This window comes from Odocoileus virginianus, chromosome 25 (assembly GCF_023699985.2).
Source record: "Odocoileus virginianus isolate 20LAN1187 ecotype Illinois chromosome 25, Ovbor_1.2, whole genome shotgun sequence".
NCBI classification, from domain to species: Eukaryota; Metazoa; Chordata; class Mammalia; order Artiodactyla; family Cervidae; genus Odocoileus; species Odocoileus virginianus.
In genome coordinates, this window is record NC_069698.1 from 2,583,333 (window position 1) to 2,727,511 (window position 144,179).

The following is a 144,179-nucleotide window of genomic DNA, read 5'->3' on the forward strand; positions in this document are numbered from 1 at the left end:
CTGCCATCCTCTGCAGCAAATTATCATATGTTCCATATAGATGTTAAGCCTTCGGGTTTTTTAACTTAACTTAAAGCAATTTGCTGGTCAAATGCATCATCTTCAACCATATCACCTAAAGTAATTACGTAGAAAACACTGCTGCTGTCTGCCACATTCAACTTGGATGTAAATGAAGATGACTCCATCCTGATATTACTGGGTTGGCTCTTGGATAAATAGGAACATATGTGGCATGTCCAAAGTAAATGGATGACTTACTCTCCCAGATAACTTGATTTGGCAAAAATAAAACAAGGTTTCCTGGCTCTTTTTCCCATTGTCCAATAAAAATAAACCTTTGAGACAGCTTTTCTCCCATTGACACTGCATTAACTGCCAATATCGCTGGAGCAGCACTGTCATAAATATGCAAAGTGTAATATATGCAGGCCTGTTTCGCATGCCATGCCTGTGTCCCCAGCTGCCTGCTATTTTTGTTCAAGTCCAACATGTTTTGATGTGCTTATTTTGTTGTTTTTGTTTTGAATTCTGTGATACTGAATGATTAAAAACAGTTTCTAAAGAATCATCAGATATCCCAGTGTTACTGAAACATGTCCAAGATCTAAGCTTCTGTGTGGATATAAATATCTTTGCTAACATGACAGTAACCCAGAAATGTGTGTCTCATACAATTCTTCACACAGGGTTTAGATGACACTAAAGGACAGACAACGTGCATATAAACTCAACAACGCTAGTGTGTGTGACTGAGCTATGTAACGCCGGAGCAGAATGGAAATTCAGAGATATTTGGATTCAGCCTTTTCATTTACGAAGAACTTGAAGCCGAGGTATATTACGGTATCTGTTCATGGCTGCACAGCCAACCTACTGACAAACGACACCAAGCCGCGCTTCCAGTGACTCTGGGCTCAGAGTTCTTTCCTACAAAAATCAGATGTCGCAGTTGTGTCACCCAGAAGAGGGCTGCTGCTGCTGCTGAGTCGCTCAGTCGTGTCCGACTCTGTGCGACCCCACAGACCGCAGCCCACCAGGCTCCCCCGTCCCTGGGATTCTCCAGGCAAGAACACTGGAGTGGTTGCCATTTCCTTCTCCAATGCACGAAAGTGGAAAGTGAAAGTGAAGTTGCTCAGTCGTCTCCGACTCTTCGCGACCCCATGGACTGCAGCCCACCGGGCTCCTCCATCCATGGGATTCTCCAGGCAAGAGCACTGGAGCGGGGTGCCATCGCCTTCTCTACCAGAAGAGGACAGGGAGGCCTTTATCCCAGAGTGCCCTATTTTCCATGTGCTGGGATGAGCTGCCCTGCTGAGACACGTCAGCCTTGCTCTTTCAATATGCCCAGGTGTGACTAAGTCCCTAGAGGCAGAATCTCACTACATGAAAGGTATTTAACACTGAGGTAGTCACAAGAATGAAATTTTATAATTAACATTGAGAAATAGCAAATTCTATAAACTGTAAGATTCAGGAAGGCATTATATCACAGCCAAAGCTAGATATGCATCACTTTATTCACTACCACAGGTATCAATTCATTCTTAAATCACCAGAGAACTTCCCTCTAGGTTCAGAAGATACAAACTCAAAAACCTATTGGGGCTGGCAGTTAAGTTGCTGAAACAGCTGTGTGTGATACCACAGGGAATGGTAACGAGTCTGGTAAAATAGAATATAAATATCCTACTTAAAGGCAGCAGCTGCTCCTCTTCTCTAGACAGTACCTATCAACTAAAAATTTGAACTTATTATAAAAACTTTCTATTTTTGGAGAGGAAGCAAAATCAATTAAAAACTACATTCCCACATTTCTCTAAAGAAGGCATACACATATACAACAGGCACATGAAAAGATGTGCAGTATTGCTCATTGTTAGAGAAATTCAAACTGAAACTATTACATACAATGCAGTATCACTTCACACCAGCTGAACGGCCATCCTTACAAAGTTTACAAACAACAAATGCTGGAGGGGGTTTGGAGAAAAAGGAATCCTCCCATACTGTTGGTGGGAATGTAAATTCACGCAACCACTATGGAGAACATTATGAAAGTATCTTTAAAAACTAAAAATAGAGTTACCATATGATGATCCAGCAATTCCACTCCTAGGCATGGATCAGAAAGGATGAAAATTCTAATTCGGAAAAATACATTCACTCAATTTTCATAGCAGCACCATTTACATTAGCCAGGATATGGAAGCAACTTACGTGTCCATCAACAACAGGTGGATAAAGAAGATGTGGTATATGTACACAGTGGAATATTACCCGGCCACTAAAAAGAATGAAATAATGTCATTTATAGCAACACAGATGGGCCTAAAGGTTTTCATACTAAATGAAGTAAATCAGACAGAAAAAGACAAATATCATATGATAGAACTTATATGTGAAATCTAAAAAAGATATAAATGAATTTATTTACAAAACAGAAATATACTCACAGACATAGAAAACAAACTTATGATTAACAAAGGGAATAGCAGGCATAGCAGGGTGTAAAGGTGGGGGAGATAAATTAGGAGTTTGGGATTAACATAAATGCACTACTATGTAAAAAACAAACTACAAGGACTCACTGTATAGCACAGGGAACTATATTCAACATCTTGCAATAACGTAAATGGAAAAGAATCTGAAAAAGAATATATATATGTGCATATGTGTGTGTGTATATATATATGTATAATATATAACTTAATCACTTTGCTGTATACCTGAGGCCAACATAACATTGTAACTTACCTATACTTCAATAAAAATGGTTTTAAAAAAACAACTTTCCCATTTTTTATATGCTTACAACTACTTATGAATCTCTATTTTAATTACATGAGACAAAAAGTTCTGGTCTAGCAAAAGACACACGGATGTATAGAACAGTCTTTTGGACTCTGTGGGAGAAGGCGAGGGTGGGATGATTTGAGAGAATAGCATTGAAACGTGTATATTATCACATGTGAAACAGATCTCCAGTCCAGGTTTGATTCATGAGACAGGGGCTCAGGGCTGGGGCACTGGGATGACCCTGAGGGAAGGGATGGGGAGGGAGGTGGGAGGGTGATTCAGGATGGGAACACACATACACCCATGGCTGATTCATGTCGATGTATGGCAAAACCACTACAATATTGTAAAGCAATTAGCCTGCAATTAAAATAAATATATTAAATTTCTTTAAAAGTTTTGGTCTAAATTTACCTCTGGGTCTTCACTTTAGATTTCCTGTGCAGAATTACATAGGAAGTGAAGTCATAACCAGATGTTTGCTTACCTATAATAGGGTCAGAACAAGAAGAGCTATGATCATTTAATGTCTCCAGTCTAATAAAGTCCCATATAGAGTATCCATTAGGGATAACATTACCAATGAGAAACAGAAATACTATAAATTCACTCTCTCCGTTCCTTGCACCTATGTCCAAACCAAGGATGAACTTGTCCTTGACCTAGATATATTCTTGCTCTAATAGTTGAGACTCTTTTTCTCTTGTATTGTACATTTGGCTATATCCAACTTTACCTCAACAGCTCTCCACTTTTTCTGTGTTTCTGAATGGCCAACCCTCTTCTGTTTAAAATAAAATTCTTCTATCAATTCAGTTCAGTTCAGTCACTCAGTCATGTCCAGCTCTTTGTGGCCCCACGGACTGCAGCACGGCAGGCCTCCCTGTCCATCACCAACTCCCGGAGTTCACTCAAGCTCCTGTCCATTGAGTCGGTGATGCCATCCAGCCATCTCATCCTCTGTCATCCCCTTCTCCTCCCGCCTTCAATCTTTTCCAGCATTACGGTCTTTTCAAATGAGTCAGCTCTTCACATCAGATGGCCAAAGTATTGGAGTTTCAGCTTCAGCATCAGCCCTTCCAATGAACACCCAGGACTGATCTCCTTTAGGATGGACTAGTTGGATCTCCTTGCAGTCCAAGGGACTCTCAAGAGTCTTCTCCAACACCACAGTTCAAAAGCATCAATTCTTCGGTGCTCAACTTTCTTTATCGTCCAACTCTCACACCCATGCTATTGGAAAAACCATAGCCTTGACTAGATGGACCTTTGTTGGCAAAGTAATGTCTCTGCTTTTTAATGGGCTGTCTATGTTGATCATAACTTTTCTTCCAAGGAGTAAGCATCTTTTAATTTCATGGCTCCAGTCAGTCAACATCTGCAGTGATTTTGGAGCCCCAAAAAATAAAGTTAGCCTCTGTTTCCACTGTTTCCCCATCTATTTGCCATGAAGTGATGGGATCAGATGCCATGATCTTTGTTTTCTGAATCTTGAGTTTTAAGCCAACTTTTTCACTTTCTTTCACTTTCACCAAGAGGCTCTTTAGTTCTTCTTCACTTTCTGCCATAAGGGTGGGGTCATCTGCGTATCAGAAGTTACTGATGTTTCTCCTGGCAATCTTGATCCCAGCTTGTGCTTCATCCAGCCCAGTGTTTCTCACAATGTACTCTGCATATAAGTTAAACAAGCAGGGTGACAATATATAGCCTTGATGTACTCCTTTCCCTATCTGGAAACAGTTTGTTGTTCCGTGTCCAGTTCTGACTGTTGCTTCTTGACCTGCATACAGATTTCTCAAGAGGCAGGTTAGGTGGTCTGGTATTCCCATCTCTTGAAGAATTTTCCACAGTTTATTGTGATCCAGTCAAAGGATTTGGTGTTATTCAATAAAGAAGAAGTAGATGTTTTTCTGGAACTCTCTTGCTTTTTTGATGATCCACAGATGTTGGCAGTTTGATCTCTGGTTCCTCTGCCTTTTCTAAAACCAGCTTGAACATCTGGAAGTTCACAGTTCACGTCCTGTTGAAGCCTGACTTGGAGATTTTTGAGCATCACTATACTAGTGTGTGCGATGAGTGCAATTATACAGTAGTTTGAGCATTCTTTGGCATTTTCTTTCTTTGGGATTGGAATGAAAACTGACCTTTTCCAGTCCTGTGGTCACTGCTGAGTTTTCCAAATTTGCTGGCATATTGAGTGCAGCACTTTCACAGCATCACCTTTTAAGATTTGAAATAGCTCAACTGGAATTCCAACACCTCTACTAGCTTTGTTTGTAGTGATGCTTCCTAAGGCCCACTTGACTTTGCATTCCAGGATGTCTGGCTCTAGGTTGGTGATCACACCATCATGATTATCTGGGTCATGAAGATCTTCTTTGTAGAGTTCTTTTGTGAATTCTTGCCACCACTTCTTAATATCTTCTGCTTCTGTTAAGTCCATACCATTTCTGTCCTTTACTTTGCTCCTCTTTGCATGAAATGTTCCCTTGGTATCTCTAATTTTCTTGAAGAGATCTCTAGACTTTCCCATTCTATTGTTTTCCTCTACTTGTTTGCAGTGATGACCTATTGCCTCCTGTACAATGTTACGAATCTCTGTCCATAGTTCTTCAGGCACTCTATCAGATCTAATCCCTTGAATCTATTTCTCACTTCCACTGTATGGTCATAAAGGATTTGATTTAGGTCATACCTGAATGGTCTAGTGGTTTTCCCTACTTTCTTCCATTTAAATCTGAATTTTGCAATAAAGATCTCATGATCTGAGCCACAGTCAGCTCCAGGTCTTGTTTTTGCTGACTGTATAGAGCTTCTCCATCCTTGGCTACAAGGAATATAATCTATCTGATTTCGGTGTTGACCATCTGATGATGCCCATGTGTAGAGTCTTCTCTTATGTTGTTGGAAGAGGGTGTTTGCTATGACCAGTGCGTTCTCTTGAAAAAACTCTATTCACTTTCCTTCTGCTTCATTCTGTACTCCAAGGCCAAATTTGCCTGTTATTCCAGGTATCTCTTAACTTCCTACTTTTGCATTCCAGTCCCCTGTGATGAAAAGGACATCTTTTTTGGGTGTTAGTTCTTGAAGGTCTTGAAGGTTTTCAGAGAACCGTTCAACTTCAGCATTACTGTTTGGGGCATAGATTTGGATTAGTGTGATATTGAATGGCTTGCCTTGGAAACGAACAGAGATCATTCCGTAGTTTTTGAAATTGCATCCAAGTCCTGCATTTTTCACTCTTGTTGACTATGATGGCTACTCCATGTCTTCTAAGGGATTATTGCCCACAGTTAGATATAATGGTCATCTGAGTAAATTCACCCATTCTGGTCCATCTTAGTTTGCTGATTTCTAAAATGCTGATGTTCACTCTTGCCATCTCTTGTTTGACCACTTCCAATTTGCCTTGATTCATGGACCTAACATTCCAGGTTCCTATGCAATATTGTTCTTTACAGCATCGGACTTTGCTTCCATCACCAGTCACATTGATCACATTGATCTGGCACCCAAATTACTGCCTCAATTTTTCCTCATTCTTTGTGCATTTAACAGAGGGAACAAATCATTTGATTTTCAAGCAAGAGAAACCATGTTCCGTGTGAGATGCTGAGCTGTAGAGTCATGAGCTAGCAGGTCAGGGGAAGTGACGATGCTATCCCGTTCTCCTTGCTTAGGCGCCAAGAGTGTCTCACAGGCACCCTTTTCAGAGAGCAGCAGCTCTAGGTTTCCTCCCAGTGTCTCCGGAGATGAGGGTCAGATAGGCAGGAGGTGTCTCTGTTGCCTTTAATAAAGCTCCAAAAACCTTTTCCCTATAATCAGCTTATATCAGCTCCGATTACTCTGTCCCATTAATTAAGAACTATATAGCCTTCCCCCACTTTGCACTTAACCATGAAAACTATGCTTAGACCCAGTATAATACAATGATATGGATTCCAAAATAAAACTGTCTTCACAGTTTGTTCTGGCACCTAAAAGTCCTATGCCTTAGTTTCTTCATTTCTCAAAAACATATTAACATAGGATCTATGTCATAGAGGGTTTTTAATTATTAAATGAGTTAATTCTGATATTTAGGATAGTACCTGGTATATGATAAGGACTATAGTCATTTTATTTAACTATTTTTAATTATCACCTACATTACCGTCTCTGCAGCTGTGTTTTGTAATTGTTTCCTGATGATTCTATCCCATTGCCTCCGTAATTTTACACATATTTGTCAAGCAGATGTCCGAATTTCTGGTTCAGAAAATATGCTCATCATAACTAAAGAATATTTATTTCTAAAATAGTACTGCCGTTCAATTTTCCTATCCTTAAATGCCAGCTGCGAAGGCCCCCAGCAGGAAGTATCTCTTGATGTCTTAGTCCCAGTACTCTGCCCCTCCTCTGTGTCTTGGTCCATGAAGAGGTAATTTCTTTAGACACTTTTGCTCCAAATCAAATCTCAAATGTCAAACAATGAGTACATTTTTTTTTTAAGTCACAAAAGGATATTCAGCAAGCTGATCCAAGTTCCTTTGATTCTAGAGTGTGTACTTATTCCAAATTAATGAGATATTTTAAATTCCACTGTCATTTTCATTTTTTGTTTCCTCTTTGGGATAACTAGATTTCTGGTCATTAAAAATAATTTTCAGAAAAACTCCACTGTGTCAGAAATCATTGTTACTTTAATAAGCTAGTCTATCCAGTAAGTTACATGGGATTTATTACTTTTCACATATTGCTTTCATTTTTCAAAATATTTAAGGACGATATAATGTTACCTCTTGTTATAGAGGTAACAATTTCAGCTATCCATTGCTATGTAATAAATCACCTCAAAATTTAGTGGCTTATGATAGTAGCCGTATTTCCATCTCTCAGTTTCCTTAAGCGCTAGTAGGATGGTCCTTCTGTGCTATAGGATATTGGCTGGGTCTATAGTTGTCTACAGGCTCAACCGCACCGAGACACGCAAGAAGGCTGACTCTCAGGCCGGCAGTTGCTACTGGACGCCCACCAGCAACATACCTTGGGCTGTGGATCAAGGCACTGCTGGTCTCCTGGGGCTTCTGGCATGACAGCTGGAGATTTTGAAGGAATATCACAAGAGTGAGTGTCCCGAGAGGAAAGGAAGAGACGCTATTAGTCCTTTTAAGACCTGAACTCAGAGAATCCAGGCCACTCTATTGCCCAAAACTGTCAGAGTGTAGCCCAGATTCAAAGGGACGGATACAGCCTTTTCCTGTGAAAAGTGACATAGAGTGCAGGGCAGGGAGCAACTGCCAGGGCCCACCTTTGGAGGCTGGCTACCATGGAAACCAAACCCTCCTCTTCCCCACACATTTCTTCTGTCTGTTGATAGACAACAAATGGAATAAGACTTGAGAAAGTAGTTCAATAGGTCACTGTTGTTTATTTTATATAAAGTAGCGCATCTGTTAATCCAAGACTCCTAATTTACCCTTCCGTATAGCACAGGGAACTATATTCAGTATCTTGTAATAACCTATAATGGAACAGAATTTGAAAAAGAATAAATATGCATGTATAACTGAATCACTTCTTTGCTGCATACATGAGACAGATACAGCATTGTAAATCAACTATACTTCAGTTTTTGAAAAATTAAAAAGATAGTAGCTCAAAATACAAAATAAGTTACAAACAATGTCTTTAAATCGCACTGAAATTAAATAGAAATAATATGGTCTTGGAATCAGAATACTGGGGTTCGAGTCCAGGCTCTATAGTTTGTAAGCTAAATGTGACCTAGAACAATTCATCTAAACTGGATATCTTAGATTATTCTCCTATGAGAACAGATGGAGAGAAAATGTGTAAGAAACTGATCCTGGGAAGGAAAGGAAAATAACTGATAAATGGCCAACATGTAACTTTCAAAGAGATCGTCAGACTGAGGGAGACAAACTCAGTGCCTCAACATAGTCTCAGGGTACTGTCAGGCTCCTCTGATCATTGTCATAACCACAAAACATAAAAGCCACATGGATGGGTCAGATCCCAGGGAAGGTCAACGACAAAAGGCAAAAAGTTACCCGAATGGACCACGGAGCAGGGGTGCAGGCCGAGGTCAGACAACAGGCAGAGATGCAGAGATTAGCATAGCCCTGGTCTCTCTGCTCTTTTATCCAGATATTTTGAATTAATAAGCAATTCTAAATTTAAAAATTTCAGCTCTAGTTCTACACCAGAACTGTCTGTGAAACTTAAAAAAGCCTAAGTCCACACTGTGTACACTACTTCTCCACCTGGAGTACACTTTTCTCCTGGTTAATTACGATCCATTTCTTCAGTCTCACTGAGTAGTCCCATCTCCCAAAGCGCTCCCCAGAGACCCCCTCAGCTCAGGTTAGAGTCTGTATATTCCCTTGTTTTCCCAAAGATTATAGCATTTAGCATGTCCTGTTTTCTTGCTTCTCTTCTTCAGCCTACTCTAAAGCTAGTGAATTTACAAGGCCTAACACAATGCCACTACCTTCCACCTCCAAGACAGATGATAGCTAGATAATGTGAGAGAGTCAATTCCTAGGCAGATTGATAAGAAGTCCAGGGTCCCCAGGGAGAAGAAAGGGATCTGGGGCTCTCGAAATGGAGATGGGGGGTCTGGAATTCTCAAGGAGGATAAAAGGACAGACTTTTTTCTGCTCTACATTCCTTAGTCTTAGTAAATTACACAACTCAGTTTAAACTCTGTACTAGGGATTATACAACAACAGTGTATCATGCTAGAGGAGAGTTTCTCCCTCCTGAAAACCTTCTGACTAATCCAGATATCTTAGAATGTATATTATGGGAGTGGATATGGTAGGGCCTTTCTATTGTTAAATTCTAATCTTGTTATCCTAAAATGTAAACTGTGGGAGTGGGTCTGATAAAATTTTCACAAACTTGAGACATTCTTTTGATCCATTGTAATAACTAATTAAAAGGTATATAACTCCATTGCTAACACTAGCCGGGGGGCACTCTTTCTGCCCCCTTCCGAAGTCTATGTCAGAAGCCTGCTCTATCCCTTTTATACTTTAATAAAACTCTATTGCATAAAAGCCCTGAGCCATCAAGCCTCATCTCTGGCCCCGGATTGAATTCTCCTCCAGAGGCCAAGAATCTCGGCGTCTTTCATGGTTCAGCAGCAACCTTTCAAACTGATGGAAGAAATGAAGGGAGGAAGGGAGGAAGGAGGAAAAGATGGAAGGAGGGAGAGAGGAGTAAAAGCAGGAAGGAAGGAAGGAAGGGAGGGAGGAAGATCACACACTCTGTTTTTTTCTACCAAGAAAAAATATATATTCTAAATCAATGGATATATATTTTTTATAGGTTTTATTCTTGATGTATAGTCAGGGTTGATATTTATTGATTTATGTTTGATATGCAAAAAGTCAGCTTTTACTGGCATATTGATCCAAATGTTGAGGTCTGACATATATACACACTACTGATACTATGTGAAAAACAGGTAACAATGAGACACTACTGTGAGCTCAGAGAACTCTCCTCAACACTCTGTAGTGACCTAAATGGGAAGGGAATCCAGGAGAGAGGGGAATCTCTGGATATATAGGTGTGCATATGTATGTATTTGTGTGTATATCTATATCTCTGATTCAGTTTGCAGAACAGCAGAAACTGACACAACTTTGTAAGCAGATATGCTCCAATGAGAAGATTTTTAAAAATTAAATTAGGAGAAGGAAATGGCAGCCCACTCTAGTATTTTTGCCTGGAAAGATCCATGGACAGAGGAGCCTGTCGGCTCTGGTCCACGGGGTTACATGGCTGAGCATGTGCACGAGGGTGGAGGGAGATGGGTTGGTAGCAATAAACGGTAGAACTAAAAATAAATAAATAAATTAAATTAAATTTTTTAAATGTTGGGCATGAAATCCAAGGGTAGGAATACCATATGTTTCTCCTGGTCCAGATATAGAAACCAAGGGAACCAGTTAATGCTTTTTTTTTTTTTTTTAGCATTCATTACCTGTCACGCAGTGTTCCAATGTCCTCAATATACCTTATTCTCACTGTAATGACAACAATAGTATCTTACTGTCTCCACTTTTACTGATAAAGAAGTTGGGGGATGATACAGAAAGAATAAGTAATTCAGGGAGCAGATAGAGCCTGGTACCCTAAAAACAACCACAGCAGCTTAGGGAGTGTGTCCCGTTAGACTCTCTGTATCCTTCTATAAGCAAAACTGTGCACAGGCTAATGTTCAATACATATTTATTAGTAAACACTGATGAATGGGGTTTACCTTGCCGCCTTTCATAGTCAGAAAACATATAAACACGAAAACAAGTAGCAAGGTAATAAGTATATGAATATTCAGCTACAGTGCTACCTCTGGGCGTAGCAAGATGGCAAAAGATGGAACACGAAGTAATACAGCAGAAAAAGTAATAATTGAATTGAGTAAAAAGTTTTCTAAGGAACAGGGGAGACCCTTTCGAGGGGCATTCAGATGCATGCTCTTCCCTTCTCACAAAATCCAATACCAGGGCCAACTTGCGGGGCACAAGTTGTGGACGTGCACAGGACCCACGGGTAGAAGGCAAGCTCTTCTGCTGTCACTATTCTGAAAGTTTTAATCAATTTGGAACAACAATCCACCCATTTTCAACTTACACGTAGCCCCATCAGCTTTGTAGCCAGTCCTGTCCAGGAGAAGGGGGCAGCAGATGATGAGATGGGTAGAGAGCATCACTGACTCAATGGACGTGAATCTGCACAAACTCCAGGACCCAGTGGAGGACAGGGAAGCCGGGCACGCTGCAGGCCACGGGGTTACAGAGTCAAGACATGACTCGGCAACTGAATAACGGCAACCGATCCATGGAGTCCTACAACGCCCTCACTGCACAGCAACATGTAAGGGAGGTATTTTGTAATAGATGGCTACCATCAACATGTTTACAAAAACGCCAGAAATCAGGCAAATATCTGTAATAATAAACCAGAAGAGAATTGTTAGACTAACAGAAACACAGACAGAGTCTTAAAAATCCTGTAATCAGCATATCAACCTTAAATCAAAGAAGTGACAAGGCTGACATGAGCCAGCTTAGATCAGCGGGTATCAGCCCAGCATGGACTACAGAAATGGGTCAATGGAGAACAACCAGCCAAGGACAGTGAAAAAACAGACATGGGTGGAAATTAGAAGGATAATATCCTTAGCAGTAGTGGCAGAGTGTTTTTTCAAAACCTCTTGAAAAATAAACTGGTAATAAATATGGGGGAGGGCATTCATTTATCTGGATACCATTTTCAACTGTGTTATGCTTAAGTGAACTGCTTAGTAATCTGTATATAATTTAATTTCATGATGTGAATTCAGTCATTTCAATTAATCATATTTGATGTCTTTGTAAACCACTGAGTTATAAGAACCTCTTCCAGAATTATTAATCACAGGAAAATAACTGGATATTTGTGCTGACATTCTTACTACTCAGAAGGAACAAATGAAGCAAGAACAGAGTGGCTCTAGTGGTAAAGAATCTGCCTGCCAATCCACGAGATGCAAGAAATGCAAGCTCCATCCCTGGGTCAGGAAGATCCCCTGGAGAAGGAAACGACAACCCACTTCAGGACTCTTGCCTGGAAAATTCCATGGGCTGAGGAGCCTGGTGAGCTACAGTCCAAAGGGTTGCAAGAGTTCATGACTGAGCAGAGCAGACACATGAAAACTCAAGGCTTTCTGTTTAAGAAAGTTAGTTGCTTAGGACATTCACTGGGAAGGAACAGGTACTCATAAAAATGTCCAATATTTGCAGATTTTTTGTGGATTATTCTTTCAACACCTTGTAGACACTATTTCGATCCTCATATTTTTAGCATTCATTCTATTTCATTTTATTTATTTATTTTTATTTAAGTATAGTTGATTTATAATGTTTCAAGTGTAGAGCACAGTGACTCAGTCATATGTACAAAATAAACAATGTATATAATTTTCAGATTCTTTTCCATTATGTGTATGTGTGCTTAGTCACTCAGTTAGGTCTGACTCTCTGCAACTCCATGGACTGTGGCCTGCCAGGCTCCACTGTCCATGGGATTTTCCAGGCAATAATACTGCAGTGGATTACTATTTCCTCTTCAAGGGGATCTTCCCAACCCAGAAATCAAACCCACATCTCCTGTGTTTCCTGCATTGGCAGGCAGATTCTTTATCACTGAACCACCTTGGAAGCCCTTCTTTTCCGTTATAGCTTATTACAAAATATTGAATAGAGTTCTCTGCGCCATTCTCTCTAGAGTTCTCTTGTTGTTTATCTATTTTATACATTGTATCTATTAATCTCAAATCCCCAGTGTATCCCTATCTCCTTTCCCCTTTGGCAACCATAAGTTTCTTTTCTGTGTCTATGAGTCTGTTTGTCTTGTAAATAAATTCATTTATACCATTTTTTAGATTCCTCATATAAGTGATATCAAATGTTACTTGTCTTTGTCTGATTTACTTCACTCAGTATGATAATCTCTTGATCCATCCCTGTTGCTGCAAATTGCATTATTTCACTCTTTTTAATGGCTGAGTAGTATTCCATTGTGTATGTATAACACATCTTTTTAAAAATTAATTTATTTATTTTAATTGGAGGCTAATTACTTTACAACATTGTAGTGGTTTCTGGCATATATTGACATGAATCAGCCATGGGTGTACATGTGTTCCCCATCCTGATCCCCCCTCCCACCTCCCTCTCCGCCCCATCCCTCTGGGTCATCCCAGTCAGCACCAGCCCTGAGCACCCTGTCTCATGCATCGAACCTGGGCTGGTGATCTGTTTCACATATGATAATATACATGTTTCGATGCTGTTCTCTCAAATCATCCCACCCTCGCCTTCTCCCACAGAGTCCAAAAGTCTGTTCTTTATATCTGTGTCTCTTTTGCTGTCTCACATATAGGGTCATCGTTACCATCTTTCTAAATTCCATATATATGCGTTAGTATAGTGTATTGGTGTTTTTCTTTCTGACTTACTAGACTCTGTATAATAGGCTCCAGTTTCATCCACCTCATTAGAACTGATTCAAATGCATTCTTTTTAATGGCTGAGTAACATTCCATGGTGTATATGTACCACAGCTTCCTTATCCATTCATCTGCTGATGGGCATCTAGGTTGCTTCCATGTCCTGGCTATTATAAACAGTGCTGCGAAAAATAAATAAATAAATAAAATAAACAGTGCTGCGATGAACATTGGGGTGCACATGTCTCTTTCAGTTCTGGTCTCCTCGGTGTGTATGCCCAGAAGTGGGATTGTTGGGTCATATGGCAGTTCTATTTCCAGTTTTTTGAAGAATCTCCACGCTGTTCTCCATAGCGGCTGTACTAGTTTGCATTCCCATGAACAGTCTAAGAGGGTTCCCTTTTCTCCACACCCTCTCCAGCATTTACTGCTTGTAGACTTTTGGATAGCAGCATTCTGACTGGCGTGAGATGGTACCTCGTTATGGTTTTGATTTGCATTTCTCTGATAATGAGTGATGTTGAGCATCTTTTCATGTGTTTGTTAGCCATCTGTATGTCTTCTTTGGAGAAATGTCTGTTTCGTTCTTTGGCCCATTTTTTTATTGGGTCGTTTATTTTTCTGGAATTAAGCTGCAGAAGCTGCTTGTATTTTTTGAGATTGATTCTTTGTCAGTTGCTTTGTTTGCTATTATTTTCTCCCATTCTGAAGGCTGTCTTTTCACCTTACTTATCGTTTCCTTCATTGATAACACATCTTTATACATCTTTCTATGGACACTTAGGTTGCTTCCATGTCTTGGTTATTATAAATAGTGCTGCTTTGAACATTTGGTGCATGCATCTTTTTGAATTGGAGTTCTTATCCTATTTGGATTTATGTTGAGGAATGGGATTTCTGGGTCTTATGGTAACTCTTTTTAGTTTTTTAAGGAACCTCCATACTGTTCTCTATAGTGGCTATACCAATTTACATTCTCACCAAGAGTGCAGGAGGGTTAGCTTTTCTTCACACGTTCTCTAGCATCTGTTTGTAGACTTTGATTATGGCCATTCTGACCAGTGTGAGGTCCTTTCTTTAGTGAAATGTCAGGTCTAATATTTTGCCCATTATTTTTTGATGATCTATTTATCTTCTAATTAGCTTAGAAGCTTAAGAGCTTAAGAGCTCTTAAGAGCTTTTTACATATACAAAAAATGTGAAGCTAAAACTTTACCTTATATCATACACAAAAATAAGCTCAAGATGTGTAATGATTTACATGCAACATCTTAAACTATGAAACTTCTAAGAAAAAAAAAACCGGGTAGGCCCTTGGGTTAGACAAAGATTTCTTAAAGAAGAAAAATGTCTTAAATAGCGCAACCTCTAAAAGACAGACATTTGATAAACTGAATTTTATCAAAAATGTCTTACTCTTTAAAAGACATTGATAAAAAAATGAAGACAAGCCACAGACTAGGAGAAAATATAAATATGTATATTTTAAAGGGCTTTGGGTCTACAGTATATAAAGAATTCGTAAGCTCAATAATTAGAGGATAACAGATCATCAAAAAATAATGGGCAAAATATTAGAACTGACACTTCACCAAAGAAAAGATATAAATGGTAAGTGAGCACATGAAGGATGACCAATATCATTAGCACCTGGCAGATAGAAATTAAAACTTAAATGAAAAACCACCAGACCCTCTCTAGAATGGCCAAGACTGTCCAATATCAAGTTTTGGTGAGGATGTAGAGCAACTGGAATTCTTACATATCGCCACTGGGAAAGCAAAATAGACATCTTTCCTTTTAGTCATTTTAGAAAATGGTTTAGCAGTTGCTTGGTTGCATTAAGCATATGCTTATTATATGACTCAGCAATTCTACTTCTAGAAATGTACCCAAGAGAAACAAAGATATGTGTACACACAAAAACTAATTCATAACAGATTTATTTATAATTACCAAAAACTGGAAAGAACTGAAATATCCATCAACTTGTGAATGCATAAACATGGTACATCCATACAAAGGAGTATTACTCAGCAATAAAAATAAACCACTAATACAGACACAAGCACAGCTTAATCTCAAAAGCATTATTAAATGAAAGAAGCCGTATACAAAAGACTTTATACTCTTATTTACATAAAATGTCTTAAGAGGCAGACTGTAGATATGGAAAGTAGGTGAGTGATGTCCAGAGGCTGAAGGACGGGACTGACTGAAATGGATCTTAAAAGTATTCTTTGGGACAATGGAAATGTTCTAATTATGACTGTGGCGACTACACACTGAACATATTTGCTAAAAATCATTAAATTGGACACTTAAATGTTAACTTATGCAAATTATGCCTCAATAAAACTGACCAAAAAAAGGTTTTTTAGTCAATCATAGCATAGCAGATCTGTTAAACATTTACACCATACAAAGCTGTGAACATAAATAAAATTATATTTGCATTGTCTTCATTTATCTGTAATTTTGACAGGGTAATTTCTTGTCCATTGTTTCCAGTTCCACTGAAACCAATGCAATACTGTAAAGCAATTATCCTTTAAGTAAAAAACAAATGAATTTTAAACATTAAAAAGTAAAAACACAAATTACATAGCAAGTGCGTTCTGATTAAACACTTCTGCTTTGAAACACATTGCTGTTGTTAGTCACTACATCATCCCAGGCTCTTCCGCAACACCATGGACTGCAGCCCACCAGCCTCCTCTGTCTGTGGGATTTTCCAGGCAAGAATACTGGAGTGCATGGCCATTTCATTCTCCAGGGCATCTTCCCAACCCAGGGATTAAATTTGCATCTCTTGTATTGGCAGGGAGATTCTTTATCACTGAGTCACCAGGGAAGCCCTTGAAACAAATATGTCTCATTAAATCACAGATACTAGATTTTATAAAGATGAAATGTTGTTTTTGCACTGCCAGCATTTAATCAGTTTATTGAGTCCAAGAGCTTCTTGATTTCCATGTATAAGATATTGAAGTCACTCCATCCTTTCAGGACCTCCACTTGTGATGACTGTTTATCCAAGGGGCTGCTGCCCAGATGAATTTTGTAAAATCTTTTTTTTTTCTTAACAACAAAAACATTTTAGCAAAATCTTAAATGCTTATGATTCATCTTGAATCACTGTTTAATGTTTATGAATAAAATTTTGCCTGTTAAATTCCTTTCTTCCAACACTCACATTTCAGATGAGGGAAGGTCTGAAAGCCCAGATACTTGTTTCCCGCTGCTTCTTGTTTCTTGTTCCCTCATTCAGGTCCACACATATGTAGATGTCAACAGTAGTCCGAGCCTCCAGCCTCTCTTAAAAACGGACTTTCAGGGAACTGATTGAAGCCCAAACTTAAACAAAACAGCTCTCATTACCTTTTCCAAATGTAGCTTTTTAAAGTAACATAGATTAAAAAAAAAATGTTTCAAAGTTCAGCACAGAAAATAATAAATGTAAGAAAAATTTTAAATTTGTGTTGTGTTCTCTGCCTTGTTGCTCAGCCACCCAGCAGTGTCCAACCCTTTGTGACCCCATGGACGCAGCACCCCAGGCTTCCCTGTCCATCACTGTCTCCCCGAGTTTGCTCAGACTCATGTCCATCAAGCCAGTGACACCACCCAACCATCTCAAACTCTCTTGCCCCCTTCTCCTCTTGCCCTGAATCTTTCCCAGCATCAGAGTCTTTTCCAATGAATCAGCTCTTTGCATCAGGTGGCCAAAGTATTGGAGCTTCAGCTTCAGCATCAGTCCTGCCAATGAATATTCATTTCCTTTAGGATTGATTGGGTTTGATCTCCTTGCTGTCCAAGGAACTCTCAAGAGTCTTCTCCAGCTTAAAAATGCCTTTTTCTGCATTATCTCAAATCAAACCAAAGCTTCAGTGGATCAGCCATGATTTCATAGTAACTCCTCAGAAATATTTTGTCTTTGAATACAGAACATCTCTAGGAAGTTTCCTAACACCAGACTGCCCTGAGACAGCTCAGTACAATACACTCTTCACTGGATGACACACGCCCTCCATTTATAAGCTGCGCACCCCACCTCCAGAGGCTCCCCTGGTGGCTCAGACGGTAATGGATCTTCCTGCAATGTGGGAGACCCGGTTCAGTCCCGGGCTCAGGAAGATCCCCTGGAGAAGGAACGGGCAACCCACTCCATGTTCTTGTCCGGAGAATTCCATGGAGCCTGGCGGGCTACACTCCATGGAGTCACAAAGAGTCAGACACAACTGAGCATCTAACACCCTTACCACTTCCACACACGAACTGCAAGGAAAAGGACCAGACCTCTGTGGCTGTTAGTGAGAATACACTTAAAAGGGAGTTTTTAAAAATCAATTAAACTCATGTCATTTCCTAATACAACCAAGTTCCTGCTGTTCCCCAACAGCTAATATCTCAAAGTGAAACATATTTGGCACAGCTAAACCTAGACTACACTTTCAGGCCCCACTCCCTGGACTTCTTCCAGGAGGAGAGTCAATTCGCCTGACTAACAGTGATGAGGTGCCACTTGGCACACAGACTTTGGAAAAAGTCAGCTCTAGGGTCACTGATGGAGTAGGAAATGTTCCCACTGAGGGCGCACCAGTGGAGATCTTGGGGTGTGCTTCAAGACCTTCAAAATAAGGTGAATTTTAAATAATTAAATGAATATAACTCACATTTTCATATGGAGCAGTAAAGCCAAAGATTACCTGCTACAGATGAAGAATTGAGACACATTAGAACTCTAATCAGGGTGATCTACTTATTTTATTCATTTTTCCTCCTTAAAAAGGAATTTAAGGTGGCACACAGAAATATATACAATATAATAAGAGGGTTATAGATAAATATAAATGTTGATACCTCTAGGTATTAGAGTGGAGACTTGAGCACACAAATCTACTGCTGCTTTCTTCTCAAACCCCACAAAAATAATAGAATAGAGACTTTAAGGCATAAGAGCAAAAGATGGGAGAATAGGAGACAAGAGCAGCAAATTTCTGAAAGAGATGGGCTGGTGGTAATAACATAAACTACATGAGAAACTGAATCCTAAAGCAGTAGGGGAGGAAAACGCCAAAAATAAACATTATTTATTCAACAGAATCCTCAAAAGGCTCAAACGCTGATAGCACCATTTCACTGTGGAAATGATGATAAAGAGAATCCTAAAATGAGAAGGATGACTTGAAGGAGCAGTTCTTCAGATCCTCTCTCCTAACTCAGCAAATCACTGAGATTTTATGTATTAGAGAAGTTTAAAAAAACAGACCAAAAAAAAAGAGCTTCTGGATTTAAGAGAGGGTGATACAGGTGAGGGTAGAAATAGGACGCCAAATCCAGAGAGATGGAGTATCACATCCTCATGGATTCTTAGACCTCAGTCTTCTTTCCCTACTCAGATCTCAGAACGCTGGCAGCTGACGGACCCTTACATCCAGTAGATGTCTTCTTCAGAGACCCTTACTAGTTAAGAGGAAAGACCTAAAAGATACCAACATTAGAGGTTGACCCCCCAAAAAAGGCCTAGCCATATCATCCTGTAGTAAAACTCATGGTATACCAGCCCTAACTTCACCCTCAGACCTTTGAAATGGCTTTTCAGACTTCTACTATTAAATGGGAAGAGCAAACAAAAATTATCAACATCTGAATAAAGCCTCTGAGGAAAAAAAAACAACAATTTGGAGGAAATAAGGACTATACAAACAGAAGAAGAAAAGTCATTAATATACTCAAAGAGATAAGATAAACTGTTGCACAGAGACAGAAAGAGTGCTGTCAGGCGCATTCCCAAAACAAGCTCCTGAAAAGAGCTCTGTGAAATCAAACATATGATCATAGACATGAAAAACTCAGTCAAAGTACTGAAAGATAAAATTCAGTAAACTTCTCAGAAAGAAGAACAGAAATATTAAGAGAAGAGAAATTACAGAAATGACAAAAATAACTGGTTCGGGAGGTCTAATCTCTGAAAAAATTGCAGAGAAAAAAATAACATAGAAAATAAAGAGGAAAAAATAATTAAGAAAGTTTTCAAGAAAATGTCCCAAACTACAGGATTTGCTTTTTCAGATCGAAACACCGAGAATGGTGGATTAAAATATACCTACACTAAGGTATTTTATCACAAAAATTTCAGCTCCCCAGTGACAAAGAGAACAGCGAAAATCAGGTCACACCCAAACAATATCAACACACTTCAAGAGCCACAATTAGAACCTTAAATATATAGAGCAGTAACTTTACCCAGCCAGGCTCAAAATTAAGACAGAAAATAAAAACCATTTTGAATAAGTAGGATTTTTGAAGTTTACCCCTCAACCCCGTCTCCTATCTCAGGAATCTACAAGAGAATGCTCTTCACTAAAATAAAGGAGTAAGCCAAGAAAGAGGAAAACCAGAAACTAAGGAAGAAGTACACTCTCACTAGAGTCAAAAGGAATTCTCAAGTGATGGGAAAGGAAGTTTCTATAGCAACCGCTGTCCCCCAGCAAAGAAGGAAAACAATCCAGATTGGAACAGGGCAGAAAGTTCTTCAGGGAGAGACTTCCTTAAGATGATGAAACTGATAGAACACCTGACATAGGTCAACATCTTGAGAGGCTACTCAGACAATAGGACCGCGAGAGAATACAGACAGCTGTGCAAGGAAAGCAAAATTACCAAGATTCACGACATGGCTCAATTGTCAACAGTATTTATCAAGAGGACATGGTCTGGGAAGTGGCATTTGTGCTGTGGAGACCAGGAGTGGTTAAAAAGAGCTAAAGCTGCAAAGTTCCTAGTTGGAAGTCAGTAAGTCATGCCTGAAATTAAAACCAAGAAGTGGCAATAAAGTGTGATATTTAGTGACATAGAAATACATCCTGAAATAATCCACATAAAGCAAGGCAAAGTACACTACTGGTTTTCATAACAAACCTTGTAGGAACTAATGGTCTCTTTAAACTTTGTGTACATATAACTTTGACAGAAATTAAAACTAAAAGCAACATAGCAAGTGATTACTCATGGAGATTATGAATGTACACCAACAGAACATATAAGAGCACCAACTTCCTAGTGTGATGCGAGTACCTATAGGGAGGATGAATTTTCACTGACATCATATATAGAGTCAGCTATATATATAATTATATATATTATATATAATATATAAAATTAGCAAGTGTGTATCTCACAAAATTTAGACAGAACTGAAGAGGATGTTGTCGAATCACCAGCAGCCCACCAGTTAAAGTGAACTCTGTTACCCTCCACTCCTTTGACATAATAACATGAAACTGATCAGAAGTAAACCTTTTTCAAAATACTTGTATTTATAATAGAATTACACAACACAACAGAAAAGATTCCGTTTTAAAACTACCCAGTCATGTCCTGGCTACTGTTAAGAAGTGCTGCAATGAACACTGGAGTGCATGTATCTTTTTCAATTATAGTTTTCTCCAAGTATATGCCCAGTAGTGGGATTGTTGGGTCAACTCTTATTTTCAGTTTTTAAGGAATAGCCACACTGTTCTTTGGAGTGGAGTGGAGTGTTTCAATTCACACTCTCACCAATAGTGTAGCAGGGTCCCCTTTTCTCCACACCATCTCCAGCATTTTTTTTTTGTAGATTTTTTTTTTTTTTTTGGATAATTTTGCCATTTTGACTGGTGTGAGGTGATACCTCATTGTAGTTTTTACTTGCGTTTCTCTAATAATTAGTGATGTTAGCCATCTTTTCATGTGTTTTTTTAACCATGTGTATGTCTTCTGTATGTTTTTCCAATAGTCATGTACAGATGTGAGAGATGGACCATAAAGAAAGCTGAGCACCAAAGGATTGATGCTTCTGAACTGTGGTGTTGGAGAAGACTCTTGAGAGTCCCTTGGACTGCAAGGAGATCCAACCAGTCCATCCTAAAGGAGATCAACCCTGAATATTCATTGGAAGGACTGATGCTAAAGTTAAAACTCCAATACTTTGGCCACCTGATGCGAAGAGCTGACTCATTTGAAAAGACCCTGATGCTGGGAAAGATTGAAGGCAGGAGGAGAAGGGGACGACAGAGGATGAGATAGTTGGATGGCATCACTGACTGAATGGACATGAGTTTGAGCAAACTCTGGGAGACGGAGATGGACAGAGAAGCCTGGCTTGCTGCAGTTCATGGCATCGCAAAGAGTCAGATATGACTTAGTCACTGAACAACAACATCTTCTTTGGAGAAAACTCTATTTAGATCTTCTGCTTATTTTTTTATTGGGTTGTTTGGTTTGTTTGTTTTTTTACATTGAGCTGCATGAGCTGTTTGCATATTTTGGAGATCAATCCCTTGTCAGTTGCTTCATTTGCAAATACCTTCTCCTATTCTGAGAATTTCCTTTCATTTTGTTTATGGTTTTCTTCACCGTGCAAAAGCTTTTGAGTTTAATTAGATCCAATTTGTTTATTTTTGTTCTTATTTTCATTACTGTAGGATGTAGATCAGGGTTTCCCTCATAGTTCAGTCGGTAAAGAAACTCCCTGCAATGTAGGAGATCTGGGTTCGATTCCTGGGTCAGGAAGATCCCCTGGAGAAGCAAATGGCAACCCACTCCAGGATTTTTGCCTGGAGAATCCCAAGAACAGAGGAACCTGGCAAGATACAGTCCATGGTGTTGCAAGAGTCAGACATAACTTAACAACTAAAGAACGTGGATTGAACAGAGGAATGGAAAAGAAGATGTGGTACATTTATACAACGGAATACTACTCAGCCATAAAAAAGAACAAATAATGCCATTTGCAGCAACGTGGACAAACCTAGAGGTTGTCAAACTGAGTGAAGTCAGTCAGACTCAGAAAGACAAGTATATGATATTGCTTATACGTGGAATCTAAAAAAGGTACAAATGAATGTTTTTACAAAGCAGAAGTAGAGTCACAGATATAGAAAACAAACTTATGGTTATAAGCAGATAGATGGGGGAGAGAAAGATTGGGATTGACATATACAAACCACTATATATAAAATAGATAACTAATAAAAACCTGTATAGCGTGGACAGCTCTACTCAATTCTCTGCAATGGCCTAAAAAGGAAAAGAATACAAAACAAACAACGAAAGACTGGATATATGTATATGTATAACTGACCCACTTTGCCGTATACTTGAAACTAACACAGTACTGTAAATCAGTTGTATTCCAATAAAATTTTTAAAAACTACCCAATCAATCTAAAGTAAACTTTCCCACTGATGAACTCGCCACAGTCACACATGCTTCTTTAAGTGGGAGTGTGAGGCCACAGGTGGGATCTCTGATGGACTCACACATGCTTCTTTAAGTGGGAGTGTGAGGCCACAGGTGGGATCTCTGATGGACTCACACATACTCCTTTAAGTGGGAGTGTGAGGCCACAGGTGGGATCTCTGATGGACTATTGTGGGAATAAGTGATTTTGCTTTTCTAAGGGGTTCCTAGTGATTCTTGTGCATTGCGTCTGGTATAAAGTTCTCCAAGGATTATTCCAGAAGCTCTGGATAGATTCTCAACCCCCAGGTATCAGGAGAATGAAGAAAGAGCATACATGTCTTCCATAAGGACAACCACTGACACTGCTTCAAAGCTCAGGATGCTTATGCTTGGTGAACTTTCTTCTGTATGATGGTCTTAAATATTATTTCTGCATATTTCATCTCTTCCACCTTCACCAATCTGTCTTTGATGCTCTTATAAATTAAGAGACTGCTACGTTGATCCTGAGAAGATGATGCACCAAGTATTGCCTGATCTGTAGGTTGAAAAAGATACTGTGCTGTGATTAGAAGTGGATTAGGGTCATAATTCATACTTACATTCTATGGACACTTTCTGGAAAACTGTCTTTTGATTATAAAGGTATTGATGGCAAAGACGCATGTGAATACTTTGAACTAAATTTCTTCTTAAAGCATGTAAAATCTAAAAAATAAAACAACTGAAGAAACCAAAAGCTTTAGTGGAATAAATGATATTTCTAAATTAATAAACTATATATTTCTTTATATATGTAAACAGAAACAAATGAATTACTTACATATATAAAAAAAAGAATATCTGGAAAAATAAAGGAAGCCAGAAAAAAGGCCAGGGGCACCTAAATGCAATTCATCAGATTCTTTAAGATCTCTGCTGGCCCTCCTCAAGGAAACTTTTTGTGATTCTAAGAACAAAACTTTATGTGAAACTCCTACAACAAATACAACAGTGAATTTCAATGAGATATTCGATAGCAAATACCAAAGGACGGGTTAGTGCAGGTAACAGTATGAAGAGCCAATCTCCCTCTCACCATTCTTTGATGGTCTTTCATAAGACGAAGAATGTGTGGTGAAAAGTGCTTAGGAATAAGATTTTTTAAATCCAGGTTCTCATCCTAGATCTGCCAGTTATAAAGTACATGACTCCTGGGCAGTTATCCAGAAAAGAAGAAAACTTTAACTTGAAAAGATACAGGCACCCTAATTTTTTTTAAGTTTGGCTGTGCTAACTCTTCACGGTGGCGCGTGGCCTTCTCTAGCTGGGCATGCTTCCGTTGCAGACATGGACCCTACAGCACATGGGCTCCGTAGCTGCGGCTCATCGACTTCTCCAGTTGTGGCATACGGGCTTAGTTGCCCAGCAGCACATGGGATCTTAGTCTCCTGATGATGATGGAACCTGCGTCCTTTACACCGGAGGGTGGATTCTCAGTCACTGGACCACCAAGGAAGCCCGCATGCACCCTAATGTAGCACCGTTTACAACAGCCAAGACCCGGAAACAGCCTATATGTCCATTAATAGATGAATGAGTAAAGATGTGGGGTATTTATACAAGGGAATATCACTCAACCAGAGAAAGAGAATGAAATAATACCATCTGCAGCAACACGGATGGGACACAGAAACCAGCCTTCGCCTCTCAACCTTTCAGCCCTTCTATAGCACACATCACGGGAGAGGTCTTTTTCCTACCAGCCCCATAAGCCGGCTGTGGGGATCCTCCAGGGCTGTGCATGGAGAGAAACTGTTCGGGAGGTCACGATGACAGTGCTGGGCTCACCCGTAGGCCCGCAGATTCCGGACACATCACTGCTCTCACCTGTTCAGCCTGTAGGGCAAATATCACCCCTTAATTTTCACCAAGAACTCTTCAGAAATTCCATTGCTTTGCATTCTAACTTAGTAAAAGAGTTGAAATATGCACTTCTACTGATGGCAGGAAAGACATTAGCTAAATTATACAGCAAAAATAAATACGTACCACACACTCTGACACCTATGCATTCATAGCATTTGCTGAATTTCAGTGTACCAAGATATTTCCCTTGGAAAAGTTTGCCACCTTCTGCTATCCTGTGATATTCATATCAGTTAACATGGAATGGTTATAACACCTTAAAATTACCAGTAGCCATTTTTTTTCTGTAAAAAAAAATGTATGGGAGTATAGTTTTTCTAATTACAGCAATTTTTCACTAACATTTTAAATTATAAAATGTATAAAAACCAAACATTGAAGAAAATACATCTCTGACACATGTAAATGTTGTGATTGGTTTTTCAAAGTGATTGTTAATCTGTGGCAGCATAATTAGACATGGGCACAGCTGGTGCCCAAGTAGGTGAATTGTCTGACTTCTAATTAATATTTTTGTGCCCAATACTTTTAGTACTAAACTGTTCATTTTTTAAGAGTAACATTTATCTTCTGTCTCTGTTTTACACAATTTGTGTCTGACTGCAGAGAGTTTTCCATTGCAAGGTATTTACACAGTGATTTACAGATGCAACAAACTGAACAATCTGGGTCCAGCAGCCACCATATTTCACTGCCACCTTACACGGTTGTTTTTACACCTCAGAAAATATTCAGCAGAAATTCTCAATGAGCTCCCTAACCTATGGCCAAATGCAAGTGACTGGATTCAGCCGTCAAATATATTCCTGATTCTCTCTCTGTCCTAATTTTTACTCTCATTGCCATACACTCAATTTAGGTGTACATTAGCCTGTTCTTAAATCATTGCAGCACCTTCCTCTTTAACACTCAATTCTGTGTTTATTTATTTGGCCGCACTGGGTCTTAGTTGCGGCATGTGGAATCTCGTTCCTGCAAAGTAAAAGTGTTAGTCTCTCAGTCGCGTCCGGCTCTGCGACCCCATGGACTGTAGCCCGCCAGGCTTCTCTGTCCATGGAATTCTCCAGGCAAAAATACTGGAATGGGTTGCCATTCCCTTCTCCAGGGGATCTTCCAGACCCAGGAGTCAAACCCGTGTCTCCCGCATCGTAGGCAGTTTCTTTACCATCTGAATCACTGGGGCCAGAAATCAAACATGGGGCTCCTACGTTAGAAGGGCAGAATCCTAGCCACTGGGCCGCCGGGGGAGTCCCAGAAACACCGTCCTAACACATTTCCTCAGTTAAGGTGTACTCAATCTCCGTACTGCTCTCTTGTCCAACAGTACGTGGACCCTGCGACAGCACTGCGGCCGCCCTGCTACTCCCTACCCTCTGCTCCTGTGTTTCCTCAAAGACACAGTTTCAAAATAGAGCACAGACTCTATAACCTGTGTCAAAGGCCTTCTATTAGGGGCTGCATGTTTGTGTTCCCTTTTAAAACTTCAAATCTTGAAGCCTATGTTCCATTGCATACTATGGATGTGGACTCTGCAGGTAATTCGGTCTTGAGAGTGGATCCCTTATAAGTAGGATTAGTGACTTTATAAGAGAAGACCCAAGAAAAGTCCCTTCCCTCTCTGTTCTGTGCCGTGTGAGGATACAATGAAAAAACAGCTCTCTGCAAGCCAGAAAGCAGGCTCTAAGCAGATCTCAGCACGCCAGCAACATTGCTGGGCTCCGCAGGCTCCGGAACCGCGTGAGACGACGTCCTGTTCACCCATCAGGCTGTGGCATGCTGCTGCAGCGTCCTGGACGGACTGAGACACGCCAAGAGTGTCTCATCGCTCCAATCCAGTTTTGCAGTTGCCCAACCCAAACTCCAACTTCATACCCATTTCTACATCGACCCTTGCATGTATGGTGTTCATAAATCCATGTCTCTCTTCGTTTTTCTACCAACCTAGAAAATTCTCTTATCCTTATTACCTAGCAGCCAAATTAGTCCTTGGATGACAGTACTGGAAGCTGAAAAAGAAACAAGTGAAAGTGTCAGTCCTGTCCAGCTCTGCGACCCTGGGGACTATAGCCCACCAGGCCCCTCTGTCCATGGGATTCTCTAGGCAAAAACACTGGAGTGGGTAGCCATTCCCTTCTCCAAGGGATCTTCCCGACCCAGGGATCAAACCTGGGTCTCCCACATTGCAGGCAGATTCTTTACCACCAGGGAAGCCCCACTGGAAGCTGGGGAACCTGAATTATAAAACTAGAATCCGGGGGGCATGAATTATAAACAGGGCTCTTTGGTGAAAGTTTTACCTTTAGTACTAAAAATGTGTCATCCCTGGGTATCTACACCTCTGCATGTCCCAGTTCTTCTTCAGTTCACGCTCTTTATCTTTGTCATCTCTACTATTTTCCTTCCTCCTCCCAAGACCCCAACGTTTGTGCCTCAAACTCAGTTCAAAGACTTTGAGATATTCTTGGCCCATATTTCTTCTGTCCCCTAGAATCAGGCTTCAAATCCTGTCCATTTAAAATAGTTCCTTTCCATTTCCATGAGTACTATTCTTGTCTCAGAGCTTGTGCCATGCTACTTACATTCTGACAGCAGTGTCTGAAGTCAAATGAAGAACCATATGCTAAGCACATCCCACAATAACCAGAACAGAGCAGATATTTAATAAATGTCATTCCCTTCCTTTCTCATCTCTAACTGGTCTCCTTGATTTCAACAGGCTCTCAGAAATGGATTCCAAACGTTTAACACATTTTTTTTCTCATACTTTCAATCTTACTTTCAATCTTACTCTGCTTTCAATCTTTCAAACTGCCCTCTATCCGAATGGATACATGCATATGTATGGCCAAGTCTCTTGGCTGTTCACCTAAAACTATCACAACACTGTTAACTGGCTATACTCTACTGTAAAATAAAAGTTTAAAAACTTTCCCTCTCTCTATCTCTCCCAGTCTGTGATACATTAAACATCTAAAGACACACCACACTTAATCCTACCAAGTTTGCTTTTTTTTTTTTCTTTTTCTGCTGCCGTGTTCAACCCTTTGCAATCCCATGGACTGTAAGCCACCAGGCTCCTCTGTCCATGGAATTCTCCAGGCAAGAATACTGGGGTGGGTTGCCATTCCCTTCTCCAGGGGATCTTCCCAATGCGGGGAACAAACATGTGTCTCCTGCATTGCAGACAGATTCTTTACTTTCTCAGCCACCAATCCCCAAACAGCCATTCACATTTTTAATCTCTCATTTCCTGTTCACTCCATTTTCCTGCTGTCTACTAATACGTCTCTTCCATTAAAGTCTATCTAAGACCCATATTCTCCAACTGGTTCAGTCTTTGGTATTTGTTTCTGAATTATTTTGACCTTTGTAATACTTACAATTAGGTTATGAAAGGCTGTTTGAAATCCCTACTATTTATGAGTCCAAACTGAAAAATAAGAGGCCATCAACACCATCTGCTGTTGGCATCCTGGGCTAGCATTCTTTTGCTCTGGCCAATAGCATAGATCTTATCAATGATGTTTCCTACTTTGAAAGTTTGTAAGAGGAGGTGTTTCTGTAACATGAGCTTCACTTAATATATTTAGTGTATATTCTGCATTATTATTTAACTTTTACTGAGTAAGTCTTCTCTGTTCCATCCAGCATATAATTGAGAGGCTTATCCAGCCTTAAACATCTTTGCTTCCTACTTCCCTAGCATAATAAAACCCCAAACAATATTTGTTGATGATAATATAAAGAATATTAAAATATTTTCCCATTTACATCACAGGAATATAGTTGTGAAAATATAGTATCTTTAAAGCAACACAAATTCCTCTGAGACACATAACTTATAGTAGAGGGGAAAAAATATTTATTTTTTAAAAAACTCTTCATGCAGTATTAGATTTTGAGGAGAAAGTATAGCAATATGAAGCTGCCATTGTCTCAAAGGCAAAATTTGGGGTCTTTAAAATTTGTTAACTCAGTATAATTTGTATAATTATTTGGAGAAGACAAATCATAGGGTTTCCCTGGTGGCTCAGACGGTAAAGCATCTGTCTGCAATGCAGGAGACCCGGGTTCAATCCCTGGGCTGGGAAAATCCCCTGGAGAAGGAAATGACAACCCACTCCAGCATTCTTGCCTGGAAAATCCCGTGGACAGAGGAGCCTGGTAGGCTACAGTCCATGGGGTCGCAAAGAGTCGGACACGACTGAGCGACTTCACTTTCACTTTGGAGAAGGCAAATCATATTCATTAGCTTAAAAAAACAGAAATACTAGGACCAGGTAGTTTCACAAGTGGAGTTTGAAATACTTACTGATGACTCTGCATTTAGAATAAACAACAATATCTGCTTCGAGTTCAAAGCAAACAGTAAATTGTCAACTAAGCTGGCATGTGACACTCTCTAGGAGCAAGATAAAGGAGAGATTTACAACATTCAAACAGAAATGCTGGAAATGAAATACTCAGAGTCTAAGATAGAACTGCTGCACTGAATTTCATGCTGTGTGAATCCATGTTTCTTGTGAACCCCAAGATGCATTCATGCTAGACAAAATACTAAATTCAAGATTCAGATGAGTAAGACATTTAGATAAGGAAAAGCACTTTTCAAGTGATTTCAATAATAAGAAATCCATAGAGTCCAAAAGTCTGTTCTATACATCTGTGTCTCTTTTTCTGTCTTGCATATAGGGTTATTGTTACCATCTTTCTAAATTCCATATACGTGAGGGTGGGATGTTTTGAGAGAACAGCATCGAAACATGTATACTATCAAGGGTGAAACAGATCACCAGCCCAGGTTGGATGCATGAGACAAGTGCTCGGGGCTGGTGCACTGGGATGACCCAGAGGGATCGGGTGGAGAGGGAGGTGGGAGGGGGGTTCAGGATGGGGAATACATGTAAATCCATGGCTGATTCATGTCAATGTATGGCAAAAACCACTACAATATTGCAAAGTAATTAGCCTCCAACTAATAAAAATAATCGGGAAAAAAAAGAGTTGCTAAGAATGAAATAGTTGGTGAAAATATAGTTCAGACTAAACCAGTTCAAAATCGATAAAAATAAAAAAAAAGAAATCCAAATGGAAAGCACATATATAAGGTGTTATCAGATTACTAACATGTAAAGGATAGGATATATAATCAGAGATCCATATTTTAAATTTTATATAGACTGAAAGAACAGTCTAGGCCAGAGACTTACAGTTTAGAAGCAATTTGGTCATCTTTTACTATGTCACCTTCTCACAGCAACTCAATCTCTTCTATAAAGTGTTGGTACAAAACTTCCTTTCTTCTGACACACTGTTAAAAAGGAAAAACCAAATTAATTTTTTTAATTTTAAGTTTTTTAATGTAGTTTGTTCTCTCTGAAAAATCTGCACATATAACTACAACACATTCCAATAGGCACAGGAAAAGATGCTCAACATGCTAATTATTCAAGAAATACAAATCAAAGCTACAGTGAAGTACCACTTCATGCCAGTAATAACAGCCATTATTAAGAAGTCTACGAATACCAAATGCTGGAGAAAGTGTGGAGGAAAGGAAACCCTTCCATATTGTTGGGGGGAATGTAAGTTGGTACAGCCACTGTGGAAAACAGTGGGGAGGTTCCTCAGAACTAAAAATAGAATTACTATATGATCCGGCAATCTCATTCCTGGGCATATATCCAGACAGACAGAAATCACACCATTTATATGTGGAATCTAAAAGATGACACAAATGAACCTGTCTATGAAATGGGAACAAAGTCAGAGAGAGAGAATAAACTGGTGTGCCAAGGGGGAGGTGAGCGAGAGGGAGGTGGATGGGAGTTTGGGACTGGCAGATGCAAACTGGTATGTATAGAACAGATAAGCAACAAAGCCCTGCTGTATCACAGAGAAAATGATATCCAATATCCTGTGATAGACATAATGGAAAAGAAGATAAAGAATGTGTGTGTGTGTGTGTGTGTGTGTGTGTGTGTATAACTGAGTCATTCTGCTGCACAGCCGTAATTAAAACATTGTAAATCAACGACACTTCAATAAAAACAAAATTTTTAATTAAGATATACAAGGTATTCGATGATATGCAGTTGCGAATTTATTTCCCTTTCCCTCAAGCTACTAATAGTTTAAAAACAGCTAAGCAAATCTGTTCAGTTAGGAAACAGATGACTTTTTGGCTTTATTTATCTGTTTCTGGTCTGAATTGAATGAAGAAGTTACGTTCCTGTTGTTAAGGGCACATTTTAACAGACTTTATTTAGCTAACTAAATCAAAAGCCCATTAATTCCCAATTTTACTTGAAAATAACTTCTGGAACAGGGATGCTGGAGAGTTTGGACAGCACCTGGGCATCTGCACTAGCTTGAATAAAAGATACTAAGTTACTAAATGAACCAAACCTATCCAATTTGTACCGCTAAATCATCACAAAGCCCGTTTCCTATTATTTCTCAGTGTGGAAAAATCAGAACATCTGCGCTGAATTTAAACTGGACTTCTTTCTGTGCAGTGTCACCTGCAAATGTCTATTTGTGTCTGTGGATGTGAGGGAGGGGTTTTAACTTTTTGACTGAAGGAGAAAGGGGGAGATTTCATTGTTGTTTATGGTGATGGTGCTAGGAAGACAAAGATCCATGGAGAAAGTCTTGACAAGCACCATGAAAGTATAGACATTGTGTTCTCCCCTTACCTGAACTGACTAAACAGCTCCAAATCCCTGTATAAGTTTCTAAAAGTAGAAACTTACAGTTAAGTTCATAAATGATTTTATGAGACTCAGCTTATTCAGTGCTGTTTTGAGGTCCAGTTGAGAATTAAAGGAGGAAATAACAAGTATTTGCATGTAGAAGACTTCAATATATGGGAGTAGATTGAGGCCCCACAAGATGGTTCAGGTATTAGAACGACTGAGATTTAAATGTTAACCTGGATGGCGTTGTAACTCTTCTCCGAGGATAGTGAAACCCGCTACACACACCCAACATACGTACATACACAAACGGCATCTGTCCCAATCTCCTCCTATTTACCCAGCATGTGTGTGAGCTCAGTCACGCAGTCCTGTTGACTCTGTGGGACCCTGTGGACTGCAGCCTGCCATGCTCCTCTGTCCATCAGATTTTCCAGGCAAGAATATTGGAGTGGGTTGCCATTTCCTCCTCCAGGGGATCTCCCCGACCAAGGGATCGAAACTTTGTCTCCTGAATTGCAGGCAGAATTTTTACCATGAGTCATCATTTCAGTTCAGTTCAGTCACTCAGTCATGTCTGACTCTTTGCGACCCCATGAACCTCGGCACGCCAGGCCTCCCTGTCCATCATCAACTCCCGGAGTCCACCCAAACCCAGGTCCATCGAGTCGGTGATGCCATCCAACCATCTCATCTTCTGTCGTCCCCTTCTCCTCCTGCCCTCATTCTTTCCCAGCATCAGGGTCTTTTCCAATGAGTCAGCTCTCCGCATCAGATGGAGTTTCAGCTTCAGCATCAGTCCTTCCAGTGAACACCCAGGACTGATCCCCTTTAGGATGGACTGGTTGGATCTCCTTGCAGTCCAAGGGACTCTCAAGAGTCTTCTCCAACACCACAGTTCAAAAGCATCAATTCTTCAGTGCTCAGCTTTCTTTATAGTCCAACTCTCACATCCATACATGGATTCATCAAGGAAGCCCTATTTATTCAGCAACAGACCAGTAATCTATTTCAATGATAAACTGCACATCACCAACCGTATGTATAATCTAAATCTCTTTAGCTGAAGTGAAATTCTTGTTATATCACATCAGACCCCATTTAGATCATCTGAGTATTGAACTTTATGCAAACATAGTGATTACTCTGAGTATTATTTTAAATAAACAGGTCATCTTTATAAATACCAAAGCAATATTGACCACTTTGAGCCTGGGGACAATATAAGAAAAGAAGATTATTGTTAAAGGGTTTGACTTGCTGGAGACCCTGGTGCAGTAGTATCTGCAGCCCCTTATGAGTCCTCAGCAAGCAAAGCCCCTCCTGTGTTAAGGGAGCCCCTCATCACCGAAGCTGAAAATGCCCACCATTCTCCAGCCTGCATCTTTGTAATGGGGCTTCCCTGGCGGCTCAGATGGTACCAAGTCCGTCTGCAATGCAGGAGACCTGGGTTTGACCCCTGGTTTGGAAAGATCCACTGGAGAAGGGAATAGCTTTGTAATGAAGACCAGAGCATACCAACTAGACTTTGCTAATCAGATTTGGCGGTTCTGTGTTTCCACTAGCGAGATGATACGAAGAAGTGGAGACCAGAGCCTGTTCTCTGCTGGCTGAAACAGCTGCCGCAGAAGGTCAGGTTCCCGATTCAACACGGTCAGGAGTTCAGCCATTCGGGTTCCAGTTCTCACTGACAGCACTTTTTCATCTGATCTGTCCATACAAGTCTACACCAAATTCTCCATCCCTCTTTGAGCATCTGTAGATCATCCAATTTGCTTTAACTAAATTACATTTTTGTCACTTGCAACAAGGAACTCCAATTAGTAAACTTGGGAGTGAAGAAGCCTCACTGAAATTGTTGAACTATTATTTACTGTTTATTAAGCTGTACATGCCTTTCCACCAGACATCAATGTAACTCTCTTAGTCTCTTTATTAAAATATCTGCCAAAAGTCACCATATCAGACTTCTCTAAAAAAGTATTTCCATCAATTCCACCCCTTCAAGCTCTGCTGAATTTTTCTTGCTACCCCTTATCTCTGACCCCACATTATACTGTTTATTGCCATATTCCCCCACCAGTATATAAGATCCATGAGAACGTAGGTTTGATATGAGTTCTCTATCACTTCTTTACTGCAGCCCTTTTTTATACTTTAAAATTAGAGTAATGATGATGTACTGCTAGAATACCGAATGTTTATATATAGACTTAATCCATGTTTCTTTAGAAAAGGACAATATAAATGCTTGTATTTACCCTCCATTATTCTGGAGTCATTTGTAATATACGTACATAATTTAAAGTATTATTAAGCTGAGTTACCACAGCGAAAACACTACTGTTGGCATCTTACATCAAAGTGTTTAATTTTACCCATTAAAGGATATTAGTAGCAGCTCAATAGTTTTAGTGATGAGATGTTTCTGTCCAGTGTAAACTCAGGCTGTATGTTGCAATTCTACACGCTCATTATTAGATTAGCTTCTTTTTTTCTTTTTTTTAATAGAAGCATGGACTTACTTGAAGAAAATACATGTTCCCCCATAAAGTAGCTTTGCTGGTCATTTAAGAAACCAGAGTTGATGGGAAAGTGATATGGAAACAAAACAAAAAAATTCTTTTCTTTTGTGATGCATCATCCTTCATGTTTTAACTTCTTGCTCTCTTTCACAGTTTGAAGAAAACTTTCTTGATAATTGGGCTGAGTAATACTTCGCTGGTTCCCTAAATTGAATCCTTTCGAGGTTGAATAACATGGCTCTGAGCCACCATGTTGATGGTGTGTGAAAAATGAACGGGTGGTGGAAAGAGAGATGAACCCACTGCGTGTCAGGAATCCCATCACCTCCATTGCCTGACAGCCTGAGGCTCTTTTTTGTGTTTTAATTTATTTTTAAATGAAGGGCAATTGCTTTACAATGTTTTGTTGGTTTCTGCTGCAGTACAATGTGAATCAGCCATAAGTATACATATATCCCCTTCCTCTTGATCATCCTAGATCTGCTTCTTATGTAACCGTACCAACCTCATATTTTTCTGAAGAGCTCAGATATTTTACCAAAAAAAAAAAAATCTTAATTGCAAAATTTTAAAGTGAAAAAGGCAACCCCCCGCCCCCAAACCCAGGAAAGGTGTCACGGCATCACCTCATTCCCTGAGCTCGGCTGCTCACCAGCCAGAGTCACTCAGTCAGGTGAGTGCGCTGAAACAGCGCAGGCAGCCCAGGCGGGGTGGTTCTTAAAGGGGTGACCTTGCTGGAAGAAGTGCTTGGTGGGGGTTCGGAGACCTCAGCTTCAACTCTGGCTCCCCCACTAGCCAGCTGGGTGATTCTGGGCCTCAGTTTTCTCACCCCAAAAATAGGAAAGCTGCATTTCTTCTTCTTCTGAAATCCTACGAGTTTTTCAGAGTCTAGAGAAAAGATCAGATGTCTGCTTTCAGAATAATACTACAATGTATCCCTGGACAGGAAATTCACTCTAGTGTACAGAGGTCCTTTTCCAGGTTTAGCGGTTCAGGAGCCCTTGCACTTCAGTCACTGTGGTCAAACACAGAACCCTTCCAGGGAGCCAGACAGGGGTGTGCCGTCCCGTCTGCGCATCCTTGCCAGTCACCTGACTGTCTCTTGAATAAAAGATAACAGCGCTGCAGACAAAATGGAGAGAGAAGATACCCTTGACCTGGCAAAATCCTGAACAACTCTAGAGCACCTGAGACACGAAGTATTCTCCGTGGGTTCACCTCGCTTCCTTCCCAAAGACTCAGGATCTGTGGCAGCTTGTAGCCCATGCTTTCTTGTCACTTACCATTCAGTTCTCCAGGGTGAGGAGGCATCATACCTCTTGTTCATTGACCTGAATTGAGGATGACAGGTGAAAAATCAAGCATTTGTCTTGCTCATATAAAGTTAGTAAGTGCGAAAGCTTTCCTGTCCTCAGGCAAAGAACTAAATTGTGCATCAACAGGGTGATAAATAGATATAAGTACAGAAACCTCAGAAAGCTTTTATATGCCTCAAACGTCCAAGTCTGCAGGCAGCTTCCAGCATCAAGTATCCAAGTGGTGGCTGGGGCTGGGATCACAAATCATTTTTTTTAAGTAACATAGTGGTCCTCAGAGCTATCAACTAGGTATCCAAATAAACTGATGCCTACCTTTTAACTTTAGGCATTACCTTACTTGGGCATCATTGAAATAAACACTTCTGCCATAAGTTGTGGTTCGTCAAAAAGCTGTTGAAACATGTACTAAGGAAGGAAAAGGAGCTGATTCTGGCTTTCCCGTCCCACAGAGCAGTGGTATACAAATATCAGTGCACACTGGAATCACCTGAAGAGTTATTTTTAAAACCCCCAATGCTTGACTTCCCTGGTGGTCCAGTGGTTGAGAATCTGCTTGCAATTCAGGAGACACAAGTTCAATCCCTGCTCTGGGAAGATCCCACAGGCCGCGGAGCAGCTAAGCCTGGGTGCCAGGACTGCTGAGCGTGTGCTCTGGAGCCTGAGAGCTACAGGTACTGAGCCCTGCCCCCTGGAGCCTCGTTCCGAGACGAGAGAGGCCCCTGCAAAGAGAAGCCCACGTACTGCAGCTAGAGAGTAGCCCCCATCTTCCTCAACTAGAGACATCCCAAGAGCAGCAATAGAGACCCAGAACAGCCAGAAAAAAATAATGCCTAGTCCCTGCTCCTGGAGACCCGACGTCATTGGCCTGGGTGCTGTCTGGGTACTCGCATTTACAGAGCTCTTTGGGGATAGCCAGGGTGAAGAGGCCACCCGTAAGGGAGCCAGTTGGTCCTTCAGTGATTGTTAGCTTGGATGCAGGATGCCTGTTTACTAAGAAATTGGGTTGAGGCAGCAATTCATTCTGTTCAAAGCACAAAATCACAATCAGCTGTTAATGGCTCTTTTTGCTGCACTGACCTATTCTGGATTCAAACCAGCAGTGACCTTCGCTTTCCATTGCCTGTAATTAAGGATGTCTGCCACCACCACGATCTAGTTTGGGGCTTGATTAATTCTCATAATTACCAAGTGCATTTGTGCAGCTGTAGGAAAAGAAGGTCTAGGCCACCGAAATGACAGAGTCACGATGGCAAAAAATAATAACAATAATGCTTAGCATTTATTTCATGTTCAATCATTATTTTTTACACTCTTGACATTTATTGACTAGTTATTCCATATGATGTCCTGGGGAAGTAATGCAGAATTATTATTTGTATTTTATGTCAGTCATTGGGCAGAAAAGTATTTTGTCGGGTCTTAGGAGTTGTAATTTTTAAATCCTTTGGTACATGATGAAGCCTGTAGCTTCCTTTTACAGAAGGGACTTGGAAACAGTGAAACTTGCACTGATTTCAATAAATAACCTCTATCAAAGTGGACAAATTAATGATGGGTTTTATGACTAGTTCATCAGTATGGTCTACTTCCCCTTTCAGGGTCCACTACCTGAGTCTTAAATCTCTAAGGGATTTCAGAAGTCTCCATGATCAGGGTAAAAAGCCAAAATCTTTCCACCTAAGCAATAATTTGAATGTTACACTCAAAAAAGCAGATGGTGTAATTTTTAAAGCTCCAGACCTTGATAGGACAGTCCCTCAGTTTTTCCCACTTCCTACTCAATTTCAACATTCTCCAATACTCACTTCTAACCACAAGGGGCTGACATGGATTATTTTTATCATATTCCAATTACTAGGTACTTTCCACATCTGACACTGTTATACACCCTCATATACTGTAACAGATGTGTGTGTGCATTCTAAGTCACTTCAGACGTGTCCGACTCTTTGCCACGCTATGGACTGTAGCCCACCAGGCTCCTTCGTCCACGGGATTTTCCAGGCAAGGATACTGGAGTGGGTTTCCATGCTCTCCTCCAGGGGATCTTCCTGAGCCGGAGATCAAACCCACTTCTCTTGCATCTCCCGCATTGACAGGTGGATTCTTTACCACAAGCACCTGGGAAGCCCACCCCAACCCAGGGATTGAACCCAGGTCTCCCGCATTGCAGGCAGATTCTTCAGCTGAGCCACAAGGGAAGCCCACACTGTAACACATTCACTCTCAAATTGTGGTTTGTGGTTATGAGGGCAGGAGGAGAAGGAGACGACAGAGGATGAGATGGCTGGATGGCATCACCGACTCAATGCGCGTGAGTTTGAGCAAACTCAGGGAGACAGTGAAGGACAGGGAAGCCGGGCGTGCTGCAGTCCTTGGGCCACAAAGAGTCAGATACTACTTAGCAACCGAGCAACAACGAGAGGTTATGATCCTCTCCCAGGTTATGGATAAGAAAACTAAGGCTCTAAGAAACGTGGGGACCAGTACAAGCTACAACAGACAAGAACAGGATTAAAGCCCACGTCTGTCCGACTCCAGAAACCTAAAAGCAAAATGAAAATCCTGTAGAAGTTGTTGAACTTTACCTTTGGGCTTTCTTATATCTTTCTAAATATTCCTTCAGTGAATTCTCTCTACTGCAGTGAACCATCCTGTGTCTGAAACTCAGCCTCCTCTCCCTCCAAAGAAGCTCCTTTGGGACAGTTAGCGAGTTTGGGATGGGCACGTACACACTGCTATATTTAAAATGGATAACCATCAAAGACCTACTGCACAGCACAGGGAACTCTGCTCAATGTTATGGGGCAGCCTGGACGGGAGGAGAGTTCTGGGGAGAGTGGATACATGTACACGTACGGCTGAGTCCCTTCACTGTTCGCCTGAAAACATTACATCACAACGCTGTCTCAATCAGCTATACCCCGATACAAAATAAAAAGTCTTAAAGAAAAGAAGCTCCTTTAATAGTCTCTTCTCTCAGACCCTTACAAACTGGCTAAATCCAACCCGTTACAGCCTAGAAAGGAACCATGTTGCAATCCTTCAAATCCCTGGATTCCAGCTGATCACAATTCCTGTCCATCATTTCCTTTTGCTATTGATTCCATTTCTTCCATTACTGCTTTTAGTCCAGGCTCTAGAACAGCTGGGCTTCCCTGATAGCTTAGTTGGTAAAGAATCTGCCTGCAATGCAGGAGATCCTGGTTTGATTCCAGAGTCAGGAAGATCCACTGGAGAAGGGATAGGTTACCCACTTCAGTATTCTTGGGCTTCCTTTGTGGCTCAGCTGGTAAAGAATCTGCCTGCAATGTGGGGGACCTGGGTTCAATCCCTGGATTGGGAAGATCCTCTGGAGAAGGGAAAGCCTACTCACTCCAGTATTCTGGCCTGGAGAATTCCATGGACTATACAGTCCATGGGGTCACAAAAGAGTCGGACACGACTGAGCGACTTTCACTAGGACAGCTTCCCCTAACTCTCACCATCTCCTGCCCACTCAATCATTGCCACTGGACCAGAAATCCCCAAATGCTGCCTTCTGACTCAAAAACCCTCCGTGGATCCTCATTTCCTACCCCAGCAATGCTAAACCTTTGAATCTGGCTTTCAGTGCATCTCATATTATTTCTCCACATTAACATGATTTACATTTCATATTCAATTTAATTTCAATTTTATTAAACTCTTACAAGTTGTCATTAGATGTATTAATTGGCCATTGTTAGATATGCTCATTAGTAAATTACCAGTTATTAGATCTTACTAATTTCAGTTCAGTTTATTCACTCAGTGATGTCTGACTCTTTGCAATCCCATGCACTGCAGCACGCCAGGCTTCCCTGTCTATCACCAACTCCCGGAGCTTACTCAAACTCAAGTCCATTGAGTCAGTGATGCCATCCAACCATCTCATCCTCTGTCACACCCTTTTCCTCTTGCCCCCAATCTTTTCGAGCATCAGGGTTTTTCTAAGGAGTCAGTTCACATCAGGTGGCCAAGGTATTGGAGCTCCAGCTTCAGCATCAGACATTCCAATGAACACCCAGGACCGATTTCCTTTAGGATTGAATGGTTTGTTCTCCTTGCCGTCCCAGGGACTCTCACTTTACTAGGTACTAACTTTAGATGTCATAATTAACTGCTTGTGGGTGGCACACAGGATTGTCCATCAAGCGGTCACAGGTGATCCTGAGCTTCCTGGCAGTGAGTGAGACAGGACCAACGCTCCTAATCCCAGTGAGCTCTGCTTCCCCCAAGGCTTCCAGAGCTGGACAGCAGGCGTTTCTAGAATCTCTGGGAGCAATCTCACTCAAGCTCAAGAGGCTTCACACTCAGACTCAGGCTATCTGCCTTTCAGGTTCCTCCCACAGTTGCCCTGTAAGAAAAGAGCAACATGAAGGTGGCTGCTCTCCTAGAGAGTAGACTTGGTGCCACTGCTGCTCCTGAATCAAACTCACGTCTAGGCAGGATGCTGCGTAAATGAAGAGTGCTGGTCTTGGTAGGGTTTTTAGCAGCGAGGCGGGCATGGTCTTGTTACACAATTCAATATGTGATAGAGAAGAACCGTTGTATTCTCTTACAGCCTAACTGCTAAAGGAATGTTGTCTATAAGCTTAAATTATACATGATGGTCCTTTCCTGGAAACCTGCCTCCTAGGTGATGGGTCTTAGGCTAAAATATCAGTGTTTAGCTCACAGGAAACATCCTGATCAGTGTTATCCGTGATTGGCAGCAGGAAGGAAGAAATTAACACAGACCCTTCAGAGTCTGGTCAGAATCAGAACTCTATTAATATAAAAGAGTATTAGTATTAATATAACTTTAGTTTTAGTATTAATATAAAAGAGCCTGAATTCTAACTGGGGAAGATGATTCTTTGGGACATGAGTCTACAATCATCTTGGTTTGCTGGCTTTCCAAACAAAGTTACTATTCCTTTCCCCAGAAAGTAATCTGTTGGTTTATTGGCCGGTCGTGCAACGAGCAGTGTGAGCTTGGATTCAGAATCAAAACCATTAGATTAATAGTTTAAGACCTCAGAATCTGTGTGATCCAAGAACCATCCAAAATAAGTTTAAATTAGAACAGAAAGGAGAACTCTGCTGATTTACATCCCTGTGTATTTTCTGTAGTTATTGATGGAGTTTCACACAGATGGCGCTTTCTGAATTATAGCAGAATTACTTTCCATCAAATTCAAATATTCAGTTTCCAATTCAGAAAATCAAAAAGAAAGGACACTGTGAGTAGTGAACAAAAAGATAGGCAAAGCAATAAGGAAACTGGGGCCCAGATGAGCTTAACCCCAAAACTCCCGGTACCTACAAGAACAAGAACAACAAGAAGGGAAAGAAGGACAGAAAGGAAGTGAGGGAGATTCACTTCAGATCATATTGGGGTGAATGAGGCAGAAGAATAGATATTGGTACTGAGTTTAAAACAGTCATGAAGACATATAAAGAGCCATGCAATGGATTATAAAGAACCATATAAACAGCCATACAACGGGCTTCCCTGGGGGCTCACCTGGTAACGGATCTGCCTGCAATATGGGAGACCTGGGTTTGATCCCTGGGTTGGGAAGATCCCTGAAGAAGGGAAAGGCTGCCCACTCCAGTGCTCTGCCCTGGAGAATTACAGTCCATGGGGTCATAAGGCGTCGGACACGACTGAGTGACTTTCACTCACTCACTTCACAATGGACTATAACACAAAAATGACATAGGTAGAAACAACAGCACATTAATTTGTTTAATCTTTAAAACAAATCTATATGATAGATGCTGCTCTTTTTCTGAAGTTAATGTTTTAAATTTTATGTACATTTTAAAGGATACACTCCATTTACAGTGATTACAAAGTGTTGGCTATATTCTCTGCATACAACACGTCCATGTAGCCCAACCTATCCTGAGTAGTTTGCACCACCCACCCTCGCACCCCCGCGTTACACCGCCTTCTCTCCCCACTGGTGACCACCAGCTTGTCCTCTATATCTGTGGGTCTGCTTGGTTTTGATTCTATTCACTAGTTTGTTCTATTTTTTTAGATTCCACATATAAGTGCTATTACGCAGTATTTGTCTTTGTCTGATTTATTTCACCTAGCACAATGCCCTCCAAGTCCAACTGTGTTGCTGCAAATGGCAAATTTTTCATCATTATATATGGATGAGTAGTATACCATACTTACAAAAAAACTAAACCCATGAGCTTCCTCTATTAGCAGCCTCTGAGGGAGCTCAGAGCACCTGTCTAAGTCAGCTGGTGACCCGCTCATTTTGGTTGGAACTTCGAGGGCTGGGAGGGGCAGCTGACTATAACGATGCTGACATTTACCTATAAATTAAGAAAAGAGTTTTTATTACAAATTTTCTCTGCTGCTCTTATTCCTCCTCCTCTGTCCCTTTCGTCATCCTTTTTCTCTTCTGTGCAAACTGCATGATGTCTAATGCCACATGTAGTCCTGGCTGATCCCAATAATAAAAGAAACCGAAGTGTCAACAGATGGACATTCAGATTTCTTCCATATTTTGGCAATGGTAAATGATGCTGCTGTGGACACTGGGGTGCCCGTATCTTTTCAAACTACTGTTTTTGCTTTTGTTTTTGATATATACCCACAAGTGGAATTGCTAGGTCATATGGGAGATCTTTTTATAGTTTTATTGAGAAATCTCCACACTGTTTTCCAAGTGGCTGCACCAATTCACACTCCTACCATCAGTGTTCAAGGATTCCCTTTTCTCCATATCATCACCTACATCTGTTATTTGCGTCCTTCTTGATGCCAGTCATCTGACAGGTGTGAGGTGGTGTCTCAGTGTGGTTCTGATTTGCATTTCCCTGATTAGCGATGTTGAGCACCTTGTCACATGCCTGTTGGCCATCTGCATTTTTTTTTTTGTCAGTAAATAAACAGAAGTTCAGGAGTTTAAGCATTTTGTGCAAGTTTTTCAACCAAGAAAAATGATTAAAGAGAGGAGGGACGAACAGATAAGGCATTTCCCCATGGTCACACGAAACAGCAAAAGGCAGAGGCAGAATTCAAATCCAGCTCTCTCGATTGCCAGTCACATGTTTCCAGCCAACTATATAAAACACACGCTACCTTAAGAGCCCCACGCTGCACCTATTGCCCCCGAGATGTATTTTCCCCTCTGCTGTGGAGCCCCGCCAGGAGCTGTCCTGATCCTCTGGTTTGCAAGTTCTATGAGGAAGAGTAAATGAGTGGATTTGACAGGAGAGGCAACGCGGCCGCAGCCCTTCACCTGCGCTTAATTAGGAGCGACACGCAGGACACAAAGATAGTCAAGGGATTGGAAGGAAATCAGATTAACTGCTCGGAGCTAGAGAACGCCCTGCTGTGAAGATGGGCTTCGACACGGGCGCCGTGGAGGGCGGAGCCGCAGCGTTCGTGGGGCTCACTGATGGAACATCACAGGCAGCTTCTAAATCAAGACGCTTTCTTCCCGAACCATGGATAAAGGAAAGCCAGAAAACAGAAAATGAGAGCTGTAAAATGTCTGCAAATTAGGTTTTATTTAATGTATTCAGCCAAGCAGGCAGGCTGGTGGTTAACAAATATTTATGAAGAGTTTGCTGTCTGTGAGGATCACTGAAAGCTATGAAGAACATAAAAATACATAAAACACAGTCTGTCCTCAAGGAGCTTATGGCTAAGGAACTATTATGTGGCCCAATGCACCAAACTGTGCATACTATAAACAGCTAACAATCTGACAACGTCCATGAATCCATCTGATCCATTTGATTCCCCAGTGTCTAGTATCATACTTAAGGCAAACATACCTGCCCAGCTTCATTTAGTAATATTTACTGAACACGCTAAGCTGAGTAGGCCTCTTTGCTTCCCAGGAATAACCAATGATAAGAGCATAAACTAGAATCGAATTTTCCTTCCTTTCCTTGTTTTATTTAAAGTGCCAGAGTTAAAGAAAGATCATCTTAAGCGAAGCTTGGATCAGTCTTGCAATTAGTTTAATTAAAACCATCAAGGCCACTGATGTCTCTTCTCAAGTCATCTATCAGCTCTATACATCACTATTTCTCCAGTCAACTCACTTCCTTTTTATACTTCTTCAATCATAAACAGAATGTTTGGCCAGAAAAAGAATAGTCATACACTGGAAATACTCATATCTTCTTTCCTGTCGCTAAAAAATTGAAATATCAAAACTTTTTAAAATCCAAAAGGGAAAGGGCTGCTTGGCCTTCATTTAGCTTGTGTGTATTTGGGGTTTCCCTGGTGGCCCAGACATACTGCAGGTAAAGAATTCACCCGCAAAGCAAGAAACCCGGGTTCGATCCCTGGCTGGGGAAGATCTCCTGGATAAGGAATGGCTACCCACCCCCGTATTCTTGCCTGGGGCATCCCATGGAGAGAGGAGCCTGGTGGGCTACAGTCCACGGGGTCTCAGCAAAGAGTTGGGCACGACTGGGTATTTGAATGGGTATTTGAAAGAAGACATGATTTCAGAAGAAAGCAAATGATTTAGCTAAGAACTAAAACTACCAAGTAAATTTTCATGAGTCTACGGGGTCAAACCATGGAAGAAAGAGGTTACAAGGCAGACTTCACTATAGTACCAGTGCACTGATGAAAACAAATGAGCCAAAAATTACAAAAAAATAAATCATAAGGGAAACTTTAAGTGATTAATAAAGGATCCCATTCACTAAGTGCCTACGCTATGACAGATACTGTGTTAATTGCTTTGCTCTGTGTTTTAGTACATTGCAGTTTCTAAGTATTGGTTAATTTAACATCATATTTTACCTTCACCAAAAAATCTGCATGTAGCTTTTATTATCTCCATTTTCCATGTGAGTGAATCAGGTCAAACAGCTAACAAATAGTGGCTAGGCGTTTTCCTCTGTGCTGAGCTGCCCCTCACCAGGCAAAAAAATCTGATGATTCTGCATTGAACACAGTGCATAAAAAATTGACTTGTTTTTTGTAATTTGAATGTCTTTAAACTGGGCATTTGAAAGGCTCTTCTGAATTGCAAGCATAGAGATAATACAAATGCATCATTCTACATGCATAACTGAGTAGTTAAACATGCAGTTACTTGACCTTCTGTTGTTGTGGATTTGCACACACGCAATTGTGAGGTCCTCTGAAGGAGACAGAGTAAGACACTAAAAATATTACTTAACTTGATAATTATTATCATAGCGAGCTCAGTGGTAAATAATGTATGTGTACTGAATTAACTTTTAATTATGGAAAATTATGGAGAGAAGACATAAGTATATAAGAGGAGAGATTATATATGCACACACATGTATGAAGACGTAAGTATATAGGAGGAGAGATTATATATGTACACACATGTATGAAGACGTAAGTATATAAGAGGAGAGATTAAATATGCACACACATGTATGAAGAGACAGGGAACACTGACATTTGGCCTCCACAGTCTCTTCTACCTCAAAAATTTTAGAATGTAAATTACCAATAATGTACAATTATACCCACTTTATTTTCTTTTATTGGAAATAAACTTGACATATTTTCTTCTTTCATTTCTATAGCTATACCTATATAGTACACTATCCTCCCTCAAAATTATACTGTCATCAGCTCTAAGAATCAGTTTAATTGGTGACAAATAATAATTGATATTTTCATACTGGAGCTGGAGAAATTACAATAGGGAAAACTTGTGATTGACCAAGATGTTGGATCAAATGAGGAAAACATAAACAGAAAGCAACTTGCTTCAATACCAGGATACAGTTCCTAAAAACTGAAAATTGTATTGATTACTCCTATTTTTAATGTACTGTCACACTGTGAGCTGATAGCCATATATCATGATATATAGATATTTATAATGTAAAACAAATCATACGTGCACTTTATTTCTACAGAAGTTTGATTTTTAAATATTTATATTAAATCTAAGCAGAGACAAATCAAATATTAAGCATGATATAGTACTAGATTATCTATATTTGAATTATATTTACCAGTAATTGAGGCACAAAGAATATGAGTCAATAAAATCTATTTATATTCCCTCTGCATTATCTGTGGGATTTGGACTGACCTTAATAAATTAAATATTACGAATATATCAGCCCTCAAAAACAAGAATAAAGAGGATATAGACATTCTCTTGAAAATCTATGACCTTGCTTGCTTGAAAGATTCAGTGACTGTCATGGCCATGCCAGTCTTAATGATGGATCATTTAAAATGTCCCAGGGAACACACAACAGAATCCTTCATTGAAATAAACAAAGGTTTTCCATAAAATCTGCCCAATGCAGACAGAGTTTCTGAAATTTAGCAAATGGCCAGCAATACGGGGAGATAGACAGGATGCTCAAGAGAGTCATGGGTTTGAAGTTCTCCCTACAACTTAGTGAACATAGGACCTTGGGCAAATTATTTCCTTGCTCAAAGTCTCAATTTCCTCATTGGCAAATAAGGCTAATAATGCCAAACCTGAAAAGTTATGATGGGAAAAAACACCTGGACAGCATGCCAATTTCATTCATAGAGCAGCTAAGCCTTCAACATAGGAATTTGCAAACTGCAGCTTTACTTTCTGCACAGGCTTCACACATGTGCTTTGTCAAAGGGTCTCTTGACAGTCTCTCCATCCGACACATATCACCTCCCTTTTAAGTATAAGGGGAGAATTTCTTGGAATCATAAATTTGTAGAGGATTTATATTTCATATTACAATATTTACTTTTCTTATTATTTATCATTGTGAAGGAAAACTACAGTTTTCCTATAGGAGTTTAGTTAGGCAAAATAGAGTTCCATGGGCTTTGCAAGTTTGGATGTGTAACTGAGTGACAGGAAGAAACAAATAGTCCAAAACATACCAAGTGACCTTTATTAAGTAGCTAGAACTGGGGGACTTCCCAGGCAGTTATTAAGACTTCACCTCCCAATCCAGGGGACTTGAGTTTGATCCCTGGTCAGGGAACTAAGATACCACATGCCTCACAGTCAAAAAACCAAAACATAAAGAAGAAGCAATATTGTAACAAGTTCAATAAAGACTTTTAAAGAAATGGTCCACATATAAGGTGAAGGCTGTCTGCCCAGAGAAATACATAATTTATATGAAAAAATAAATTTCATAAGTTAAAAAAAAATCTTTTAAAAAAGTACCCAGGGCTACTGAATTAAGTGCTTTCAGTAGGATGTGGAAGCCTCTGCTAATTCGCCCAATGCTTTTAGACAGTCCCTTGAAAGTTTAAGTCCCTGTGATAAATAAAACGACTTTTATCTCAAAATCTGAAAAAGGTAAGCCACATCTAATTATGATTTACCAACACATTGGTCAACTAGTATCTCTAATCTACGTGTTGAGCAAAACTTACCTTTTGTAAATGCAATAATTATTAATAAATGTAATCATTAAACTGCATTTACTTATTAATCTCTTTGTTTACATAGTTCTGTATTGTTTCCTTCCTACCTAAGAATCAAAACTGCCAGCTCATTAAAGCTGGGAAGTCAGAGGCTCTAAATGAAACAAGAAGAAAAAAGGAACAATTACCCACAGTAAACAGGGGGAAAAAAAAAATTTGCTCTGAGAGCTACATTAAGCAGCATACATTTGATAGCTTTTATGCTCTGTCGACTTCCAGGCAGGCCGTTAGAGGAAGAGGGAGGAGAAAGAAGGCAAAAAGACCTCAGAGCACTTGGCTGGTTTTCCATAATGAGCTTCCTGTCTAAGTCTACAATAAACAATAAAGGCCTGCTCCAGAACAGTCCCTGGTGGATTTGGCATTCCTAATCCGCACCTGTCGCTCAGCCCAGCTGCATGAAGAAGAGAGGGAACGAGCCATGCCCCACCTTTCATGAGCTCCTTAACAGCAAGGCCCTCGGCTTGACTTATTGCTGTATCCCCAGCTCCCCAGGATTAGGTATTTGTAGAATCAACTTGAACACAGTTATGTGTTTTTGAGCATGTTAGATTAAATGATCCTTTAAATGACTTATTTATGAAGCATATTTTTCCCCTGATCAAACTACGTCAATTCCAGTGACTGTGTTAATCCTTGTTGATCCATGAAACTCCTACATCAGATACACATGTATTTGCTATAATCTAGTCCTGTTGCTCAGCTGCTTATCCTTACATTTAGCTAATCATTCACTTGCAGACTTCCTTGCCAGTCCAGACACTTTGATTAGTTTCAACCTTACCTAGGATATTCCAGTAATCAGTCTCTAAGATTATCCTTGATCCTCTCTTCCTAAATGGTACCAGGAAATGAACCTAAGAACATTCTCCCAGTCAACTGGAGGCTGGGTCTATTCCCTCTAGCCAGCCTGCTACCTCCAACCGGCTTTTTAAAGGCCTCACCAACAGCAGGAATTCTGACATTCTCACCAGAAGCCTTCTCTCCAGTCTCACCCATCCCCCTTTCACCCATCCCCCACTAAAGCAATGGGAGACTTTTTGTCCTCCACACTTGGAATCCACTTGGGGTTGAGTGTCTTTATTTGCAGCGGTTTGGCTTGTGAACAGTGAGTGCCATCAGTCATGGAGACAACAGCCTCCCAACAGCATGGTCTGACCAGCAGCAGAGCAAGCCCGGGCATTGGAGACAGAGAGACATGTCTTCTGGTGAAGGTGCTGAAGGTGGTCTCCGGCAGTGCCTGGGAGCTGCCCATCACTCTGCCATGAGACAGGTGGAGTTGCAGAAGGCTGAGGCCTCTGACAGCTACCAAGAGGACCTGAGTCAGCGATGACTGACTGAACTGCATGTCAACAAATTCTCTCAGCAAGCAGAGAAGCGCCTGCTACCATCACAAATGCCACTGCAATGAAGCAATGCCATGGCCAAGACCCAGATAAAGCTCCCCTGATTTAAGACATATGGCTTAGAGCAGTTTTAAGTTCAGAGCAAAATTTAGAGGAAGGTACTTGGGTACAGAGATTTCCCACATAACCCCTGCTCCTACAGATGCATAATCTTACCAATTTTCAACATCTCCACCAGAGAGGTAGAGTTTGTTTTAACTGACGAACCTACATGGACATTATAAGCACCCAAAGTCCACAGCTGATCTTAGGGCTCACTCTTGGTGTTGTACAGTCTATGGGTTTGAACAAATATAAAATGACATATATCCAGAGGCAATGGCACCCCACTCCAGTCCTCTTTCCTGGAAAATCCCATGGACGGAGGAGCCTGGTGGGCTGCAGTCCATGGCGTCGCGAAGAGTCAGACATGACTGAGCGACTTCACTTTCACTTTTCACTTTTATGCACTGGAGAAGGAAATGGCAACCCACTCCAGTGTTCTTGCCTGGAGAATCCCAGGGATGGGGTCGCACAGAGTCGGACACGACTGAAGTGACTTAGCAGTAGCAGCATAGTATTATACAAATTATTTTCATGGCCCTAAAAACATCCTCTGTACTATGCCTATGCCCTACTCCCCAACTCCTGGCAACCACTAATCTTTCCACTGTCTGCATAGCTTCTGCCTTTTTCAGAATGTCTACTTGGAATCCTACACGGTACAGCCTTTTCAGATTAGCTTATTTTACTTAGGAATATGCATTTAAGTATTTTTTATGTCTTTTTATGGCTTGATAGCTCTTTTCTTTTTAGCACTAATATCCCATTGCCTGCTTATACCATGATTTATTTATCCATTCACCTATGATGAACATATTGGTTGTTTCCAAGTTTTGGCAATGGTGAATAAACCTGCTGTTAGCATCCATATGCAGGTTTTTGTATAAATTTTTAACTCCTTTGAGTAAAAACCAAGGAGCACAACTGCTTAATCTTATATTGGGAGTATATTTAGTTTTGCAGGAAATTGCCAAACTGTCCCCCAAAGGGGCTAGACCATTTTGCAGCCCCACCAGTGATAAGCCAGAGTAGCTCCTGCTGGGAATCCTCACCAGCATTTAGTGTTGTCAGTAATCTGGATTTAGGCCACTTTAATTGTTGTGTGTCTCATATTGCATAGATTTAATAGGCATTTCCCTGATGACCTATGATATACACCGTCTTTTAAAATGCTTATTTGTCAACTGTATATCTTCCTCGGCTAAGTGTCTGTTATAAAGTGACATTCTAATTAAGCTTAAAATAGTTAATGCAATATTTAATATGCAATGCAGTAAGTGAAATCCTTCCTTTGCCACCTATCCATAAAGTCATCTCCCCAAGCTAAAACAACTCTGGAAAGGGAGGACAAGTTTAGAGAGTGGACACATTCTGATTTCAAGACTTATTATAAGGGTATAGTAGTCATGACAGTGTGGTATTGGCATAAAAATAGACAGAGGGAGAAAAAGAGTCTATTCAACAAACAGTGGTAGAATAACTGATATTCATAAGCCAAAAAAATCCCACTTTGGTGTATATATTGTATAATAAATAGGTAAAATATAGTACATACTATATAATTCCATTTATATAAATCTAGTAATTTCAATAGTAAGTGAAATGTGAACTTCCAGATGTTCAAGTTGGATTTAGAAAAGGCAGAGGAACCAGAGATCAAGTTGCCAACATCTGTTGGATCATTGAAAAAGCAGGAGAGTTCCAGAGAAACATCTACTTCTGCTTTATTGACTACACCAAAGCCTTTGACTGTGTGGATCACAATAAACTGTGGAAAATTCTTCAAGAGATGGGAATACCAGACCACCTGACCTGCCTCCTGAGAAATCTGTATGCAGGTCAGGAAGCAACAGTTAGAACTGGACATGGAACAACAGACTGGTTCCAAATAGGAAAAGGAGTACATCAAGGCTGTATATTGTCACCTGCTTATTTAACTTATATGCAGAGTTCATCATGCGAAATGCCAAGCTATATGAAGCACAAGCTGGAATCAAGGTTGCCAGAAGAAATAAAAATAACTCAGATATACAGATGACACCACCCTTATGGCAGAAGCAAAGAAGAACTAAAGAGCCTCTTGATGAAAGTGAAAGAGGAGAGTGAAAAAGTTGACTTAAAACTCAACATTCAGAAAACTAACATCATGGCATCTGGTCCCATCACTTCATGGCAAATAGATGGGGAAACAGTGGAAACAGTGAGAGACTTTATTTTTGGAGGTTCCAAAATCACTGCAGATAGGGACTGCAGCCATGAAATTAAAAGATGCTTCCTCCTTGGAAGGAAAGTTATGAGCAACATAGACAGCATATTAAAAAGCAGAGATATTACTTTGCCAACAAAGGTCCATCTAGTCAAAGACCTGGTTTTTCCAGTAGTCATGTATGGATGTGAGAGTTGGATTATAAAGAAAGCTGAGCACTGAAGAATTGATGCTTTTGAACTGTGGTGTTGGAGAAGACTCTTGAGAGTCCCTTGGACTGCAAGGAGATCCAACCAGTCCATCGTAAAGGAGATCAGTCCTGGTGTTCACTGGAAGGACTGATGCTGAAGCTGAAACTCCAGTACTTTGGCCACCTCAAGGAAGAGCTGACTCATTGGAAAAGACCCTGATGCTAGGAGGGATTGGGGGCAGGAGGAGAAGGGAACGACAGAGGATGAGATGGTTGGATGGCATCAGCGACTCGATAGACATGAATTTGAGTAAGCTCCGGGAGTTGGTGATGGGCAGGGAGACCTGGCGTGCTGCGGTTCACGGGGTCACAAAGAGTCAGACACGACTGAGCAACTGAACTGAACTGATAACTGAATTACTTTGCTATACATATGAAACACAACATTGTAAATTAACTATGCTTTAATTAAAAAATGGTTTTAACAACTCAGACAAAAAATCATTATTCTATTTGAGAAAAGTACCTGTTTCCTTTCCTTAATAAAAAGAAGTAGATGAGGAAGATGGGAAGATGTCCACAGTATATTGCTAAGTGTGAAAGCAAGGTTTCAGAGCTATATACTGCTAGTAACAGCAAGCTCATAAAACACTTATTTGTGGCACATATTCTTCTAAATACTTGATGTGTAATAATTCATTTATTCTTACTAATATTCATAAGAGGTAGCATTATTACTTCATGCTTTTGCAAATGAAGGAGCTGAGGCCGGTGCAAATCATATAGCCAATAATTTGTGAATGAAGACTGCTTCATCCAGTGGGCAGGTCCTGGTCTGTGCTCTTAACTGCCACACTTCACTACAAGATCTTACTGTGTGAAATAACTGGGCATGTAAATGCAGAGGTATGGCGTTTAGGGACGGAGAGTGAAATATGGAAAAACGCTGTTGGAAGGGAATTTTATTCTTTAATGTAAATACTATTATCTTGTTTGAATTTTTAGAGCAATCAGTCCTATGTCCGTTGGGAAGCAGATGCTGAGAAGTTAGAAACGCAAATGGTTTACCAGGAGGTAACACCCGTGAAAGATAAAAGAGAAACAAGATTGGGCAGGGAAAGCCTCAAACTATCAAACAGGTCAGCCTAAATCTAAGCCAGCCCAGTGGAAAGCTCTGAAGCAAAGACTTCCCTTTAGAGGTGCCTCATCTCATGTTGAGCAGAAATAGCCAGGCCCTGGGAGTCCCAGCATGTTCCATCACGGACTGTGGACCTCCTGGAAAAGTGGGCCCTCAGCTCCAGCAAGAGTGCCCCAGGTGGCTCAGCGGTAAAGAATTCGCTTGCCAGTGCAGGAGACTCAGGAGACCCAGGTTCAATCCCTGGGTCAGGAAGATCCCCTGTGCGAGGAAATGGCAACCCACTCCAGAATTCTTGCCTGGGAAATCCCATGGACGGAGGAGCCTGGCGGGCTGCAGTCCATGGAGTTGCAAAGAGTCGGACGTGACTGAGCGTCTGAGCATCCACGCACGCAGCTAGAACTTAAGCCCAAGAGGGTCCCGACGGCCCTGCACAGACAGGCTGTCAGCTGCCTGCTCTGCGCATCAGAAAGCGTTCTCTCTGTAAAGAGACCTGAGCAGCCCCCCTCCTTGGCCCCCACTCCACCAAATGGGGAGAACACATTTTCCGACAAAGTCCTTAGGTACACAGCGTGTCCCAGGACTGCTTGGGAGACAACTCATGAAATGATGATAAAGCATCACAGACCTCAGTGAACTAGAATTGAGCCAAGATACCCCTTGGGCAAACTACTCCAACTAATAATAAGAGGGTTTGGAGAAAATTCACTGCTTTAGTATGCTTTCTCCCACTTTGTGGAGAAGAAAAACCAAATGTCCAAGTATTACTGAGTGAGTCAGCGATAGTCGTCAGTCATGTCCGACTCTTTGTGACCCCATGGCCTGTAGCCTGCCAGGCTCCTCTGTCCATGGGATTCTCCAGGCAAGAATACTGGAGCGGGTTGCCATTTTCTTCTCCAAAGTATTACTGAGTCTTTTCCAAAAGAAACTGCTTCTTTATACCTGTCCACAGTGTGGAAGACAATGCAACCACTTCCTCTAAATCAATTCTCCTTGAGAAGGTTACACTTTGTTTGATAACACTATGTCAGATAGAACTCCTCTACTAGGATTCATGTATTATTATAGCTATTGCTGTTGTTGTCGTTACAGCATTTAGCAGTTTCCATGCAAGGCAGAACAAGTCAAGGTGGAATCTAAAGTCATCAGTGCAAAAGATTCCGCTTTTATTTTCAAATTCAATGGAGTCAGTAGCAAGTAAACATGCTCAAAAGGGAAATAGACCTGCTATCTCTAATACTTTCCCAAGCAAGGAAAAGGGAATAAATCTCCAGAATATTGAGTGAAAAGGACAGGGTGAAATATCTTGGCAGGTCTCTCCTATTTGAAAACTGGTTGCATTACTGAGCCATATAAATAATTAAGCAAGCACTTGCCGCCTGCAGGAAACAGAAAGTGAAGAATAATATCAAGCACCTCTCAACTCTAACTGCAAAAAAACCATTTTCCCTGGAAATCTTTGGAAAGTGGTTCCAAATGGTTAAACTGGCTCAAAATTAATTCCCTTTTTTACAAGTTGAGACATAGCACTTTTCAAAATTTTATGTACCCACCTTTAATGGTTATACATTCTTCCCTAGGTTCTCCATATTCTTTTTCAATCAACTTCTATCTCCTCAACACACACTATATTTTAACTTGCAGTATGATTATGGAAGCAGACCGTGAATCGGAAGACCCAGGTTTGATACTCACACTGCTACTGAATAGGCTGCCTTCTGTGCATGCACACTGTCGCTTCAATCCTGTCTGACTCTTTGTGACCCTGTGGACTTAGCCCACCGGGTTCCTCTGTCCAAGGGATTTTCCAGGCAATAACCCTGGAAGTGGGTGGCCATGCCCTCCTCCAGGGGATTCCTGACCTAGGGGTCAAAGCCGCATCTCTTATGTCTCCTGCATGGGCAGGAGGTTTCTTTGCCACTAGTGCCACCTGGGACGCCCATTCTGCCTCAGGTTAGCTAATCTTTTATATGTAATTTTATTTATTTACGGCTGTGCTGGCCTCGGTTGCTGCGCCAGCTTTTCCCTGGTTGTGGGGGCCAGGGCTACCCTTCCTTGCAGCGAGTGAGCGTCTCACTGCGGCGCCTTTTCTGAGGAGCTCAGGCTCTGAGCTCAGACCTAGTGGCCGTGGTGCAGGTGGGGCTACTGGGAAAGAACCCACTTAATGCAGGAGATGTGGGTTCAATCCCTGAGATGGGAAGTTCCCCCGGCATAGGAAATGGCACCCTATTCTAGTGTTCTTGCCTGGAAAATCCCATGGGCAGAGAGCCTGGTGGGCTACAGTCCTGGGGTCACAAAGAGCCAGACACGACTGATGACTAAGCATACACACTCACAGCCCCTTCATTGGTGACAGGCTTCCCGTGTGACACAGTGGTAAAGAATCCACCCGCCAATGCCGGAGGTGCAGGAGAGGCAAGGTCAATCCCTGGGGGGAACGAGCCCCTGGAGTAGGAAATAGCAACTCACTCCAAGATTCCTGCCTGGGAAACCCCACGGACAGAGAAGCCATGGGGTCACAAAGAGTTGGACACAGCTAAGCCATTGGGCACACATACACCCTTCACCGAGCTTTTCGTTACGTCCTAGATTCTGTACTAAGACTTTACTGACATTATTCCATTTAAATCTCACAACAAGGTGAAGATGTAGATGTTTAAATCCTCATTCTAGAGATGAGAAAAATTAAAACGTGGAGGATTAAATACCTTACACAGTAAAAGTCCCAGAAGTCAAAAGCAGCTTTGTTTTACTCCTAAATCCGTACTATGCTGACTCAACACAAAGCAGAGGAACCGTGCTATTGGCCCTTAAACATTAACGTGCATCCGAGTCACCTGAAAATGTTAAAACAGATTGCTGAGCCCATCTAAACCAGGGGATTCCGGGCTTTTAGATCTAAGGCAGTAAAAACAAAAAATTTAATAAAGTTTGACAGATCACCAAATTTTATTATACTGAGTTGTTACATAAATACACACACCAAAACAAACAAAACATATTCTAGTATCTGAATAATTCAGGTGTTTTTTTTTTTTAATTAAGACATAATTTACATATTAGAAAATTAACACTGCAAGTTTTGACAAATACATATATTCATGTAACCAGCACTGCAATCAAAATACAGAATAGTCACTTCATTCCAAAGAATGCCCCAGTGCTTCATTGTAATAAACCCCTCCACCACCACTAGCCCCAGCTATCACAAGTTTGTTTTCTATTTCTACAGTTTTACCTTTTACAGAATGTAATGTATGTGGAATCATACAGTCCATAGCCATTTAAGTTTGGCTTCTCTTGCTTAGTAAAATGAATTTGAGATTCATCTAGTTTATTTTGTGTAATTTGTATACAGGTATACAATCTAGACCGAGAAGGCGATGGCACCCCACTCCAGTGCTCTTGCCTGGAAAATCCCATGGACGGAGGAGCCTGGTGGGCTGCAGTCCATGGGGTCGCAAAGAGTCGGACAGGTCTGAGCGACTTCACTTTCACTTTTCACTTTCATGCACTGGAGAAGGAAAGGGCAACCCACTCCAGTGTTCTTGCCTGGAGACTCCCAGGGACGGGGGAGCCTGGTGGGCTGCCGTCTGTGGGTCGCACAGAGTCGGACACGACTGAGCGACTCAGCAGCAGCAGCAGCCGCCCACAATCTAGAAATATAGGTATCCCCCATAATCTCAAAGTTTGCTTTATATTTCTTCCCTCTTACAAAAAAACCTATACTAGCATCTGTTTTCACTAATCAAAAGAAATTCAAAACAGAATTTTGCTTTTATGAAAAAAATGTGAAAAGTAAATAGTTTTCAGCGTTTGTTTTGTAGCAAGATGGTATAGAGGCAGCGTGTACCCAGAGCTGGGAGCGGCCCCACCAAACTCCTTCCCCTGAACTAGACACAGGATCTCTGCATCAAGCTGTTGGAGCTTTGAACCATGACTCTGAGTCTCTAGACTTTATCTCAATTTATTTTGTGCATTTATTTTGCATCTGTTAGTAACATGTGTCTTGAGGTAATTGCTACCACTCTTTACACCACGTTGACTAGTTTACAGAGGGTCCCATAGGAACTCTCAAAGAGCAGGGAGACCTGGATTCCATGGCATGGATACATCACAGTCGGTTTCACTAGGCCCCACTGAAGAACATTTGGGTTGTGTCTTCCTGCTACTGCTGCTAAGTCACTTCAGTTGTGTCTCACTCTTTGCAACCCTGTGACAACCCCGCCAGGCTCCTCTATCCACGGGCTTCTCCAGGCAAGAATACTGGAGCGGGCTGCTGTGCCCTCTTCCAAAGGATCTTCCCAACCCAGGGATGGAATTTGAGTCCTTCAAGTCTCCTGCATTGACAGCTGGGCTCTTTACCCTAGCACCACCTGGGAAGTCCTTGGGTTGTTTCCATGTTGGAGTTTTTAAGAGCTGATATAAATATTCACATACATGTTTTTGAGCATGCAGTTAGGAGTGGGATTGCTTAATGATACGGTAAGGGTATGTTGAACTAACTATACAAGAAACTCCCCAGTTGTTATTCAAGATGGCGGCATCAATTCGCATTCCCACCGGCAACAATTGTTCCACACTCACCAAGACTTAAGACTGCCTGTTGCTGTGTTTGTTTTTAACCTTAGCCATTCTACTAAGTGCATAATAAGACCTGATCGCAGTTATTAGTTGTACTTCACTGATGAATAATGATGCTGAGCATCTTCTTGTATCTTAAAAACATGTTCTTTTTCAAAATTGTCCATTCTCATTTCTTTGTTTTTCTAAAATCAGCTTGTTAACTTCTATAAAAAGTCCTGCAGGTATTCTGAATGTCATTATACTGATTCTAAGATTGCTGGGAGAAATATCAATAACCTCAGATATGCAGATGACACCACCCTTATGGCAGAAAGTGAAGAAGAAATAAAGAGCCTCTTGATGAAAGTGAAAGAGGAGAGTGAAAAAGTTGGCTTAAAGCTCAACATTCAGAAAACTAAGATCATGGCATCCAGTCCCATCACTTCATGGTGAATAGATGGGGAAACAGTGGAAACAGTGGTTGACTTTATTTTGGGGGGCTCCAAAATCACTGCAGATGGTGACTGCAGCCATGAAATGAAAAGACGCTTACTCCTTGGAAGGAAAGTTATGAGCAACATAGACAGCATATTAAAAAACAGAGACATTACTTTGACAACAAAAGTTTGTCTAGTCAAGGCTATGGTTTTTCCAGTGGTCATGTATGGATGTGAGAGTTGGACTGTGAAGAAAGCTGAGCGCCGAAGAATTGATGCTTTTGAACTGTGGTGTTGGAGAAGACTCTTGAGAGTCCCTTGGACTGCAAGGAGTTCCAACCAGTCCATCGTAAAGGAGATCAGTCCTGGGTGTTCACTGGAAGGACTGATGCTGAAGCTGAAACTCCAACACTTTGGCCACCTGATGCAAAGAACTGACTCACTGGAAAAGACCCTGATGCTGGGAGAGACTGAAGGCTGGAGGAGAAGGGGACAACAGAGGATGAGATGGTTGGATGGCATCACTGACTCGATGGACATGAATTTGAGGAAGCTCTGGGAATTGGTGGTCGATGGGGAAGCCTGGCATGCTACAGTCCATGGGGTCACAAATATTTGGACACCACCTAGCAACTGAACCGAATTGAGTAATTAACAAAGTGTAAAAATTACTAACACATATATGTGGAATCTAAAAAAGGTATAGATGACCTTATTTGCAAAGCAGTAACAGAGCACAGACATAGAGAAGAAATGAATGGATAGCAAGGGGGAAGGGGGAGGGTGGGATGACCTGCGAGGTTGGAACTGACATGTATACGTTACTGTTTATAAAACTGATGACTAGCGAGAACCTCCCGTATACCACAGAAAACTTTACTGGGTGGCTTCTGGTATCCTAAATGGGAAGGAAATCCAAAAAAGAAGGGACCCATGTATCCATATGGCTGATCCACTTTGTTGACTGACAGCAGTGTAAAGTAATCTTCCTCAAAAAAAAAAGAAAGGCGGGGGTGGTGGGGCAAGACATGGGATCTTTCTAATACTCCAGGCACAAAAATGCATGTCCAGGGAGCAGAGCCACCAGCCAGATTTACAGTCCATGCCCCTCATCAATCCCCATGTCCTCACCCTTGCTCTCTGCTGGTTTGGGATGGCCCCTTGGATTTGACTCACTTTGATTTCTTAACTCCTACCCTGGATTCATGCCTGTTGCCATGACACTGTGGACAACGGGTGCATTCATCCTGACTTTCAGATTCCCCCTGCCTCCTGCCACCTTTCCTGGTCAATTAACTTTACCCGCACCCTCAATCCCAACCCCCACCTCACCACCATTCCCCAGCTGGCTTCCCAATTATAATCTTCACCCAGTCTGACTCCTAGATCCTTGTAAATTGTCACATGCATGGCTGTGTGGCCCAAGAAGGACGAACTATATGTACTTTCCAATCCACAAGGTGAAATACAAAATCAATTAACAGAAAAAGACTCCTTTTTATATTATGGGAATTAAGCTATTACTGAAAAAATTGAATAAAGCTGAACTAAAATTTTGAGGGAAAAAAAGGAATTTCACCTGCTATTAAATTAATACAAATTTTAAAAGGGATGCTGAGATACAGAATTTCTACTGATTACTTTATCAGCACCTAATGCTAACACATTTATGAAAGGCAATCATGTACAGCAAGTATATCACTCACCACAAAACTGAATAAAGAAAAGCATCTATATTCAAAGGAGGATTTTTTTTTCCCCTCTCATTTGGCCCTGCCAAATGCTTTTCTAAAGCTTCCTGTAAATTTGAGAAAAACAAGCTAACTCTGCCTTTTCTACCATCAGAGGAAATCCCTGGTTTTCTGAAATGCAGCAGCATCTCCATCTTAACAAAACAAAGCTCTTATATGTGAAATTTAAGTTAGGTCAGTGAAAACTGACATGGTTAGCATACTCATTACTACCCATGTCTGGAAACAACACAGTAAAAAAGAACATTTGCTGAGGCCAACTGACCCTCTCAGCAGTCACTTTACACATTTCCTATCTTCCCCAAAGCATTAATAATCTCATTTCTCAGTTATTAGACATTTATTTCTGGCAGATTACTTTCTAATTAAATTAACCTTATCAAACCAGTAGTAGTTTTAAGAAATGCAAGCAATATAATGAGTCGAGTTACAAAGATAGTGTCCAGAGAAATTTATTTTCCAGTGTTAATTTTTGGCTTGACATAAATTGCTAGAACAAGCCCTATAATAGTGCCACACCTCAGCATGCTGGGTGCTTTATGATGCCTTATTTGTGATGTCCTGAATACATTCTAGAGCTTATCATATTTTCCCTATTTCTGTCCCATGAAAGATGGAATTTTAAATATTTTCCACTTTGGACTGTTTCATTTGCTTGATATTATCAACAGAAAATGCGTTCTATAGGTCATGGTTTCCTTTATTTCTTATAATCTATTCAAGACAGATAGCCCACACATCTTCAATTAATAATGCCAGAATCACAGGACAAGAGGGAACATTGTTTATAAAGCAACCAGGCTGGGAATACTAACAAGCTCGGCACATCAATCATGGCAACATCCTGTAATTCCAAAGTTCACCTTGAAGTTTGCATTGCATTTTACCATTCCTTTTAAATGTGTGTCTTTGCCAAAGTAAGCAGCACAACTTTTTAGTTCATTCTACTATAGTGAAGTGAAAGTCGCTCAGTCGAGTGACTTTTGGTGACCCATGGACTGACTATACAGTCCACGGAATTGTCTAGGCCAGAACACTGGAGTGGGTAGCCTTTCCCTTCTCCAGGGGATCTTCCCCACCCAGGGATCAAACCCAGGTCTCCCGCATTGCGGGTGGATTCTTTACCAGCTGAGCCACAAGGGGAGCCCAAGAATACCAGAGTGGGTAGCCTATCCCTTCTCCAGAGGATCTTCCTGACTCAGGAATCAAATTGGGTTCTCCTGCATTCCAGGTGGATTCTTGACCAACTGAGCTATCAGGGAAGCCCAAAGTGAATTGAAAGTCGCTCAGTTGTGTCCAATTGTTTGCGACTCCATGGACAGTTCATGGCATTCTCCAAGCCAGAACACTGGAGTGGGTAGCCTATCCCTTCTCCAGGGGATCTTCCCAACCCAGCAATCAAACTGGGTCTCCCGCATTGCAGGTGGATTCTTTACCAACTGAGCTATCAGGGAAGCCATCAAACCATGGCTTTATCAATATGCTAAATTTTCCAGTGACATACATATTTTGGCTCAAAACATTTTTATTTCTTTTTTTTTTTAATTTTAGTGGTTTTTGTCATACATTGTAATGAATTAGCCATGGATTTACATGTATTCCCCATCCCGGTCCCCCCTCCCACCTCCCTCTCCACCCCATCCCTCTGGGTCTTCCCAGTGCACCAGGCCTGAGCACTTGTCTCATGCATCCAACCTGGGCTGGTGATCTGTTTCACCCTAGATATACATGTTTCGATGCTGTTCTCTTGAAACATCCCGCCCTCGCCTTCTCCCACAGAGTCCACAAGTCTGTTCTATACATCTGAGTCTCTTTTTCTTTTTTTGCATATAAGGTTATCGTTACCATCTTTCTAAATTCCATATATATGTGTTAGTATACTGTAATGGTCTTTATCTTTCTGGCTTACTTCACTCTGTATAATGGGCTCCAGTTTCACCCATCTCATTAGAACTGATTCAAATGAATTCTTTTTTTTTTTTTTTTATGGCTGAGTAATATTCCATGGTGTATATGTACCACAGCTTCCTCATCCATTCGTCTGTTGATGGGCATCTAGGTTGCTTCCATGACCTGGCTATTATAAACAGTGCTGCGATGAACATTGGGGTGCACGTGTCTCTTTCGGATCTGGTTTCCTCAGTGTGTATGCCTAGAAGTGGTATTGCTGGGTCATATGGCAGATCTATTTCCAGCTTTTTAAGGAATCTCCACACTGTTTTGCATAGTGGCTGTACTAATTTACATTCCCACCAATTTATTTGTTTTTATTAATGAATCCTAAAATTGCATGCAGGTACACTTTCTTTAAAACTAGTCTCCCAGATAGCATAGAACAATATTTTTTTCTTTTTTTATTGAAATCACATTGACTAAATAACCACGGAAGTTCCAAATTGTGATGGTGATGAATAAGGCAATTGTCTATAAGATTTTTAGATATTACTCAAACTTGGCAATATGACACAGATTTACTATCACAAATATATTATTTTCGATGCAATTTAACTTCCGTCTTATAAAGACCATGCCTTAGCAGAGATTAAATTAGCAACTTGGTACAAAGTCTCATTGTTTTTAGAACTTAAAGTTACATATATTTTTTCATTTATATTAAGCAGATCAAAATTTTACAGTTATGGAGATACTGATATAAGATTACTACATCCATAGTGAAATATGTGTTATGCCCAGCCCTAGGTACTGGAGCACACCACTTATAAACTAGACAAAAATCCTTCTTCTGAGTCATTATAGTTTGCTTGAATGTGGACAGAAAATAAATAAGTAACATTTAACATATATTGTTGTCATGTTACAGGCTTCTCCGATAGCTCAGTTGGTAAAGAATCTGCCTGCAATGCTGTTATATGCATAGGGCTAAGTGCACTTCCCGGGTTGCAAAGTGGGTAAAGAATCCGCCTACAATGCAAGATACATGGGTTCAGTCCCTGGGTCAGAAAGTTCCTCTGGAGAAGGGAATGGCTCAGTATCCTTGCCTGGGAAATCCCATGGACAGAGAAGCCTGGCAGGCTATAGTCTCTGGGGTTGCAGAGTCAGACATGTCTAAAGCAACAGAGCACGCACACATAGGGTGAAGTGCTATGAAAACGTAAAGCAGGAAAGAGGTGAGGGTCTGCAAGAAGCAGGACTCTTGATGCATTTTTAAAAAGGGCAGAGTAAGAATTCACGGAGACAACACTTTTACATCAAAACCCGTTGAATGCGTGGAAGAAGCCGTGCATCGCTCTGAAAAGGAAGCCAGAGAACTACAGGGCAATGGCTGTGAAGAGTACTTGGCAAGTTTGAGTGCTAGCAAGTATGCCGAGAGGACCAGACGGAATAAATGAAAAGAGAAGCAATAAAAAGTAAAGTCCAGCGAGATAAAAGGAGGATGCGGTGGGCTTATGTTACAACGCAACCTGTTCTCTACGGTGACACCCTCTGGAGTCCTGCGGTTGTCCATGGCAGCTAACTCCAAGTGAGCTGGATTACCTAGGACTTGGTGGGGTCCCAAAATGACTTTGACTTTTACTCGGAGAAAAATGAAAAGACACTGGAAGTTTTGAGCCACACAGCAAAATGTTCAGACTTAAAATTTAGTAAGATTACACTTGCTGCCTAACTTTGTTCCTTAAAAACAGACAAAAAAGGGACTATAGAGGAAAGTGGGAACCCTAATAGGAGGCTATTGAAATAATCCAGCAAGAGATGGTGATAGCTTAGATGGGAGGGTTAGAAGTGGAGATTGTGAGAAAATATTGGAACCTGATTATATTTTTTAAAAATCTGCTATTAGATTGACTAGAAGATGAGAGATAAATAGAAGAGGCAAAGACTGCTCCAGAGTCCTTAGTCTGAGAACTGGAAGAGTAAGACTGTCATTGATTGAAGTTGGCCAGATTGCCAGAAGAGTGAGTTTCAAGGAGGAAAGCTCTGAACCCTTTATAGACATACTAAGATGACAGCTGGAATTAGGGAGAAGTCTAGAGTGAAAACAGACATTTGAGAGAATACAAAGTCTGGGGTGAAAATATACATATGAGAGAATATATTAACAAGAGAGAAGGTATTTAAGCCATTAGACTAGATAAAATTACCAAACATGTACTGAACTCACTGGTATAGAATCCAGAGGACCTGATTTTTGGTTTCAGCTATGTGGGTTTGGACATCACTTAATTTTACTGTGGCTCTCACTGCTATATTCAAAATGGATAACCAACAAGGTCCTACGGAAAAGAACGTGAAGGTCTGTTCAATATTACGTGGCAGCCTGGATGAGGGGGGAGCTTGGTGGAGAATGGATATGTGTGTATGTATGGCTGAGTTCCTTTGCCGTCCGCCTGCAGCTGTCACATTGTTAACTGACTATACTTCAAAATAAACGTTTAAAAAGAATTTCACTGTGGCTCTAACTTCATATAGGTAAAATAAGAAAAACTTTACCTCTTCTGTATCATACATGTACTGTGAAAAACAAATAAGAGACTATCTTTGAGTAAAACGAATTAGAAAACATAAGCAATTATGTGAAGAATTCAGGAATGTAAATACTTTAAGATAAAAATAAAGATAACTCTATTCACTTTTAAGCTAAGTTCAAATCCAACTTCCATACTTTGCTCTCTCATTCTAGGGCAGAGTGGAAACGCTGCAAATCATACTTCCGGAAAGTTCTGCAAATAGGAGATATTAGAGGAAGACCTCAAAGACGGAGGATGAACAAGGGGCCTCCCTTTCCTCATCTGCTCACTTTTGGCTTCTCGTGTGCATCTGTTTCTCTCAGCATCGCCCAAGGCTTGCTTCCTCAGCCAAGCCACCATGATTTGTTTCAACTGAATCTACTTTGCAGCGTTACCACACTTGTACAACATGCCTTATTATGTGCCCTCAATGACTCAGGAGGAGCCAGCCGTAATTCTCCTCCTCTGTGGGCTGAGTCCCAGCCTCACCTTGACATCTCTAGTGTGGAGACATCCAGGCCATCTGACAAGCACCTCCAGTTGCGAGGCCCAGATTTAAGCTTCACAGAGCCCCTTCTGTAAGCATCCAAGTTTTAATCAGTCTATCTCCTTTCCTTTCTTCTTCCAAACCTACAAATGGTAGCTACTTCTTACAATTGCTATTTCCATGTCACGATTATGTTTCTCTTTGTTTTTCTCAGTTCTAAATATCTAGCCAACACTTCTTTATGTTGCATTCCCTCTCTTAAAGTAACTTGTACGGTTTCTAACTTCTAATGAACCTTTACTGACACAATGTTATGGAGCCACTGGCATAGAGATAATGGATCTAAAATATTTTCAATAAAAGACTTGCACAAAATAATACTTTTGAAAAATTGCAATTTATAATAGATCCTTAAAAATGCACAGTGTTCATGGAAATCTAATAAAATAAAATACATTTTAGAAATAAATCCACAAGGACAGAATAATCAGGAGATGCTAAACAGAAAAATATGAAAAATTGGAAGCAGATGGAAAAATGACAACTGACCTAGAAAACCTGAGAATGCTAAAACTTAAGCCCGAGGGGAAAAAAGCACAGAAGCAAGCCAATTTGCACATTAGAACCAAAGAAATATTTCAGCAACTAGAGGCACGGGCACTTCTGAGCAACGAGTTCGCTGTGTTTTTTCCCTCTCCTCGTGTATCCCAGACTGGGTGCCGAAACCACAGGCAGCCTAGAAACAACAACAGGCACAGATAATTTCCCCAAGAAAATGCCTGCCTAATCCAGCCGAAGACCCAGAAAAGGGGTAAACTACCAAGATGATTTTTTGAATTACACAATTACACAATAACCATTTTACTCCAGCCAGACATTAAAAAAAAAAAGATTGACCCCATCCATAGCTCTGCCGTCAAAAGCCAAGTGAGGAAACTAGAATTGTAGCCTCCCCAGGCTATAGGAAGCCTCCCCAGTTCTACCAGGGAGGTTCCAGTGAAAGCTAAGAAAGGATAAGGGACTCCTGCCCCATGAATGGTCAGGGCCCTTCCCTGTGGAATCACTGGGGACCATGTGGGAAACCTGGTCTTCACACCCACCCAGAGGCATCGATGCCTCTGTGGCTGCCTGATGAGCCGACATCAGACGAGGCCTAGTGGAGAATCAGGCCTTCTGCCAACACTCAATAGTAACCTGGTACCGCTGCACAACAGTGTCAGAGAGGCCATGCCGGGAATGAGAACTACCATGCCACTCCCAGCAAGACCGCTGTGAGTGACTGCATTAGTGGAGAGTAATAGTAATAATCAGCTATTAACGGAGAGCCTCGCTCCCGCCCTCCCCCAGAAGCAGCAAAGAGCACCCTTTACCACCAATGTCAATGGAATTCAAGTGAGGAATCTGGACTTTTACCCCACCTGACACAAACAGACTTCAGCAGTAAATTTTTAAAAGTATGTACCATGACCGTATGGATGTCACTCTAAGGAGGCTAGAATAGTTCAGTATTTAAAAAATAAATCAATGTAATACACCATATTAATAGGCTAAGAAAAATTACATAACCACTATTATCTGATGCAGAAAAAGCAGTTGGACACACCCACTACCCATTTAAACTACAAACTCTCAAACTAGACATAGAGAGGAACTTTCTCGTCTTGATGAAAATCCTCTATAAGAAGCCTCCAGATGACATCATATTTGGGCTTCCCTGGTGGCTCAGTGGTAAACATCTGCATGCCAATGCAGGAGACATGGGTTTGATCCCCACCCCGGGTGGGAACATCCCCTGGAGAAGGAAATGGCAACCCACTCCAGTATTCTTGCCTGGAGAATCCCATGGATGGAGGAGGCTGCCAGGCCATAGTTCATGGGGTCATAAAAGAGTCAGATACAAAGCAGCAACTGAATAACAATGGCGGCACCATATTTACGGTGAAAGACTAGAAGCCTCCCTGAGATCACAAGGCAAGGATGTCTGCTCTCATCACTCTACTCACCGTCGTTCTGGAAGTTTTAGCCAGCGCATTATGGCAAGTAACAGCAGAAAAAGGCATCCGGAGAAAGGGACCGAACCCACATCTGCTGCATCTCTCCTGCACTTGCAAGCACAGATCAGAAAGCAAGAAGTAAAACTGTCCCTGTTTGCAGATGACATGACCATCTATAAAGGAAATTCAAATAAAGTTATTAAGCCATTTAGGGAGTTCAGCAAGATCACAGGATAATATAAGGTCAACATACAAAGATCAGTCATATTTTTATATATTAGCAATGAACATACAGACACCAAAAATCATAGATTGGAAGGCAACATATAGAGATGACCAGAATGATTAAGCTTTATCATAGTCACTATCAAAATTCCAGCAAAACTTTTTGAAATGTCTAGTAGACAAGACTATTCTAAAAGATGTCGAATGGTGATGGAACTTGGATATATAAAATGATTTAAAAAAATAGAATGAGAAGAATTCTTCTACCTGATTTCAAAGTTTATTTTATAGCAATCAAGACTGTGTGGTACTAACAGATGGATAGACATGTACATCAATGGAATGTCATAGAGAACCCAGAAATAGCCCAACGCAAGTATGGCTGATTAATTTGCTACAAAGGTACAAAAGAAATTTAATGGAATATGTATGACACCTTTCATAAATGGTACTGGAGTAAATGGACTTCCATCAGTAAAAGAATGAACCTTAATGCAGACCTCAAATCTTATATAAAACCTGAAAGGTCACAGCTTTAAATGTAAAACATAAAACTATAAAAAATAGATAACATAGGAGAAGACCTTGAGGATCCAAGGCTTGGTAAAGAGTCCTCAGAAATAATATTAAAAATCTGATCCACAAAAGAAAAACTTAATAAACTGGACTTCATCAAAGTTCAAAAGGAAAGTTTTCTCTGTGAGAGGTTCTGTTAAAAGGATGAAAAGACAAGCTGTATAATAGGAGAAAATATGTGACAAAGGACTTAGGTTTGGAGGATACAAAGAATTCTCAAAAATCACCAGTTAAAAAACTCAATTAAGGGACTTTCCTGTGGTCCAGTGGTTAAGACCCTATGCTTCCAGTGCAGGAGCCACAGATTCAGTCCCTGGTTGGGGAACTAGGATCCTGCGTGTTGTGCAGTGCAGCCAAAAAAATTGTTTTAATTCAATTAAAACCTGGGGAAGAAACATAAAGGGACAGTTTATTAAAGAAGATTCATAGTGGCAAACGTGATACTACTTTAATTAAACTCCTTTTTATGGGACATAGGGAGAAAAGTGAGATACAAGCTGTTTCCTACCACTATTCAACTCCCAAACATGGGCAGTACAAATTAAAAGAGCAGCAATATAATTTCTGTGTATTTACATCCCTCAGCATCCTTCCAACCTCAGAACATAGTCTTAATAAATTGTACTCCAGTTTTAATGCATCAAACTTGGGAAAGTGAATTAAACATTTTTATGCCTACTACAAGTAAGACATACATAGATGTTTTCTCATTTATTCTTCATTTAAACTTTCTAACAAATTTGTGAGACTGATATTATTATCCTCCTCATACAAATGAGAAAATCAAAATTCTGGAAGTCTATGATAACTTGATAAGTCCATAAAGTTAGTTAAATAATGAATTCTGAATATATTAAATTCTATTTTTGTTGTTATTTTTTCTTGTTTAATTGCTAAGTCATGTCTGACTCTTTACGACCCCATGGACTGTACCCCACCAGGTTTCTCTGTCCATGAAATTCTCCAGGCAAGAGTACTGAATTGCATTGCCATTTCCTTCTCCAGGGGATCTTTCTAACCCGGGGATCAAACCTGTGTCACCTGCTGGGCAGGCGTATTCTTTACCGCTGAGCTGCAAGGGAGGGATGCCCTGTCGAATTCTACATGAATAACCTATCTCATTTCTATTTATAACGGCAGATGATAGCACCATCTAATTTCAAAACACAATGCTAGAGACTTCCGCACTTGGCCAGGAGGAAATAATAAGGACTGAATTTCTCTCACCAGAAATAAATTTAAAATTGTACCTAAAATGTGAAATGATACCCACTAAGATCCTGGGTATTGGTCAATGAAGAGGCCATGAGACAAACAGAACTCAGAACCAGGTGGTCTCCCGGGCTAGGAGAGATGAGGCTGGGAGGAAAGGAAACCAAGGTAACTAGAGTTTGCAAGAGAAACTGGGGGAGCAAAGAGAGTTGAACAAAGAAAACCTCTGAAAATCTACACAGTCTTTCTCAGTTACTGAGTTATGTGCTAATTAGCACATGCATGTGAAGAAACTACCCAAGGCTGAGGAAAGGGCACCCAAGGGACTAGAGAAGGACTCAGCAAACTGCAGCAGCGGGTCAGCCATCTGTTGTTGTAAATAAAATTCTATTGGAGTCATACATATCATTCATATGCTGTAATGACTACTTCATGCTAAACTAGCAGACTTGAGTGGATGCAAGAGAATCTGTATGTCTCACCAAGCCTAAAATATTTACTATCTACATCCTTAAAAAATTTGCTGATACTTGCATTTGAATGACCACTCATCAAACCAAAACTAGGACTATGTAAAGTAAACATGGTGTCTAGGACACAACATTTTAGCAGGCGCTCAAGCTCCGGTGCAGACCCTGCACTTGGATGAGTCTCAGAGAGAGTACCGCCTTAGATTTTCCACCCTTGACCAGCGCACCGCCCAGAGCCAACACTCAAAAAGGTCCTGGACGACAGGAGAAAACTTGTGGCAATACAAACGTCCTGTATCTTAACTGCATCCATGTCAATATGCTGGTTGTCATTTTGTCCTATTGTTCATAAACTATTATTGGGTTGGCCAAATCTTTCCACAAGGTGTTATGGAAAAACTCGAAGGAAATTTTCGCTAACCCAGTACTATCATGTTCAATAAAGGCATGTGGGCTTTCTTTGTACTGTTTCCTACACCTGAATTTATTATTACTTCAAAAGTTTAATTAAAGTTTTAAATGTTCTTCAATTAATAATATAATTAATAATTAATTATAACAATGAATAATTCAATTAAATGTTCTTCAAATAATAATGTGATTTTTTTTTTAATTCACTCAATAATTTGCTCACCTCACTCTAGTTCTAGGTTTTTCCATACAAACCCAGGAAGATAGCAGTTCACACCAGCTACAGACCAAAAGCTCATAATTCACATGGCATTGGATAGAGCAGTCAGAGCACTTTGGCCTCAGTACTGGAAAAAGGAATCTGTCAGTAAAGAATATGCAATGCAGGAGACCACCTGCAGCGCGGGAGACCCAGGTTTGATCCCTGGGTCGGGAACATCCCTTGGAGAAGGAAATGGAAACCCACTCCAGTATCCTTGCCTGGAAAATCCCATGGCCAGAGGAGCCTGGCAGGCGACAGTCCACGGGGTCACAAGGGTTGGACACAGCTGAGGGACTAAGCCGCCACCACTGGAAGGAATTAGCCACAGACAAGGAGCTTCTCTGGTCCCAGCGAACAGAACCTAAAGGTGAGACCAAAACGGACCACACCATCTTCAGGTAACTTAACCAAGTCCCAGAACAAAGCTCAAGAGTATGTACAGGAATATAAACATATCTAGCACCCAAAAAGGTAAAAATTTAAATGTCTGGCATCTATTAAAAAATTACCAGGCATGCAAAGAAGGAAAAAAAAAAGGTTCATGATGAGGAGAGGACTCAATCAACTGAAATTGCCCCAGCTCTTGCACACTATTGGTAGAAAGGTAAATTGGTAAAGTCACTGTGGAAAACAGGATGGAGGTTTCTCAAAAACTAAAATTAGAAATACCATATGACCCAGCGGTTCCACTCCTGGATATATATCAAAAATAAAATACACACACTCGCACACAATGGAATACTACTCAGCCATAAAAAAGAGCAAAATATTGCTGTGTGCAGCAACGTGGATGGACTTGGAGGGAAATATACTAAGTGAAGTAAGTCAGAGAAAGAAACATACTGTATGATATCACTTATATGTGGGATCTAAAAAGTACAAAAATTATTAAATATAATAAAAAAGAAGCAATCTCACAGATATAGAGAATAAGCTAGTTGTTACTAGTGGGGAGAGGGAAGGGGGGGAGGCAGAATAGGAGGTAGAGGATTAAAAGGTAGAAGCTATTAGGTATAAAATAAGCTACAAGGATGCACCATACAAAAGAGGAAATATAGCCAATAGTTTATAAAAATATAAACAAATATAACCTTAAAATATTGTGCATCACTGTACTGTACACCTAACAAAATATTTTATAGCAATTATGCATCAATAAAAAAGAAACTGTCCCAGAAATGACACAGAAGAGAGTTAGTAGAAAAAGAATGTTAAGTTATTTTAGTTGCATTTTGTAAATATAAGAATCTAGAGGAAAGACTGAATATGTGAAGTAGAGGCATAGAAAGCCTTAAAAAATGAGCATAAATCAGATCTCTAGAGATGAAAAGACAATGTCTGAGAGGAAAACTATACTGGATGTGTCATGGGAGAAAACACATTACAAAAGAAAATGATTAGTGAACTCAAACACACTGCAATCAAAACTATCCATAATAAAACTGTGAGTATGTACTAAAAAAAAAAAAAAGCGGAGAATTGATAAGTTGTGGGGGAATTTCAAGTAATCTGAAATACATGCAATTAGAAACCCAATTATAAGAAAAGAGAAAAGAAAAAAAACAAAGGAATTATAAATGCATAGATCCAAAAAGCTAAAAGCACCAAAAAAATGTGGAAAACTACATGAAAATACATCAAATCAAATGCTCTGATAAAGAATCTGCCTGCAACGCAGGAGACCCCAGTTCAATTCTTGGATCAGGAAGATCCCCTGCAGAAGGAACAGGCTGCCCACTCCAGTATTCTTGGGCTTTCCTGAGGGCTCAGCTGGCAAAGAATCCACCTGCAATGCAGGCGACCTGGGTTCGATCCCTTGGTTGCGAAGATAAAGGGAATAGCTACCCACTCTGGTATTCTGGCCTGGAGAATTCCATGGACAGAAGAGCCTGGCAGGCTACAGTCCATGGGGTCATAGAGTCAGACATGACTGAATAACCCTCATTTTCACTTTATTAATAAAAGAAAAGCATTAAAAACAGAAAAAAAATACATGTTATATACAGGGGCACACAAGTTCTGTTGACATCATGTTTGAATGGCAGCATATTTCACACTGAAAACAATACAAAAAAGACAAGAAAGCAATATCTTAAAACCCCTGAAAGAAAAAACAAAAACAAGGAAACTGTGTTTTTCAAAACAATTATTCCTAATGAAGAAAGTCAGACTTCTTTATCAAAGAAAAAAGGAGCATATTTGTATGCATGTATGATTCTGTTTATATAACAGCCTGGAAAATGTGCAATCTAACCTACAGTGACAGAAAGCAGATCAGGGGTTGCCTGAAGATGCAGAGGACAGAGAGAAGCAGAAGGGAGAGATTACAGGGAGCCGAAGTAAACTACTGGGATGACGATGTGTCCACTCTCTTTAGAGTGGTTGTGATTTTACCAAATGTAGGCATATGTCACAGCCACCAAAATGCTAAGTGTCTGAAGTTAGCTATAACTCAATCAAGTTATTTAAAACTGCATGACTTTATGGTACTGATGAACCCGTTTGTAGGGCGGTAATACAGACAGAGACACAGAGAACAGACGTGTGGACACGGCATGGGGAGAAGGGGGGGGACGCAGTAAGAGAGGAGCCCTCAGACACACACGCCCGTCGGAAGTGTCCGTCACTCATCGCTCAGCTGTGTCTGACTCTCTGCAAGCCCACGGGCCGTAGCTCACCAGTCGGGGGGACTTGCTATGTGACTTAGGGAGCTCGAGGGTGGTCTGTGACAACCTAGAGCGGTGGGATGGGGTGGGGGGTGGGAGGGAGGTGCATGAGGGAGAGGACATATGTATACCCACGGCTGATTCATGCTGATGTATATGGCAGAAGTACAATGCAACGTTGCAACATTGTAAAGCAATTATCCTCCAATTAAAAATAAACAAATTTTATACCACATAATTTTAGTATAAAAATATACGTGACATATAAGCTGTGAAGTACAAAAATAAAGCAAACATCTCTGAACCCTATCCAAGTTGGACTTCTCAAACCCATAACTTCTCCTTCCCTCCTCCAAGAAAGTAAATATTATTTTGCTTTTATTATGTAATTATTATGTAGTATACATATAAGCATGCATTATCCAAGAAATTATCATGCTTTTGATAAAAATAAACAAATAATTTTTCTCCTCACATGTCGAAAGAATATAACATAGGAATGTTTCAAATCCAAATTAATGAAAGTTATGTCTTTCCAAACATTTTTCAATACACACTAGTAACATGAAAAAAAGAACTTATGTATTAATATCATTAGTAAGTCACCTGTTATTTTTATGAAATTTTAACCATATTGTTAGATTTTACTTAATCGCATTTACCAATAGTTCCACTTGCAGCCGTTTTGATTACTAACTGGATTTGAAGTTCTTCACTGTACATGATGCTCTTGCTCAACCAGCATATATCGTCTCATTTAGCACAAACTTAATATGGTTTTTGCCATGAGGACTTCTGAAAACTTGGAAATAAGTAATGCATTCTATGAATTAAATATTAGAAATGCCAGAGAGACACGTGAGGAAGGAAACCAAGAGCTCACTTGCAAAATTTTTCTTAAAGAGCAGACAGATTCAAAATTTTAAACAAGTTGCCTTGTTTCTAATCTTAGAAAGAGAGATGTGTGTAAAGTAAAATAAATTAATTAATTAAAAAATAAAAAATAAAATCACTGGAAAACAAAAAAAAAAAGAGAGAGAGATGTAAGCAATCACCAACAATTAGTAAAGTGGAAACCTGTTCTTCACTGTGTCTTTGCAAAGAAGGGGAATGGTTAACCTGGGGTTAATTTTACTTGTTAACCTGGCTGAGCCATGAGACATCCAGACATTGGGTCAAATGTTATTCTTGGTGTTTCTCTGATAATATTTTTAGATTAAATTGATATTTAAATTGGTGGACTAAGTGAAGCAGATTGCCCTCCTTAGTATCAGTAGGCCTCAACCAACTAGTTAAAGTTTGAATAGAACAAAAAGGCTGACCTTCTCCAAGCGAGGGAAAATTCTCCTACTTGACTGCTTTCAAACTGGGACATTGACTTTTCCCTGTCTTTGGATTTGAACCGAATCTTTGGCTCATCCTGGGTCTTGAACCTGCCAGCCTTCCAAATGGAACTACACCATAGGTTCTCCTACACATCAGGTCTTTGGACTCAAATTGGAACAAAACCATTGGTTCTCCTGGGTCCTTACATTGCCAACTCACCCTGCATATCTTGAGACTGTGTCAGTTCAGTTCATTTCAGTCGCTCAGTCATGTCCAACTGTTTGCGACCCCACGAACCACAGCACACCAGGCCTCCCTGTCCATCACCAATTCTGGGGGTTTACCCAAACTCATGTCTTTTAAGTCAGAGATACCATCCAACCATCTCATCCTCTATTGTCCTCTTCTCCTCCTGCCCTCAATCTTTCCCAGCATCAGGGCCTTTTCAAATGAGTCAGTTCTTCACATCAATGGCCAAAATACTGGAGTTTCAGCTTCAGCATCAGTCCTTCCAATGAACACCCAGGACTGATCTTCTTTAGGATGGACTGGTTGGATCTCCTTGCAGGCCAAGGGACTCTCAAGAGCCTTCTCCAACACCCTTTTAATCTTAGGGAGTCATAATTCAGTAAATACTTGTTTTTATTAATTTGGGGCTTGGTATTTTTGGGGGAGCTTTTTGGTCAGAATCAACAAGATATGAGAATATTTTTATCATTTTTGGTTTGGGACCCCTCTATTCTCCTTGTATAAAAAAAGAAAATATTCAAGTCCTTCCATATGATGAAAGGAGTTCATCTATAAATAGAAAAACTGAAACTGAAAATAAAATATCAAAAAAGAAAAAAAATGTCACCCTGTCCTCTGGCTATTTTAAAGTTATAATTCATCCAACTTTAGTCAGTCTGAGAAACCACATAATATCCTAAGCCTTCAAAACTCAGCAGCTAGTCATGAACAATGATGAAAGCTCAGTCAAAACCCTTCTGTGGCCTCCCTGAACTCAGGAACTCTAACGACTTTTCTGGCTCTTTTTTCGTACAGTTCAACTTGGAACAAAGGCAACAGCTTTCAGAAAGCAGTGGTTCAATCACTAACCAGAGTGTGGATCTTATGAGAACAGGGCTCTAGTTTCAACCAACTGGCTCCGTAGACAAGTTGGCCTCAAGGAACAAATTATCAAACTCCATAACTATGATCAGCACTGCTACCTCAAAAGCCATTCTTCCAAATACTTGTCCGTAATTGTAGCAGCAACCTGGTAAGAGAATATGGGTGTCTCAAAATAACCCACCACAACTGTGAGGAGAAACAATTCTAGCACAAGACCAACAATTTCCTGCCTACCTGCTTCCGTCAGCTCTCCCATCCAAGGACACAGACCATATTGAACATCTACTTGAAGCTATAGGGATTTACATTCAGATGTGGAACTTAAAATACTCATGAGACAACTGTAGAACAATTCTGCAGATGAAAATGAAAAATTAGTCTAAATAGTCAGGCCATGCAATGGTTTACAATATGTCCATCTGTATATTCAGTTCAGTTCAGCTGCTCAGTCATGTCCGACTCTTTGTGACCCATGGACTGCAGCACGCCAGGCCTCCCTGTCCATCATCAACTCCCGGAGTCCACCCAAACCCATGTCCATCGAGTTGGTGATGCCATCCAGCCATCTCATCCTCTGTCGTCCCCTTCTCCTCCTGCCCCCAATCCCTCCCAGCATCAGGGTCTTTTCCAATGAGTCAGCTCTTCGCATCAGATGGCCAAAGGATTGGAGCTTCAGCTTCAACACCAGTCCTTCCAATGAACACCCAGGACTGATTTCCTTTAGGATGGACTAATTAAATCTCCTTGCAGTCCAAGGGACTCTCAACAGTCTTCTCCAACACCACAGTTCAAAAGCATCAATTCTTCGGCACTCAGCCTTCTTTATATCCAACTCTCACATCTATACATGACCACTGGAAAAACCATAGCCTTGACAAGATGGACCTTTGTTGGCAAAGTTATCTCTCTGCTTTTTAATATGCTGTCTAGGTTGGTCATAACTTTCCTTCCAAGGAGTAAGCATCTTTTCTTTTCATGGCTGAAATCACCATCTGCATTGATTTTGGAACACAGAAAAATAAAGTCAGCCACTGTTTCCACTGTTTCCCCATCTATCTGCCATGAAGTGATGGGACCGGATGCCATGATCTTAGTTTTCTGAATGTTGAGCTTTAAGCCAACTTTTTCACTCTCCTCTTTCACTTTCATCAAGAGGCTCTTTAGTTCTTCTTCACTTTCTGCCATAAGGGTGGTGTCATCTGCATATCTGAGGTCATTGATATTTCTCCCACCAATCTTGATTCCAGCTTGTGCTTCCTCCAGCCTAGCATCTCATGATGTACTCTGCATATAAGTTAAATAAGCAGGGTGACAATATACAGCCTTGATGTACTCCTTTTCCTGTTTGTAACCAGTCTGTTGTTCCATGTCCAGTTCTAACTGTTGCTTCCTGACCTGCATACAGGTTTCTCAGGAGGCAGGTCAGGTGGTCTGTTATGCCCTTCTCTTTCAGAATTTTGCACAGTTTACTGTGATCCACACAGTCAAAGGCTTTGGAATAGTCAATAAAGCAGAAATAGATGTTTTTCTGGAACTGTGTATACAGCTGGTCATTTAACTTGTAAGATGACTTCATTAAGCAGTGAATAGATGAGGAAGCTGAAGCTCCAAACACTTAAGAAATGTGGCTGGTATCACACAATTTAAAGGGGTTTCCTAGGTGGCACTTAGGGGTAAAGAAGCCACCTTCCAACACAGAAGACATAAGAGATGCATCTTCAATCCCTGGGTTGGGAAGACCCCCTGGAGGAGGGTATGGCAACCCACTCCAGTATTCTTGCCTGGAGAATCCCATGGACAGAGGAGCCTGGTGGGCAACAGTCCATGGGATTGCAAAGAGTTGGACATGACTGAACCAACTTAGCACTCACCCACCCCCACACACACAGTTTAAGGATAGAATGCAAGCTCTGACCCAGTTTCGCATAAGGTTAAAATCACTGCTCTTAACTACAATGCTGTACTGTTTCCTTTATAGAGAAGGAGGAACAGTACAGAGAAAGTCAGGTGCCGAACTACTTTTGTGCAAATGTGACCCACCGAATGGGGCAGCAGCGCTGGGAAGCAGCCTCTCATGCCTCAGCTATTTGCTGTCTCTTCTGCGTGCAATTGCTTCCAATCAGAGAATTAAACAGTAGCCTTGCATAAGACTGATTGGAACAGAGTGGTCATTACTTTTCCAAAACTGCCCATTGCACCTTGGCAGGTATTTATGTTTTTCTCAAACAGGAGAATGCCCAGAAGCACTGCCATGAATCGAAATGCATAGACCTTTTAGCTGGATTCTTAGGGGGCAACTTTACAAGTGCTTGAAATAATGGCCAAAGCAATTTTTTAAAATGTATTCAAATAACAGTTGTGAGCACAGTCACATTGTTCCACCTAAGAAGAAAAAGAAAGGTAATTACCTGTAAAACACATAAAATGTATATTGTTTACTCATCATTAACTCTGCACACCTTTATGCTAATGGATAGACTGAGACAAGCTTCCAACTATAAGGTGACAGAAAGAGCCAGAGAAACACACAAAGACCTTCCCAGCTGACTGGATGACATCCCAGGAACCTCAAAGAGTCCCTGTGTACTCTTCACAACCTTCAGTCACCTGTGGAAGCGGTAAATAACGGGAGGAAATCCAATAGGTACTAGAAATCACTTCACAGACATTAGTTTCTCCTCGCACAGTCTCTACCAAGGGGACAGCAGACCACTTACTAGACAAAGACCAGAGAAGCAAGAAAGAATATGAATGACAAGGTCCAACAGAAAAGTCAAAGTCGTGATTCTCTGAATCCCAAGAACGCTTTTCTTTTTCTTCCCTTTTTTTAAATCGAAGTACGGTTGATTTGCTATATTGTGTTAGTTTCTGGTGTATAGCATAGTGGGAACCACATTTCAAGGAAATGCATGGAAATTAACGAATGTTTATTGAGTTCCAGCATTGTGCCAGGCAATTTCCATATGGTATATGTCAAAACATGTGCTCTCAAAAAACCTTTTAGTGCTTTTCTTCCTTCATAATCTATCCTTACTTAAGGGAAGCAGAAATTATCCATGGCACCACTGCAAAAACGTAAGCCAAATAAGAACACAACACAGGTCACTCCTGATTCTGACTTTTTTTTTTTAATGTGGGTCAGTTCAGTTCAGCAGCTCAGTCGCGTCCGACTCTTTGCGACCCCATGAACTGCAGCACCCCAGGCCTCCCTGTCCATCACCAACCCCCAGAATTTACCCAAACTCAAGTCCATCGAGTCGGTGATGCCATGCAACCATCTCATCCTCTGTCGCCCCCTTCTCCTCCTGCCCTCAGTCTTTCCCAGCATCAGGGTCTTTTCCAATGAGTCAGCCCTTCACATCAGGTGGCCAAAGTACTGGAGCTTCAGCTTCAACATCAGTCCTTCCAATGAACACCTAGGAATGATCTCACTTAGGATGGACTTGTTTGATCTCCTTGTAGTCAAAGGGCCCCTCAAGAGTCTTCTCCAACACCACAGTTCAAAAGCATCAATTCTTCAGCGCTCAGCTTTCTTTATAGTCCAACTCTCACATCCATACATGACTACTGGAAAAACCATAGCATTGACTAGACAGACTTTTGTGAACAAAGTAATGTCTCTGCTTTTTAATATGCTGTCTAGGTTGATCATAACTTTTCTTCCAAGGAGTAAGCATCTTTTAATTTCATGGCTGCAGTCACCATCTGCAGTGATTTTGGAGCCCAGAAAAATAAAGTCAGCCACTGTTTCCCCATCTATTTGGGGAAGTGATGGGACCGGATGCCATGATCTTAGTTTGCTGAATGTTGAGCTTGAAGCCAAACTTTCACTCTTTCATTTAATAAGGGTGGTGTCATCTGCATATCTGAGGTTATTGATATTTCTCCCACCAATCTTGATTCCAAGCTTGTGCTTATTCCAGCCCAGCGTTTCTCATGATGTACTCTGCATATAAGTTAAATAAGCAGGGTGACAATATACAGCCTTGACGTACTCCTTTTCCTGTTTGGAACCAGTCTGTTGTTCCATGTCCAGTTCTAACTGTTACTTCCTGACCTGCATACAGGTTTCTCAAGAGGCAGGTCAGGTGGTCTGGTATTCCCATCTCTTTCGGAATTTTCCACATTTTTTTTTTTTTTTTTTGATGCTCTAAGATTTGATTTATTTTTTTTTTTTTTTTTTTAATTTTTATTAGTTGGAGGCTAATTACTTTACATCATTACAGTAGTTTTTGTTATACATTGATATGAATTAGCCATGGATTTACATGTATTCCCCATCCCAGTCCCCCCTCCCACCTCCCTCTCCACCCGATCCCTCTGGGTCTTCCCAGTGCACCAGGCCCGAGCACTTGTCTCATGTACCCAACCTGAGCTGTTACACTGTTGGTGGGAATGCAAATTAGTACAGCCACTATGGAAAACAGTGTGGAGATTTCTTAAAAAGCTGGAAATAGAACTGCCGTATGACCCAGCAATCCCACTTCTGGGCATACACACCAAGGTAACCAGATCTGAAAGAGACACATGCACCCCAATGTTCATCGCAGCACTGTTTATAATAGCCAGGACATGGAAGCAACCCAGATGCCCATCAGCAGACGAATGGATGAGGAAGCTGTGGTACATATACACCATGGAATATTACTCAGCCATTAAAAAGAATTCATTTGAATCAGTTCTAATGAGATGGATGAAACTGGAGCCCATTATACAGAGCGAAGTAAGCCAGAAAGATAAAGACCATTACAGTATACTAACACATATATATGGACTTTAGAAAGATGGTAACGATAACCCTATATGCAAAACAGAAAAAGAGACCCAGATGTATGGAACAGACTTGCGGAATTTTCCACATTTTATTGTGATCCACCCAGTCAAAGGTTTTGACATAGTCAATAAAGCAGAAATAGATGTTTTTCTGGAACTCTCTTGCTTTTTTGATTATCCAATGAATCTTGGCAATTTGATCTCTGGTTCCTCTGCCTTTTCTAAATCCAGCTTGAATAGCTGGAAGTTCATGGTTCACGTATTGCTGAAGCCTGGCTTAGAGAATTTTGAGCATTACTTTGCTAGTGTGTAAGATGAGTGCAATTATGTAGTAGTTTCAGTATTCTTTGGCATCGCCTTTCTTTAGGACTGAAATGAAAACTGACATTTTCCAGTCCTGTGGCCACTGCTGAATTTTCCAAATTTTCTGGCATATTGAGTGCAGCACTTTCACATCATCATCTTTTAGGATTTGAAATAGCTCAACTGGAATTCCATCACCTCTACTAGCTTTGTTAATAGTGATGCTTCCTAAGGCCCACTTGACTTCACATTCCAGGATGTCTGGCTCTAGGTAAGTGATCACACCGTCATGATTATCTGGGTCGTGAAGATCTTTTTTGTATAGTTCTTCTATGTATTCTTGCCACTCTTCTTAATATCTTCTGCTTCTGTTAGGTCCATACCACTTCTGTCCTTTATTGAGCCCATCTTTGCATTAAATGTTCACTTGGTATCTCTAATTTTCTTGAACAGATATCTAGTCTTTCCCATTCTATTGTTTTCCTCTATTTTTTTGCCTTGATTGCTGAGGAAGTCTTTCCAAAGATAGCCTTGATATTTTTTGAACTCTGCATTCAAATGGGTATATTTTTCCTTTTCTCTTTTGCTTTTCACTTCTCTTCTTTTAACAGCTATTTGTAAGGCCTCTCAGACAGCCATTTTGCTTTCTTGCCTTTCTTTTTCTTGGGAATGGTCTTGATCCCTGTCTCCTTCACAATGTCATGAACCTCCCCGTCAATATTTCATCAGGCGCTCTGTTGATCAGATCTAGTCCCTTAAATCCATTTCCCACTTCCACTGTATAATCATAAAGGATTTGTTTTAGGTCATACCAGAATTGTCTAGTGGTTATCCCCACTTTCTTCAATTTAAGTCTGAATTTGGCAAAGGAGTTCATGATCTGAGCCACAGTCAGCTCCCAGTTTTATTTTTGCTTTAATGATTTGCTTGTTTTAATGTGGTAGTTTTGGTCAATTCTGAAAAGAATTTTGAGAACAAGAGTCTGTGATTTTTCATCAAGTAGTTTTACTTAGCTTATGGTGATTTCAGTAATAGAGAAAGAACTAGGTTGCCAATGGCTGAAATAATTTCACTGAAATAATTTATAGTGACAGATGGACAGATAGATATGGATATAGATATATATAGATATATAACCTCCACTTTTTCTCTATAAACCTTGTAGCAAATACTATGTGAAGCAAAGATTTGTCTTACAAAGTTACCCATGGAAGGTTAAAACATAAAATTGAAATATATTTGTCTAGCTGAGTGAATAGAACACTTCTAAGTGTCCAGTGCAAACTCAAGCAAGAAAGGACTCAATTCTCAGTTTTTGAGCCACATCTAAAATGCTTCATATTTATACTCAAAAACACTTCTTAACAACAAGGTCCTATTGTATAGCACAGGGACTGTATTCAATATTGTGAAATAACCTAAAATGGGAAAAAAACCTGAAAAAGAATATTTAACATTATATAATTTATATATATGTCAGTGACTTTGCTGTATGCCAGAAATTAACACAACATTGTAAACCAACTGTACTTCAATTTAAGAAACCAAAAGCCAAACAAAAGCCAAAAACTGCTTCTTTTCAAATCAGCGAACTATCTGATTCTAGTTGCTGTGTTTGATATGAAAGGCAAATACCACAGTGTTTATAAGCAGAAATGTTTGAATCAATGGCTTGAGGTTGAACTCTTGGCCTGCCATCCAGTAGCTCAGTAATGTGGCACAGGTTACCTAACCTTTCAAACCTCAGCCTCCTCATGTATAAAATGGGTGTAATGGAAGTATCTACGTCGTGTGTTGGTATAAGAAAAAATGAAGTAAGAAAATAAAGAAGCTTAGAGCAGTCCCTGGGCCAGCCCCAGAACCCCTGCAGGGTACTCTGTCATCTCTTTCTCAGCCTTGCCAGCCTCCCCGTGGTGGACCTTCCCAGGCACCTGGACGTTAGTGGACGGCAAGAATTCCAGGGACGACATGAAGTCACTCGGTGTGGATTTTGCCACCAGGCAGGTGGCCACCATGACCAAATCTATGGCATCCCTGAAGCAGATGGAGACACAGTCACCACAAAAAAGCACAGATCAGCTTCAAGCTGGGGATGGAGTTTGGTGAGACAACAGCCGATGACAGGAAGGGCAAATCCGCTGTGACGTGCTGGGCGGAGGCAGACTTGTTCACACGCAGAAGTGGAGCAGACAAGAGAAACACTAGTGCAGGAAACAGCTGACGGGACACCCATCCGGACACCCACCCAGGGCAGTGCAGCCTGCACGCACACTCACAAGAGAGTCACGGCCTGCCCACTCCTTCAGTGCCCTTCTGCCAGCTGACGACTCCTCGACTCAGCAGCAGGTTGCCTCATTATTCTCTTGCATTTTGTGCACATCCAGCTTGACTGGAGCAATTCTCTCGGGGTCGGGTGGCAGCAGCCTGGATCCAGTTCTGTTCTCACTGTGGATGCTTTTGCTTTTTAACTGCGTTCAAAGGGTGCTCTGAGGGCGGTAAACCAAAGCCAAGGCCAAAAAACCAAAACAAACAAACCAAACAGAGCATCTGCGCCTGGCACCTTCTACGCACTGAACAGATGCCAGTCAATATGGTTACCACATTTCAAGGTGTTGTGATTGTGGCAGAACAATTTGAGATATTAATCTTTTTTTACTGTTCTATTCTCATGGATGCACAAAATTCAAAAGACTGGAAGTGATTTTGGTATATTTTTATCTTTCCTCCCTGAAGAAAAGAATCAAGATTTTTCAGTCCTAGCATGCAAGAATTTCTCTTGCCCCAGGAGAGAATTAACGACTTCTGTTTTCTAAAACCTTTAATGAAGCAATAGGGCTGAATTTCATTTAAGAGGGAAGAGGAGAGATGAAGGGAAAGAAAGCAACCTGGAAGAAATGAGAGGGTGAGCGTCCCTCAGATCTAGAGCTAGATGGGGTTGGATTTTTGGCAAGCAGAGGAGATCTATGTTCCTGCTTCACACAGAGTCCCAAAGGGGAGACGGAGAGGGAGAGCTGAGGTTGGCCTCCAGAGTCTAGGCCTGGAGAGAAGCATCAGGTCCTGTGTGAGCCAGAAGCACCACCACAATGGAGATCTCTGAGCAGGCCCAGCACACTCCTGCCAGAAAAGTAACAGAAGACCAACATGTGTGAAAGCATCATGCAACAGAACACAAAACGGTCATGACAAAGATAACATGGGTGTTGACCAGGTCGCTTGCTCATCTCCGCTTGCCCCAATTCAAGTCTTACAGAGTCGTTAGAGAGAGAAGCCGCCAAATCAAGGCTTATATTGTGTTTCCTACTGCCCTGATAATTGAAAACCAGGCCCAGAATTAATTTGTTTTAAAAAGAAGAAGTTCAGGGAACTTGAACTTGTGATCCAGTGGCTAAGACTCTGAGCTCCCAATGCAGTGGGCCTGGGTTCAATGCCTGGTCAAGGAACTTGATCCCACATCCTGCAAATGAGAGTTCACATGCCACAACTAAGACCCACTGCAGCCAAATAAATAAAATTAATAAATAAAAATTCTTAAAGATGAATTTCAGGAACTTCCTGGCAGTCGAGTTGGTCAGGACTCAGCATTTTCCCTGCCAGGGGCCCAGGTTCAATTCCTGATCAGGGAACTAAGATCTCACAAGCTGCAGTATGGCCAAAAGAAAAAGATGAAGTTCTTTAAGTTAAGCAACGCATAGCATAAAATATGAGTTTTGCAAGGTCCTACCATATTAGCGCGGGGAACTATATTTAATATCCTGTGACAAATCATAATGAGAAAGAATATGAAAAAGAATATATATATGTATAACTGAATCACTTAGCTGTATCCCAGAATATATAACTATAAATCAATTATACTTCAATAAAATTTGAAGGAAGAAAACAAAAGAAGTACGAGTTTTGGAGTTATTTTAACCTCAGCTTAAATACTAGCTATGTGTATAGCCATGAGTAAAGGATTGAAATTCACTAAAATTTAGTTTCTATATTTATGAAATTATAACATAACTTGAAGCATATGCATAAAAATTAATAATTCATAAATTGCTGGATATATCATATGGCAAACAGTGGGTACTCAATAAATGGTAGCTATTATTATTATTATATAAAAGTGCTCCAGTAGGCAGAAAAATAATTGTCAGTGAAAGATGACCCTGCCATAAAAGGATGCCTGTTGAAGGTGCAGTGATTGGTAAACAACTCCGATCCCCTTCAGGACCAAGGTGTTTTTGAAGCAGACTGCCTGAAATGTGGGTCACATACCACATGCATTAGCAGAATCTGGGGAAGCACATGTAGACCTGTATCTCCAGATGCTAGAAAAGGGAGCCGGGGGTACGGAACGTAAAGTTGGATAAGGATGAAACTATTAATATGGGAGCACTATCCTATGACACGCCGTTCCCAGGTGGCTCAGTGCTAAAGCACCGCCTGCCAAGGCAGGAGACTCAAGAGACACAGGTTCGATCCCTGGGTCAGGAAGATCCCCTGGAGAAGGAAATGGTAACCCACTCCGATACTCTTGCCTGAAGAATCCCATGGACAGAGAAACTTTGCAGACTACAATCCATGCAGTGGCAAAGACTCAGACAAGACTGAAGCAGCTTAGCCCACATGTATCCTATGACCCGAGATTTATTCTCTGCAAGGACCTTAGGAGACTGCGCTACCATGCTGCTCAGATGACCTTGGAGACACAAAGAGAGTGATCGCCTTCATTAGGTGAATTAGAAACACCAGAAATTCCTCCCTCATGGATTCATGATTCATGGCTCAGTATATGTGTGCAAGCTGAAAATTACCAGCTCCTGCATCTCACGCAGAGATGACCTTGCAAACCACCAAAATGAAATTCCTCCTAATGCGCACAGCTTCAGGGGTGCACCCCGCCATCTGCGTTGTGTAGAAAGTGTCCCAAGGTTGTGATATGCATGGTTTCATGAGTAACAACAAATGACTTGGCTGGTTGGATGGGGCATGAAATGAAAAAGACCGAGAAGTCTGAGAAAAAGGCATGTGGACAGACATAGAGGAAGGGACACAATATGTAAAACTCTTTGTTTCAATCGTGAACATGCCTATGAGCCACTGTTTAAACGGACACCCAGATGGCTCCCTGGAGCAGGCCTAGGTGCTGTTCTCTCCACATCTGAAGGACAGTCCTGACATTCACTCACAGATACTGTTGCCGAGAACCTGTCCCTCCAAATCCACGTGCATCTCCGCAGACTGCTTCCCAAGGAACCCAAGCCGAGAAAGTGCCAAATTAAACATTTATAAATTTAAAAGAAAGACAATGGAAATTTCATATGAAAGATAATACTTCCATCATAAAACATGTGCTTTAAATCCGTGAATACGAACATTTTAGAGAAGACTTGAAGCAAGTGGCTAAAACTGTCCCCACCGCCCCCCACCCCACCCCTGCCAACCAGACAAGCACAAAGACGCTACTCACACACATATTATCTCATCCCACAGCCAAACATTCCAGGGGAAAGAGAGAACTTATGTCTACTAACTACCCAGACTTTCAGAAACCATTCTGACTGGTCTCCTCTGGTCACATGCCTCTAAATAAATCACTGTTAAGGGATATAAAACGCTGGCTGGCCATCACTCCTAGATACACTTCCTGCACCTGGAATACAGGGAGGAGAGGAATAACACCGCAGGACTGACAAAGAGATGTCAGTGTCATCAGCGGCCTCCCAAAAGGAAGGCAATGTTCCCAAGAAAACTCAATGCTCTAACCAGAGAACAGCACCAACCATTTTTTCAAAAGTAAAAATGTTTAACTAAAGGATAACATCCTTTTTAATGGATATACTTGAGACTATAGGTCGGTGATGGGTAGGTTTCTAAAGTGGCCCATAAGATCCCTGCTCCATGGAATACACAGCTATGTAAACCCCTCCTCTTGAAATGTCATCAGGACCTGTAAATACAATAAGATAGTACTTCCATGATTATGCTGCATTATGTGGCAAAACATATTTTGCAGATATAATTATTCTCAGCAGACTTTAAGTGAATCAAATTGGAATCTTTCCCTCCCGCCCAGGGTGAACTAATCAGATGAGACTTTTAAAAGCTATCCAAAGCATCAGAGAGCTCTTCGTTGGGTAACCATGTCTTGAATTGCCTTTGGATGAGGGTAGGACCTGAGGGTGGCCTCTAAGAGCTATGAGCAAGCCCAGCCAACAGTTAGCAAGAGAAGTAGGGCCTCAATCATGTTGTAATCACAAGGAACTGCATTCTGATGAGGCCTAAATGAGCCAGGAGGAGTGCTCTCAAGCTGCAAATGAGGCCCGCACACTGGCCAGCACCTTCACGCCAGCCTCATGGGCTCCTGAGCAGAGCTGTGTCGGTCAGAGATTTCTGATCCACAGAAACCATGAGACAACTCACTGCTGTTTTAATTTGGGGCAATTGGTTACTCGGCAATAGAAAATAGACACCAGGTCACCTTCTAAAGTCTTTCGGGTTTTTATTTTCATGACAGGCAACAGAGTGTATATTAGTGATGATGACTACAGTGCCACAAAGAGTTTTGAGTATTTGTAGTTTGCAACAATGGCAAAATGATAAGTTTGAGATGTGAAATGTGTTCTCCTGACAGTCTGCAAATATGCCTACAGCTGAGTCTTAGGCATAGTATTTAGTAAAATGATCCAAGTCTTCATTTCACTCACTGAACTAAAAAGAAAAATGCTAGTTTTTTACATTATTGTTTTCTCTGCCACAAAGAACAATCTGCACTTCTTAAAATCTATTACATCTTTAAAATATATACTTTCTTAGCTCTGAATTTGTAGATGCCTCCTGAATCTTTAATACTCAAGAAGAGACAGAGGAAAAGGAGAAAATGTTTCCAAAAAAAGTTTTGCCTGCTGAATTAATGTATAAGAATTCTAGAATCTTTACTAAAAATAATATATTTTGAAAGAACCAGGAGCCAAAAGATGTATTTGTTTCCTCCTTGAATTCTCCAATTTGTGGCCATATGACCTTGGGAAAAGCTATTCTGGATAAAGATTGAATAAATTCTAACAATGTATTAGTGAAAGTATTCCATCAAAATGATGTAAAATAAGTGCTTTAAAAATTCTAAAAAGCTAACTAAAATTAAAGTATCAGTTCAGTTCAGTTCAGTTGCTCAGTCATGTCCGACTCTTTGCAACCCCATGAACCGAAGCACACCAGGCCTCCCTGTCCATCACCAACTCCCAGAGTCCACCCAAACCCATGTCCATCGAGTCGATCATGCCATCCAGCCATCTCATCCTCCATCATCCCCTTCTCCTCCTGCCCCCAATCTTTCCCAGCATCAGGGTCTTTTCCAATGAGTCAGCTCTTCACATCAGGTGGCCAAAGTAATGGAGTTTCAGATTCAACATCAGTCCCTCCAACACCCAGGACTGATCTCCAAAATTAAACTATAGATAACAGATTTTTAAGTGGAGTTTTCTTATTTGCTCCCACAAATAGTGTGTCCCAGACACAGGTATACTCAGAATGAAAACCTTTTAGAAATGATGAAGCATTAGGTATAAATGAACTTTGGATGCATTTTAAAGTATGTTCTATTGGAATGCTGATACTGGAAAATAAATTACACTAATCAGCCTCTTAAATAAAACTTAACCTCTAAATTATAGGATGTGTATACTTTGTAAAATTTATGTGTAGGCACATTTAAATTGTTCAGTTAATTAAAGTAGTTATTAAGTTAATTGTCATTGGCCTAAGAGTCTTGAGTTATTGGTATAATTAAGGTTATTCATGTAAGAATAAATCTTAGTACAAGGGGATATCTTTTCCTTTACCTTTCTTTTTACATTTTAACTTCCTTTTATCATAGTACAGAAATCCAAAATCATGTATATCCCAACAGATAGGGAATCTGATTCTAAGACAGTTTCAAGCAAAGTGATGATTCAAACTTATCACTGCTTTTTGAATATGAAAATGTTGTGAGAAGATTGCTCCATCTTCTGGGTAATATTCCTGAGGATGAATTCTTACTGTGTTTGTATTCTTCTAGAAAGTCTCTTTGTAAGCTTTATTTTAAATGACTTCTAATCCCATGATACAGGCTTCCCAGATGGCTCAGTGGTAAAGAACCCAACCACCAGTGTTGGAAAGACAGGAGATACAGGTTCGATCCTTGGGTTGGGAAGATCCCTTGGAGTAGGAAATGAGAACCCACTCCGGTACTCTTGTCTACATGGACAGAGGAGCCTGGCAGGTTACAGTCCATAAGGTCACAAATCAGACACGGCCTAGTGACCGAGCACACACACACACACACACACACACTGCATCATATACAATATTTGGTTATTCAGAGAAGGGAAGGAAGTTTCTCTATAAGCACATCTTAGATAGGCTTCAGAGGTACCTCTGAAAATTGCACTGTCTCACCACATTGGGCTGCAGTTCAGAATCCACAATGAGATTTCCCCTGGACTCTCCTTGGATTCTATTTTTGTTTTCTCATTGTTCTGGACGAAAGTCATCCCTCCACGACCAGGAACTCCACCTGCCCCATGAGAGCTTTGAGTCCCTCCTCAGCAGTTTCGCTCAATAATACGAAATCCTCTTTCCTAAGAGACCACTACTAAGGCAGAAAGAAAACCATCACTGCGACATCTGCCTTGCTCTGTATGTTCCTCGCTCGTTTGTGGCCGACTCTTCATGACCCCTGGACTGTAGCCCACCAGGCTCCTCTGTCCATGGGATTCTCCAGGCAAGAGCACTGGAGTGGGCCGCCATTCCCTTTTTAATAAAAGTCCATACAACTAGAAAATTCTCTAAACTAGAACTGTTTGATTAGGTTAGAACAACTCTGCCTCCAGCTCACCATAGATATTATTAACAAAAGAAGATACCAAGAAGTAAATCCACCTAGTACTTCCCTTTCCCACAAAGTAGACTTGGGAACAAGAGTAAAACATATAACAAAGAGCTATAAACTTCTAGAATTATGTAGGTGTGATCATTGAGTCCTTGCAGTATTTTGAAAGCCCTGGTGATGCCACATGGTTGTCGTGATTAAAAAGATGATGAAGAAATTCATTGTGTCAAATTCAGGGCTATTTACCACCATTTAAATTAGCTATATAAAGCATGCTGTACCTTTCTAAGTGGGGTTTGTACTGGAGGAACAGTGAAGGTCAGGATTTGTAGACGGATCTGCATTTCATTAAAATTGAGTTACCGGTTCATTTGTGTATCCTTGGGCAAATCATTTCAGCAGTTAAAAAAATATAATGCTTAAGGCTAAAGGATTAAATCTCCTCATTAAAAAAAGAGCAAGGTAAATGATAATACTATTATAACAAATATTGTCATTTACTGTTATTGCTTTAGAGTCTAGCTTTATCAAAGCTCCTATTACTATTGTTATTCATCATGTTTAACTGTGTTCATTAGGCAAGGTACAAGGAGCACATACCCACAAGGTACAAGGAGCTATGTATCACTCAGAGATGGTCCCTTACTGTCCTAGTCATCAGTGATGCTCTCTTGACTCTGGGGCAGGAAGACCCAGTGGAATAATGTTCTAGAAACTAAAGCAGGGGCCAGCTCTAATAGCACTACTACCAGGAACTCTGATAAAGCTAACAGAGGACCTATTATGGTAGATGCCAGGTGTTGGTGAAATAGATGGTATGAGTTACTGCATCAAATAAGGCCATGGCCTAATGAGGTCTTTCACTCACCCATTGACAGACTGAGGCAGAGATCTGCTAGTTTATCCATCCATTCATTTAGCTGCATATGTATCACACCCTAGTAAGTGTTAAGAAAGGTGTAACAGAAATGAACCCATATACAGTATACAGATGGGGCCTAATAAACATTTCTGCACCATCAGAAGCTTAAAAGATTTTACAAAGACACTGGAAAGAGCTAAGTAAAAGTAAAAAGTAGGATATCAAGGCAGTGTTGCATGATAGAAAGAGCATAGACTTCTACTAATATCAAAATGTTTTATTTAAGTTGTTTAAAGTTAAGCAAATTGAAATAGTGTTTCATTCATGTGACTATACAGATTAAGGGTACAGAAAAGAGAACAATATCACAAATAAGCATGTAAATGAAAATGAAAGCAGCAAAGATATCACTTTCAGCAACCAGATTAAATGTTTGCCAATACCAGCTGCTGACAAGAGTGCTGAGGAAAAGGAAAGCTTATACAGAAAATAGGACAAACTAGAACAGACACACTAGTTGAGCAATTTGGCGGTATTCAGGGGAACCCCAAAATACTTAAACTTTCTAACCCAACAGTTCAACTTCTAAGTATTTTTTTCTATAGAAACTTTCAGTTTCTTACACAGAAACTCTGTCCAAAGAGACATAAAAATATGTACTATGTGACCTCCCTTGTGGCCCAGCGTTAAGAATCCGCCTGCTAATTCAGGGAACACAGATTCAGTGACTAGTCTGGGGAGATCCCACAAACTTCAGGGCAGCTACGCCCGTTGCGTAACTCCCGAAGCCCACGCTCTGCGACTAGTGAGGCCACCGCAGGAAGCCCACGCACCGCAACCAGAGAGCAGTCTCCGCTGGCCACGACCAGAGAAAGCCCACACCAGCAACGAAGGCCCCCTCAGCCGCGTATAAAGAGAGCTTTCTGTTTAAAATATGCGCTATGCCTCATTTTTGTAACGGCAAAGTATTGGGGGAAACGTAATGTCAATTGATCACGGAATAGTCTTAGGACAAAGAGAACCACAGATTTAGAATTTTAAATAAAACTTTATCATTTACGTTTATCATTTGTCATTAAGCTTCCTAAAAAACCCTCCAAAACTTTTCGTGGGTTCTCGGAAGCCTTGTGACATACAGGTAGGTCTCCTGATACTCCACGGGGAGGGGAGAGCAGACCTTATCATCACATGTCAGCCACCTTCAAAAGGTGATTTAAAAGATATGCTTGTAAGACATGTTTGAAAGGAGATTAGACTGCTTTTCCAAAAACACAAACATTTATCATTTTGTTAAAGCTTCTCTAATTTTACTTGGTAACACTTATTTAATGAAGACGATGATTTTTTCATCAGTAGACAAAGCGTTTGTCTTTTTCTGTCTGACTTATTTCATCAGCATCATGCCCTCCAAGCCCATCCATGTTGCTGCAAATGACAAAATTCCGTTCTCTTTTTAGGGCTGATAGTATCCCACTGTGTATATATACCACACAAAATGCATTTTAGATGGAAAGATATACACATATTGGAAATAAAGTGATGCAAAATATATACAATCTAAACATTAAGCATAAGAGAACTAGAATTGCTATATTCATACTGGGTAAATAAAATTTAATTTAAGGACTATTTCTAGAGACAAAGAGGGACATTTCATAATGCTAAAAAAGTCATTACATTAGATGGAAATAACAATTAAAAAGTAATATGCATCTGACAATAGAGTACTTGAGAGTGCGTGAAGCCAAAGCCAGCTTAAAAAGAAATAAGCAGTCCAGCAGTTATACGTACACCTATCGCTTCCCTGATATCTCTTTGTCTGCGGTGTGCTGAAATATCACCACATTATTGTGGATGTGGATTTACTTTTATTCACCTTTCTTTTTAAACTTTGAGCTTTCTGTATCAGTGAAATGTTTGGCTGTTTCCAGAAAACTGTCTGCTATTGTTTCTCTGATACTGTCTTTCACAGTCTCTCTTTTCCTCAGTTACAACAGGCCTGTTTATTAGGTCTGCGTTTTGGTCTCTTTTATGTTTTCTATCTTGTCACTCAGTATCTCACTGTGTAATCCTTTCAGGTCTGCCTTCCATGCACTGATTTTTAATTCATGTCTGTACTCTTTAATTCATCTTAGGTGATAAGACCACTAGAAGTGGTTATTTCTAAAATTTCTTGGTTTATTTTTGTCTGGTTTAAACTTTTGTTTAAAAAAGTTTTGTCGTTATGTGACAAGTGAACGTGAAGTCGCTCAGTCGTGTCCGACTCTTAGCGACCCCGTGGACTGCAGCCCACCAGGCGCCTCTGTTCTTGGCATTTTCCAGGCGAGAGGACTGGAGTGCGGTGCCATTGCCTTCTCTAAACCTCCATACAAAGGGTGGCAAAATACCAGATCTCAAAAGGATACATAAGCTTAAATAATATTGAATTTAATTATACTTACTGGTAAGTTTGAGAATACTCATTAGCATTTACCACATTATTCAAACCACTGAATAAATAAGTTTAAAATTTACACTTTAGATTTTTATTATCCTCATCATTTAGTTGTCCCTTAATTCTTCACTTCTTTATTTTATTTGCAAAAAAATGTCATATTTTGACAAAGATTCATAACAAAGTACTGCCTATATTATCCAAGTGTTACATATTTTCAAAATAAGTCATATCTAAAATATTCAGCTTGAATTAATTCAAGTATATTTCCAAGAAAGGCAAGCATTTTCTACATAGTTTTGACATAGAATCCTAAGAGATATGTTGAACTTGTGATTCAAAATAACATCTATTCACAAAGGAAAAAAAGAGACTATTTTTCCTTTCAAGTACAATATTTATAAATGTTTATAAATTATAGATTAAATGTTCAAATTGCAGCCTTAGTGTTGGGATGTATATATCCAAACTCATCAAAAAAAAGCTGCCTTTTAAAATTAAGTTATAAATTCAAATATAGCAAGTTTCAATGACTATAAGTTCAACTTATAAATATTAAGCTACATGTCAATACACATTTTTTTTTATTGACAGAATCATGCTTTATAATAGAAAATAATTTGTGAACAACTCAAATTCTCGTTTACCAGACAATAGACATACACAGAAAATGAATCAAATACAACTGCATACAACAATGTGAATTAATTTTAGGAGTGTAATTTTGAACCAACAGTTCAGAGTCAAAAAGGCAATACATAGTATAACATCCTTTTTATAAAGTTCAAAAACACATAAAATCACATGGTTTTTATTATAAAGGAATCCTTGGTGGTTCAGCAATAATGAATCAGCCTGGAATGCAGTTCAGTCTCTAGGTCAGGAAGATCCCTTGGAGAAGGAAATGACAGCCCACTCCAGCATTCTTGCCTGGGAAATCCCATGGACAGTGGAGCCTGGGAGGCCACAATCCATGGGATTGCAAGAGTCAGACAGCACTTAGCAACTGTCAATACACATTTAAAGGATGCTTACAAAATAAATTTATCGAGAAGTTTGATAATGCAGTATATGAACTATATTCATGAAATCTGGATTATTGGATTATAGTGTTATGTACAGCTTTAGAAAAAACTTCAGATGTTAAGTGAATGATTCAAGGATATACATAGATTCTCTAAAAGTGTTAGAAATGTAATTGGGTTTTAATGTATGTAGACCTAATCTTCATTAATATGAATGTTTTAACATGTAATCACCAACTATCAGATTGATATCTTGATGACTGAGATGTATATGTTTTTCTATGTTACTCAATCAATATATTAGCAAGTAGATTAATACTGAAATGAAACAAATTTCAAGTTTGATGTTTTTTAATATATACTTGCTTTTAAAGGTTGTATATATAATGGCTTTGGCTTCTGCATGAAAACATGAGGCCAAGAATTGCTAGAGTCGTGTAAAGATCATAAGAGGAAGACCATGAGAGTCTCCAAGGCTTGGGTCTGAGTCCTAACATTCTGAGCCTGAACCAGTTGGGAAAAACTTAACTCCAGACTTCTTGTAATATGAGGTAATGTCTGGTTTTGTTATTAAGTTCACTCTTAATTGGATATTTTGTTATTTGCAGGCAAAAGCCTTCCTAAGTGATATCTAAACATATAATTTTTTCTTGGAATGTAAGAATTGTTCTACTCAATCACCAACAGATTAAAAGAGAAAATACTGAACAGAAGTGATTGACAAAGGTCAATATACATTAAAAAAAAAAATCTTAGCCAACTGCAAATTAAAAGCAATTTCTTTAGACACAGATGTGAAGAAGAGACGTTTGGACTCTGCGGGAGAAGGCCAGGGTGGGACAATATGAAAGAATAGCACTGAAGCTTGTATGTTACCATGTCTAAAACAGGTGACCAGTGCAAGTTCGATGCATGAAGCAGGGCCTCAAAGCCGGTGCTCTGGGACAACCCGAGGGATGGGTGGGGAGGGGGGTGGGAGGGGCGTCCAGGAGGGTGGGACACACGTGCACCCGGGGCTGACGCATGTCACTGTACGGCAAAAGCCATCACAGTACTGTAAAGTAATGAGCCTCCAATTCAAATAAGTAAATTACTTTTTAAAAATTCAATGTCTTTAACATTAGCTTCTAGAAAACCATTCTTAAGAAATAGTAGAACTATACGTACTTTAGTGAAAACTACAGAGGAATGTCCACTCACTAGTACTTGCATCATTACCCTGGAGATCCTAGCCTCTGCAGTTAGATGTACATACATACACACACACACAGAGACATACCAAAGAAACGAAGCAAAAACAGTGGAAGTAAATAGACCAAACTCTCATTATTTGCAGGTGATTTCACAAAATCGAATATGTAGAAAATTTAGAATACTTGCTAAGACACTGCGTAACCACAGGTCTTGCTAACTTAAATACTACATGCCTAACACATATACTTTTTTTCACTCCACAAATATTTACTATCTACCATGTGCCACTTACTGTGCTAGACCACAGAGATTCAAGTCAAGCAATACAGTACCTTCCCTGACAATTACGAAACTGTATCTACCATGAGAGGGAAATAAGCCTTAATCAAACACTTCTAGCCATTCCATTTGCATTTTGGGGCTTCCCTAGTGTCTACTGGTAAAGAAGTGTTACTTGCTCAGTTGTGTCTGACTCTTTGCAACCCTGGACTGTAGCCCACCAAGTTCCTCTGTCCATGGGATTCTCCAGGTAAGAATACTGGAGTGGGTTGCCATTCCCTTCTCCAGGGACCCTTCCACCTCCAACGCAGGAGGCACGGGTTCAATCCCTGGTCTGGGAAGATCCCACATGCCACACAGCAACTAAGGCCATGAGTGCATGCCCAGTTTCTCAGTCATGTCTGACTCTATGAACCCCATGGACTGTAGCCCGCCAGGCTCCTCCAGGTCCATGGGATTCTCCAGGCAAGAGCACTGGAGTGGCTTGCCATTTCCTTCTCCAGGGGATCTTCTGGACCCAGGAATCAAACCTGTGTCTCCTTACACTAACATAAATCACAGAGTATGTTAACTTTCCCTTAATAAAATGTGCAGTGATCTACAGGGAAAGCTAACTTAATCTGGGGACTAAAGAAAAATTATCAGTATAAGATAGTCAACAAAATGATGAAAATTTAATTAGATGAGGCAGAGGAAGGAGAAGGAAATGTTTCCAAAAGAAAGACAGTACAAGCAATGGCACCTGAAGAAAGTATAGTCCATTAGATAGACTGACAGATGGGCAGTGTTGTTCAGAGACAATTCTCCACGGTATTTATTGACATCTTGTATCAGCATATCAGTTCTTGTGCTGGACCATCTTTCCAAGGATATTTGCAAAGCAACCAACCATCTTGAAATATACAGATACTCTAAGGATATGTTTCCCTAACGAGAAACTTATATAAAGGTAATATCTTCCTCCAGGTCAAAGGATGGACAAGTTTACTATCAGCTTACTTGTAAGATTGAGGGTTTCCTAAGCTCAGAGAAACTGTGTGCATGGCATTGTGTGCATGGCATCCAGCTGAGCTTATATCCACATCACCCTCGTGGGACCTGGGGAGCAGGAAGAACCAACATGAACATGAATCTGCTTCCTGAGCTAAGCATAGTGATATCCTTCTTCTCTAACCTAGGAATGTAGTGTATCCTGCCAGCATCTATGAGACTGTTATGTTGTTAGCTATGTTGTTGGCAGGCTACATTGTTAGCTTTCTAAGCCCCTTCACACTTCAAGACAAGGGTGAGTGAAACAGACAGCTTGGGAGAAAATGGCAAAATAAAAATCAGGAAAGAAAAGCAGGATCTTATTAGAAATGGTCAAGACAAATATTGCAAATATTTAACAGCCATCTGGTATAGACACTGACCAGTTTGAATAAACTCAAGAGACTCAGAAGGGCCATTAACAAACCAACATATATTTAGTTGGTTTATACCTTATACTAGTTCAAAAAGATATATGCACCCCATATTCATTGTAGCACTGCTTGCAATAGCTGTGGATTTATCAATATCACCTCACACTTGTTAGAAGAAAGGCAACTATCAACAAGACAACAAATACCAGGTGTTGGCAGGGATGTGGTGAAAAGGCAATCCTCGGGCACTGCTGGTAGGAATAAACTGATGCGGCCGCTGTGGAAAACTGCATGGAGGTTCCCAAAACGTTAAAAACAAAGCCACCACATCAGCCAGCAATTCTCCCCCTGGGTATTTATCTAAAGAAAGCAAAACCACTGATTCAAAAAGATGTATACACTCCTGTGCTCACTGTAGCAGTGTTTACAATAGCCAAGATATGGAAACAATCTGAGTACCTATGAATACGTGAATGGATAAATAAGATGTGGCATGGGTATGTTCTTTTTATGGCTGAATAATATTCCATGTATATACACATACATACACACACACACACACAATGGAATTGTCATTCAACCATAAAAAGAATGAATCTTGCCATTTGGGACAACTTGAATGAACCTAGAAGATATTAAGCTAAGTGAAATAAGTGAGATCAAGAAAAATACAAACTTTCTGGTTTCACTTATGTGTGAAAAATTAAAAAACAAAACATATGAAGAAACAAGAAAACATATACACAGTTACAGATACAGAGGAAAAAACAGGTGTTTGCCAGAAGGGATTGGGGTAGGGAGAAGAGAAAAGTAGGTGTAGGAGATTAAGAAGTATAAACTTCCAGGTGCAAAACAATGAGACATGGATGTGAAATGTATACAGTGTGGGGAAAATAGTAACTATGTAATATCTTTTTATGGTGACAGATCATAACTAAACATGATGGTCAGTTTAAAGTGTATAGAAATATTAAATCACTATGTTGTGTAACAGGAACAAACATGATGTAAGTCAATTATACATCAACAAACAAACAAACAAACTCATAGAAAAAGAGATCAGATTTGTGGTTACCTGAGGTAGGGGCAGGCTGGAAGGGGAATTGGACAAAGGTAGTCAGAAGGTGTAAACTTCTAGTTATAAGATAAATAAGTACTAGAGGTGCAATGTAAAACATTATAAATAATCATTAACACTGCTGTATGTTGTGTATAAGTTAAGAGAATAAATTTTAAGACTTCTCATCACAAAAGAAAAATATTTTTCTTATTGCTTTAATTTTTATCTATATGAGATGACTGATGTCCAACTAAATTAATTGTGACAGTGATTCCATGATGAAAGTCAAATCTTTCTGCTGTAGACCTTAAACTTACATGGTGCTGTATGTCTATTGTATTTCAATAAAACTGTGGGGGGGGGGGGAATATGTATCTTATTTTCCATAATAAAAACTAACTCTTAATCTGAAAAAAAAAAAAAAGACAAAAGTTAAGTGCTTTCAAGGATGCAGAGTAATTGGAATTCCCATTTATTGCTGGTAGGAATGAAAATGATACAGCCAGTTTAAAAAAAAACCAGCAATTTTTTATAAAGTTAAACATGTACTTAACACCTAGTCCGGCAATTTCACTGCTATATATTGACACAAGTGAACTGGAAACTTTTGTCCCCATAAAAACTTGTACATGAATGCCACAAACTGGAAGCAACCCCGATGTCTTTCAGCTGGTTAATACATAAGCGGTAGTACATCCAAATAAGGGAAAACTACCGAGAATGGAATAAAGGGAACAAACTACTAGCTCATATAAGATGGATAAATCTTAATCCTTGTGTTAAGCGAAAGAAGTCAGACTTAAAAGTCCATGGTTTGTATGACTCTGATTATATGACATTATGGAAAATGCTAAATTACAGGAACACGTCTGTGGTTGCCAGGGGGGAAATGCAGCTTGAGAAGCCACCTATAAAATGGTAACTCAAGGAAATCTCTGAGCGGGAGGAAGCAGTTCTATATACTTATAATGGTGGTCTGCCTGCACGCGTTTGTCTCACCCACAGAAGTGTATACCGGAAACAGGGATTTGGGGTCCTTTTGTAAGCTTTTTATTCTGTATTGAGCTATGCCTAATTAACAATGTTCTGACATTTTCAGGTGAACAACAAAGGGACTCAGCCACACACATATATGGATCGATTCTCCCTAAACTCCCCTCCCATCCGAGCAGGCATGTAACATTGAAGAGAGTTCCATGTGCTGTATAGTAGGTCTGCGCTGGTTATCCTTTTTAAATATAGTAGCGTGTACATGTCCATCATCCCAAACTCCCTATCCCATCCCCCATCATTCCCCCAGGAACCTTAAGTTCATTCTCTAAGTCTGTGAGTCTCTGTTTTGTAAGTAAGTTCATTTGTCTTCTGCCCATTTGTTGATTGGGGTTTCGTTTTGGTGCTATTAAGCATCATGAGCTGTTTGTAAATTTTGGAGACTAATCCCTTTTCAATCACATCATTTTCTCCCAATCTGTGGGTTGTCTCTTTTTTTTATTGTTTCCTTTGCTGTGCAAAGGCTTTTGAGTTTAAGTAGGTCCCATTTGTTTATTTTTGGTTTTATTTCCATTTTTCTGGGGGATGGATTGAAACAGATATTGCTATGATTTGTGTCAGAGAATGTTCTGCCCATGTTTTCCTCTAGTTTTATAGTGTTTGATCTCATATTTAGGCCTTTAATCCACTTCAGCTTATTTTTGTGTTTGATGTTAAAGAATGACCTAACTTAATATTTTTACATGTAGCTGTCCAGTTTTTCCAGCATCAGTAGTTGAACAGACTGTCATTACACATTGTGTAGCCTTGCCTCTTTTGTCATAGATTAATTGACCATAGGTGCGTTGGGTTATTTCTGGGTTTTCTATCCATTCCATTGATCTATATTTCTATTCTGTGCCAGTGCCATACTGCAAAAACAGTGATTTTGACTGTATGTAAATTTAAAAGATGAATTTAAACAAAAAGAAAAATTCAAAGTCATCATATGATGTTTAACCATCATCTTTAACCAGGTAGTGATACTAACAGATTTGGTTTTTAAAAAGATTACTCTGATGACAACTAAACACAATTTATTGAATATGGATTGGATTCTGAACCAGAGAAAAAAATTATTGTATTAAAGATATTAGTGGGGAAAATGGGAAATTTGATCAAAATATACAGAACAGATGATAGTATTATGTTATTATTAATGTTGATTTTGATTACAGTACTGTGGTTATTTTAAATCATTTCTCATTTTTAAGAAATACACACTGAGATGTTTAGAGGGATAGATATATCATGCTTGCAATTTACTTTCAAAGAGATCCCCTCAAAATGTATAAATATTAAAAGAGATAAACAGAAGAAGGAAGGAAGGTGGGCGTAAGAAGGAAAAGAAAGAAAATTATAAATGTGGTAAAATGTTAAGATTTGGGAAATCTTGATAAACATTATATGAGACTTATTTTTGAAAATTTTTGTGAAACTAATCTAGAAAAGGCAGAAGAATCAGAGATCAAATTGCCAATATCCGTTGGATCATAGAAAAAGAGAATGCCAGAAAAACACCTACTTCTGCTTCATTAACTATGCTAAAGCCTTTGACTGTGTGAATCATAACAAATTGTGGGAAATTCTTAAAGAGATGGGAAAAGCAGACCACCTTACCTGCCTCCTGAGAAACCTGTATGCAGGTCAAGAAGCAACAGTTAGAACCGGACATGGAACAATGAACTGGTTCCAAATCAGGAAAGGAGTACATCAAGGCTGTATATTATCACCCTGCTTATTTAACTTATATGTAGAGTACATCATGAGAAATGCTTGGCTGGAATCAAGACTGCAGAGAGAAATATCAATAATCTCAGATATGCAGATGACACACCCCTTTGGCAGAAAGCAAAGAGGTACTTGATGAATGTGAAAGAAGAAAATGAAAAAGCTGGCTTAAAACTCAACATTCAAGAAACAAAGATCATGGTATCTGATTGCATCACTTCACAGCAAATAGAGTGGCAGACATTATTTTCTTGGACTCCAAAATTACTGCAGATGGTGACTGTAGCCATGAAATTAAAAGACACTTGTTCCTTGGGAAAAAAAAAGCTATGACCAACCTAGACAGCATATTAAAGAGCAGAGACATTACTTTGCCAACAAAGGTCCATTGAGTCAAAGCTATGGTTTTTCCAGTAGTCATGTTTGGATGTGAGCACCGAAGAATTGATGCTTTTGAACTGTGATGTTGGAGAAGACTCTTGAGAGTCCCTTGGACTGCAAGGAGATCCAACCAGTCAATCCTAAAGGAAATCAGTCCTGAATAATCATTGGAAGGACTGATGGTGAAGCTGAAACTCCAATACTTTGGCCACCTTGTGCGAAGAGCTCACTCATTAGAAAAGACCCTGATGCTGAGAAGGACTGAAGGCAGGAGGAGAAGGGGACAACAGAGGATGAGATGGTTGAATGGCATCACCAACTGGATGGACATGAGTTTGAGCAAGCTCCAGGAGTTGGGGATGGACTGGGAAGCCTGGTGTGCTGCAGTCCATGGGGCGGCAAAGAGTCAGACCAGACTGAGTGACTAAACTAAACTGAACTGAAAATTATTTTAAAATAAAAACCTTAAAAACAGAGAACTTTGTTTACAACATTAGAAATGTTTTAGAGGAAGTTATAAAGTAGACAAGCAAAGTATATCTCCAGGTAATAAATTAATATAATTTGACATGTAAATCAAGCATAGTATCAGCTGACTTAGTTGAGTTTTAACTTCCCAGCACAAGACATGATGTAGTCATCTGCTTTTAGCTGATGTTTTATTATCAAACATTCTTTTTTTAATAATTATTCGTTTATTTTTGGCCGCACTGGGTCTCATTGCTATGCATGCTCTCTAATAGTGGAAAGCAGGTCTAGTCTACCCCGGCGGTGTGAGGGCTTTCACGCAATGCGTGTCTTGCTGGGAGCACAGGCTCTCGCCTGCAGGGGCTTCAGCAGTTGCCGCTCACAGGCCGGGGAGCTGTGGCCCGCACGGAGGATGTGAACCTTTCCAGACCAGGAATCTAACCAGGGCCCCCGCACTGCAGGGCAGATTCTTAGCACTGGACCAGCAAGGAAGCCTTATTCATTTTGGGTTTTTTCCTAGTTGTGTTTATTTTCGGCCGCTGGGTCTTTGCGGCCGCGCGGGCTTGCCTCTAGTCGCGGCGGTCAGCAGCTCCTCTCCTGTTGCAGCGTGCAGGCTTCTCCCTGCGCGGGGAGCCGGGCTCCAGGGCGCTCGGGCTTCAGCAGTTGTAGCACGTGGGCTCGTAGTTTTGGCTCCAGGCTCCAGAGCACAGGCTTAGTTGCTCCGTGGATGTGGGATCTTTCCGGACCAGGGATCGAACCCGTGTCTCCTGAGTGGGCAGGTGGATTCTTTAGCATGGAGCCACAAGGGAAACCCCCAAACATTCTTCATAACTTTTAGCAGTTACATCCCAGCCTATATATCTAAAAGGGATAAGGATTTTCCTCCCTCCTTTCTCAATTTTCACTGGAGCATTTTCCTGCAATCTCCATTTCTAAAACATTTATTCCACTTTGTCATTTAAATTTCCAAGCCTTCTCCCTAGAAAACCATGTTCTTTTATTTCACATTCATGATTTAGCCTGATTTCCACACTTCGTGACAGTCTCATCTACTTCTCCATTGCTTCGTGCGGCTGGCTCCAAAATTAACTAACTTTACATCTTGTTAGCTTGCCCAGCGTAGTCCCATCTGCAGACTTAATGAGCAATCTCTCCATTCCATCACTGGCAAAGATGCTAATTATTAAATTATATGGTAGAGTACAAAGAATCAATCTCTCTCTCTCTCTCTCTCACATACACACACACACAAACAGAGCTACATACAAGCTAACTCTAAACTTTGGAAAGAATAAATGAGAATCTCAATAACTGCTTCCTGGATTCCTTTGTGTTGTATTACTTGTAAATTATTCCACAGGACAAATGAGAACAATGGTTTTATCGACATACATGTTTATGAGAATGTATATTATGTCTATGGTCTCAGGACCTCCTGTAGCTCCAGGAGAGTCTCACTCACACTTGATCATCAGACAGTGCCTTGTGCAGTCTATCTGGAACTAGGCTGTATCATGCTGAACATCGTGCCCGTTGTCTAACCGTCCGGCGCAGAGTGCTCAGCCAGCCTTTTTGGATCTCAATGGCGGTTGCAGAGATGCTGAAGGGCCTGGCTCTTCAGTTCACTTTAAATATAAGCCGGGAATCTTAAGTCTAGGTTAAGCTTTTTTTTTTTTCCTTCTTATATTTTAATTTTATTGGAGTATAGTTGATTTACAATGTTGTGTTAGTAACAAAGACGAAAAATCCTATGTGCTAAGACCCACCCAGCACAGCGAAATAAATAAATATTTTAAAAATACTAATAAAATAAAATGGACAACAGTATATTAGAATTGTAAAAACAATGAAAAATGGCTGTCTTCAGTGAATACTGCTTTTTTTGGATGTATGCTGACAAGCTATCTATCAGTTATTGTTTAATTGCTAAGTCATGTCTTTTTTGCCACTCCATGGGCGGTAGCCCACCAGGCTTCTCTGTCCATGGGATTTCCCAGGCAAAATACTGGAGTGGGTTGCCATTTCCTACTCCAGCATAGGTTAAGCTTAAGTCTAAGCTTAAGTGAAGACTGAAGATAACTAAAGTCTAAGTTATCATAGAAAGAAAAAATGAAGTTGACTCCCAGCTCCACCTCTGTGCTTCTCCAATTTAAAAAGTATTGTCAGGAGCACGTTTTACAGAGACCTCCCTGGTGGTCCCATGGCTAAGACTCTGTGCTCCCAATTCAGAGGGCCTGGCTTTGATTCCTGGTCAGCAGACTAGATCCCACATGCCATGGTGAAGACCAAAAATGTCACGTGCTGCAACTAAAACCCAGCAGTCAAATTTTTTTTTTTTTTAAGAGAACAGTTTACTGAAAGGAACTAAAAAGGAGGCTTTGAGGTCCGGAAGTCCAGGGTTTCAATTTCCTCCCTGGTCCCTAAGAATCCTTTATATATTGACAGGATACATTCAGCCTTAGGATGTCAGGAAAACCAAAGCAGAGAGGATTAAACAAAGGCCAAATGTATCTTTAGAAAGAAATCAGATAACTGTAGCATCTGCCATTTCAATCACAAAACCAGATCATGTTTTATGAGATGACATTACAACAGCAGTTATCAGAATTATCAGTGAAACAAATGTCATACTACAGAATTTGCAGCTGAGGGACAGAGCAGGAAATGGCATACAATCAAGCTCAGCAAAGTAAGTATAATTAACGCGAGTATTACATTTGGGTCACTCCATGAGCTGCACAGAGGTGGAGGGATAAAGTAGGTGACCTTTCACTCTGCCCTTCAGCCCTACCATTTTCTGATTCTGCAGAATGAGTGACTTCTCAGAAATAAATCTGACATGATGCATTAAAATCTGACCTCCAGTCACCATCCACCTCTCTTGGGTCAAGTGCACATCTGAAGGTAATACCCAAGAAAAGTTAATATGAAAGGCCACACATCCACTGACATGTAAGCAACTACAGCTAAACCTCATTTTATTGTGCTTCATTTTGTTCTGCTTTGGAGATATTGTATTTTCTATAAACTAAAGATTCGCAGCAACTATTTGTTGAGCAAGTCTATAGACACCATTTTTCCTACAGCACTTGCTCACTCTGTGTCTCTGTGCCACATTTTGGTAATTCTCACAACATTTCAAACTTTCTTCTTATTATTAATTTGTTACGGTGATGTACAAGCAGTGATCTTTGATGTCACCACTGGAATTGTTTCAGGGTGATGACACACTACGCCGATATAAGATAACAAACTTAATCAACAAACATTATCTGCGTTCTGACTGTTCCTCTGACCAGCTGCTCCTCCAGCTCTCTCCCTCTTCTTGGCTCTCCCTATTTGCTGATGCACAATATTGAGATTAGGCCAAATAATAGTCTCACAATGCCCTCAAAGCGTTCAAGTGAAAGGAAGAGTCGCAGGTCTCTCACTTTAAACCAAAAGCTAGAAATGATTACGCTTAATGATAAAGGCATGTAAACAGCCAAGCAAGGACAAAAGTTAGGCCTCTTTTGCTAAAAAGCCAAGTGGTGACGCAAAGGAATAGTTCTTGAAGGAAATGAAAAGTGCTACTACAGTGAACGGACAAATGGTAAGACAGAGAGGCAGTCTTATTGCTGACAGGGAGAAAGTTTTAGTGGTCTGGAGAGAAGACTGAAACAGTCACAACATACTCTTAATCCAATCTCCTAATTAAAGCAAGGCCATAACTCTTCAAATCTATGAAGCCTGAGAAAGATGTGGAAGCTGCAGTAGAAACGTTTGAAGCTATGAGCATTTGGTTCACAAGGTTAAAGGAAAGAAGCTATCTCCTAAAAAAAAATTAAAAATAAAGAAGCCATCTCCTCCTCCACCTGTGCAAGGTGCAGCAGAAGAGCTGGGGTAGAAGTCGCAGCCAGTTACCCAGAAGATACAGTTAAGACAATTAACAAATGTGCTACACAAAGCAGCAGATACTCAGTGCAGACAAAACAGTCGTATATTGGAAGAAGATACCATTTAGGACTTTCATAGCTAAAGAAGAGAAGTCAATATCAGGCTTCAAAGATTAAAAGGACAGGCTGACTCTCTCGTCAAGATGTAGCTCATGGAGAGAAGCTGGTGGAGGAGCAGGTGGACGTGGAGCACATGTCTCTCCATGGATACATCATGAATACACCTTCATACAGAAGGACACACAGAACACCAGCTGAAAGCGGACAGGTGTAGCTGACCAGCAGAAAAGAATATATAGAACCATGCAGACCTCTGTAGGATGAAAGAGCTAAGGAGAAAAACAGGGAAAAACAAAACCACCTCAGTGGGTAGGGGGATGAAGCCGGGGTCCGATCCCCACACCAGGCAGTTGTCTGAGTTAGAGGGGAAACATTTAAGGCTAACAATGAGAGGGCTGATCTGTGGTAGCCTAAATGGAAAGAGAATCAGACAGTGCTTGCTGCAGCCATACTTACCCAGACAGGGACGCAGGTCCCTGAAGGCACAGCTGGGAGCTGGGGTTTAGGGACTGGGGAGCAGTCCCAGGGCGAGGGCTGGGGTGACTGCAGAGAGATGGATCGAGGGGGTCTGAGGAGGAGACTGTCGTGGGAAATGCCTGCGGAGGAGAGCCGGGCAGCCTGGAAGCAAGGCGATGCTGCTGCGTCAGGCGCAGGGGGTGGAGCCGTCACCACAACCGCTCTCACGCCACCGGCCAGCGCTGGCAGCTGGACAACAGGGAGGTGGCCCAGCAGACGCTGAGCTACAGGGCAGAACCCCACCCCGGTGCGCCTGTAAGCGCCTGATGCACCAGACTACGGAGTTGGGCCCCGGCCAGGGGGCCCCCTCTAAGCGCCTGAACGGGCAGAGCTACGGAGAAAGCCTGGCCAAAGAGGCCTTCTGACCACCAGCTACAGGAGGCTCGAAAAGAGACCCTGACAGGGCCGTGACTCCTGCGGCGGGGGCGGTCCGCGTCCCTGCACACGGCGCCGCCAGGGGCCCCGCAGGCCAAGCAGCTGCGCCAGCTTCACGTCCAGCTCTCACGGGGGCAGAGCTGCCTCAGGCAGAAAAGTCTTGCACCTCTGAGCGCAGGGTCACTTCAGTGGTGCCCGCCTCTTTGCGACCCTGTAGACCGTGGCCTGCCACAGTCCCCGCCCTTCTCTGTCAGGGAGGGGGGTTCTCCAGGCAAGAATACTGGAGCGTATTGGCCAATACTGGCTGCCACACCCCTCTAGAGCACTATATTTCCTGCTGTCTTAGCTGCCGACCCCCCTGGGTACCTGGTGCTGCCGGAACCCTTGCGACCCAAGCAGCTGCCCCGCCTCCACACCTGGCCCTCACAGGGGCAAACCCGAGTTCTCCAGGGCAGACTCAGGAGCAAACCCCAGTGGACGACCCACGTGTGGAGGTGGAAATCAAACCACAATTGAAACCCAGGGGCAGTGTGGCTAAGGATGAAGACCAAAACCCTCCCACCAGCTGTACAAGATGCAGATGAAATCCACAGGATCAACTAGGCAGACTGTGTGTCTGTGGAATATGTAAAAGGTCGTTGAGAGCTCCCACAGAAGAAAACGCACTCGCTCTGACAGCTGTGGGCACGGGAGGCAAGAACACAGAGGAGCAGGACCAGGTCAGAGTCTGAGCCGCCCCCACGGCAGGTCCAGAGACCAGCGCAGGGCTGGAGGGCGTCCCGGGGAGGGGAGGGGGCTGTGACGCCCGGCGAGGGCGAGGACCCTGACGGCAGTGACTCAAGAACAACGTTTATTATTCTGATGTGTAGACTTGTTCCGTAGAATCTTTTGAGGTTTGTTTTTTCCTCTCTTTCCCCCTGTGTTGTACTTGTCAGTTTTATTGGCTCTATGAAATCTAATTAACCTTTTGAGCTTTTTTTTTTCTCGGTCACACTTTTTTCTGTTGTTACATACCTCTGCCTCTACATTTGGCTTTTGCCGAGTTCTGTGGGGTTTTCCTGTTTTCTCTCTCTCTCTCTTTTTAATTTTAATTTTTAATTTTTTAAACCTATTATTATTTTTTCTACATTTATTCCTTTGTTTTCTGTTCCTATGATCTTTTCCCCTTGCATTTAATCTTTAATGTATATAACTCTTCATCTACCTTATTTAACTTTGCATATCTGTTCTTTCTTTCTTTCCTTTCCTCTCAACATATTTGTTAGTTGTATTTTCATTGCTTTATTCCCCAATTGGCAATTTGCTCTAGTTTTGTTTTCCAGTTTGTGCTTTAGTTAGTTTTGCTCTTAACAGGTAGATATACTTTATGGTTTCTTTTGTTCACCAGATAAATATACTGCACTTTATTTTTGATGGACTGTTTTGACTTTGCTCATGGGTATATATGTGTATGTGCATATTCCATTACTTTAATTATTATTCGCCTGATTTTGTAACTGCCATTTGTCTGGGATTCAACTTTGGTTTCTTGTTTTGGGGTTATTTGTTTTAATATTACTTAATGCCATAACAGATCACTTGTGAAATCTTCATTCTTAACCAGAGACCAAGCCCTGAGCCTTTGGAGCAGGAGCACTGACTCCAAGACCCTGGACACCAGAGAACTGACCCTGGGAGCATCAGACAGTGGGAACTCACACAAGGGAAGCCACCTGAACACAAGCCCCGGCATCACCCAACCACCAGCAGCACCCTGTGCAGGACGCCTCATCCAAACAACAAACAAAACAAAAATACAAATCCCGTCAGCAGCAGACAGGATGACCACCTCCCTCAGCCTTTCCCATCAGAGGAAAAACAAACAAACAAACAAAAAACTCAGCACAAATTTCACCCTCTATGATGCTTAAAAAAGCCACTGGACCAGCCTCAGGAGGGCAGAAACCAAAATGAATAAAGAAAGAATTCGACCTTAAAGCCTGGGAAAAGGAGACTTCAAACACAAAAAGTTAAAAAAAAAAAAAAAAAGACAGAGAAATACTACACAAATGAAGGAACAAATTAAAAACATAGAAGTCCAAATGACTGAAGAGGAAATAGACAAACTACCTGAAAAGAATTCAGAATAATGATAGTAAAGATGATCAAAAACCTTGAAAACAAAATGGAGAAAAAGCAAGAATCAATTAACAAAGACCTAGAAGAATTAAAGAATAAACATACAGAGACAAACAACACAATTACTGAAATTAAAAGTACTCTGGAAGGAATCAATAGCAGGATATCTGAAACAGAAGAACGAATCAGTGAACTGGAAGATAGAATGGTGGAAGTAACTTCTGAAGAGCAGGATAAAGTAAAAAGAATGAAAACAATGGAGGATAGTCTCAGAGATCTCTGGGACAATATCAAATGCACCAACATGCACACTATAAGGGCCCCAGAAGAAGAGAAAAAGAAAGGGTATGAAAAAATGAGTTAAAATTTCCCCAACATGGAAAAGGAAACAGTCAATCAAGTCCAAGAGCATAAAAACTCCCATACAGGATAAACTCAAGGAGAAACACGCCAAGACACACACTAATCAAACTAACAAAGACTAAACACAAAGAAAGAATATTAAACGCAGCAAGGGAGAAGCAACAAGTAACATACAAAGGGAACCCCATATGCTTGACAGCTGATCTTTCAGCAGAAACTCTGCAGGCCAGAAGGGAATGGCAGGATATATTTAAAGTACCGAAAGGGGGAAGTCTACAACCAAGATTACTGTACCCGGCAAGGATCTCATTCAAAATTGATGGAGAAATAAAATGCTTTTCAGACAAGCAAAAGTTAAGAGAATTCAGTACCACTAAACCAGTTTTACAACAAATAACAAACGGAATTATACAGTCAAGAAATACAAGAAAAGAAAAAAGATCTGCAAAATCAACTCCAAACAATTGAGAAAATGGCAATAGAACACATATATCAATAATTACTTTAAGTGCAAATGGATTAAATGCTCCAACCAAAAGACACAGACTGACTGAATGGATACAAAAACAAGACCCATATATATGCTATTTGCAAGAAACCCACTTCAGACCTCAATACACATATAGACTAAAAGTGAGAGGATGGAAAAACATATTTCATGCAAATGGGAAGCAAAAGAAAGATGGAGTAGCAATCCTCATATCAGACAAAATAGACCTTAAAATAAAGAAGATTACTAGAGATAAAGAAGGATGCTACATAATGATTAAGGGGTCAATCCAAGAGGAAGACATAACAATTGTAAATATCTATGCAGTCGTGTCCGACTCTTTGCGACCCCACGGACTGTAGCCTACCAGGCTCCTCTGTCCATGGGATTTTCCAGGCAAGAGTACTGGAGTGGGTTGCCATTTCCTTCTCCAGGGGATCTTCCTGACTCAGGGATCGAACCTGAGTCTCCAGCATTGCAGGCAGACACTTTACCATCTGAGTCACCAGGGAAGCCCCCATATCAGACAAAACAGACCATAAAATAAAGATTACTAGAGATAAAGAAGGATACTACATATGATCAAGGGGTCAATCCAAGAGGAAGACATAACAATTATAAATATCTATGCACCCAACATAGGAGCACCTCAATACATAAGACAAACACTAACAGACATAAAAGGAGAAATTGGCAGTAACACAATAATTGTAGGAGACTTTTAACACCCCACTCACACCAATGGACAAATCATCAAAACAGAAAGTTAATAAGGAATCACAGGTCTTAAATGATACATTAGATGAGATGGATCTCATTGATATTTTCAGGACATTCCATCCAAAGGCAGAAGAATACACCTTATCAAGTGCACAAGGAACATTTTCCAGCATAGACCACATCTTGAGTCACAAATCAAACCTTAGTAAATTTAAGAAAACAGAAATCATATCAAGCATCTTCTCTGACAACAATGCTATGAAACTAGATATCAATGACAAGAAAAAAAAATGGTAAGAAACACAAACACATGGAGATTAAATAACACGTTTCTAAATAACCAACAGGTTACTGGAGAAATCAAAAGAGAAATCAAAAAATTTCTAGAAACAAATGACAATGAAAACATGACAACTCAAAACCTATGGGATGCAGCAAAAGAAGTTCTAAGAGGGAAGTTTATAGCAATACAGTCCTACCTCGGGAAATAAGAAAAACACCAAATAGACAGCCTACCTTTACACCTAAAACAACCTGGAAAAAGAAGAACAACTACAACAACAAAATAGTAGAAGGAAAGGAATCATAAAGACCAGAGCAGAAATAAATGAAAAATAAATGAAAGAAACAATAGTGAAGATTAATACAACTAAAAGCTGGTTCTTTGAGAAGAAATTGACAAAATTTTAGCCAGACTCATCAAGAACAAAAGAGAAAAGAATCAAATCAACAAAATTAGAAATGAAAAAGGAGAGATACAATAGACAATGCAGAAATACAAAAGATTAAAAGGGATTATTATGAACAAGTATAGGGCAATAAAACAGATCATCTGGAAGAAAGGAACAGATTCTTAGAAAAGTTCAATCTTCCAAGACTGAACCAGGAAGAAATAGAAATTAAGAAGAACCCAACTGCAAGCACTGAAATTGAAACTGTGATCAAAAATCTCCCAAAAACTAAAAGTCCAGGACCAGATGGCTTCACAGGAGAATTCTATCAAACATTTAGAGAAGAGTTAATTCCTATCCTTCTAAAATTCTTTCAAAAAATTGCAGAAGAAGGAACACTTCCTTCTTATTACTATATCTTCCTTCTTATAATACTATAGACTTAGGGACATGGGGAGAGGGGAGGAGAGGGGGAGACATATGGAAACTTACATCACCACGTGTAAAATAGATAGCCTACGGGAATTCACTGTGTGGCTCAGGAAACTCACACAGGGGCTCTGTATCAACCTAGGGGGTGGGGTAGGGAGGGAGATGGGAGGGAGGTTCAACACGGAGGAGATATATGTACACCTATGGCTGATTCATGTTGAGGTTGGACAGAAAACAACAAAATTCTGTAAAGCAATTATCCTTCAATTTAAAAAAATTAATTAATTCAAAAAAAGATGTAGCTCACAACTTTAAGTTAAAGCCAATGCTCATTCACCATTCTGTAATAGCTAGGCCTCTTAACTATGCTAAATCTACTTTGCTTGTGGTCTAAAACATACCAAGGAAGCTTAGATGACAGCGCATCAGTTTACAATATGGTTTACTGACTATCTTAGCTGACTGTTGAGACTTACTACTCTGGAAGAAGTCCTTTCAAGATCGGGTAGAGAGGGAGGTGGGAGGGGGGATCGGGATGGGGAATACTGTAAATTCATGGCTGATTCATGTCAGTGTATGACAAAACCCACTACAATACTGTAAAGTAATTAGCCTCCAACTAATAAAAATAAATGAAAAAAAAAATCACTTCTCATAGACAATGAACCTGATTAACCAAGAGCTCTGATGGAGATGCAGAATGAGATTGATGTTGTTTTTCATGTCTGTTAACACAGCATTCAATGTGAAGTCCATGGGTCAAGGAGTCATTTCAACTTTAGAGACTCAGTATTTAACAAATATATTTTGTAAGGTTGCAACTGCCATAGCTAGTGATTCCTCTAATGGGCCTGGGAAAATAAATTGAAAATCTCCTGGAAAGGAGTCACTGTTTTAGATGCCATTAAGAACACTTACGATTAATGGGAAGAGGTCAAAGCATCAAAATCAATAGGAGTTTGGAAGAAGTTGATTCCAAACCTCATGGGTGACTTTGAGGGGTTCAAGACTTCTGTGGAGGAAGTAACTGCAGATGAAAACAGCAAGAGAACTAGACTCAGAGGTGGAGACTTACAGTCACAGCAAGATGTGATGGAATTTCTGCAATCTCAAGATAAAACTTGGAAGAGATGAGGACCTGCTTCCTATAGAGCAAAGTGGTTTCTTTTTTCCCCATGGGAGCCATGTATATTTATTTATCCAGGCAGCATGAGGGATCTCAGTTCCCTGAGCAGGGATCAAACCCATGCTCCCTGCACTGAGAGAACAGTGTTAACCATGGACCACCAGGAAGTCCCAAGAAAGCAATTTCTTGAGACATCTACTCTTGGTGAAGATGTTATAAAGACTACTGAAATGACAACAAAAGATTTATAATATGACATAAACTTAGTTGATAAAGCAGCAGCAGGGTTTGAGAGGACAGACTCCGATTTTGAAAGAAGATCAACTTTAGGTAAAACACTATGAAACATTACAAGCTACAAAGAAATCATTCATGAGAGGAAGAGTCAATCAATGCGCCGAACTTCATTGCTGTCTTATTTTAAGAAACTGCCACAGTCACCCCAATCTTCAGCAGCTATCACCCTGATCAGCCAGCAGCCATCAACACTGAGGCAAACACCCTCTACCAGCAAAGAGATTACCACTACCTGAAGGTTCAGATGATGGTTAGCATTTTTAGCAATAAAATATTCTTATTAATAGTCAAGGTGACTACATTATTTTTTTAGACTTAATGCTTTTGTCCACTTCTTAGACTGCAGTGCAGTATAAACTTAAGTTGCATAAGCACTAGGAAACCAAAGAATTTGTGTGACTTACTTTATTGCCATCTATGCTTTATTATGGTCTGGAACTGAAAGCTGAAACATCTCTGACGTCTGTCTATACTTCTAATAGACTCCTAGACTATCTGTGGTCCTTACACTACGGCTGCTGGTCACTCACGTGTGAGTGCTAAGTCACTTCAGTCGTGTTCAACTCTTTGAGACCTTCTGGACTATAGCCTGCCAGGCTCCTCTGCCCAAAGGATTCTCCTCCAGGCAAGAATACTGTAGTGGGTTGCCATGTCCTCCTCCAGGGGATCCTCCAGACCCAGGGATTGAACCCATATCTCTTATGTCTCCTGCACTGGCAGGCGGGTTCTTTACCACCAGCACCACCTGGGAAGCCCGACTGGGCACTTAGTAAGTAAGTAATCAGGTTCTTAGTGAATGGGCTTCCCTATAAATCCACATCTGACCCTGAGTTGCAGTACCTGGTCCAGGCTAGTGGAAAATCAGCCAGAAGTGGAAAGGTGAGCCTTGGGAGGCTGAGAGGAGAGACTTTGAGGACATGATTGCCACTAATGAAGAACAGCCTGTGGATGGGGGCTGTTCAGCTTAGAGGCACTAAATCTGACGACTGAGGCTTGATACCTTTCATGTGAAGTTGGAGAATTCCGCCTAATTCTCAGGGAAGTTACACTGAGGAATGTGTGAAGCACTTTACAACTCTATCTCACTTGGTTTCCCAACAGCGCTATGAGGTAGATAAAGATTATCAGTCTTGTTTCAAGAGGAGGAAAAGTGTAGCTCAGAGAAGTAAAGTGTCTTCCCCCAAAGCACATGGCTAGTTAAGAGACAAATCTCATTTCAGGCTGTAAAATTGCATGTTTTCTCACCTCAGTTTGTCCTGTAGGGTTTGAGATATTCCCCTTCAATAGTCAGATCACAAATCCAAAGTTGTTTTCTGGAAGATTTCTCTGACTAACCAAGAATTTGCTAACTATATTATCAAATCTCACTTCCAGAGCAGCTTACTCCCCACTCTCTCAGCATTCATGAATTTGATCCTTCTCACTACATTATAAATCCTTTGAGAACAAAAATCTGCTTTAAACTATAACAACTTCCATGGCCTTCAAACACAGCCCAGCTCAGCATAGCCAGTAACTCAAGGTATCAAGAATGTCATGTTCTTAAGCAGACTTTTCTATCATTAGGTGTGGCAAGCATGTGTTCCTGTTTATTTCTACTATAATTTCAAATAAAAGGCTTTCATTTTTAATTGCTCTGTAATTGGCAGTGGATTCCTAATTCTTTAATTTTCTCTGCCCTGTTTTCTCTGAAAAATAGCTAATGATGTGTAAAATAAGCAGATGTGCTTTTAGAGCTGGCTTTTGGAAGCAACCCCTTGGCAAATCCATTCAGGAAACTAAAGATCGCGTTCGAAAAACAATTCTTTGACTTCTTTTTTTGTGTGTAGATTCTCTTATACTGGTTTTCATAAACCAGGGTGCCCCTGTGGTCCAAATAAACCTCAGTTCCCAGAAAGGATCACTTATCTTGTGAGCACAGAACTCAGTGGAAAATCAAAGAAAATGCAAGTCTGAATTTCCACAAAGTCTAAGAAAATTAAATTCTGTTTACCTGGTGTTTCCACTCACATGTCAGGTTATGCTGCTAGAAAAGTAGCTTCATGAAATTATATCTACTTGATACAGTTGGTTTAGAACAAAGCAAGTTAAATAAGGAGGGAAATGCTATGACATATTGACAAAAGCAAAGGATAAGTCATGTGTGCCAGAGAAGTATGAGAAAAACATTATTATGATGGAAGGTTATAGTCAAAAAACTACTTTACTTCATTTAAAGTTGTCAGAATGGATGAAATGGGTAGAAACTTGAAGTCTGGTCTTATTTTTGCCTTCCTAAATGAAAAACTAAACCTGTTATAGTAAAAGCCTAATTTACTGGAGTATGTTTTTACTCCTATACAACTTTCAGAAAATTGAAAAGGCATTTGTCACCCCAGATTCCTGCAGTGTATATTATTGAACTGTTTCTCTTTTGTTCTGCTACAGCAAAAAGTATTTAGATACTCACATCTGCATTATGTCTGATAGGCAGCTTTATACTGATAGTTCAACTGGTTGCATTTTTTTTTTCCTGCAACTTCCAATATTATTAAACTTGGTGGCTATCGGCAGCCTGCTTCAAAAGAGAACATCTTATCAGTAAATCTTTTGGATTTACTCTATGTGAAATTAGGACTAGGAAAGGGCTGAAGGAGCGATAACATATTAAAATAATTAGTAAAGATTCCTGCACTAATAACTGCTCAATAAACGGTAGCCTCTAATACCATCAATTTCATTACTATAGGGAAATAAACATCTTATTCTAGGAGACCAGAAACGGGCCTGATTAAGTCAGCCGTGTTGGGGTTGGAGAGAAAGGGACAATTTTGCAGGCAGCAGTCTATTCAAGTCCTTAGTTGTTGTTGTTGAGTTGCTAAGTCGTGTCTGACTCTTTTGGACCCCATGGACAGTAGCCCGTCAGGCTCTCTATCCATGGGATTTCCCAGGTAAGAACACTGGAGTGAGTTGCCATTTCCTTCTCCAGGGGATCTTCCCGATCCAGCGGCGGAACCCGTGTCTCCTGCTTGGCAGGCGGATTCTTTAGCGCTGAGCCAACTTGGAAGCCAAATCAAGTCCTTTGGAAAGGACAATTTGATTCAGTCTTTGAATTTAACCTCTATTTCTCAATGAATAGCAAAATTAGAGTAACATTTTCTGGGTAATAAAAAGGAATTGTTTTTTAAGTACAAATGACAAGGGTGGTGATTGGAATCTTAAAAAATCTAAATACTAATTATGTATTTGCTATGTTCCATAACCTTAGGAGGTACTTGGTACTGTTAAGTCACTACATAATTATTTTTAAAGGAAAACATAATATAACAGTTATTCAACTTTATGCACTATGTGATTGATTTTTTACTGATACTCAGAAAAAAATAGTTTCTAGTTTGAAACCATTGGGTAAGTCTACTTAAATGTTAAAATAATAGGCTTGCTTGCTGTTCCACCTTTGACTTAAGCTAATTTGTTATTAACAGATAGTATTACCTAAAGTTTTAGGGGTAGATTTGTTATAATTTTTAAATGTTTTTAAATCAGTGAAGATCTAGAGTCTTCAAATGAGAAAATTAGGGAATATGTTGAAAATGGATCACAAATTCATTTATGTTTTACTTATATGTTTTAATCTGATGAAGAAATTAATATCAAAAGTTACCCATTTCCCTTAAAAATTTTGCTAAGTACATTCCATGTTGTAGGTTTGGCCAAAAAAAAAAAAAGTGAAAAAGACATAGTCTCAACCTTTAAAATGTTTATAATCTGATAGCATATTTAGCAGTAAATTTACATCTTCACATGGTTATGTGATGTTTTATAAATTTGTGTTTAAAAATCCAGGTAGTCAGTTTGGAAATATCTCTGCTTTTCTTGAATAATAAGATGCCGAATCATAAACGCAGATCAATCTTATTTTGTTCCCTTGACCACAGTGTTCAGTATATAACTTTTGGTTTTAAACTGATGCTGTTCTCTCATACCTAAAACCTGCTCAAGTCATCAGAATGTTTTTTGTAAAAGAACAAATAGAATAAGAAATTTCATTAGTAATAGCAAAGATGGAAACACATAATATAGCCTAAAAACATGGTCATGGAAACCTGAGTTCTAAATAATTCTGCCCAAGCATTAAAAATGGAGTCAACTCATAGAAATAACATAGAGGAAGTAATTATTTGTACCAAAGGCAGAAAATAATGACTTTATCAAGCTTTGTATGACAATCACAGAAAAATGTGGGCACTAGTTTCTTTAAACTCAACTCTGACTCTGCAGAGTTCTTAAACTATACAATTTTTTTTTTTTTAATTTTTATTAGTTGGAGGCTAATTACTTTACATCATTACAGTAGTTTTTGTTATACATTGATATGAATTAGCCATGGATTTACATGTACTCCCCATCCCAGTCCCCCCTCCCACCTCCCTCTCCACCCGATCCCTCTGGGTCTTCCCAGTGCACCAGGCCCTAGCACTTGTCTCATGTACCCAACCTGAGCTGGTTATCCATTTCACCCTCGATAATATACATGTTCCAATGCTGTTCTCCTGAAACATCCCACCCTCGCCTTCTCCCAGAGTCCACAAGTCTGTTCCATACATCTGAGTCTCTTTTTCTGTTTTGCATATAGGGTTATCATTACTCAGCCATTAAAAAGAATTCATTTGAATCAGTTCTAATGAGATGGATGAAACTGGAGCCCATTATACAGAGCGAAGTAAGCCAGAAAGATAAAGACCATTACAGTATACTAACACATATATATGGACTTTAAACTATACAATTTTAAATTTCAAACTGAAGAAAGGCCAAATGCTGAGATTCTAATGTGGAAGAAGAGCAAGAGGCACGGACCAGCGTGGGGAAGATGGTCATGAGAAGGAGCAGAGAGTCCACATAACAATGACCAAGAGGATTTGCATGCGTTCCAACTACCATCTCACCACTAACTGAAGTTTAGCTCAACTTGTAAGATTTCCAATCAACATAGAAACACAAATATACTACCATGCATAAAATAAATAGCTAGTGGTGACTTGCTGAATATCACAGGGAGCTCAGCTTGATGCTCTGTGATAACCTAGACGGGTGGCAGGTCCAAGAGGGAGGAGATACACATAAACATGTTGCTGATTTACTTTGTGGGACAGCAGAAGCTAACACAACATTGTAAAGCAGTTATACTCCAGTAAAAAAGGAAGAAGGAAAGAAACTATAAAAAAACAAATAAAAGGACTTACCTGGTGGTGCAATGGATAGGAATCTGCTTGCCAACACAAGGGACACAGGTTCAATCTCTGGTCCAGGAAGATTCCACTTGCCCCAGAGTGACTAAGTCCATGTGCCACAACTACAGAGCCCACAGGCTGCCACGACTGAATGCCAAGCGCCTGGAGCTTGTGCCCACAAACAGAACCCACCGCAATGAGAAACCCAAGCACCACAGCCCAGAGCAGCCCTCACTCACGGCAACGAGGGAAAGCCCCACACAACTACAAACACCGGCACAACCAAAAATAAGTAAATAACATCTTTTTAAAATGTATTAACAAATAAATTTTTCAAATTTAATATGAAAACAAACCAAGAGGTGAAGAAGAAAATTAACAGCATAATAAAGGGCAATTCCATAATTATTTTCAGCCACTTCTGTTTGGACAAGGCTGCCCTAGCTATATTAAAAAGCAGAGACATTACGTTGCGAAAAAGGTCCATCTAGTCAAGGCTATGGTTTTTCCAGTAGTCATGTATGGATGTGAGAGTTGGACCATAAAGAAAACTGAGTGCTGAAGAATTGATGCTTTTGAACTGTGGTGTTGGAGAAGACTCTTGAGAGTCCCTTGAACTGCAAGGAGATCAAACCAATCATTCCTAAAGGAAATCAATCCTGAATATTTTAGATTGGAAGGACTGATGTTGAAGCTGAAACTCCAATACTTTGGCCAGCTGATGCAAAGAGCTGACTCATCAGAAAAGACCCTGAGGCTGGGAAAGATTGAAGGCAGGAGGAAAGGGGGATGACAGAGGATGAAATGGTTGCATGGCATCACTGACTTGATGGACATGAGTTTGAGCAAGTTCCAGGAGTTGGTGATGGACAGGGAGGCCTGGCAAGCTGCAGTCCGTGGGGTTGCAAAGAGTCAGACACAATGAACAACTGAACTGAACTGCCCTATCTATAGAACACCCGGGTGACTCAGTGGTAAAGAATCTGCCTGCCAATGCAGAAGATGCCAGAGGCCCGGGTTCCATCCCTGGGTGAGGAAGATCCCCTGGAGGAGGAAATGACAACCCACTCCACTATTTTTGCTGGGGAAATCCCATAGACCGAGGAGTCTCGAGGGTTGCAGTCCGTGGGGTCACAAAGAGTGGGACAGAACTGAGTGACTGAGTGGGCATGCAGGCCCTGCCTGAAGCACTACACCGGTTAAAGGGAAAAAGTAAATAAAGTAAACATCAAAAGGACTGCAGAAGCATAAAAGATCAGTTAAGTTCCTCATACAGTCTAGAAACAAAGATCTCAAAGGAATAATCTAGAAATACTTTTATTGTTTATTTAGCAACGTCCAAGATTCTGGACACATGGAGAAGATAAAGGCTGGGATGAGGGAGTGGACAGGCTAGGCTTTCCCTGTGAGAGCAGGGACCTGTCATTCTTATTCACTGCTGCATATCCAGCACTGAGACTCATTAAACGTGTGCTGAATGAAGAAAAAATACAGGGATGTCAAGGGCTATCAATTCTTATGGAGAAAAGACAAAAAGCTGATATAACACGTGATACTAATCAAATCAATGATACAGGTAAGGTTTACCTTGGGCAAGAAAGGAGAGAAAGTTATTGTTTCACACCTGAAATGTTTAGAAGCAGGGTTCAGTAGACACTTCCCTACAATATATGTTAACCTAGCAATCCTGAATGTATTGGGAGTTTTGCTGGTATTCGTCAGAATCTAAAACTGCACTGCCCAATACAGAAGCCATTAGCCACAGACACCTAATCAGATTTAAACTACTTAACATTTAATTTAAAATTCTGTTACTCACTTGCATTAGCCACAGTTCAATGTCTAGTGGCTACCATTATCCTAGAAAACTCAATTATATAGTTCTCTTCCGCACCATGCTACATTAAAACATAAAAGTAGCCAGAATTTTATAAACGAGAGAAATAAGATACAGTGCACTCACATGCGCACACACACACACACACACACACACACACACACACACAGCCAAATCGTTCCATATCGACTCAGCATCTAAAGGAGCCAAGTCAATTTTGTTTCTGATAACTCTCACTTCCTCCCAAATACAACTGAACCTGAATAACACAGGTTAGAACTATGTAGGCCTACTTATACATGGATTTTTTTCAATAAATACATTGGAAAATTTCTCAGAGATCTGAGACAATTTGAAAAAACTCATAGACAAACTGTATCACCTAAAATATGAAAAAATTAAGTATGTCACAAATCTATAAAACATACCTAGATACTAACCTATTCTATCGTTTACTGCCATAAAATATACTCATATCTATTATCAAAAAGTTAAAATGTATCAAAACTTGTACACACATTTCAGTTCAGTTCAGTCGCTCAGTCGTGTCCAACTCTTTGCGACCCCATGAACCTCGGCATGCCAGGCCTCCTTGTCCATCACCAACTGCCAGAGTCCACCCAAACTCATGTCCATCGAGTCGGTGGTGCCATCCAACCGTCTCATCCTCTGTCATCCCCTTCTCCTCCTGCCCTCAATCTTTCCCAGCATCAGGGTCTTTTCCAATGAGTCAGCTCTTCGCATCAGGTGGCCAAAGTACTGGAATGTCAGCTTCAGCATCAGTCCTTCCGATGAATATTCAGGACTGATTTCCTTTAAGATGGACTGGTTGGATCTCCTTGCAGTCCAAGGGACTCTCAAGAGTCTTCTCCAACACCACAGTTCAAAAGCAGCAATTCTTCGGTGCTCAGCTTTCTTTATAGTCCAACTCTCACATCCATGCATGACCACTGGAAAAACCATAGCCTTGACTAGAGGCCAACCTTTGTTGGCAAAGTAATATCTCTGCTTTTTAATATGCTGTCTAGGCTGGTCATAACTTTCCTTCCAAGGAGTAAGCGTCTTTTAATTTCATGGCTTCAATCACCATCTGCAGTGATTTTGGAGCCCAGAAAAATAAAGTCAGCCACTGTTTCCACTGTTTCCCCATCTATTTGCCATGAAGTGATGCACACACTTACAGATGATTCATTCATGGTGTATGTGTTAGGCTACTCTGAAGCAATTGCATAAATTACTACACTACCATAAAGCAATCTACATTGCTGCTTCTTCGTTATCAATGCATGAGTCATTATATTTGTAAATAAAGATGAATTTCTTTTTCACATTCTTTTTGTTTTTCCGCCATGCTACATGACATGCTGGATCTTACTTCCCCAACCAGAGATCAAACCTGTGCCCTGCTATGTAGAAGCGAGGAATCCTAACCACTGGTCTATTGGGGAATTCCAATCTTTTTCACTGTTGATGTCTAGTAATACATATAACATCTATAGTGTTTTGTATAATTTAATATAATATTGATGTAAATTCTAACAGATGATTAATCTTATAAACAGATGACATAAACTTATGGTATCAGTAAATACAATACAAGACTGTGTGTTTTCTATTCCTGTAATTTTCTTAGTAACATTTTGTTTCCTCTAGCTCACTTTACTGTAAGAATACTGTATGTAATACATATAACATACAAAATAAGTGTTAATAGACAGTTCATCAGTAAGGCTTCTGATCAACACTTGGCTATTAGTAGTTAAGTTTTTGAGGGAGTCAAAAGTTATATGCTGGGTCTTGCCTGGTGGCTCAGAGGTAAAGAATCCGCTTGCCAATCAAGGAAACACGGGTTCGATCCCTGATCAGGGAGGATCCCATGTGCCTCAGAGCAACCAAGCCCATGAACAATAGTTGAGCGTGTATTTTAGAGCCTGGAGCCCCAACTACTGAGCCCAGGTGTCCTCGGCCTGAGCTTGGTGACAAAAGCAGCCACCACAACGAGAAGCCTACAGATTGCAACCAGAAAGTGGTCCCCTCTCTCTGCAACTAGAGGAAAGCCCGTGTAGCACAGAAGACCCAGCACAGCCAAAAATAAATAAATAAAATTCTTTTTTTAAGTTATATGAAAATTTTGATTGCGCAAGGGGTGGGCACTCCTCCATCCACGTTGGTCAAGGGTCAAATGTATTTTTATTTAAGTTAGTAAAGATAATTTTCCACATGTATTTCTAGCAATCACCAGGAAACATGAGAACCATATATTATCATGTATTTGCATCCAGTTTTCCAGAACCCAATACAATCTTATCAAGCAATATCTGCCAAATCCTGACACTTGTGGATTTGCATCTACCTGTTTACAGACACTGGTTGAAAATCTTGCAACAATTTGACAACTCACCTTTAAAATCGGCTGTGTCCTGGGATTCAGTAATACATCTGTCGCACTGCAATTACCAAGCAAAGTTGCATTTTATTTCTAAATGGCCACAGAAGAATTTTTACTCAAACTGGAAAGTTTCTGGTACAAAAGGTATTCCTAAAAGTCTGCACTTCATGAGGTTATCTAATTTGCTTCACCAATTAGATGCAGTCTGCATTATCCTCAATCATAAAACAAGCTGAGTGAGGTTTAGTTAGCTAGAAATCCCTTGGTAAATTATAAAAAGTGAGACATAAACTGGGCAAGCACCAATGCATAATCACTAATTACAAAAGTGAATGACTTTGGATTTTTCTGGTGGTCCAATAAAAGGGAATCCGCCTGCCAGTGCAGGGGGTGTGGGTTCAAGCCCTGGCACAGGAAGATTCCACATGCCATACGGCAACTAAGACCATGTGCCAAAACCACCAGAGCCTGAAAAGCCCTAGAGCCTGTGCTCTGCGACCAGAGAAGTCAACCCGCCGAGAAGGCCGCGTGCAGCAACGCGCACCCGGTGCAATCAGAAGTCAAACAAATAATTTTTAAATGAATGACTTTATGACAAAATTAAAGGTTAATTTGAAACCTCACCCAGAAATGAAAAACAAAACAAAGTTTAAAATAGCAGAAAATAATACACTAATTTGTATATATGTATATATAAAAGCTGTATTTTTCATATACAAAAAGAAAAAATGGGTCAGACTGTAAGTAAGTGTGGAAATATCTGCTTATCCTCTTTGCCTTAATTAACTTTTCCCTACAAAGGGTATTGGTGAGTTCTCTCTTAACAAGAACTATATAAGACCACCAAGATTACAAACTTGGGAAATGGTATGACTTTTGGAGAAAGTAGCACTAAATTATTTACAAACTGCCCAAGTTAAAAAGAGTAGAAGATAAAGAACTCTAATTATGCAAGAAGTCAATAGCTCTTTTCCAAACCTGAACATAAAAGGACTTCCATGGGGACCGGTAAACTCTGGACTGTTAAACATTGTCCCGAAAAACCTAAAACTCTCACTTTACAGAAGGAACACCAAGTGATGACTCTTAAGAAGGTACACTCTTAAGAAGGTATCATGTTTTCAAATGGGCAATGTAAGGAATGATATGAAAAAGGTTTTTCATGACTTACTAATTTTGATGATATAAGTCACATTTGATTAGCCTTGTTAAGTGTCCATCATCAAGAGTAGCTTAGGAAGAGAGAAATGTCCTCACTTACTGCATTTAGACTTACTTAGAATCTTATTCCCACTTAAAGTTCTCACTTCAGGGCATAAATTAAAGTTGTTGCCGTTATTCAGTGCTAAGTCATGCCCAACTCTTTGCGATCCCATGAACTGCAGCACCCCAGGCTCCTCTGTCCTCCACTATTTCCTGGAGTTTGCTCACATCCATGTCCATTGAATCAGTGATGCTACCTACCTCATCCTCGCCTGCCCCTCTCCTCCTGCCTTTAACCTTTCCCAGCCTCAAGGTCTTTTCCAACGAGTCAGCCCTTCTCATCAGGTGGCCAGAGTTTTGGAGCTTCAGCTTCAGTATTAGTCCTTACAATGAATACTCAGGACTGATTTCCTTTAGGATTGACTGGCTGGATCTCCTTGCTGTCCAAGGGACTTCAAGAGTCTTCTCCAAAACCACAGTTCAAAAGCATTAATTCAAAAAAAAAAAAAGCATCAGTTCTTCGGTGCTCAGCCTTCTTTATGGTCTAACTCTCACATCCGTACATGACTTCTGAAAAAACCATAGCTTTGACTATACAGAACTTTGTCAGTAAAGTGATAACTCTGCTTATTAATATGCTATCTAGGTTTGTCATAGCTTTCCTTTCAAGGGCAAGCATATTTTAAATTCATAAACTAAAAGTCTCCCCTTAAATGTTTAAAATACTTGAAGGGAATTCCAGTGTGTAGTTATTGATGGCATAAAGCAATTTTAGCAATTTATTTTATAAAAATTTGACTTTGCATTTCTATTAAGAGACGGAAGCAAGAACCTTCCCCCAAAGGTTTGCTGTCAAAATACAGAACATAATACTTTCCTGCCAACTGACCTGCCTAGATGGCAGGGGGAAAAGAAATAACTAGAGTTTTGCCATCTAATATTTGAGGCTAACTTAAATAAATATCACTGCCATATAATGAAATAGTTTAGTGTCTTCTGCTCAACCACTACAACTTAATAATAATTCTCATTCATCAAGCAGTTATTTTATGTCAGGCACAACATTGAATACATTGCATATACAAATAATGACCATATTAGCTGGTTTTATTATCTCAATATTCAGAAAAAAAATATTGAGATTCAGAGTTTAAATATATGGCATGGTCAAATCATTAGAAACCAGCAGAGAAGAGATCTATAATACAGTCAAATCCTGACTCTAAAGTTTTGTTGTTCCTGTATTGCTTCTTAAATTGTCCACAAAACATGCTTACACAATTTTTTTTTTTTAAGAAGTAAAACAGATTTTTATTCCCCAGTTTTCTCACTGTTAAAATGGTATTGGAGGAATTTCTGGCAGTCCAATAGTTAGGACTCCACACTTCCACTGCAGGAGGCCCAGGTTTGATCCCTGGTGAGGGACCTAAGATCCCACAGGCCACCTAGGCATGGCCAAAAAAGAAAAAGAAAAAAACTTCAAAATAAAATCAAATGGTACTGGTATTGCCTTCTTTGATTGATTCACATGTAGGTTAGAATTAAAGTAGATATTTAAAACTTCTTTAAAAAATAGATTTTTTGCAGGTCTTATGAAGGTCTTCTACCCATCTCAATTGCCCTACAGAAACAGGTAAGATTAGTTTCTTTTAGGAGGGGAACCAGGTGGATGTTAAGAAAGGGTAGAAAGGAAGACTTTTATTACATGCCCTTTTACTCTTCCAAACTATATTAACTATGTCATCTGATCAAATAAATAAATAAAATTTAATTAGAAATTATTTCCTCAAACGATCCTTATAGTAATAGATTATAGCTTGAGATATAAGTATGAATTCATGTTTGACTTTTTATAGATACAGATGGTTACCTATAGACATATTTATAGATACGTATATATACACAGCCTACTATATACACATATATGACTATTTTTTGCTTTGTCAACTTAGAGTACCTAAAAAAGTAAAGATACTCCTGTAGAAGCAAGCATACCTAGAGTCCACATCTTGGTTTCTAATATGATTTTCCAATAAAAAGAAAGGGCTCCTTGGAGAAATGGTTGATTTTAAGACCAGGGCGAGAATTACAGATGATGAGCCTGGAGCATTTTGTAGTGTCAATAAGTGAGGAAGTACTCAAAAAAAAAAAAAGCCACACAGATGGGAATATATCGATGGGCACAGAAACCACTGAACATCCAAAGGCCAAAGCTGAAATAATTTGACCAAGAAAATAAGGTAGTATTGGATTATAAAGCAAAGTATGAAATAAATATCCATGAGTCTACACAAAAATAGATAAATGATTGAATAAAGTAATACATGGAGGAGAAGAGACAAATCCTTTGTGCAGAATTCCAAAAAATTTATGTAGATATTCTGCCCTCAAGGAGGGGGAATAAACCTCCCCATTCTGTAGGTGAGGACTGTAAATAACGACTTCCTTCCAAAGACTACAACATGGAAAGTGGGAGGCTTCCTCAGTGGTCCGGAGGTTAAGAATTGGCCTGCCAGGGCAGGGGACACAGGCTTGGGCCCTGGTCCAGGAAGATTCCACACGCTCAGAGCAGCTAAGCCTGTCTGCTGCCAGTACTGAGCCTGCACACCCCAGAGCCTGTGTCCGTAACAAGAGCAGCGACTGCAGTGGGAAGCCCAAGCGCTGCAGCAAAGAGCGGGCCTTGCTCGAAGCAACGAAGGGCTAGGGCAGCCAGTGAGTAAACAAATAGATGTTAATGAAGTGGGGAGCAGAATAACTTTGCAGTGGGAAAATCTGACAAGTACTACTGCAGTCAAGTGATCAAGGTCAACATCGACAGGCCTAAGTCATGTCCGTAATATGTGCTCTTGCTAGGAGGAGATGAAAATGGCATTTTACCCCTATGGTTTTTCTCCCAGTGACCCATAAACCCAGTCTTACCATGAAAAAAAAAAAAAGTCCCATAGAGATAGAACATCTTACTTTTTATTCTTATTTGAGATGGCCAAAACTAAGAGGAATCTAAAGAGATACGACATCTAAATGTAATGCAGAACCCCGGATGGGGTCCTAGGTAAAGGACATTAGGTAAAAAACTAAAGCAATATAAATAAACTATGAACAATAGTTGCTGTGTCCCTGGTGGGTCAGCCAGTAAAGAACCCTCCTGCAATGCAGGTGACCCAGGTTCAATCCCTGAGTTGGGAAGATCCCCTGGAGAAGGGACTGGCAACCCACTCCAGTATTCTTTCTTGCCTGGAAAATTTCATGGACAGAGGAGCCTAGCAGGCTATACAGTTCATGGGGTCACAAAGAGTCGGACATGACTGAGTGACCAACAACCACCATGAACAATTGTTAGTAATAATGTATTGATATTGGTTCACTAGTTATGACATATATATTATACTAATGAATGATGAATGGTATTAATAAGAGGGAAAACAAGGTGTGGGTATAAGGAAACTCTGTATTATTGTTTCATTTTTTCTGTAAATCTAAAACTATTCTAAAAAATAAAATCTATTGTATTAAAAATAAGAAAAAGTAAAACAATGGTTTTCAGACACTGGAAATCAGGGCGATGACTCCCAAGAGAAGGTAAGCAAACAAGGTAAACGGTGAGCTTCCTCAGCTCACTTCCTAAGGAATCCAAAGGGCATCAAACAATGGAAGCATTTATACGCAGCTTTGTTGTTATTGTTTAGTCACTCAGTCACGTCCACTTCTTTGGGGATCCCATGGACTGTGGCCCATCAAACTCCTCTGTCCATGGGATTTCCCAGGCCTGAGTGAATCTAAATATTAATACTACAATAATTTGATAATTTAGCAGTTTCTTAAAACTCAATATGTATCAACTGTATGATCCAGCCCTTCCAAGAGAATTAAATAATATGTCCATACAAGGACATGTACATAGATTCGTGCAAAGACTTGTACTTGTTCATGGAAACTTTGTGATAATCTCAAACTAGGAAAAAACAAATGTCCATCAGTAAGGGAATAGGTAAACAAACCATGGCAAATCAATACAATACTTATTCAACAATAAAAATAATGAACTATTAATATACTCAGTATCATGGATGAATCTCAAAGTAATTACACTGGATGAAAGAAACCAGACCCCAGCAAAAAGTAAACATTCTGTACAATTCCATTTATATAATAGAATAAAGTGAAAACAAATTTACAATATCAGCAATCAGATTAGTGGTTTCCTGAGGACAGGGGGAGAGGAAGTAAGAAAGACTGGATTTTTAAGAAGTATAGGAAAGTTAGGGCTTCATTTTATTAATTGTGGTGGTGGTTTTTTCACTGTATATACACACCAGGACTCCTCAAACTGTATGCTTTAAACGTATGTAATTTAATATGTGTCAATACATCTCAATAAAGCTGCAATAAAATAATAATTAACAATATAGTATAACTAACTCAATAAAATAAGAATTTGAGCCCATTCTGATAAAAGTAAACAAATACAAACAGAAAGCTCTATCTTAAAGTCAAATTCCAACTAAAAAATGTAGACAGAATGATAGAATTAGAAAATAAATTCATCAATCACCATTGTAATAAATGATTCAGGCAAAAGATATCAATGGATATTATAATCACAGGGTAAAATTTTTTTTCTTTTACTTTTTTTTAACTTTCTGTTTTGTATTGGAGTATAGCTGATTAACAATGTGCAGTTTCAGGTGAATGGTGAACAGACTCAGCCAAATATATACATTTATCTATTCTTCCCCAAACCTTCCCCCCACTGCCCCCCATCCAGGCTGCCATATAACATGGAGCAGAGTGCCATGTGCTATACAGTAGGTCCTTATTGGTTATCCATTTTAATCTAGTAGTGTGTGCATGTCCATCCTAAACCCCCTAACTATCCCTTCACCCATCCTTAGCCCTGGCAACCAGAAGTTCATTCTCTAAGTCTCTGAGTCTCCTTCTGTTTCCACATATAAGGGATGTCATACGATATTTCTGGGCTTCCTTGGTTGCTCAGTGGTGAGGAACGCATCTGCCAACCCAGGAATCGCAGATTCAGTCCTTGGGTCAGGAAGGTCCCCTGGAAAAGGAAATGGCAATCCACTCCAGTATTCTTGCCTGGGAAATCCCATGGACAGAGGAGACTGGCAGGCTGTAGTCCATGGGGTCGCAAAAGAGATACCACTTAGCGAGTAAGCAGCAACAATACAATATTTCTCCTTCTCTGTCTGACTTTTTCAGTATGACAATCTCTATCTAGTTCCACCCATGTTGCTATAAATGGCATTATTTCATTCCTTTTAATGGCTGAGTAATATTCCGTCGTAAACACACATACCACATCTTCTTTATCTGTTCCTCTGTCAATGGACATTTAGGTTGCTTCCATGTCTTGACTCAACAGGGCCACAATGAACACTGGGGTGTATGTATGCTTTTGGATCACATTTCTGTCCAGACATATGCCCAGGAGTGGTATTGCGGGGTCATATGGTGCTTCTATTTTTAGTGTTTTGAGGAACCTCCGTACTGTCCTCCTTAGTGGATGTACCAATTTACATTCCCACCAACAGTGTAGGAGCATCCGCAGGGTAAAACTTTGGTGAGAAAAAGAATATGTATGTACATAGTCTCAAAATAAACTCCCCCCAGAACCTATTAATTCCTCCTCTGACTATCTTTAGTAATGAGAAAAAATGATGTGGTGTGCCTTCTGACATGAGACATTGAAAACAGCACCATTTCTGTGGTATCCACACCAAAAAGTATATCCTGAATCTAGCCATGAAAAAAAATCAGAGAAATCCAAACTGAAAGAATTCTATAAAATAACTGACCTGTATATACTTCAAAAATGCAAAATCGTGAAAAACAAAGAAAATCTAAGGAAGTACAGATTGAAAAGAACTAAACAGACATGACAATGAAATGCAATGCATGATTTTCTGAATTGGATTTTGAACCAGAAAGGAAAGGAGGGAAGGGCAATAATTTTGTTACTACTATTCCTTATTATTATTATTTTTGGCCACACCACATGGCACATGTGATCTTAGTTCCCCAACCAGGGATTGAACCTGTACCCCCTACATTGGAATCACAGAGTCTTAACCACTGGACTGCCAGGGAAGTCCACTATTCCTTTCTATATTAGACAACTGGAGAAATTTGCATGGATCTTGTGGATTAGATAAAAGTATTGTTACCATGTTAGTGTCCTGAATTCAATGGGGATATTGAATTTATGTATGCAAGTGTCATTGTTTTAGTATATATACACTGAAGTATTCAGGAGTAATTTGGAAACATGTCTACAACTTAACCTCAAAACATTTCAAAAAGAAAATAATGATATATGGGAGAAAATGAAGACAAATGTTCATAATTAGGAAACCTCAGTGAAGTGAATAGGGTAGTTCTTTGTATCATTATTAGATTGTATTTGTCTTGCAAATCTTAAAGGATGAAATTATTTTAAAATAAACTGCTAAAAATTGAAAAATATCAACGAATTTGGGTAATGGGTTCATGACAGGTCTTTTTATTATTCTTGCATCTTTTCTGTAGGTTTGAAATCAATTTCCCCTCCCTGAAAAACACAGGTAATGGAAACATTGGAAAGATGAAGCAGAGATGCTTCACTGGGGTCTGGCCTAACCCGGTCACTCATGCTCAGCACAGATGTATGGGGTTCCTATCCTGCACCAGGAACTGTGCTTGTGTCTGAGGATATAGACATGAATGGAATGGCCATGATCTGGAGGTTGTTAGAATTAAGGAGTCCAAGGTGGCCAGCCACCTCTGTACTAAGATTCTTCATGAAATCCAACAAAAGGAAAGGAGAGTCTGCAGTAGAAATCATCCTATTTTAATCTCTGGATAACAGCACTGTTGTTGTTTATAGCCCTTAAATACACCCAGTTCTTCTCTGAAAATTACCCGTATCACGTTATCTAGAAGGGTTTCATCATCACTTAATTCAGCGTCCAGCTAGAGGGGTGGGATGGTGGGAATGGGAGGGAGGCTCAAGAGGGAGGAGATATATGCGCACTTACAGCTTATTCATGTTGTGGTACGGCAGAGACTAACGCCACACTGTAAAACAGTTGTACTCCAATTAAAAAAACCTTTAAGGGACTTCCCTGGTGGTCCAGAGGTGAAGAATCTGCCTGCCAATGCAGGGGACACAGGTTTGATCCCTGATCCCGGAAGGCCACACATGCCTCGGGGCAAGAAAGCCTGTAAGCCACAACTACCGACGGAGTCCACACATCCTAGAGCCCATGCCCTGAGACAAGAAAAGCCACAGCAATGGGAAGCCCCCGAGCCCACGCTCATTGAAACCAGAGAAAGCCCTCACACAGCAAGGAGCACCCAGCACAGTCAAAAATACACAAATTTAATTTAATTTTAAAAAATGACCTAACGATAAAATTTACTAAAGCACGAGCTAGCTTTAAGGAAAATAAGAAATAAACACATCTGAGTACCTAATTATTTGGGTAAATCGTTAACATGATGAATCTAAATTTGTATCAGTAAGAAAAATTTGATAAAATTCAATGTTCAATAGTGTCACCTATTGAAATAAATAACAACTTTATAAATAAACTTTACTCCCTTCTTGGATTAAATGTTTGTGTCCCCCTGAAATTCGTATGTTGAAACTCTAACCATCGATGTGATGATTCTGGAAGTGGGGCTTTTGGGAAGTCATAAGGGTTAGAATACATCATGAAGGTAGGGGCTTCATGATGAGATCAGCAACCTTATAAAATGAGGAACAGAGAGGAAAAGACTTATGAATACACAGTGAGATGGCATCCATCTGCAAGCCCTGAAGCAAGTTCTCATCAGAATCCAGCATGCTGCCACCCTAGTCTCTAACTCCAGCACCCAGAACTAGCAGAAAATAAGCTTTTGTTGTTTAGGTCACCCAGACGGTATTTTATTATGGCATTTGGAGTTAAGACATTCACTTTTCCTTTTTCCTTTCCAACTCAGGATCCAATCCAGGATACAGTACTGTGCTTGTTCTATCTCTTAATATAATATCTGTCAGCATTATGGACAAATGAGTGAACTAGAAGTGAAGTGGCTTCAAGGAACATTTCACAAAAATGATTTAATGGCTGATTTTTTTTTAGCTTTATTTTTTCTTGTTTGTTTGTTTCTCAAATTCCTTAGTTACTTTGTGGGCAAAAAGAAAACAAATTTAAGTCTAAATGTAACAAATGTGAAAGAAGGGAACTGATTCTCCCCTGACACAATGACAAACTCTAAGTTAGCAAATTTCAGTGCAGTAAGGCTGGGGACAAAGCTACCGCAGAGGGGAATGACGAGCAAATACAAGTAACAGAAAGGCCGGGAAATGACTGCTTCTGCCAGAAACTCAAAGACCAAGTCCTGGGTCTACTGACTGGCTTCAGATTTGCAACACCAGGGCTAACTCTTGTAAAAACATTGGCTAGATACCAGCCAGTGTGTTAGGTGCTTTAGGAAGTCTGTCTAAATTATATGCCCCCAATAATACAACAGTCATGTATGAATGTGAGAATTGAACCATAAAAAGGCCAAGTGCCCAGGAATTAGTGCTTTCAAATTGTGGTGCTGGAGAAGACTCTTGAGAGTCCCTTGGACTGCAAGGAGATCCAACCAGTCCATCCTAAAGGAAATCAACCCTCAATATTCATTGGAAGGACTGATGCTGAAGCTGAAACTCCAATAGTTTGGCCACCTGATGTGAAGAGCGACTCACTAGAAAAAACTCTGATGCTGGTGATAGCTTACAGTGAATGATGTCGAATTCATGATCTCCGAAAAAGATTTAGCTTCGGTCCAGGGGCCAGGCTTGATCACTCAAGAGCTTTTGTGTAGCAGAGTTTTATTAAAGCGAAAAAGGGACAGAGAAAGCTTCTGACACAGACTTCAGAAGGGAGATGGAGAGTGCCCCCTTCCCTAGTCTTAGCAAGGGAATTATATACTTTTTAATTGGTTATTAAAATAAATCAAAAGAATGTCACAAGGTTGTAAAGATCTTACTAGGACCACTCCCATTATATACATTTTAAGATAACAGGATTAGTCAGAAGGTTTTCAAGAAGAAAAACATGTCCTCAAGCAGGATACATTATGTTACATAATCCTTACTAAGGAATGTGGAAAAAATTGTTTGTCCTTTCCTCCTCCTTGAGAATTCCAGACCCCTATCTCCTCCTTGAGAACCCCAGACCCCTTTCTCCTCCTCGGGGACCCCAGACTTCTTATCAACCTGCCTAGGAATTGACTCTCTCATTTTCCCCCTTTTCTTATAAGAGAATTATGTTGCCAAGGGAAAAGGAGGTCGTTTTCATTCCATAACTACTTCCTGCTGTTGAGAGGTGTGGTCCCTAAATTGTTGAGGCAACATATTCTCCTAACCCTCATATTGAGGGTCTCTGATCCAGGAGCCCCAAGTAATAGCTGGAAGATGCTGTGCACTCGTAGAAGCTTGGACAACCATTTGTAACTTAAAAGCTTTCAGATGGTTAGAAACAAACCCCATTTTTACAGTTACAAACGTAAGACAAAATAGTCATTAAACCAAGTTAAAAACTAATCAAAATTAAAAGTCACATTATGTTCACAGTTAAAGTACAATATGTTATACCAGTCCATCTTAGGATTGTTAGATGTCATCAGACCAAGAAGAGGCGTTGCATATGATTGTTGCTGGTGAAGGTATTCTCAGAGTTGAAGAAAGTCCTTTCCTTGAAGTGGAGAAACCCACCATGGGAAGCCTTCAATTGATGAGGAGGTTGAAAAGCTGAAAGCTGGGTCACATAGTTAATTCTAAGGCTTCAGGGCCTATGACAATATCTGTGCACCAAAGCAGTCTGCCATAGAGACAGTCCCTTATTAGGGGCAGTTTGAGCCCTCATTAAAGCTATGGGTAAAACTTTAAACCCACTGTCTTATGTTTCCTGAGTTCGCTTATACAGATGCTTCTTAATAATGTCACTGGCCTTTTCAATTTTTTCTGAAGATTGGGGTCTCCAGGAACAGTGTAAGTGATATTCTATTCCTAGAGTTTTCAACACCCCTTGAGTTACAGCAGCTTTAAAGGTGGAGACATTGTCACTCTGAACTTTATAATTTAAGATCCCTCTTATATCATGAGAAGTCAGTACAGTAAAATTTTGCCAATTAGTATAAACTTATGAGCTTTAGGCATTAGCAAAACAATAGTAGAAATTACCCTTAAGCAATGTGGTTATAGCCTTTTTTCAGCAACAAACAAACTAAACTCTGATCCTGTGGGCAAGCTCAAAGCAGAAGCCTGCAAGAGAGCAGTTTAAAGAGTCTTAAAAGCCTTTTGAGTCTCTGGGGACTCAAGAGACTGGTTTGGACCTGCTGAATCTCAGCTATAAGTTTATATAAAGGCTGGACAAGTTCCCCATAACCCAGAATCCAAATGCAGCAATAGCCTGTAATGCCCAAGAATCCTCTCAATTGTGTAAAAGTCATAGGTAGAGATGATTTAATATAGGCTTAACTCTAGAAAGCATCCTTCAAATCAATTACTGAAAAATATTTGGCTCTTTCAGGAATTTCAGACAATGAAGTGAAAGGATTAGGCACTTATCATTCATATATCTTGAACTAGTCTCCATTTATCACTTGATTTATTTATATCCAAAATAGGAGTGTTGCATGGACTGTTACAGGGAATTAATAGCCCCTGCTCCTTTAAATTCTCAATGATGGGTTTTAACCCTTCCTTAATCTCAGGCTTTACTGGGTACTGCTTTTGATGTGGACATAGGCAAGCGTCTTTGAGCTTGATAAAAACAGGAAGAGCATTTTGTGCTCGACCCACAGTCTTTCCATCAGCCCACACTTTAGGATTTACATTCTGCACAGTTAATGGGAGAGAAAGAGCAGGCTCCATATTTATGAAAACAAGAGGCCTGGACTTTGCTCAGTATGTTCCTCCCCAGAAGGGTTGAGGGAGAATCCAGCATGATCAGAAACTTGTGAGAAAAACAGCACAGAGTCCCAGTCGCAGTTTAAAGGATGACTGAAATAATAGCATTGGGCTCATCCTGACAGTTCCATTGCAGTAGTGGATCAGGAGGAAAGCAGAGCAGGCTTCAGTGAGCACAGAGAAATCTGCCTCAGTGTCCAAAACAAATTGACTGATTGGCCCCCCACAGTTATTAATACCCGGCTTTCCTTAGGTGTAATTAGGACAGGAGCTCGTGTGGGGACCCCCAGGCATGTCAGTGCCATTTGTCTTGAGAGTCTGACCCCTGGGGCCTACATCTCGTAGGGGTCTCTTCTCCACTATGGTCCTTTACAGACTGAACATGGAGCCTGGGGTAACTTAGATGCCTGAGGGCAATCCCGCTTGAGATGCTCTGTCCTGTTTCACCTGGGTCCCTCTGGGCATTTTTCTCAGGCTGTTTCAGAGCAGGTCTAACAGTCATTGTTGGGGCTTCAGTCTTTCCCTGGTCTTTCTTGTCTTCTCCTCCTTATATTCTCTACAGTAATACACCATCTGAGCCAGCTGCAACAGTTTTTTTAAAGACTGATTTGGTCCAAACACCTGTTTTCATAATTTATGGCAGATATCAGAAGCCAAATGAGTGAGGAAATATATCTTTAAGACCATTTCTCCTCTGCACTTTCGGGATCAACATCAGTAAATTGGCAGCGAGCCTCCCAGAGTCTATCTAGGAATTTACCAGGAGTTTATCAGGAGTTTCCCCCTGTCCCTGTTCTATGTCAGCCAACTTAGCATAAAGTTTTAGCATGTGCTCACTTGAGCTCTAGAATAATGCAATTGACAAAGTGATTCTGATCCCGCCCTCTTTTAGCCATGTTATAGTCCCAGTCTGACTCTGTCACAGGAACTGCAAGGCTCCCAGTAGGGAGGAGGGCTATTTCGTGTTCCCTCTTTCCTCTTATCTCACGTTCAAGCCATTCATCTCCAAAAGTAGTAGCTTCCCCCAAAACTCGAGCTCTCGAGTCAGGAGTCAGCGTCTGTCCCAAGACATATATTACATCTCTCCAAGTAAGGTCATAAAGTAAAATTAGTCCCATAAAGCCTTCTATGTACTTTTTGGACCCTCTAAATAGTGTACGGAGACTGAAGCAGTGCCCCCTAGAAGAGTGCCCTGATCCTCAGCCTGTTCAGTTGGCAGCCCCACACAGAGGGTCAAAGTAAGAGAGCAGGAAGCAGCTGTGCTGGTTTCACACCCACATCTGTGCCCTTAGGACACAAGTCTGGAATGTCTCACAGAGAGATAAAGAGCAACACTTATGCCACTTCTACCCATTTCTCTTGTTTTCTACAGAACTGGTCTAGTTGTGAAAAGAATCATAATTAAGAGACCCTTCAACAGGCCAGTGTTCCCCATCTTCCAAAGGATACCATGGCCATTCAGCATCACAGAAGAAAATCAGGCATGTCTTTTTAAACTCTGGGGATCAAACTTGTCCCAGCTTTTATTTTTAAATACATTTTAAAGGAGTGGTTCTGGAACTGCTAGCTCCCATCTGTAAAAGAGAAAAAAGCGGCATCCACAGCCTTGGCTGTGTCCTTCCCTGCTCTAGATGGGGATGCAGACAGGCTCTCCACCGAAGCTTTCCTTACCTGGTCTGTGTAGACCTCACGGCATCGCAGACGGACGTCCAGCTCCTTACCACCGGGACCTGTGTTTGATTTCCCCATTTCCTCTCATGCCACCTGGGGTGGAGCAGAGTAGTTTTCCCAGAGTGTTTCCTAACCCAGGACTCCTAGGGGAAGCATCCATGTTCCGTGTGCCTATACATTCCTGAGTACAGTCCTGACCACAGTAGACGCGGTGAATCATAAAGAGATGAACAACAACCAAGATGTCCCTTCTGAGTGCCACCACGCCAGAATACGAAATAGTAAAAAAAACTGTGGAGGGATGGTCAGCGAGGAAAAAGTGATTTTTGTCCTCAAGTTATTAGGGCCAATCCTTCCAGTTCATTTCCACAGATCCCATAAAAGGAATGTCTAGGGAGTTGAGACAAATGCCATCAGAAAGCCTTCTCTGGTCTGCTAAGGACCAGCGCTCCCAAAAGAAGCCCATTGTAATCCCAATCTAACCACATCTTGCAATTCCGGCCCTGTGTTCTCAAAAACCTCATGGTCACCAGCAATGCTTCTCTCCACATAGATCAGAGGCACAGCCACGACAAAGACTCACTTTCAGGTCGCTGGCCCCTGAGGCAGGCAGCCAAGAGAGTGACCTCCAGCCTGAGAGATGTTCCGCCTAGTTCCCAAACGTGCTTTTGTAACTTTCAGCTCCTAGCAAGGCTAGGTGCTTCCATACTTGGGGTTTAAGTAAAAGTACATAGTTACAGCATGGATCACAATTCCCTTGAAAGTCTACGATCCAACAGATTAGGCTAGTAGTTCTAATTCCCCATGTAATTATGAAATGGTCAAAGAGACCAGGAAAGGATGACCAAGAAAGGAAAGTTCGGTCCACATGCTTTGCCCATCTCTGGCTGTTGCCCTCACAGGGATGTTGGGTGTCTCTTGGCATTGGCAGGTTGGTATAAACCCCCAATAAGCTTCCCTTTTGGGGGCTGCCTTCAGTCATTATGACAGCTCGAAACCACAGAGCAGTTGATCTCAACAGTTGCTTCGTGCGAGGTGTCTCATTGACTGACACAAGCACACCACAGAGTTGTTAAAGTAAAGCAGAGAATGTGTGTACTGAGGAAGCAGAGAGGCTTGAGGTCTTGAGTGTTCTGACCTTGTCCTGAAGATCCTGGACGAGCCCCAAAGAACATAGGTTGTTGCTGAGCCATGAAAGGCGCTGAGATTCTTGGCCTCTGGAGGAGAGGAATTCAATCCAGAGCCAGTGACAAGGCTTCATTGCTCAGAGCTTTCGTGTAATAAAGCTTTACTAAAGTATAAAGCTATTATATTCTTTGCAGATTGATTATACTCTTTCCAGAAAAAGATGAAGAAGCTCTATACACTTAGCAAAAACAAGACCAAGAGCTGACTGTGGCACAGATCATGAATTCCTTATTGCCAAATTCAGACTTAAAGAAAGTAGGGAAAACCACTAGACTATTCAGGTATGACCTAAATAAAATCCCTTACAACAATACAGTAGAAGTGACAAATAGATTCAAGGGATTAAATCTGATAGAGTGCCTGAAGAACTATGGATGGAGGTTCATGACATTGTACAGAAGGAAGTGATCAAGACCATTCCCAAGAAAAAGAAATGCAAAAAGGCAAAATGATTGTCTGAGGAGGCCTTACAAACAGCTATGAAAAGAAGAGAAGTGAAAAGCAAAGGAGAAAAGGAAAGATATTCCCATCTGAATGCAGAGTTCCAAAGAACAGCAAGGAGAGATAAGAAAGACTTCCTCAGTGATCAGTGCAAAGAAATAGAGGAAAACAATAGAATAGGAAAGACTGGAAATCCCTTCAAGAAAATTAGAGATGCCAAGGGAACATTTCATGCAAAGATGGGCACAATAAAGAACAGAGAAGGTATGGACATAACAGAAGCAGAAGCAGAAGATATTAAGAAGAAGTGGTAAGAATACACAAAAGAACCAAAAAAAAAAGATTTTCATGACCCAGATAATCATGATGTTGTGTTCACTCACCTAGAGCAAACATCCTGGAATTCGAAGTCAAGTGGGCCTTAGGAAGCATCACTACGAACAAAGCTAGTGGAGGTGATGGAATTCCAGTTGAGTTATTTCAAATCCTAAAAGATGATGCTGTGAAAGTGCTGCACTCATATGCCAGTGGCCTCAGGACTGGAAAAGGTCAGTTTTCATTTCAATCCAAAGAAGGCAATGCCAAAGAATGCTCAAACTACCACACAATTGCACTCATCTCACACACTAGCAAAGTAATGCTCAAAATTCTCCAAGCCAGGCTTCAACAGTATGTGAACCGTGAGCTTCCTGATTTTCAAGCTGGATTTAGAAAAGGCAGAGGAACAAAGATCAGATTGCCAACATCTGTTGGATCATCTAAAAAGCAAGAGAGTTCCAGAAAAACATCTACTTCTGCTTTATTGACTATGCCAAAGCCTTTGACTGTGGGGATCACAATAAACTGTGGAAAATTCTGAAAGAGATGGGAATACCAGACCATCTGACCTGCCTCCTGAGAAATCTGTATGCAGGTCAGGAAGCAACAGTTAGAACTGGACATGGAACAATGGACTGGTTTCAAATAGGAAAAGGAGTACATCAAGGCTGTATATTGTCACCCTGCTTATTTAACTTATATGCAGTGTGTGTGTGTGCGTGCATGCATGCACACACATGTACATTAGTTGCTCAGTCGTGTCCAACTCTTTGCGACCCCATGGACTGTAGCCTACCAGGCTCCTCTGTCCATGGGATTCTCCAGGTGAATCATGTGAAATGCTGAATTGGATGAAACACAAGCTGGAATCAAGATTGACAGGAGAAATATCAATAACCTCAGATATGCAGATGACTTCACCCTTATGGCAGAAAGTGAAGAACTAAAAAGCTTCTTGATGAAAGTGAAAGAGGAGAGTGAAAAAGTTGGCTTAAAACTCAACATTCAGAAAACCCAGATCATGGCATCTGGTCCCATCACTTCATGGCAAATAGATGGGAAACAGTGGAAACAGTGACAGACATTTCTGGGCTTCCAAATCACAGTGGATGGTGACTGCAGCCATGAAATTAAAAGATGCTTGCTCCTTGGAAGAGAAGTTATGACCATCCTAGAAAGCATATTAAAAAGCAGAGACATTACTTTGCCAACAAAGGTCCATCTAGTCCAAGTTATGGTTTTTCCAACAGTCATGTACAGATGTGAGATTTGGACTATAAAGAAAGCTGAGAGCCAAAGAATTGATTCTTTTGAACTATGGTGTTGGAGAAGACTCTTAAGAGTTCCTTGAACTGCAAGGAGATCTAACCAGTCCATCCTAAGGGAAATCAGTCTTGAAGGATTTCAAGGAAATCAGTCTTGAAGGAAATCATTGGAAGGACTGATGGTGAAGCTGGAACTCCAATAATTGGACCACCTGATGCAAAGAACTGACTTATTTGAAAAGACCCTGATGCTGGGAAAGATTAAAGGTGGGAGGAGAAGGGGATGACAGAGGATGAGATGGTTGGATGGCTTCACCGACTCAATGGGCATGAGTTTGAGTAAGCTCTGGGAGTTGGTAATGGACAGGGAGGCCTAGTGTGCTGCAGTCCATAGGGTCACAAAGAATTGGACATGATTGAGCGACTGAACTGAACTGAAAGCATAAAAGAGAGAAAGCTTCTGACATAGACATCAGAAGCGGACAGAAAGAGTGCCCCCGTGATAGTCTTTAGCTGGATGTTTTATGTCTTATGAAGCTATTACCCAGATAAGAGAGACACCTCAAGGCTGACGGAGTTTCACCAGGCCCCTCTCCCACAGTCTGCATTTTTGAGACAGTATAGCAGGAGGTGTGTCATCCCCCAGCCATAAAACAATTGATATGAATTCTGGTTTGTTGAGCTATTATCAGCCCAAAGTTTGAGAAAAGTTTGATTAACATAGCTTAAGAACAGTATTTCCATAAGAAAAACACATTGGTTAGTTCAAGGTTTGAGAAAAGTTAAGTTCAGGTGGAAACAGGTGTTGTCACGGCAACACAGAATTTTAAGAGGAAAAAATCTGACACTTGTAGTTTGTTTCCTCCTGCAGCTTAAGGGAGAGAGAAAAAATGTCTGACACTTTCAGCCTATTTCCTCCACTCAGAGACGCCTGGCCTTCCTTCCTGTTACCCTCTCACTGGGAAAGATTGAGGGCGAGAGGAGAAGGGGGTGACAGAATGAGATGGCTGGATGGCACCACTGATTCAATTGACATGAGTTTGAGCAAACTCTGGGAGATGGTGAAGGACAGGGAAGCCCGATCTGCTGCAGTTCATGCGGTTGCAAAGAGTCGGACACGACTTAGCAACTCAACAACAGCAAATAATACGTGAAGAGGTTTCCATTATTTCCAACCCCTCATTTGTTAATATCTTAGGGAAGTGAAGTTACTTTCTCAATGTCATAGCAGTATTTAAGCAGTAGCGCTAAGGAGGACTCTCTCAGACAGCGCCTTTCGAATACACACACGTCGCTAAGGGATCTTGTTAAAATGCGGATGCTGACTCTCCATGTCTGGAGGAGGACTATGAGTCTGCATTTCTAATAAGCTCCGAGGTGATGCTGGTGCTGTGTTCTGCTAAACACACTTTGAATAAAAAAGCTCTAGAAGTTTAAAACAACTTAGTGTACCTGGCATATAGGTGTCCACTAGATACTTTTTGAATTATTTAACAAAGACAAAAAAAAGACTCTAAAACTCTATTGTTGACCTCATTTTTAATCAGCAAATCTTGATTGTTACAGCTTTTCTCCACAAGGATTTTATAAAATCAAGTATTTCATGAGAGATCTGGAAGGTTTTCAGGTACAAGATGCTGCACCATTACAAAGAACGCAGTGCTGGAAAGCTGAGAGCAAACATCACCCTATGGGTCATGTACTTAGTCATAGTGTAGCATAGCAGACTATTCTCTTCTCCATCCTTCTTTCCATTGACCTGGCTGGTGAGAATGCTAGGAATTAATAAAATCTTCACCCTCTAAACATCATATGAGGCTACAAGGGCTGCAAAAATCCTGTCAGGGAGAAAAGATTCACTGGGCACAGAGTTGAAGACCAATGCTAGGGAGCATTCCTACCTAAGAGTAGATGGGTAGAAAAACTCCACATGAAAGCAAGTCATCGGGACTGCCCTGGTGGCACAGTGGATACGAACCCGCCTGCCAACGCAGGGAGCACGGGTTGGATACCTGTCCAGGAAGATCCCACATGCCACGGAGCAACGAAGCCTGCGAGCTGCAACTGCTGAAGCCGGACCACCTAGAGGCTGTGCTCTGAAACAAGAGAAGCCACCGCAATAGGAAGCCCCAGCGCCGCCAAAAAAGAGTAGTCCCCGCTCACTAGAGAGAGCCTCTGTGCAGCAGTGAAGACCCAGCGCAGTCAAAAGTAAAAATAAATTAATTTTTAAAAGCAAGTCACTGATATGGCAACTGCAGAGTTACTGTTTAAGAGTATCAGCATGCGTGCATGGTCGGTCGCTTCAGTCGTGTCCGACTCTTTGCGACCCCACGGACTGTAGTGCACCAGGCTTCTCTGTCCATGGAATTCTCCAGGCAAGAATACTGGAGTGGGTTGCCTTGCCCTCCTCCAGGGGATCTTCCTGACCCAGGGGTCAAAACCACGTTCCTATGTCTCCTGCGTGGCAGGTGGATTCTTTACCACTGAGCCACCGGGAAAGCCCATAAACTATCAGGACAGGTTAATGCGTAACAACTTCCAGAAAGAGTCGGTTTTGAAACTCTTAAGTACTCCTATTAATAATTAAAGCCTTTTTAAGATAATTGCTTAATTGAGGTATAGATGACATCATAAACTGCACATCAGATATTTAAAGTATACGATTTTATAAACGGTGACAAATGTTATCTTAGAGGATTTTTTTTTCACCCTTTCAGGGACTTCCCTGCTGGCTCAGATGGTAAAGCGTCTGCCTACGATGAGGGAGACCCAGGTTCAATCCCTGGGTCGGGAAGATCTCCTGGAGAAGGAAATGGCAACCCACTCCAGTATTCTTGCCTGGAAAATCCCACGGACAGAGGAGCCTGGTGGGCTACAGTCCATGGGTCACAAAGAGTCGGAGATGACTGAGCGACTTCACTTTCACTCTCACTTTTCACATACCTAGTTACCAAGTTTACTCCCCAGCTAACAATTCTTTGTGTTAAATTCTCTTTGTCCCAGTAACCGGTGTGGTTTCTGTCCCCCGACTGAACCTTGACTAGCACGTGTGAAGAGGTGCCATCAGCAGCCACCACTACCATCACTTACCCGCCCAGCAAAAGAAAACAGCAAAGCTCCTTCTAGATATTCCCGTGCACTAAAGCAGACGTCTTGGATGCTCCAACAAAGTCAGGTCTGTACGCATTTCTAAGTTCTAAGGTGCTAAAATATTTAGTTCAAAAGTTTGAATGAAATGGGATGTCACTCAAATAAAAGAAAACCACTAAGTTTGTGGTAATTTGTTCTGGCAGCCCTGGGAAACCAGTACAGTTAGTAACTGGGGAAAGACATCAATAAATTAAAAAAAAAAAAAGATGTGCTTCTATCAGGCGGTCAAGGAGCAGAATACTCTGAAAAGACGAGCATAAAATGTAATCAGTCACAATTTTCCTTGGCAGACCTGAACCCAAGGTCACCAGAGTCTATAGATGGAGTATAGGAGCAAAAGTAATTTGTATACGTTCTCTAGGGTACTTGGAACTCCCCGATTCTCTAGGACATTCTCGTAGTGTGATTTTCATGAAAGTATCTGTGTGGGATAAGAGACGAAGTGATAGTTGAATAGAAATTTGGAGGGCTTGAAGAGTTCTCTAAATGACAGTTTGGATATTCCTGAAAGGAATGGTACTTTGGAAGGGGAGGGATGGGGTGGAGATGGTCACTGATGCTTGGTACTCATTCCTCCATCCAGTATAAATCACGGCGGTAGAGGTGTCCCATTCTTCATCTATTAATTCCTGGGGTCCAGTGGCTGAGACTCCATGCTGATCAGGAAACTAGATCCCACATGCCACAATGAAGAGCAAAGATCCCATGTGCTGTAACTAAGCTCTGGTGAAGCCAAACACATAAAGAAATTATTTTTAAAAAAGAATATAATGACTTTCTATCAAAAGAAAAAGAAGAGAAAAAAATAAAAGACCTCACAAGGTTGCAGGCCACAAGACTATCACTACAGGTATGATATAAAAATTTACACCAACAACCCCTTATTTCATAAATTAAAAAGCAAATCTATGCCTTTTACCTTAATTCTTCTCCCCAACTCCTTTGGGCCACTGAAATTCTCTTTGCTAAGTGCTTTTCAAGCTCCTTGATAACAGCTTTTGGTAAATAGCCCATCATTCCAATACAATTTAGCACTCACAGTGAAAAATGAATCTAATACCTCTCTATTTTGATAAATGCAGTTTCAATTACCTAGTAACTAAAGAGTCTGGTAAATAGAGCAGGAGAGGAAAACGTTTAAATCCATTTTCTAGGGACACTCAACTGATTCCTAAGTTTTGTATTTAAAATGGTACCAATGAAGTTATCTAATAAATACCAAGGATTTCCCTTCATTTCTCAGGAAAGCTTGCACATAAAGTCTGGTCTAGGAAATCAGTATGGAGGAGAAAGTAGAAAGGTTACTATTTACTTAACAGTTTCAAGACCACACTGGAGCCATCCATTCGATCTTGTGAGGGATCTCCCTGGTGTTCCAGCGGTTAAAACTCCACGCCCCCAGTGCACGGGCTCCGGGTTCGATCCCTGGTCGGGGAGCTACATGCCACATGCTGCAACTAAAAGTTCCCGTGTGCCACAACTAAGACTTGGCGCAGACAAGTAAATAAACAAATATTAAAACACACACACACACACGTGAATCTAGGCTCCAAACTTTTAGTATTAGTAAAGAGTAAAAGTGCTAATCCCTTAGTCACATCCAACTCTGTGACCTCACGGACTGTGGTCCACAGACCCTTCTGTCCATGGACTTTTCCAGGGAAGAATACTGGAGTGGTTAGTATTGGTAACCTGTGGGAAGTGGAGTAGACACACATAAGGAAAAAACTGACTATGCTTTATATGTGGTAGAACATTTTCTGTTCTGTAATGAGTTGATATGATACTTTTCTAATTTTAAAAAATATAATTGCATTGTGGTGAGAAGGATTATGGGAGGAAGAAAGTGTCAATGTCTCTACCACATGCCTTTTTCAAAAGCAAAACAGAAGTGGCAATGCCAATAGCCACTTTAGAAAGATGGTTGGTAGAGCTGAAGAGGAACGCAAGAAGAAATAGAAGGTCATTGAAACACTCAAGTGTATTTAAAGCAGCTTGACTCATGGTAGCCCACACCAGGAAACAATACAATGTCCTTCTACATTAGAACAGAAAAATAAACACTTGTTACCTTGGGAAGATGATATTTACTGAGAACAGACCTCACGTAACCTTCTGAGCTTTTGGAAATACTCTTAATTTTATCTGGGTTGTAGTTAAAGGGTGCATATGTAAAAACTCATGGACACCAAAGGCTAGTTTATTGTATATGTAATATAAGTCAATAGAAACTCCAGGAGATAGTGAAGGACAGGGAGGCCTGGTGTGCTGCAGTCCACAGGGTCTCAAAGACTAGGACAGGACTTAGTGATTCAACAACAACAACAAAAAGTCACTAGAAAAAAAAGATGGCAATGTATTTAGTGTATAAACACACTCTGGATTCTTTCATGTTGCTTAGTAAACTCTGGAGCCTGCCAACTTGTAGCCAAGAGGATGATTCCGAGACTACCATTAGCCACATTCAGGTCTCACCTCTAGGTGGAATCAGAAGACCAGTTGGAGTTCAGACCCTCCCTGGATAAATCCAAAGCCCACATCAACCATCCCCTCGACTTGGCCACACCTTCCTGCTCTGCTGATCCAGAGGCAATCATCTTCCAGAAGAGGAAGCAGTAAATACAACTGATCCTTGAACCAAATGGAGGTTAAAGGCAGCAACTCCTCCCCAGGAATGGAAAATCTGCATACTATTCTATCTTGAAAACAAAGAAATTGATAAATGACTCACCCAAGGGCAGGAAGTTGAAAGAGTTTGGACAGAATCAAGACTCAAATCCTAGTTCTTGTGGTTCTATGTAATGTGTTCTCTAACAGAACCCAAACTTTTCCCAACACATTTAAAGATCTATAAAATGAAAATACAGGCACAATGCTTATTGGAAAAAAAAAAAAATCCACGTGTAAGTGAACCCCTACAGTTCAAACCTGTATTGTTGAAGTGTCAACTGTACTTCTAGCACTGACAGAGGTACAAATTCTCACCCAGAAAAAAGGCTTTGAAGGATCCCACAGAGTCACTGTTTATATTACATTATACAGTAATCTCAACCATCTCACAGCTTTCTCCACTTGAGACCAGATAATGCTGCTCTCAGAGCACGCTCATCCCAAAAGTGGGGAATGCAGGTAAGAAATAAGGGGACACAGCCCTCCAAGGCTTCCATGTGATAACCCCTCCATTCCAGCAGGTGAAGCGCCCAAGCAGGACAGGATGCTCCACTCACGGCGCCGTCTCCCCACTGCTTGTTCCCAGTTCCTCCTAGTTTATTCCTAGTTTTCAAAGGGTGCACTCGTGTCTCTGTTTGACAGCTTGTCTTCTTCTTTGGGATTTGTTCTAGGATTCCTCATTCAGGACTGTGGAAAAGGAAGGGAGAAGAACACAGAAATGATAAAGATGTGAAATAGCTCCCGACGATCATCAAAATATTACCCAAGTAGCAGCATTAAAAGAGGAAATTGTTGACGCATTCATTTGAAGTGTATGGTGCTATTATTCTCAGAGAGCTTAATTTTAAAAACATAATTTCTGGGGAACTGGAGGGGGAGGCGGCAATATTGTTTCAAGTTGGACAAATTGACAAGAGCGAGAGATACACTGCGTTCCATCCCGACCTCGGGTCGCGGTGCTGGGCCGTGTTTCCCTCCTCGGCCCCCGAGAGCTGGGTGCCGTTTTCTGCAGGGTTCCCAGGCCCCCGCTCCAGGGCCGGGCTGACCCGACTCGCTAGCGCTTCATGGAGAACTTCCAAAAAGTGGAAAAGATCGGAGAGGGAACGTACGGAGTTGTGTACAAAGCCAAAAACAAGTT

At 40.5% G+C, this 144,179-nt stretch overlaps 2 pseudogenes; both read left to right on the forward strand.

The window, feature by feature from the left end:
- The first annotated feature begins 24,841 nt into the window (after window positions 1-24,841).
- LOC110150653 (fatty acid-binding protein, heart pseudogene) lies at window positions 24,842-81,249 on the forward strand (annotated as a pseudogene).
- A 62,660-nt stretch (window positions 81,250-143,909) lies between these two features.
- Window positions 143,910-144,179, forward strand: part of LOC139031035 (cyclin-dependent kinase 2 pseudogene) — a 2,212-nt pseudogene continuing 1,942 nt past the window's right edge.